The 144,179-nt window shown below is 39.3% G+C and overlaps 3 protein-coding genes across 6 annotated transcripts in view; 2 read left to right on the forward strand and 1 right to left on the reverse strand.

Annotated features, from left to right (window-relative positions):
- Positions 1 to 6,258: 6,258 nt before the first annotated feature.
- On the forward strand, positions 6,259 to 31,771 carry GOPC (golgi associated PDZ and coiled-coil motif containing). 2 transcript variants are annotated; one of them, XM_085217417.1, is made up of 9 exons: positions 6,259 to 6,740; positions 16,996 to 17,160; positions 19,641 to 19,664; positions 22,926 to 23,101; positions 25,081 to 25,246; positions 26,472 to 26,567; positions 27,002 to 27,166; positions 27,578 to 27,758; positions 28,271 to 31,771. In XM_085217417.1, exons 1-9 carry the CDS (start codon positions 6,285 to 6,287, stop codon positions 28,387 to 28,389), a joined length of 1,548 nt encoding a protein of 515 aa, XP_085073543.1. In that variant the 5' UTR covers positions 6,259 to 6,284; the 3' UTR covers positions 28,390 to 31,771. The 2 variants fall into 2 exon arrangements, with proteins under 2 accessions (XP_085073543.1, XP_085073544.1); XM_085217418.1 differs by lacking the exon at positions 19,641 to 19,664 and having other exon boundaries at positions 6,261 to 6,740.
- Positions 31,772 to 39,526: 7,755 nt separating this feature from the next.
- DCBLD1 (discoidin, CUB and LCCL domain containing 1) lies at positions 39,527 to 86,328 on the reverse strand. Of its 2 annotated transcripts, none has more exons than XM_085217420.1 (15): positions 85,819 to 86,328; positions 70,527 to 70,739; positions 61,248 to 61,385; positions 60,665 to 60,716; positions 59,866 to 59,935; positions 58,224 to 58,357; positions 53,021 to 53,061; positions 51,547 to 51,762; positions 50,983 to 51,113; positions 49,185 to 49,332; positions 48,981 to 49,097; positions 47,408 to 47,498; positions 46,334 to 46,383; positions 44,407 to 44,526; positions 39,527 to 41,813 (listed from the first exon to the last, which is right to left on the reverse strand). In XM_085217420.1, exons 1-15 carry the CDS (start codon positions 86,174 to 86,176, stop codon positions 41,296 to 41,298), a joined length of 2,397 nt encoding a protein of 798 aa, XP_085073546.1. In that variant the 5' UTR covers positions 86,177 to 86,328; the 3' UTR covers positions 39,527 to 41,295. The 2 variants fall into 2 exon arrangements, with proteins under 2 accessions (XP_085073546.1, XP_085073545.1); XM_085217419.1 differs by having other exon boundaries at positions 59,866 to 59,938; positions 85,819 to 86,324.
- Positions 86,329 to 101,437: 15,109 nt separating this feature from the next.
- ROS1 (ROS proto-oncogene 1, receptor tyrosine kinase) overlaps positions 101,438 to 144,179 on the forward strand; it is a 74,488-nt gene continuing 31,746 nt past the window's right edge. The window contains exons 1-29 of one of the 2 annotated variants that reach the window (XM_085217421.1): positions 101,438 to 101,767; positions 103,470 to 103,523; positions 104,634 to 104,693; positions 105,302 to 105,328; positions 108,356 to 108,416; positions 109,084 to 109,232; positions 110,477 to 110,615; positions 112,185 to 112,386; positions 113,096 to 113,172; positions 115,117 to 115,239; positions 116,227 to 116,411; positions 118,169 to 118,266; positions 118,804 to 119,315; positions 120,264 to 120,476; positions 121,352 to 121,462; positions 121,950 to 122,131; positions 123,069 to 123,260; positions 127,831 to 127,931; positions 129,494 to 129,708; positions 130,039 to 130,202; positions 130,818 to 130,980; positions 132,322 to 132,584; positions 133,283 to 133,346; positions 134,041 to 134,243; positions 135,554 to 135,765; positions 136,256 to 136,542; positions 136,939 to 137,115; positions 139,500 to 139,717; positions 140,286 to 140,427. In XM_085217421.1, the coding sequence (XP_085073547.1) occupies positions 101,654 to 101,767; positions 103,470 to 103,523; positions 104,634 to 104,693; positions 105,302 to 105,328; positions 108,356 to 108,416; positions 109,084 to 109,232; positions 110,477 to 110,615; positions 112,185 to 112,386; positions 113,096 to 113,172; positions 115,117 to 115,239; positions 116,227 to 116,411; positions 118,169 to 118,266; positions 118,804 to 119,315; positions 120,264 to 120,476; positions 121,352 to 121,462; positions 121,950 to 122,131; positions 123,069 to 123,260; positions 127,831 to 127,931; positions 129,494 to 129,708; positions 130,039 to 130,202; positions 130,818 to 130,980; positions 132,322 to 132,584; positions 133,283 to 133,346; positions 134,041 to 134,243; positions 135,554 to 135,765; positions 136,256 to 136,542; positions 136,939 to 137,115; positions 139,500 to 139,717; positions 140,286 to 140,427 (4,708 nt within the window). In that variant the 5' untranslated portion in view covers positions 101,438 to 101,653. Of the gene's footprint in view, positions 101,768 to 103,469; positions 103,524 to 104,633; positions 104,694 to 105,301; positions 105,329 to 108,355; positions 108,417 to 109,083; positions 109,233 to 110,476; positions 110,616 to 112,184; positions 112,387 to 112,952; positions 112,972 to 113,095; positions 113,173 to 115,116; positions 115,240 to 116,226; positions 116,412 to 118,168; positions 118,267 to 118,803; positions 119,316 to 120,263; positions 120,477 to 121,351; positions 121,463 to 121,949; positions 122,132 to 123,068; positions 123,261 to 127,830; positions 127,932 to 129,493; positions 129,709 to 130,038; positions 130,203 to 130,817; positions 130,981 to 132,321; positions 132,585 to 133,282; positions 133,347 to 134,040; positions 134,244 to 135,553; positions 135,766 to 136,255; positions 136,543 to 136,938; positions 137,116 to 139,499; positions 139,718 to 140,285; positions 140,428 to 144,179 lie in introns of those variants that run through there. The other variant, XM_010707442.4, reaches the window with a different exon arrangement.

The raw sequence follows: 144,179 nt of genomic DNA on the forward strand, positions 1-144,179 counted from the left end.
GCTCAGTGGGTTGCACAGCTTTGTCAGGGTACAGTAAAAAAAAATAAATCACTTGAGGTAATTTCTCATCAGATTTTGATGCAAATTCCCCTCACCTTTCAATAGGGATTCCTGTGCAGAGCTGAGTTAATGGAATTCAAAAGATCTTTCACTATTGGTGCTTGAATTTCAGATCTGAAGAGATACTCATGTGATTTTAAAGTTTTGTTGGTGGTGGATTTTTCTTTTCAAATATATCAATCTAATAAAAATGATATTATCTTTTTGCACAAGCCTTTCCTCATGCAAAATTTCAGCTTCCACAGTACTGATGTTTGCGCCCTTTCTTTCTTCATCAAAGTCAGAGGTTTGACTGAAGCACATATATTTATATTCAGAGATAATTTTTGCATATTTAACCTAAGATCAACTTTAGAATATCATAGAAAATCAAGTCAACATTAAAATCAGAAGAAGGAATTCTCAAAACCCTGTTTACTGAAGCGTTCAGAAATCTCTGAAGGAAGACAGCTCATAAAAGTTCCTTCGTAAAGTGCATGGTGGTACAAACTACATAAAGAAATATGTAGTCTTAGCACTGAAGACATGGGGAAGGAAAGCTCATTCAGTCAGTGTGGTCCTTGTCTTTGGAAAGGAGACATTGCAAGAGAGCTGCAGAGAGCATGGGTATCACCTGGGTCACTGGGGGATGTCATACACAAGTACTTTGGCAACTGGGAGCTGCTAAGCAGCGGCGTATGCTTGAAAGAATCCTTGGCATATTTAGCTGCCATATGCTATCAACGGCCTGCTATGGAGTATGTGTGAATTTATAAGTATTTTTTTCTCGAGGTTTTTAACTTGGATTTAGAATAGTTTTTCGTAGGGACAACAAATGGTGTTTGTCTGCCACAAAGATTACCTCCAATCAAACTCTTCTCTCCAGCGTGGATAGACCTGCTAAGAGAAATAATCATAACACTGTTTTTAAAAACACTGTGTTTCCCTTAATCATCTGTTGAATTAATTTCAACCACTTTTCAGAAATGTTTCTTAAACAAAGAGCCTCAGAGCATTACACTAAATTAAGACTGTCAACCAGACACATTCCAGGCAATTTAATTATATATTATCTGCTTTCATCGTAAGTGGAAAACATACTTTCTAACTCCAGGCAAGTTCATCTTCATACACTGGGAGCAGCTGCCAAATGTCTTAAAGCGGATTTTTCCTCCACGAAATGAGTAGGTAGCTGGCTATGTAGAGGAGATGAAAGTGGTAGCCCCTTTTGAATTTCTCACATTTCACCTGTCTATGGTGACAGTGCATTCCTGAGGAACTAGCAGGGTAAAGCGTATTGAAAAGAAACAAAACTCTGTTAAACAAGAATCCACATATCAAAGAGTTTTAGACCCTGCCAGTTTTATGATGGTGCTGAGGAATGCCATCTAAGATGAGATGTAACTGAGGCAGACACCTGGAAGTGATCAGTTTAGATAATGTCACACACATGAACAAAAGCACAGGTTGGTATGATGAAAGCTTTTTAGATTTTATTGTTTTTACAATAATGACTGGAAAAAAAAAAATCAAGTCAGTCCCCAAAGGAATGAAGAGTGGAGGATAAAGAGGGCAGATAAAATGGTTGAATTTATTCTCAACCTAGAATTTGGACACACCAGTCTTTTGTATAGATCTTCAATTACCTTATTTGAGACTGTACCTAAAAATAAAGTGGCAGGAATGGATCATGCAACCAATACTGTGACCACAGATTTTCTTTTCCAACGGCTTTGCTCATACAAAACTGACTGAGATGAGTAGTTAACAACTGTAGTCTGCAAGGACTTTTCAGAAGCCTGTAAGAGCATAGGCTCTTCCAGTTCCTGTGGGTATCTTTAACCATTAAGAGAAGTCTGCTAGTAACTGCTCACCAAATACGACCAGAACAGAGCTTACATTGTATAAAATTGTCTGCTGTTGAAACTGTGAGGCACGGTGGAGTCTGAAGTAGCATTTTCCCAAATTATATCCACAATGTGCACAAAAAGACGGTTTCATTCTGCCAAGCTATAAAAGCCAAATATTTTTAGCACGTTTTACAGATTTTTAAAACTTAGAAAAGAAAGTAATAATGAGATTAAGTGGATATGTAGGAATAAAGATGGGAAGAAGACTGCAGTAAGAGCTGTAAAAAAGAAAAGATGAACAAGATGAACTAAAGAAGTGACTTGTAGAAGTTGCATTGTGTAAAGAGGTCACTGAAGAATGAATGTCCCTTGGGAGAAGGGTGGGTGATTCATAGGTCCCATGGAGTCACTGTGCTGACTGTAGAAGACAGCCTCCCTGAGCCTGCAAAGAAGGAATAACCTAAAATATAAACGTATAAAAGGTTTCAGTGTTGTTAGCAGAAATTTTCTCTGACAACTAAAAATCCATCTCCCTTTAAGTTTCAGTAGTGGTGGATAACTTCCTCCTCTCCAGCATACTTTCAGAAAGCATATTCCAATCATCTAGAACTCCATTTTAGGACATGGAATTCTTGCTTTATCATCTCAAAATTTATCCCATATTTTGATACTGCAAAACATTCTGCATTTCCCCTTTGCTACCTCTGTCTTTGGCTGTACACCCAGCTGGACAATCAAACCACTCAACCACACAAAAGATGGCCTTGACATGTTCACGTGGCGAGCACAGCTGAGCAGCTGCAATTACAGAGTTTCACAGGTAAGCTGACCCTCATGTGCAAACATGTGAGTTTATGTTGTAAATTTTTTGTTAAGGGGATAGATCTAACTCGGGGTTTATAAAGTATCTCACAACCTTTTCCCAGTCTTGGCATGGGTACTGGGTATCAAATATACAACAAGGAAGATGTTGGCAAGAGTATTTTTTTCCTTTTGATCAGGGTATTATATCGTTCTGTTTTGTATGAAGATGTGTTTTTCCCACACTTCAGGTCATTTGTTCTTTTAGCACGAAGTAATGTTTCAAGTAGTTAATTAGGTACTCCAGTGATCAGTAAAAATAAATAGGTTTAAATTTATTAAATACTGTATATACTCAAAGGTACCTAACAATAAAATAGCACAGATGCTTCACATTCTCGAGAAAATAATAATGGATATTATGTGCATAAATTATACGTAAAGAAAATAGGAGTGGTCAAATGAGCAGACTAGGAAACTGTCAGTGAAGTCCTTTTGACATTAAAAATATTCAATTAACATCTTTTTCTTGAGATAATTTTCTGGAACTATTTGTTACTTAGAAGTGTTCCTTGGGTGTAGCAGCACTGTGTCCGTGCATCACGGATTCCTCTAGATCAGTTTACTCAAACTACCTCTGTTTTTAAAATATTCTTCAATTATTTGTTGATGTTGATGAATATACTACAGCTTACTTAAAATCACTTTAAGCTAATTGAAGACCAGAACTACTAAGCTTTCTTAGGTTTGATTGTATATTGACTGCACTGCTTGCTTACAGAACAGAGTTAAGCTTGTCTGGGTGCTTTTGGCAGGCATTTCAAGGATAATTGGAATTGATCAGAATTTTCTAGGGCTCCTGTAAGTAGAGTTTTGAGATAATTAAACTGTTCTTCTGTATATCCTTATGCCAGTTATATCTACTTCTAATTTCAATGCATAGTTGAAATTATTCAACTCATAACTAATTATTTTAATTAATACTAATTATTATTAACATTTTCACCCAGAATTTTTGGTGAGGAATGTGAATATTTCCTAATGATAACTGCATTTACTATGATGTCATGTCACAACTGCAGATTTTCTTAATAATATATAATATTCTTTCTCATTTTTACGTAGTCCAGCAAGTATAAGACAGGTATTATCCTACAGGTAGATTTCTAAAGAAACTGTATTTGAGAAGCTAATCTTTGAGTGGAAGAAGCAGAGACAAACCCTTGTTTGATTTGTAAAATGTAAGAACTTACAAAACAAAGGTAACATTGATGAAGGATGAAAGGTTTAAATTAGTGACCACAAAACTCTGATACTACCGTAGATAAATGCAATTTAAGATAGGACCAACACCTAAGCTGAAGGGAAGGGACTCTCTTAAAAAGAAAAAAAAGAAAAAAAAAAGAAAAAAAAAGTTATGTGATTATTTGAAAAATCCTTACATAAATTACATCAAATACAATTTTCGAAGGTTAGTGTTCTGTATAGGTACGTTATGTAGTAACTATGGATATTTCCTTCTCAAGATGAGCAGATGGCACTTAAGTACAAGATTGAGATACATTAGCAGAAAATTGTAATGCTTAGCTGTAAGTTAGATTACTGTTCCATTAGAAAAAGGGAAAAAAAAAAAATATAATTCTATATGTGTTTCACCCGTGTAATACCTCCCAGAATAAAAATTAAAGTAAGCAAATAAAACTGATAATTCTGAAGCAATTTTATTGCTCAACAGAACTACTTTAAACAATAATGTTAGTTTAGCTTTTGATACAGAAAATACTTTGATTCCCCATCAGACCTTGTTGGTATAATGGCTGTGGAGAACAAATATTAGAATGAAGTTTAAACAATTGCTCTGTTAAACTTGGCTCATTTAGAAGCATTTGTGCAACTGTCTGAAGTTTAGACACTTATACCCTTTGCTCAGACACTATCAGAATACCCCACTTTACTGAGCCAAATTTCTTTTTATGGCTCTGTATAGAAATATTTGCAGCTTTTGTATCCGCTGTGGAAGGCCTTAACAGTAAAAGCATCTCTATTATGTTTCCAGTTTGTTACTACCTGCCTCAAATTACAGTGCAGACAATCTGAACAGTAAAGGGCAAAAGAACAGGTTTGTAATAACAATCTGTAAGATTCTTGTCAAGCCTGTGATATCAGATCCCAGAGGAAACATGAAACTACTGCTAGTGGTGAAGTTTGCTTTTACCCTTTTCTCCTGAAAGCACAGACTGATAGAATTGCAATCCTTTCCTGCTTTAACAGCTCTCTTCACATTCCAGGTGAGTGGTCTAACCACTGAGCTGTAAATTGTCTCTCTGTATCCCAATTAATTATTTATGTGAAGTAGAGCCATGAGAGAAACTGCAGGACACCTTGCAGCCCAGAGGGAGGGCACATAGGTGCCACCATCTTGCTATTTGCTGCTGCTGGGGGCAGTCCCACTGCTGTGCTATCTCTAGGGCCCTGTGCTCCCTGTGCTGTGCTGGCACAGGAGTTTCTGAGACTCTGTTATAGGCAGGATTAGGGCCCTGATCTGGGTTTCAAGTGGTATTTTTTTCTCTTTTGAGGTAGAGTTACTGCTTTGGTGCCATAAAGCCACGTTGCATGAGACCTCTACAAGACCTGCTAATAAAGCTCCTACTGAGATCAACATCAGAATCAATCAGAACATTTCAAAGAAATGAGGTGACCCTAAGGTGAAGACCTTGGAGAAAGAACCATGATAGTCATGTAGAAATAGCTTATTTCCTGTAGTTTCTTTCTTTTTTTTTCCAGAACCAAAATGAGCTAGGAAATGCAAATACCTTTTTGATTGGTATAATTACATTTGCCAGTGTATCTGTAGATGCATGGGTGTCCAGGACAGTTGTTTTTATGCAATACTTTCAAGTTTGCATCTTAGCCTCTTTGCAGAGCCTGAACAGTTACACAGAAGTGTAACTGCAAAACTAGCCCCTCCTGATACAGTTTGTGAGTACAGCAATAAAGAAAGAATTCCTTTTTCTCTCCCCCTCCAAGAGGACTAGGGGAATGATGATCTTAGATGCCTTTTCCAACCTAAACGATTCTATGCTTCTACATTTAGCCTGGAGAAAAAGAGGCTTAGAGAAGACCTTATTTGTTCTCTTCGACTACCTCAAATGAGGTTGTAATGAGTTGGAGTTAGCCTCCTCTCTCAAGCATCAAGTGACAGGACAATAGGAAACAGTCTTAAATTGCGCCAGGGGAGGTTTAGTTTGGATATTAAGAAACATTTTTTCACTGACAGGGTAGTGAAACATTGGGACAGGCTGCTGGGACAAGGAGACCGCTGCCACGTTTAAGTGCACCTTCCGCCTCCTTTTCAGCAGCAGACACAAGGCTCCAACCTGCGGCTGCGGGCGGGACCGCGCAGCTCCCTCAGCTCCCCTTCGAGCCTCGGGCACAGCGCTCACGGACACCCCCGCCGCCCCCTGTCGGCACCGGCCGGGAGCACAGCGGCCGCGATCGCGGTCTCGGAGCTCAGCCGTTGCTGCCTGGGAGCCGCCTGGAGTTGTGGCAGGCAGCGCCAGCCGCCCCCGAGGCCGCCTGTCAGCGGCGTCGCGCATGCGCGCGGGCACGTTCCGCTCGCCTGGCTGCGTGGCCGCGCCGGGAGAGCCGGGAACGCCGCGGCCGCCTCGAGGGTGCGGGGGGGCAGCCGAGGCGGGTGGGGGCGCGAACCGGGCCCTGTGCGAGGCGAGGCCGGGCAGGGCCGCGGCCGGCGGGATGTCGGCCGCGGGCGGCGTCGGCTCCTGCGGGCCGGGCGGCGCGGCCTGCGGCGGAGGGGTGGGCGGCGCGGCCTCGGCGCCGGGCGGCGGGGTGTCTATGTTCCGCTGGCTGGAGGTGCTGGAGAAGGAGTTCGACAAGGCCTTCGTGGACGTGGACCTGCTGCTGGGCGAGATCGATCCCGACCAGGCCGACATCACCTACGAGGGGCGGCAGAAGATGACCAGCCTGAGCTCCTGCTTCGCTCAGCTCTGCCACAAGGCGCAGACGGTGTCCCAGATCAACCACAAGCTGGAGGTGAGGGCGCGGCGGCGGGGTGCTGGGGGGCCGGTGGGGTTGGGGCTGCCCGCCCCCTGCAGGGTGAGGTTGGCTGTCGGCAGCAGCTTGACCGCTCGGCACTCAGGCCCGGAGCTGCTTGACGGCGGCTGTCCCACGGGAGCCTGGCCCGGCCCGGCCCGGCCCAGCGGATCCCCGGCTTTGGGTTATGTTGTTACGGAGTTGCTCATGGTGACAGAAAGTTGTCTTTGATGATGAAAGAAGCGTCTTGAGCAGCAGATGCCACTGGCTGGCATTGTATTTGAGTTATGTCTCTAGGAAGTTTGGTAATCCTTATAAAATGGGACAAAGGCAACAAGAATCTTCAAGCTTACAGGCAGCAGTTAGGATGTTATTCCTGTCTACAAGTTAATGGAACAAAAAATAAAAATAAAAAAAAATAGGGATAGGCTTGACAGATCCTCTCGTCCCTTCTTCATACTCCTAGCAGATCAGATTGCCCCCTGCTGAACTCAGTCGAACTCATAGTGGAGATCTCATGATCTGTGAGGAGAGTAACTGTTCACAGAAATCACAGGATAGGTTGGGAGGGATCTCAAGGATGATGAAGTCTTCATGTCTAAACTGGCATTTCAGTAAGGGTGGGAAGGAAAAAGCATCTGCTGGAGCAGAGTTAGCTGATGCTGATGTTAACTCAAAAAGTAGGGCCTTGGGGTCCTGTGATTTATGCAACAGTTGGAGCGCTCTGGAGGGAGAATCTGGGGAATTTTACTTTCTTTTGTTTCATAGCTGCATTCCAACTTGAGGCTTCTTTTGTAGTATATTTAGATGTCATTTGGCCTGTCGTTAAAGAGGGTTGATGTTAGATGCCTTCTTGTCTTTCTGTGATGATACTGGTCTTTGTGCTGCGGGACTGCTGAAAAGTCTTCATTCGGTTATCTTTTCCCTAGGCTAAAAATTGCTAGCTTCTTCAGTGTCTCTTGTAGACCATGGTTTTTAGATTTGTATTGTTTGTTCCAGTAGCTTTGAAGTGTATGGGAATAAGGAGAGCTACTTAGAAGCCAGGTAAGTAAGTGCTTTGCAAGAGCTTTAGTGGACAGGCCAGAGTTGTCGGTTCTTTCTGCCCTTTGTATTTTGCTTATTGCAATGAAGAAATTGAAGAATCTTCTGACAATAACTTGCTCTTCTGAAGGGTTTTCTTGCAGTAGGAAAGTAAGTAAATTGGTTTTGGTTTTAATCTGATCTCTTCCTGGTATGAAAACCTTGTTATGCAAAATACCAGTAGAGTTTAACTGAGAATTGGGTTATTTCACAGTAGAATAAACACTTCATTAAGGAAGTTTTGCTCATTGCAGTCTTTATTTCACTACAGTGCTCACTGTAGTGATGTTTACAGTATTCTTCGTATTTATGTTGCGATAGACTTGAATACACTTTAGTACACAGTTTGCATGCATGCTGTCAAGCTATACAGCACACTTAATTGTATAGGCATAGTAAAATAAGATTTATGAGTTTATAGTAGACAATTAGCATTTATTGCATATTGCACAGGACTGGTGGGTGTACCAAGTTGTAAAACAGATGACTTTTCAGAATTTAAGGGAATGAGTTATTGCTTGGTAAATATGCCTTTGAAAAGTTGTTTCATGCTTAAATATTTTGAAAGGAAATTATAAAGGTTAGATCCTGAAAGATCGTAGATTGCTCTGAAAGTAACGCCTCCTTTTTATTTCCATGGAAACTGGCACAAAGAGCAAAATAACACTTTTTAATACAACTAATTTTCAACTACAAAACACTATTTTTCAGCACATTCAACACCATGAGCTGCATATTTTTGCCAGTGATAAACAAGAGCCTGCATGCCACATCTTGTAAAAATATACGCCAGTGAAGGTGACACACTGTTGCTGCTGTTTGCTGCTGCTGAAATGTACCACCCACCACATCACTATGCTCACATCCACTGTTTGCTCTCCATCAGAGTTCAGTAAGTGTCGATGAATGTCAGTGGTTGCCATTTTTCTGCATGGAGGAATTCAATTCCACACCTTTGCTTCATCTACACTTCTGTGTCAGACACCATTCTATCAGACTGCCCCTCTGCTGCTATCTGTCACACAGCAACAAAATGTAATGGAATGTTGGTGGGAAGATTCAACCTCTACTGCCATACCACCAACATCACCTCTGATGTTGTTGGCCAACATAATAAAGTAGGAGGCATTACTTTTGAAGCAACCCTTGTATTTTAGTATCTAATTAAAATCATCTGTGGCTTGGACATCTAAATAATGAGAGTGTACTTTAATCTTGAATGAGTTGAAGAGCAAAGGATCACAGTTCATAGTTTTCATCATATAACTATTAGCGTGTTCAGAGTGAGAACTAATTGATACTAAAAATCTAGAGCTAGTGAATAAAATAACATTTTATGTTGTGAAATATTTTTATTTCATACTTGTGTCCATGTAGGAAGTTTTATCTGAAATAGACCGTTAGAAGGCTATAGTATTGTCTTGATAGTTGTTAATATGATCTCATGATTATTAGTCATAAATTTGAAATGACAACTACCATTTAAAATCTCTGTAAGATGGAGCTGCTCTGTTGAGAATGAGTGTCTTGTCTTTTTTTCTAGTCAGAAATCTCTGTGTCCAAAATGAAGGGCACAGTTACATATTTTGAAAAATCTCAAGAACATTAGTACTGAAGTTAGGATGATCAGTGACTTTATTCTCTTTTTTGTGGTGCAAGTTACAGTATATTTCTTGACATTTAAAATTGCAGTTATTTTTTAGCAGCTTGAAGTTATAATATTATAGTGCTTGTGCACTTTCATTTGAAGTTTTCATAAATGACATTATCATTAATTTTTTTGTACCTATATAAATAAAAATTGGGAATATTGTTCTATTGATTGTGGGATTTATTTCCTTGGGAAGAATCATCTGCCCTCATCACAGTTTTACAGAAAAGAAAATAGAAACACAGTTCAGAATGTGCTTTTCAGCTTAATATCTATTCTGGAATTGGTGTAATTGCTTTTAGACACAGTTTAGTTCATTTTTAGTTGGAGTTGATAGAAGCTCCTGCTGTAGAAGTTTCATGGAAATGTGTTTTGGCACTTCTGTATACACTTTTGGCGTATACATACTGCCAGAGATGAATTTAGGTAAAATATTGTGCTGGAGATATTTCAAAACAATGAAAAAAGTACGTGATGACAACTCTGGTTTCTGTAAAGGAAGGGATATGCAGTCACTTGAGATGTTGGTTATTTTCAGAAGGAGCCTGAAGGTTTGCAGATGCACAGCAGATGTGTGCAGGTAAATTTACTTGGGCTTTAGAGTGATGAAAGGTTGTAATTATACTAATAACATTTATGATCCTAAATTAAACTAAAAGGAAGGAGGATTCATTTTCATATTTTTCCTGCTGGTCACAGATTTGAGCACAGAGTAGCTTATCAAGGAGGAAAAAATTGTTAGGTGATGGAAGCCATTGTCTTTTTCTGAGATAAGCTTGACTTGACCAGCTGTAGCATACAGTGTGCTAAACAAGTGTCGGAATGTATCATAATGGAGGACAGTGAGGGCCTCAGGCTGTTAGAACAAAAGGAGATGACAGCCATTTTAAGAGATTTTTCTTGGGCTCTGTCTCTCAGCGTAACAGTCAGCAGATGCAGGCTAACAGTCACTGTGTGAGATACCAGATTTCTGAGTGAGAGGAAGATCATAGGATTTGTCTTTTTTGTTCGGATATCATTTGAGCTGAAAAAAATTATATGATGCTGACTGACACTGTTTAAATGTTCATTTCAAAAAAATAAAAAATTAGTGAAAGTAAAAGTAGTAGCTTAAAGTGCTGGTGAAACAGTTTACATTGAAAACTGTTGGTACTGGATGGAATGTGGTTTATCTGGAATGAGATGTGATACAGCTTGTTTTGTGTCTTAGAATTGGATTAGTTTGCAGATGTTCAGGGAGTACAGTATTCACCTTTTTAAAGGGATGATCTGCATTTAATTCATGTTTTCCTGTATCAGAAGTCATGGAGTTGTATATATGTTTAACTAGCTCACCTTAATTTCATTTGTTGTGTAGTAAAATGCTGAACTGTATTCTCTTTTTCACTCACTGGGGGTTCTAAATTTTAAGCAAGAGGTATATGGTATTTTAGTTTGTAACTCTTAGTTTTGTGTAATGAATGATATTGCGTAGCTAGTCTGACCTCCAAAATAGTGGCAATGGTAAAGCTTCCAATATGACTTCTAAAAACTCAATTCTGTGTTCCTCATAAACAATTAGAAGCATAGGCAACTGGAAGTGTATTTACGAGGCATTCAGGAATTAGATGCTGGCAGCAGTGTACTGCCAGCGTTACAAAAAAGCTGTGCTTTGTGCACCTCTAAGTAAGTACAAACAGAATTTACAGGAATATTTAAAAAAACCTGACAAAATGCACGTACTTAACATCAAGGAAAAACGAAGTAATAGCATGAAATAATAATACGTTGCTGTAGTACCAGGTGGTCTAATGGAAGAGATGAAAAAGATGGGATCCCCACCAAGAGATCCTTCCTTAGTGGCAGTCAGCCCTTAAATGAGTCTAAGAAGGGTGGAGCCAGGCTTCTGATCGCATGGATGAATTGCCTCCACCTGTGCTCCCAGTGCTGACGTCTCTTCTTCTAGGTGCTCAGTGACTGGTTCAGGCTGTAACTCAGCAGTTCTTAGACACTGCCACGTAAATGGGAGTTAATACATCAATTCACGTAGAAATGGAAAACAAATTTTACACTTACAGATGTTTTAAAATGTTACTATGTTATCAATTGTTTCATTGTTGGGAGTTGCCAATGCTACCTCCATACTTAAATTCAATGGAAAATCTTTTTTTTTTTTTTCCTGTATGTGTGGTGTTGGCTTTCATATTTGTTTAGGAAGTTTATAGCTGTAAGTTTTGTTGTTAGCATTCTTACTAGCCATATGAGAAAAAGCTTTTAGTTAATTTTAAGTTAATGTCACATGTCCTGTTTTGGGGTCCTGAAAATAATGAAATAAACAAGTTCATTACAAAACTTGCAAATTCAGCCTTTTGAAATAATTTGAAACGAGCTACTCATTTTCTCATTTTTGGCATTGATAAGCATTCTGTGCTTTTGTTGCAGTGAGCTTTTTTTTTTTTTTTTTGGATCATCCGGGATTATGATACCAAGGTGTATGATTTATTCAGAAACATGTATTTTGTACAGTGCTGTCACTTCAGCTTTGCAAAGAGCACAGTGAAATGAATAAGGCTCTGTGCTATGTCATGGTTTCTATTTTGAACAAGTCCTACAAACTTTGTAGAGTTGTGAGAAGAAGTCGCAGCAAGCACAGCCCAGTCGGAAGGAAGGAGAAGATAAGTCAGGGCCCAGGGAGGGGTGGAATAGTCCTGCCCTTCGGGGAGCTGTAGCCTAAGTGTGGTTCAGTGAAGAAGAGACACAGATGGTATACTGCACAATTTTTTTCTTTTTTTCCCAGCTATTAGAGAAGCATAATACTTTGCTTGATAGTTAGTATCTTTGGCTGATGCCACAGTCCAGCGGTTCCCAAGAAAACTCATTAGTATGTTGGCCACGCATTTCCTAAGTCTGTTCTCCATCTCTGCTGCTGCCAAACCTCCTCATATGTGTGACTGCATCTGCGTGTGTTTGGGCAACAAGCTGCAGTGGTTGCATCTGTCAACTCTTGAAAAATTGTTTTCTGTCCCACAGTTGTGCAATATTATGGAATGCTTTGAAATAATGATTTCACTGTTTGTAAAATATAATCTTTTTTTTTTTTTTTTTTTAAGTTTTGCCTTCATGCAACATTTTTCTCTTTAAAAAAAACAATGCCCCCAAAGAATATAAGCATTATTTCTTGATATTCGTGTTGCTTTTTTTGTGCATATACTGAAGCAGAATGCAAAGAGTAGATGCAGTGTTTGCTTCATGATCCTGATCAGGAGCAAATGTTTAAACGCATAAATACATTTGTTGGTAAACTTTCTGGAGTCTGGTATAAACCAAATGAGCACACATTGCTGAAAAAATAAAAGTACCTCATAGCTTTATCTGTCTGTGAATTTTGGTTTGTTCCCACAGCAAGATCCACCGACAGGGACCTTTCTCATAATCTTAACTGTTGTCAAAGTTGCACACACAAGGTGTTTTATTAGTAACAGAATCAATGGAACTAATGAAGTCTCACTTCCGACTCATTTGTCAGGAAAGGTGTTTGTTTGTTTGTTTGTTTGTTTTTAAATGCAAATATTGAGCACCCTCCTAAGTCACTAAGTCCATCTGATTTGGTCACCCCTGCTTCTCTCCTGTGATGTTTCCACACCATGGCGTTCTTCGCCTTTCTGTCCATGCATGGTTTTGGTTGGTAGATTGGGGCAGAGTTAGGCAGCGTGGTTTGCAGCTTTACCCCTGTAATGAGCCTGTTTGAAACTCAAACAGAGATTCAACTCAAATCAGCAGGGAAGGAAGGTGAAATGGAGAGATTCAGTCATACAGATAAAATGGTTGCAAAAGGCTGCCTTATGTGGGGAGCTGAGACAGAAATGATCCTGGTTTTTGTCTTTCTTTTTGCTAGGCCTTCGATTAAAGACAAATTAAAAAAATCTTTAAAGAGTATTTGTTACATTAAAGATATTTAATGGCTGCTTGGCTTATGGCTTTTACTCACTGGCAATATTACTACAGTGGAAGTTTTTTTTTTAATATACTTAGCTTTCCTTTGCTGGAAATCTGTGTTTTCTAGTGTGTCTGTAATGCCTCATCATTTGTACAATACTTAAAATGTTCTTAATGTAAGCTAGAAATTGAGATACAGAAAAGTGTGTCATTACAGGCCTCAAAAATCACTTGCTACAGTTTAATGTAGAGAGAATTAAGGTTTTTTTCTTGTTTCTGTTTGTTGTGGTGAGTAATGCCATTGCTTTGCACAAATAACATTCAGACCTGTAAGCTCTGTTTCCAATTCAGCTATGCTTTGGTTTTAGTTCCCTTGTCTGGGCAATGGCCAAGTATTAAATTATTTTTTCATCTCCATTAAATCAAATGCAACTGATACTTATTCTGCTCAGAAAGTGAAAGACATTTTCCCAAAGCTAAAACCATTACTTGATTTCTTGTCAGCTCTCTGCTTGCCCCCCCTGCAGCTGCTTTCCTTTCAGAAGTGAGAGGCAGATTGCTTCTTGTTGATGTGAGATGTTAATTGCCATCATCCCACTATCCATGATTTTGTAATTCTGGGCTTGCTCCCTCTGAAGCTTTGGGTCTAGGAGCCCAGGATATTGCCATCTTCTGATTTCTCATTCAAGCTCTGCTGATGGTGAAAGCTGGTAACTTGTGGCTTTAGTATGCCGTCTGTCTGCTTCCTGCTGTGCCCTTCTATACACAAATGTTTCTGTACTTCCTTTTCATGTTACATTTATTCATTGTTTCCTTCCTATATTTACTTTGTATGTTGTCCAGGGCAAAGTCCACACTTTTATTCTTTTATGTTCAGAAGTTTGCGTTGCTCTTTGAATACAGTTCTGAGATCTTACAGAAATAAAGATAAGATTTTGGGTTAATTATTCAAACACTTTCTGTTTTTAAAAAAAGTACAAGTAGATATATACATATTTTTCTTCCCTGACCAACATCTGAAGAAATTACAAAGTATGGTATAAAATAATGAGACCTCAGTGACATTTATTTTACTTTTAAGACTGTCCTCTCTCTCCAAATGAAAAATGCCAGGTAAGACATAAACAACTCCATGACTGTAAATACAGAATGTAAATGCAGGTAAGTGCATTTAAAATGAGCAATTATTTTTCCCCCATTTCCTCTTCTGACTGAATCAGCAAGTTAATGTTAAAGGATGTAAGGATGTTAAACAGCCTTCACTTCAACCTCTGTCCACTACTGTTTACAAATGAAAGTTTCTGTTCTCTCTTTACTGTTTGGTGACTTCTCCTAAATGCTCGTAACCATGAAGCTAAATGGTCTCCTGTGGGTGTGTGTTACTTTTGCCCCCAGCTGGCTTCTCAGCAAGTGCTAGGGCAGTCACCAGTGACCTGCTCTATGTGCAGTACATTTATAGGTGTATTGGGATGTATGCGTGAAGGTGCACAACATCTCACCTTCAGTGGTCTTGCTGGAGAGCACATCTAAAAAGTTGCCAATAAAAGGATTGGTACAGTTGCCTGTGCAGTTTAAGTTTATCCTCGTTTTGCTTGTGCAGGTTGAAACACAATCTTCGTAGGGTCTGATATTGTGCTCCTGTGCAGTACCGCAGCCTCATGCAGTGAGTGGTGCTCTCAGAATGCGTGTCTGCATCTGTGATTCTTGTTTGTGTTCCTTGCTTCATTTTCTGCCCCTGACTCCTCTCTTACTGAGCATCTTTCAAAAGTTAATATGGAACTGCTGGTTTTCCAGTGGGCTTTCCTTTATAACATAAACTGAGGGAAGTGAGAGTTAAAAACCAGTGCTAGCAAGAGTCATATAGAAGGCCTTTGTCATGGTTTTATGATTTTGGACTATCGGTATTCCACATCATAACATCATGTAGTGCACTGGGAGTTAAAGAGTTAGGTCTGGGCACCTGTCCCGGAAGAAAAGAATTACTATGTTCCCCAGAAGACTGTTTGCTATTCTGTTATCATTTCTGCTCAGGGGGAGCAGATAAAGGCCTTGGTAGGTCACCTGGCACTCCCTTTTCGATCGTCACGCTTTCCTCCCTTCTGCTCATCCCGACCAAATCTCACTGTGGAAGGCAATTTCTGCGTTAGAATTCTGTGAAGGTTTACAAATTATTCAGGTTTCTAGTCGTTCCAAAGGTTAGAAAGTGAGAGTGTGTGCAGCCAGTTTCTTCAACACAAAAAAACGAAATGCTAACCTGATCTGTAGGGGCTCTGTGGAAGTGGTCAGAGAGAGTGCTATTGTGCTCTTCTGGGCAGTTCACTTAGAAGGCAGCAGAGCTCTTTGACAGGGCTTCTCCCACCTCTTGTCCCCGAGACACTGGGTAAGGCAGAATAGCCAGGGACGTTGTTCTTCATAGCGGTAAGCTGGAGGTTGACTTGACCTGTCTCATCAAGTTGCTGTGTAATTGAAGTGCTCTGAATCACCTCTGGAAGAGCCTACTTATGTCTGATAATTATGCTGGAAGCTTAAGCAGGCTGTCCATCTAAATTAGACACCTTAATTAGACCCAGTAAGTACTGATATTCATATCCTTTCTGCTTTTTAAAACTGATACGGACCTTTTAAAGCAGCTTAGGTAATTGGATGGGATGAGTGTTGACTTGGTATTCAGTGTGAATTTGAACATCAGGATAGTGTTATTAAATATCTAAAATACTTTGCATTAATGTGAGATTTTTTTTTTTTTAAGAATTGGTGGCTTTTCCATTTTGCTTTTAAGTTCCAGATTTTTAGAAGTAAAAATAGAATCTGAATTTACCTTTAAAGTACAAAAAATTCTCCCCTGACATCTGCTGTATTTTCATGTGTATGTATTAGAGCTTTAAAGCTTATAAAAATGGAGGTTATCTTATAAAAATCTACTTGAACTTATGGATAGCAGGTATCCTGGTAAAAAAAAATGTATATTTGTTCTGTTATTCCTGTTACAAATATGCATGTAGACTGTATTTTAACGTTTCAAAATTTTCTTTTTTTTCATGTTAGCATTCATGACCGATTTTCTACAAACATTTTAGGGCATTAATTCTTGGTTTCTGTTTGCCTACTTGATTAATTGTTTCAATTAAGTTGTTGATAATAGATCTGTTGTGAATTGGGTTCTTTGATTTTAGCACTTCTTTAATCATTGCATTAATACATTGGTCAATATATATTTTTTTCTGGTAAGATGTAGTCGTATTAAAGTATGAATAGTATTTTGATGAATGTTGCTATGATTGTAAATCCTATTGTAGTTCTAATGACAGTATCCTGTGTCAAAGTGGACATCAGCATCAGTTGCCGTGGCCTCTGTCAGAAAAGTCCAGCTCCTGTTTTTTTCACAAGTGTAGTGGTTTAATGCTTGATCTGTGGATGAATGGATGCAGTGGGAACTGCAGAGGAAAAAAGCCTGCAAATGATGGAGTGCTTGAGAAGGGCTACAGAGGAATGCATGACAGCACATACTCTTATTTGTATTATGACATTTAGGTGTAAAATGTGCCAGCAAAAGATATATTTGTGTATGTCAGTTCTGATATAATCATTTTTCTAATTCCTATCTTCCAGGCACAGTTGGTTGATTTGAAGTCTGAACTGACAGAAACCCAGGCAGAGAAAGCAGTATTGGAAAAGGAAGTCCATGATCAGCTTTTGCAGCTTCATGCTGTCCAACTTCAGCTGCATGCCAAAACTGGTCAGAATGTGGATTCAGGGGCTATTAAGGCAAAGCTGGTGAGTACAGTGGCTTGAATGGAGGATTGTACTTTCCCCTTTCCCGTCTTCAGCTCTTCCTTGCGAGTTATGAATAAGCTGATTATAAATTTTCATGCTGAAGATGTTGGAGAGAGTTAACTTTTTTTGTTTTTTAAATAAGATTTATTGTTAGTGGTTAGGAACCATTAAAAATAATAAGAATGTAAGTAAATTTTATGTAGAACTTTTCTGAGCAGTTTATTAAAGCAAAGTAAGAAAATATTGTGATGAATTATAATGCTCTTATGGCAGCAGAAGTAGTGAAAGATGGTAGCTTCCAATGTAAAAACACCACCAAATCTTCACATGTAATAAAACAGTCTAGAAGGAAAAAATCTGTTCTTGCTGTAGCAAGAGTATAAGAGTAGGAATGGGATTGTTTTGCCATAGAAGGAGATGGCAGATCACAGTCCTCTCCATTGGACTTTTTCTTTCAGAATGCTACAGATGCTCTCCATTGTTATATTCAACATACTATCATAAAAAGACCAATAGACAACTGATAATTTTGTGAAATATGAGTTTGAGAAACGTAGACCTTTCAAATGTATACCAGAATTTAATTGTGGAACTTGTTAGCATTGACTGATATCCTGAGTATAGTATGCCTTGTTACTATCTGCAGCACAGATTCTTACTCTAATACTGATACTTTTAAAATTAGGAAGTGGCGTAATGCTGACTGTTCTGGTTTCTAACTCTTTGCATAATTCAAAGATTACCCATCTAGCTGTTTTTAAAACTGCTTCACAAGTTCCTTCCAAATAGCAAGTCTCACCATCTGTGAAACGTTAAATTAGTCTCCGCTATTTTGTCCTGTTAATTAATGTAAAATAAAACACAGTAATAGGCTCTCAGGCTCAGAGGCCATCTAGGCTGTTCTCTAAATAAGACTTTCCCAAATTCTTTCGGTTTCACATCCAAAGGGTGTAACTGAATTACAGCTATATTCTTACATCTACATATTTGCATGTTCAGTATAAAGAATAACATTTTCTGGATTATCCACACATAATTTAGTCTGAAATGAATTATAGCTTATGTATGATAAAGGTTTTTTAGAGCCATTATTAACTGGACAGGTAAATAAGAATTAGTTAAATACCACTCACATATTCTAAGTGTTAGGCTTCAGGCTAACATGAAGCAAAATGTTTAGCCAACCAATTTTTAGCACGTGATTTTCATTCCTAAATTTTATTAGTGAGACTTAACTGCTGAGTGACACAGTCATACTTCTAACATATTTCTTTCTCCTTACTTTGTTAGAAGCAATTTCTAAAGATATATTAAATCTCCATGCAAGGGACCTCAGCTTGTTTCAGACAGCTAACAATAAGTACATTTTTTCTTGTATTGCTTCAGATTTTATCCATGTTGAAGTTGAATTTGCTAACAGTCCAGGCTGATATTCTCTCCTTATTTCCATGTAGTTCCTTCTTTTTTTATAGACTTGGGGGCTAATTTTTTGAGTTTTTTTTTTCCTTTACCTTTAGGGATTTTATAGTTTCAGTGGAGTGAAGCTCGCTTGTAAATTCTTGTAGATAGAGAAAGCTGTGAAGCTTCATATAGCTTGAGCAAGCAAAATTGAACTGTCTTAAATGACAGTAAAAATGAGAAGTCTGAGTTTTAGGTAAATAAAAACTGGTCATGCTGACCTGGCAGTTAGAAGTCTCTATGCCAAAGAGGGGGGCTGTGTCAACAGTATTATGCGGTGTGAGAATAAACTGCTTTTGTAGCAGATAATTTACTGCTTTCTTTATTAACTGCAACCACTCTTCTTTTGTATGTAGATTCTTAGTATAAATATGGGCACTATAAGCTGTAGGTTGTAGGGGTGATGTGTTTGCTTAGTCTAAGCATGATAATGTTTTTAGTATAGAATGGAGTTGCATAATATATTTATTTTCTTGTGCGTAGCAATTTATGTATCTTTTTTTGATATCTCTCACCATCCTGTAAATCACTATTGTAAAATGTCTTTTGTTATGCTTTCTGAAATGAAAAAATCTATTGTCAGTATCAAGTGCTGTATTATAGAAGACATATTTGTCTGTGATACGTTCAGAAAACTGCCGTATAGCTTATTTACCTATCAGTTAAATGGCTTCTTAAATGTCAGAACAGACAGGAAGTAAATTGCCTTCTTCTGCTTTTTCCTCTCAAATATTACAGTGCTTTTCATGTTATTGTGCTGTTCTTTATAATTCTTGGTATTTTAGGAGAAAGAATTGTTTTCAATACTATAGTAAAGTTAGGGTGTTTTTAATGATAATCACAATGAAATACCAAAATTGCTACTAAAAACAATTACAGCAGTTTGATTTTTAAAAGTTCTCTGTAATAAAATTTACCTGCTGGTAAATTTCTTTTGAAATAGATTTTTTACTTTAATGCACTTCCTTAAAGTTCCAATTACCTGTTTCTCTAATTATGGAACTCTTTTCTTCTGTCTTAAGTCTGTCCTTTCTGTGGATGAATTGGTAAGTATACTGATTGCTCCCTCTCCCTTTTTTAAATGATTAAGTGCTTTTGTTTTGTGTGACAACTTGTATATATTGGCTTCAGAAACTGGCAAGGCAGATCTGTCTTGTCCCATCTTCCTGTCATTTGGCAAAATGCTGCATAAAGAACTTTATTTTCATTTTTAGATTCTTTTCTAACTTTGATACAAATTTCCTAAGTCTGTATGTATATATTTATTATTTTCACAGGTAATTTAAGCTGACATCTCACAGTGTGGTATTCTGACAAATTATTTTGGCAACATGTCCAAAAGTTTTTAAGATGTTATACAATTTCTAAAGCAAAGCATGAGGCATCATGTGATGTACTGTGTTTTATACGGGATATTTTTCAAAAAAATTTTGATAGTTCTTCCTTATTTTCTCTTTTTTCAGTTCTTTTTATGGGTGTGATTTAATGTACGTTTAACAGCCTGTAGATAGAAAGAAAAAGTGATGCAAAGTTCACTTCTCCTTTTCAGTCTTTCCCAATGATAGACTCGAGAATTTTCAAACAGCTTTTCCATTTTTATTACACTGTATACCTCAACCTCAATATCATTGCTCCTTTTTTGTTTTTTGTTTTTTTTTTTTTTGGAAAGCCACTGGACATCTGATAGCTGTAAGCTTTGATTCTCAACATGGCAGTTGCATTTTTGCTTTCTTACTTGTATTAGCAACAGAAAACACAGTTCTTTATATTTACTAAAACTTTGTAATGCTATGAGCACCAGAAAGCAAGAAACACAATTCTTTAACATGCTTATTTAAAAAAAAAAAAACATATTTGGAATCTTTTATCACATTTCACACAGTTGCTCAGAGCAAGACGTATCCTTTCAGTACATCCTCTGTGATTCTGTGTACTTCAGACCTTCAACTTTTCTTCATGCAGTGATCAATTGGAGAGGGTCCAGTGGCTTCTGGGTCTCAGAGCAGCAGTCACAGTAGTAGAGAAAATAGGAAGAAAACTGGGATTATGTTGTTCCTCCTATTTTAGATATACCATTTAAAATGCATAATTAAAAGTTATTCCACATAGGAAAATAACAGATGATTTTCTTTTAAATTTAATTTAGATAATGAATCAAATTCAGAAAAAAATCAGTGGAAAAACTCAGGTTTTAAACTGACTACTTTATGATATCTAATGAGAAACTGTTATGTATAAAGACTGTACATTCGTATGCCTGCTTCAAATTCTAGTCCTTTCTCAAATTTTCAAATAAAAGGAGTCCTAAAAGAGAATGCTTACACAGACAGTGAACGTACTGTTCCAGCACCCGGATGCAGTCTTGGCAATATGTGTATAACTAAAATAAATGCTAGCTGCAGACAGACTCTCCAGCTGATGTAAAAATGAGTATTGTGTCTGAACTGCGACATTTCTTCCAGCTGAACTATGTGTCAGATGCAACACAGTGTTTTGGCACCCTTGAATTTCTGTAATTGCCCTCCAGCTGCTGCCAGTAGACATATATTAAAATAGCCCAGAACCATCATTACAGCACGGAGAACTGGAATAGTTTTAGGAACTACTGTTCTTCAAATGTAGATTAGCCAGAATTCTTGATTTATGAGTATGTTCTGCAGGTCATAAAGAGATCTATTGGAAAGTAGTTGGAATCATCTCACAAGACAACTCCAAACCCAAGACAGAGACCAGATGTGTCTGTGTGGCAGGTTTTCTAATGTATGTATTGAGTCAAACCGGATGTGAAACTGGGTCAGTATAAGAATTACTGTACTTGCAAGCAATCTCTGTTTCACACTTTTTGAGCCATGTGCTAGGCAGTTCTTGGCCAATACATAGAGATGTGTAATGTATCTCGTTAGATGAATTGAGTCCAGGTGTTTATCAGATGAGGGAGAAGTAGAGTCCTCCAAATCCACAGTTGGCTTTCTGGCAAAGGGCTACAAATGCCTACATACGTGTTGTGAAAATACTTCTTTTTGGTTTCTATATAGCAACCTGGCTTAATTGTTCAAAATGTATTACCACAATCCATATCTGTTGTTTTGTTATCCACGCTTGGAATAATGAATAAATATATTCACCATTTCTTAAAAGATTTGTCTTGCCAGTTCTGTAAAATTTTGTTTCTGTCTTGTTACTTCTGTAGTAGCACCTCATGGTTTTATTTGTTTAATAGTGTAGTTGACACAAGTACAATAAACGCTTTTTAGGTACTCAAAATGTCTTTTAAAATGCATTTTAGTGAACTTAGTTCTTATTGCTTTTTCCAGTTGGCAACCATAGTTAAAATGGAACAGTAATAAATCCTCTGTGTCTACTGTTTTCATGGTTTGCTGAGTTTTTGTTGCTGCTTTGTAAAAGAGATATAAAACAAGATGCAAGAGATACAAGTAATCAAATGTACTCCTCCTGTAGCTGATTTAGTAGGATAATGAGTTGAGTTGAGTGTGCTAATTCCTTTTAGTTCCAGTGGTCTGGGTTTTACAAAAGATGACAGCTATACATTATCTGTACATTTGTGGTGGAGCACTATGGAAGTAATTCTTATTTGCATAATTCTTTTCTCATGGGGAGGGGAAAGATAGTGAAGAACGATATATTTCTTTCTTTCTTTCTTCCTTTCTTTTTTTGTAATGAAGTTAATTTGTACTTATATCTCTTTAATTTTGTCAGGGTGAGTACCATCATATATAAAATCTCTAGTCTTATTTTTGTTGTCTTAGGACACTAACTTGGAAATATCCCTGACATTTCTTGGTTGTTTGCATGATAATAATGGTCATTTTAAGGACTTACAGAACATGTAAGCATATTAAAAGCTCATTAAACTACTTAAAGAATATTATCCACTTGAAAAAATTTGTGGTTTTGTATTAAATTTTTTATTTTAAAAACAATCTGTTCCCTCTCATTGGATGAATCTCCCATCTTAACACAAGAAAAAGCAATAATGATACTCAGACTCTCTACAGAGAGTGGCAAGGAGAAGTGCTCTTGCTTATTTCAATCCTTGGACTTGAAGATAGTATGTGCATAATGTGCAGGAGTTGTAAGCAGGATAAAAGTAATGTTGAGAGCACAAAGTTGAGTTCAAGGCCACCTCTCCTCAGAAGTAGTTAGAGTAGCTGCAGTGACAGAGTCACTTTTGTTTCCTGCATGTCCTAGAAATATAATTATTTCACACAGAGATATTAAGTGCTTTTTTATTATAAACTTTGATAAAAGTTTTCTGACTTCTTCTTTTATTATTTTTGTCTTTTAAGGAGAGAGAACTTGAAGCTAACAAGAAGGAAAAAGTGAAGGAAGCTCAGTTGGAAGCTGAGGTGAAATTGCTGAGGAAGGAGAATGAAGCTCTTCGTCGACACATTGCTGTTCTTCAGGCTGAGGTTTATGGAGCAAGATTGGCAGCCAAGTACTTAGATAAGGAACTGGCTGGAAGGCATGTAAAATCAATCCGTGTCCTTAGCATGAGTTTTAGTCATTATTACTACAAGACTTTTGTTTAATACTGGAGAGCATATAGCACAATGTGCTTGATCTGTGCCTAGCATTTCTTAACACCATGACATCATAACATAACACCATTAACATCATAACATCAACAAATATATATAAAGTCACAGTTTTTAAACGGTTAGAGAGACATAAATAGACGCTGTAGGTTTCTTGACCTTCTATTATTCTGTTATCAAATCAGACTTTTCCTTGTTCACTATCTTCTCCACTGCAACCAGTTAAGTGTTCTGTAACAGCGTTTGTTGGTTTCTCTTTTCCTAGGTTTTGTACTGTGTTCATAAGTATTAGTGATTAATACATTACAGTGACCACAATGAAGCCAGTAAAAAATCGTATTATACTCTAGAAATTCAATTTAAAAAATTCAAGTTTTCCTTTTGGGTAAATCACTGTGTTACACAGCCTTCATGAGTACATTTTTAAGAATGAGTTATTCTTGGTTTATTTATAAACCTTTGTTTCCTTAACTTTTAAAATTGTTAGCAGGAAGGATAAGTGCAGAGTTATGTTCTTGCAAGAAAAGATTCTGTGACATGTCTATCTAAAGTATACGTGTAGTTGTCTCTAATAACTTTAACATATAACTGTGATAGCTCAAGCATGGCAGTGCAGATAAAGTAATGTCAGTTATGCTGGTTTAAATTTAGCAGCAGATGAGTGTGATATTTCTACAACATAACTGCGATAACTGGCAGTAGATAACTCTGGTAAACTTAGATGCATACAATTCTCATCTATGTTAGCAGCATGGTGTTACAATTATGCACATATTCCTAAGCTCTCCAGTCCCATTAAGGTCTACAAGGATCCTTAGAGCCCACACTTAGGGCTCGGGGTGCCCTGTGTGTTGAGGTGGGCTGAAGATATCGTTATTCTCAGACACCCGGCTTTGCAGCATTGATCTTGTTTTACTCATCCCACTCTGTAGCATCTAAGTTGTCTTTTTATCCCTGCAGAAGTGCCACAGAAAGCAGTACAGAAATTGCCTTCTGTACTTATTTTATGGAGACAGAGATGGTTCATGATGAGGCAGTTCTGATCTGACTGAAATTGATCAGTCGCTTTATCTCTGTTGGACATCTATCTTAACTACTATGTTCTTGCATTGTCCATCTAATTGCCAATTAATTTGCTTGTTATATTTGTGTAGTGATTCAGCAATGTATTAATTCTTATCTTGCCATAAGCACTATTAAATACATTGTACTGAGCTGGCAGTTTGAATTTTTTCTTGTGGGTCTGCTGCCCTTACAGCTAGATTTAAATTTCCTCTTTAAAATTTACATTACTTATTCCATCTATTATGGGGTTTTTTTTTCTTTCTCTTTTTTTTTTTTTTTTAAATGAAAAACAAGATAGCTGCATAAGGCTTCTGAAGACAGTTTTTGGACCCTCTGGTCACGGGGAAAGCCCAGCCACTTCTGTGTTTTGCAATTTTGTGTGTACTTTGTGTTTAACAGGTTGTGCTAGTCACATAAATGGTCACTTCTGTAACTCTGTTTATTCTTTTCCTTTGCATCCCCAAAGGCAGGTCCAAAGTTAAGAGTTAGTAGGAAAAGTCTCGTATTTGCAGTTAATTAGACAAGGAAGAATCTAAAAATGCTTCACATTACAAAGAGGAACCATAGGGTTGTGTTCTTGTTTTTTTTTTTTTTTTTTTTTTTTAATAAAATTTTCTGGATTTTGTGGGGTAGATAAGCTATTTACAAGCCTTTTAAGCTTATGAAGAATTGTATATATGCATGGCTGTTTAAGTTTAACATGCTCATCACTATCACAGCTCCTTGCAGTTACAGCACTTACATAGTCACTGCATGCTGTAGTCTGATGGAGTGTAAGTTGTACAGTGCACTGATTTTAAGTTGTCTTAAAATATGTTGTTATTCTCTTTGTCATTTGTAGAGTTCAACAGATTCAGTTACTGGGTCGCGATATGAAGGGACCTGCTCATGACAAGCTCTGGAATCAGCTTGAAGCAGAAATACACCTTCATCGTCACAAAACTGTTATTAGAGCTTGTCGAGGTAGGAATGATCTAAAACGACCAATGCAAGCACCACCAGGACATGTAAGTTGAAAGAGTGACTCATTCCTCTGTAAGTTCTGATATTTGAGGAAAAAAAGATAGGAGTTATTTCTTCGATTTGTGCTTATTTTCACTTCACTTTTGAGTTCTTTTAACTGTCACTTTTATATATGTGTAATTATTTTGTATCGTAAAGTGGTTTGTGTTAGAAGGGACTGTTAAAGATCATCTGTTCCCATGCGTGTTTCTTCTCCAGGATAAATAACCCCAATGCTCTCAGCCTTTCTTCACAGGAGAGGTGTTTAAGCCCTGTGATAATTTTTGTGGCCCTTCTTTTGACCCACTCTTGACAGGCCCATGTCTCTGTTATTCTGGGGAACCCAGAGCTGGGTATCTTAAAGGACAGATCCATCCTGAATAGCATGTCTACAGAAGTGACTGTGTGAAAGACATTTCTGCTGCTTTACCTAAGACTACTCAGTTCTTTTGAAAATTGAGTCTCTGCTGTGTGTAGTAATATGAATTTACCGTGTGTAGCCTTGGTAGACATTGTCTTACCTAGCCTAGCACATGAACTGTTAATAATCCGCAGCATTCAGTGCACAAAACCAAACACTTTCAGGAAATGGCATTACTTTGATTGACCTGTTTTGAATATCTTAGTTGTTCAGATGGGTGTTAATACTTATGTTCTTAATGGCATATAAAATATGCTTTATGCGTGTGTATGATTTTAAGGATATGCACAAAGGCAACAGCAAAATAAATAGCTGGATTAATTTAGCTTCTTTTCTAGTCTTGAGTTGAATGGCTTATGATGTACTTTGTTTTTAATATAACAAAAACAAACCCTTTCCTGGGACTGTATTACATCTATCATTTGATAAGCTTTAAGTTATAATTTGTCGTACAACATTCCAACAGTGATCAACATTCCTTTATGTAGTCCCTTTATATTTCCAATATATGGCTACTTTTCCTGCTTTTGGAAGTTACATGTATTTACAGCACTCATCACTGAAATAATTGAAATAATTATTCTTGTCAGAAGTGCATAATGAGAAACCTTTTCTGATTTTGTAGCCAATCTGTAAGGGGACACTCAGGATTGATGTGCCTGGTGCTGGTCTGTTGCTGATATACTGTCCTTCTACAAATAATTAAAAAAAAAATCAGGAATGCATCACCTTTTGGTTCATGTGTTTGTATCTACAGTTTATTGAGTTTTTGTGTGTTTTGTTTTGTTTTGTTTTTTATATCAAACTAGGATCCAGATGCCTTAAAGAAGAGTCAAGGCGTTGGTCCAATCAGAAAAGTTTTGCTAGTTAAAGAAGACCATGAGGGACTAGGAATTTCAATCACAGTAAATGCTTTATTTTTCATTACAAAGAAGAAGCAATTTAAATTTGTACTTCATAAAATGTAAAACAGTGAATATATTATTAGAGCACAGCAATCAAAAAGGTTGCATTATGTAAATCTGTAGCTATGGTTATGTGAGACTTGAAGAATCCAACTCATTTTGATAGATTGTAAAATCCTTAAGTTTATGTAAAACTTAGATGTTCAATGTTTGTTTTTGGCTTAGGCCCTAAGTTTGAAATTTGGCCGTTCTTCTCAGGGGAGAAGAATTAAGAGAAACATCTCGTACCATCTACTTAAGTATTCTTTTTGTCCAAAACATTCTTTCTTATTTTCTATAATAAAAGTTGAAATATGCACATTAAGAACAGCGACTAGAATGCTGATTTTCTGCCAATGGACATTTCAGCTGATTAAAATTCTCGTTTTCTGTAGGGTGGGAAGGAGCATGGTGTTCCAATACTGATCTCTGAAATCCATCCTGGGCAACCTGCTGATCGATGTGGAGGACTACATGTTGGTGATGCTATTCTGGCAGTAAATGGAGTTAATCTAAGAGATGCAAAACATAAAGAAGCTGTAACTATCCTCTCCCAACAGGTCAGTTGGGACCTGCTAACAACAGGCAAATTTATGCACTTCCTTTATTCTGCCTATTGAGTTACCTTGAGTTTTAATGTTTTCAGTCAGAGTATTATTCCTGAAGCTCCATCGCCTTACACTGAGTCCTATTGTGTCTTGCAATTTATGAGAAAAAGACTGGGCCAATACTACTTCAGTTAAACCTTTGTCTTGGCCAATGATTCTTTAGTAAGGCTGGTGGAAATCTTCTTGTTACATCTCCCCGTAGAAATAATTATTTAGTGATGTCTGTTTTATTATTTTATGAGTGGATAGCCCCAACTAAACAGTGTTTCTTTTGTGGTCTAGAATCTTGTTGCTGCATTGCTTCTTGTTTTCAGACAATTAGTATGTCCTCTTGAATTTATTCCTATTTTGGTTTTATTGTAGAGAGGCGAGATTGAATTTGAAGTAGTGTATGTTGCTCCAGAAGTTGATTCAGATGATGAAAACGTAGAATATGAGGATGAGAGTGGACATCGTTATCGTTTATATCTTGATGAATTGGAAGAAGGGGCAAATTCAGGTTCTAATAGGAAAGAAGTAAATGTGGATGTCAAACCCTCACAAGGTAACCTTTTTCAAAAGTGTTGTATTTAATTGCGAGGTCTCAGTGTGCAAGCCAGTTTCTGGAGAACACTATTATTGTATTAATTGTAACATTTATCTTCTGTTAATTCATTTAACTTACTAGTAAGTTGTAAGCCCTTTTGATTGGTCCCTTACTCATTGGCCTGGTTCACTTAGAACTGAATTAACTGAATTAATTTTTGTGGTTTTTGTGTATTGTTTTTTTCCTGATCTCTTTTTCCCAATTGGTTTTATTTTTTCCTGAGTAGTCTAGGTGTAGTTAATTCCCCGTAAGCCATTTTTTTATTTTGTTCACTTCTTCAAGTATGTTTTTCAGATCAGAGGTGTGTGTCAAGAGTTCATGTTTTCCTTCCATAGTGTTTTACTGAAAACATTAGCTTGTATTTTTAGCAGTCTTTTCAGGACATTTTCTAGTTTCTGAAACAAATCTCACTAATCTGCAATTCCCAAGGTTACTTCTCCTCCTTATATAAAATTTCTTTTTTCTTGTAGTGTTTGATAAGAAACCAAGTATTGATGGACATGAAAATGGAGAGCTGGGAAATTCAGTTGAAGCTTCATTAGAAGATGCTGCACCCAAATTAACCCGTTCTGCTGAGTCTTTATCCTAAAGAAACAAAGAAAGAAACAAACAAAAACAACTGGACAGATCCCATCTTTGGGAACAATTGATAATCAATATTGACTGCTCCGAGTTTGCGTATACAAATGTAGATTGTAAAATGGTAATTAAAAGTCAAAGGGAACTGTTACTGTTGCCTGGAAAAAAGGCAGTTACCTCAGGGCTTCATTGTGAGCAATTCTAAGTGTGGAAAATTGTCTTTTGCTTGACACAGAATGGCTACTTCACACATAGCATGTGAAATTAATTTCCTTTTAATAATAAGCACCAAAGCATGGGATTTCTAAAAAAGATAACCTCAATACCTTCAGCTTTTAATTTCTTTCATATCCCTAAGGAAGGAAAATAAGATGTGACCAGCTTTATTTTCACCCCTTGATATTTTAAAGGGACAACCAGTGTTCAGTTTGTTGCAAAACAAGCTTTGACTCTGGAAGGTGAAGGGGAATTGTATTTTTGCATACCTGAATTTTCCACTTGGTGTTTTTGATTTGTAACTTTCAAAAATAATGTGGGTTTTTTTTTTTGTTTTGTTTTTGTTTTGTTTTGTTTTCTCAGAATAGCAAAACTTTCTTATTTAAGCAAGACCATCAAAACCCAAATTCAGCAATGGAGTACTTGTTAGTTATGACCCATGACAATTTTATGGGTGAGCTTTTTGATATTATTCTTTTAATTAATTCACTGCTAATTGTTCCATATGAAAATTGCTCCGAGCATATTTAAACAGGGTATTATGGGGTTTTACAAACAAAAATTAGTTTAAAAAGACATCCACAGTTATATGTGCCCTTTGGTATTCTTTTCTGAACATCATCAGTTCAGTGTGCTTTCTTGAATGGATGTGGTTATACCCGTGTGGAGTTGTCTGAGTTGGTCATTATTAGCTTGAACTTATGAAATGCTGAGTACTCTCAATAGGTACTGAACGTATTTCAGATCAAAATAATCTTTAAAGAAGTGAAAATAAAGTGCATAGTACTTTATAGGAGGTGCTCAGAATTCTACAGTGTCTGGCCCTATCTGTTACTTTTGGGCAATTGTATTAACCTGTAATTTTCTTACTGTTGAAAGAGAAAAGATATTGTTTTTGTAACAGCAGTGTATCTGAAACTTGCTTTTAATTGGTGTACATCTAAAAGCCCATGGCACGGTTGCAGATGGAAATGTTGAGGGTGGCTTCTTGGCCAGTTTCTTATATAACTGTAGATATACAAGAACTGACCTTGTAGATCTTTAGGTGAAATGCAACTTTTTTTCCATACACAAACTCTCTTTGTAATCACATTTATTATTTCACCCTGCTAAGATAGCTTTCCTATTGACTGCTTTGCAGGCTGTTGGACTGTAATGTGAAAAGATTTTATTATGTGACAGTGGAACTAATGTGAAAAGACATTTTTGCAAGTGTTAATGGGTAGGATATTACATACCTAAAAAGAAACCTGGATGGCCTTTAGAGTAACATCAATTAATTTTACCTTCAAAATTGTGATGTAGAACACAGTTGCTTGTTTCTCCTAGGAGCACTATATATATGTTAATAGAAAAATCCTAAAAATGTATATACTTTATTCAAAGATTTTTCTATTTATAAATCCCTTAACTTTGCTATTTACAAGATTGTTTTGTGTGTGTGCTTTTACGCATGAGTTCCATTCACTCAGTGGGGTTATTTGGTTCATTTTTTGTAATAGCCCTTCTCACATGGCATACTGTTTGAAGGCTTTTAGAATAGTCAAAGTTGTACAGTTTTCACCACACAGGCACTAGTATTTAAAAATGAATCTGTGTAAAGAAGAAACAGGTCACCAGACATATTTCTTGTTCTGGTGCATCAGAAATTACAGGCATGTTGGGTACAAATTAGCAGATAAATCTACTGCTATAACTTCATGTTCAGATTGCTGTGGGGTTTTTTTAATTATTTTTTTAATTATTATTATTATTTCTTTTTCCTCACAGTTAGTAAAGTAGAATGCAGTCTGAAATGGTCAGTGGCCTAGAACACTCTATGCTCTCTGGTAGAGAGTGTAATTTAAAGCCAAGTAGTAATTTTACTGTCTTTGAAAATCATAGTGGTATAAAATTTTGCTGCAGTTGTAAGAAGTAAGGCTGGCCCAACTAGTCTAATAGCTTTTTAAAAGCACTGAATTTGCCTGCACATTTTCCCTGTATCTGAGGGAAAGATTAAATTTTTTATTTATTTGCTCCTCCTTACTTTCTGGCGTAGCTCATTTTCCATTTAATCCATTGATCCATTCCAGCCTGAGGTGGGAGAATATTTCTGGAGTTATTTTCCTGACATTCCTTGTCCACCTGTTATGATGCTGTATACTTTTCTTTATCATCTGGAAGTTGCTGGACCCTTTCTCTGTTATTTTGTCTATTTTTAATCTACGTATGAGATCAACAGAAGGCAAATGGCTGAGGAGAATGACTAAGAGCAGACAAATCAGGTATCAGTAAATCATCACTGTGTTTCTTTCCCTGCAGTTTTTATAATCTTTGTTTAGAAAGCCCTGAATGGGAGGAATTTGCACAGACACTACAGCGTGGCTGTACTCCATACTTAGTACCAGCTGATCTAACATACTTGTGTGCTGTAGTCATACTGATATGCTTTGAGATTAATATTTAAATTGAGAAAAGGTTTGCAAGTTGAGATTTCCAGATTCAGTGGACAAATGTATATTTTTTCCTTTGTCAGTAACTGGAAGACTCAGTCCTGCTGATCCCCAGAGGTTGAAAGAAATAGACTTGGAAGAATTTCCGAGGAAAAGCAGTATTCAGACTTCATTTTTATTTTTTAAAGTGTAAAACCGTTTACTGGCATGTATATATATTTTTACTTCAAGAATAAAATAGTATTCTAAAGAAAACTGCATTTTTTTCTAGTAGATAATTTCTTGCCTATTAAAAAAAAAAACAACAAACAAACTTCATTGAGACAACTGTATTTTAAGTTAAAGGTAGACAGTGCTTGTTGGCATCTGGGACCAGTGTTAATTAAGAGCATGTTAGTTAAGGAAAGTGCTAAATGGCAATAAATTTAACTCTGATTAAAGATTATGTAGTGTTTCCTTTGTAGAAGTGTGTTTGTGGCAGTGAAGATGGTTTGTATCCACCTCAGTATATGTTAATCTACCGTTATATCAAATGAAATCCAAGTATTTATTGTATGTGTCCAAATATCTATAGTCATTCCTATAGGAGGTATAACATTTAACAACAAATGTATCATATCTAGTTAAGCCGAATATATTTTTATTAGCCTGTAAATACTCTTCTGTACTTCAGTGATTTCTGTACCTAATTCAGACTGATATTTCATTTTCTTCTGTTTTTTATATATAAAATATAGATGCCTACTCCTGTGTGTGATTTTATTTTATTTTTTTTTAACATGTAATCAACACCCAGGTAAAAAGCTAATTATTGTGAGGAAAAACGAAACTGCATAGTGTGAATTTTGATGATCATCTAGTCTTGGCCAGCAATGGTTGATAGCAGATTACATTTTTAAAGAGAATGTCTCAAATATCTTTATTTAGGAAGCATTTCCTGCAGAATTTTTTTCAGTAGGAGAAAAAAGGGCAAAATTTGCAGTGTTACTCTGGCTGTACAATAATACTATAAATATTCCATAGCTTAAAATTGCCTTTTTTTGTTTTGTTTGTTGAGATTAACAATGTGCATTTTTTTATTTTTTTTATTTTTTTTTATTTCTGACTTATATTTAAGTGGTCTTCCCTCCCTAGAGCAGCAAGTTCACCTAGAACTGGATGCCATACAGAGAGCTCAGATAAAAGTAATGGTATAGTAATTGTGGTAAGTAATTGCTTAATAGTGGTAGTGCTTAGAGACTTCTTGAGTGTACGTGAGTACAATGGTTGCATGCATAGGAACTCTATGAATAGACAAGGCTGAGTCATGTTGGATGAAAAGATGTTTCTAGCCTTCAATTGGTGAGGGCTAGAACTGTACTATTTATTTTTTATCTCTGTGATTTTTAGAAGGGTTTATACATAGGTGACAAGTAGATGGAAAAAAAGAGTAAGGAGAGAAAACTTTCATGTGGCTGAGGTGTAATAAAGCAGTAAGAGAATTAATGATAATCATAGAATCATAAAATGGCCTGTGTTGAAAAGGACCACAATGATCATCTAGTTTCAACCCCCCTGTTATGTACAGGGTCCCAACCACCAGACCAGGCTGCCCAGAGCCACATCCAGCCTGGCCTTGAATGCCTCCAGGGATGGGGCATCCACAGCCTCCTTGGGCAACCTGTTCCAGTGCATCACCACCCTCTGTGAAAAACTGAGAATGAAGATTGAAACAGATGGTAAAAGGAGTAAAATAACTTTCTTTATGCCAGCTAGGATCAAGAAGGACTGTGCAAACTTTCATTGTGTCTCAGTGCCTGGCTGAATGACTTCTGAGACTGCTGCCTGGGCCTGTAGTCACTGAACAGTTTCTCCAGAGATTGCTATGTAGCAGAAGAGAAGCTCATCCTGATGTTGGATTCAACTAGGAAGTCAGTTTTGTTGTGCAGAACCTCAGCCCAATGACTTGAAGAGCAAATTACTTGCCTACTCACCTGTTGTCCAGAATGTGTCTTCTCTAAAGTGGTTTTGTTTCCAGTTCTTTTTAAACTACATCATTCATGTTTTGAGTGGACTTCAGGTATTAAGAAGTGGAAAAGTTTGAAGGAAAAATATCTTCCTCCCCCCCTCCTCTCGCCCCGAGGCAGGGCTGTTATTGTTTCACGTGCTTAAGAGTAGCCTTGCCTTACTTGTGTACTCTGCTGCGGGAGTAGCTTGATGTCTGCTTTTGATGCCCATGCCTGTGGTGTGCTGGTCACGAACTGGGCTTTGAGGCCAGGTGTCTGAATAAGTCCAAGGAATATTTTTCACGAAATCTCCATTTGTAATGGAAAACTTGATTCACTTGAGTAAATTTTTCACATAATTTTTTTTTTTTCATGAAATTGTTTACTACAGTCCTGTTGATGAAATCCCAATTTTCCTATTAACTGTCTTAATGCCTGAATGAGTAATGTTTCTGTAAAATGGAGTAGAACAGAATGACATGATGATAATTTTATCTAATGGTGTTTGTTATTGTCCAAGTATTTATTGTTAATTTATTTAGGGGAATGGAAGCATTAATGTTCAGGCTGCTGGACCAGAGCAGTTCCTTGTCCTCTGTACTGGGTTTACACTTCTGGAGATGTGTTTGCCCTGGATGCTTTTCCTTCCAACAAGAAGTGGGATGTCGCAATTCACTCCCTTTGGGACCAATCTGTGGTGAGTGCTGCTGTTAACCTTTGCTTTGCTAAGGGGCAGTTGAAGGTTTTGGGTTCTGCCAGGCTTCATTCTGGGTTCTTCCTGGTCTACCTGGTGGTCACGAGCTGCTTGCTTTCTGAAGTTTCTGAATTCAGGTAGGTCTGCGTGCTGGCTGACAAGGGCGAGATCTCTGGAGCAAACAAGCTGGGACATGGGAGGACATGGGAGTCACTTCTTCCACAGTAGTATCCCGAAGGGAATATTACTCAAGAACCATTAAGCTATAATGTTGTATATGATGAAGTTGTTTCGTTATTAAATTGTATTGTTCTTGAGAAAAAAATATATCCTGATCTTTTTCCTATTAAAGCAAGGAATACTAAGATGGCTTGTGAGATGTGTTATGTATCAGGCTGCTCATTAGGTTTCATACGTTCTTTATCTTAGTAGCTTTAGTGTTCCAGTAAGTTAAAGTAGTCGTCTCTAGTGACCTTATTAAGTAGTCAAGTTTAAATTGTGCTACCTCAGCTTTATGCTATTTACAAATCCAAAACTTTTCTATTTCTTGGTGAATCCGATTTGTAATCAGAATCCTAATATTTTTAGTGCACAATATTTGCACTTGTATTTAGAGCCAAAAGGGGGCAGCAGCTTCTTTCAAATCTTCGGCATTAACTGGACTGGGAAAGGTCCTATTCTTTGCTGTTTGCAGATTCTTTTTGTTGTTGTTGGCTTTGTGTGTGTGTGTGTGTGTGTGTGTGTGTGTGTGTGTGTGTGTGTGTTTAAAAAACTTTAAAAATAGAAAAAGTTTGTTCTTTAAAGCTATTTCTAGTCATGTTTACTCTTAAAAGAACAAACATTCAGTCTAGTTAGTGTCCTGTAGCAAGTGCTTTCCCGGTGGAATAACATATACCAAACATTGTTCTCTGTATCTGTGCAGCATACGTACAGGAACACATGAACACACACACACATGAATCATGACTTCTCAAAGAATGCTTTTATTTCTCCGCCGGTCACTTTAAAAAATGAGTGTTCTCTTACATGCTCATGGTACAAGTTTTGCTCTCCATGGGGGGATTAAGTGCTTCTGAAAGAATGGGCTAGAGCACTGATAAAACACAAAATGAGTTACTGGGTAGGTTTGCAGACTCCCCTGCTTATGTTTTGCGAGTGCCCTTCAATCGTGCTCTACAACCGGCGTGTGATGTTCCTGGCATTTTTGCTGGAACTGAGGCTGCCTATCATGTCCAACTGTGTTGAGATTTGATGATGAAGAGTTGCAAAAAAAAAAAAAAAAAAAAAAAAAAAAATTGATGAACATAACATTTTGTTCTGAAGCCTTTTGGTCAGAGGGAAAGAGGAAGATCAGTTCACACACTGACCTTCTTTTTCCTCATGCTGTTGTTTCTGATGTTCGCCAAATGGTGTCTGTTGTCATTAACCAGGTGATCAGTGACCTTATCAGCCGAATGTTCTGTTGCATAGAACATTTGTGTCCTTGATGCTGATCCTCATACAGTGATGTGACTGTGCTATTATCTGTCAGAAGTTAACTGTGTAAGTGAACTACAGACTCTAAAAGGGCATTTTTCTGAATGCCATATGCCAAGTATTTATAAGATAGTAGAAAAGTTATGGCAGCATTGTTACAGAAATCATGGGTGGCTATGTGTTGTGAGTGTCAAAAGGGATGGGTTCTGTCTTTTGTGACAGCGCTGTATGCGTTTAGGTACCCAATGGAAGAGAAATTACATGAGCTGTCCACAACCTTTTCACTCCACGTATGACTCTCATTCTTCCACATCACAAGAATCCTCTATCGAGGTCACCTTATTCAAATTTTATAAAACTGTCTGTCAGAACAGATGGTGTCACTTAAGGATAAAAAGCTTAGCCATAGATGTGAAGAAAACCTGCCTCTTCAAGTAAGGCCTGCTAACACGTCTTAGTCTTTATCACCTATGTCTTCTCTCCCTGCATGACAGAAATTTTTCACAGGTTTGTGACTTCTCAAAGGCCTTTACATTTTTAGATGGATTTGATTTGTTGAAACAACTCTGGTCAAACGGCAACTTTTCTGTCTCTCTCAGTTTGTCCATCTATGAAACAGTTGCCTGGACCATGGAAGTTAAGATGTGTAAAATACATTTGTAAAGGCAATGGCTTCTCTTGCATGCTCAAGGTAACGAATCATTCAGACTGACAGTTCAGTAGTAACTAACATAACCTACTATCTTTCTACAGTATGTGTTCCCCTTTCTTCATGGCCAGTATCACCATCATCTCTGCTCCCTGTCAGTCCTCATGTAGTTCTTCGGGAGGCTTCTGATAAGCTCCTTGAAGTATGTCAGTCTTCGGCCACTGCTGTTTGTTTCTATATTGTTTGTGTAATTTATTTTGGGTGTTCTTTGAAGGCTAAACTTTGGCATTAATTTTTTGCTACCATGTAAACAGTGTGTGTATTTTTTGAAGTCTGTTATTGTCTATTGTTACCTGATCTGACTGATAGAACATGGCAGTTTTGAATACTGTGTTATTTTGCAAGTTTCCTCACTCCTTTTACTGGCTCAGATTCATGATAGGAAGTGTTGGATATTCAGAGTTATTGTTCCTCTTCAGGTGAGGATATAATGTGGATCTTTAAGGCAGCTTTTTAAATCATGTCTGTTAAAAATTTGTGTCTACCCAAAATTATGGATTTCTGAGCTCAGTTCCGGATGGTGATCAGGATGCAAGAGCCTTTGTTACAGTAGTGTCACATGTACTGGCTTCTATATTTTGCTATGCTGAAAAATGATGTTGTGCTATACATTTATCAAATTGTCTCCTTCCTGGATTTCTCCTTCTGATACCTATGACTGTATAAAAGTAAATGGGATGATAATCTCACAGATGTTTCATGCCTGCTCTGTAATTGTGTCAAAATAAACGATGCTTGACTCCACTTAAGACATATGAATAACCTCTGCATACAGTAGATGGCAAAAGTTTATCAGGCCTTAGAGCTGCATAACGTGAGGCCAAGCTTAAATAAATATGGTGAAGTTAGAGTGAAAAAGCCTCCAAATTCTTGTGTCCCGACTATACAATGAGATAACATAGAACAACAGATATTAGGCGTCCTCCTTATCTTTTATAACATGAGTTTTTCCCAACTAAGGATGTCTTCCTTCTTGTCTTTACCTAGTTTAGAAATACTTTATCTGGAGAGGTTTCTATTTGGACTCCCTAAGTGATGAGCAGAAGTGGTACCTTTAAATAAACTCATTCTTTGAAACTTAGTCTTCAATGATTCATAGGCTTTGCTGCTGTTCCTTTATAATGTTGTTAGTCTTGTTAGCCCCACACAGCTACGGCAGGATAATTTTCAGTATAGATGTCATGTTCAACAACACTGATGAGATTCAAAAGAAAAGATAAATTCTGCTTGTTTACCCCATGCTTTGCTACTGTGGGGGAGTTTGGAGGTCAGTACAACCTTTACATCATCACTGACATTGGAAAGAAGAGACTTGTATGGAACTTCTATTATGGAAAATAATAAAGAAAAAATGAATGCAGTAATATAACCTTGTCATTTCTAGAGTCCAGACTGATTGCCGTCTAAAGGGAACCCTTAGGACACATGCACATTAAGCAAATTGAACCTGGTTTTGGAGAGAGTGAATGAAAGAATACTGACAGATTTTTACAAGGTTTATTTTCAGAGAATGCCTGACTTCTAAGAAATGAATCAGTGGTCTCATAGAGGTCACAAAACTCCTGTTCATAGCTAATTGCTTTTTCTTACTTGAATTGGAATTGCCTGGAGAAAAATGATTGGCTTTGGCAAAAGAAAAAAATAAAAGTAAATGCCTAGCTTTGGGAAAAGCTGAGGCACAGACAAATAACTGCATTTTGTTTAATAGCCACCTTAGTGGTGACTTTGTATGCACAGCTCTGAAGGCATTGCTGCAATGCAGTGCTACTGTTTTACGGTCAAAGGGTATTAATTGTAGAATCTCAGAACAGTTTGGGTTGGCAGAGAACTTAAAGCCCACCCAGTCCCACCCCCTACTATTAGCAGGGCTGCCAGCCCCCAGCTCAGCCACCCACAGCCCCCTCCAACCTGGCCTTGGGGCATCCACAGTTTCTCTGGGCAGCTGTGCCAGTGCCTCACTGCCTTTAAGTAAAGAATTTCCTCCTAACCTAAATCTCTTCTCTTTTGGGGAATTTGCTGTCTTTTTCAGTCTAAGGAGATGAAAAGTGATGAACATTTGTGTTTTTGTTGTGGTGTTTGGGAAACCCTTTTGGTGGTGGGTGGAAAGGATTTTTTGTGGGTTTTTGGTTTTTTCCTTTTTTTTTTTTTTTTTTTTTTTTAATGGCAGGCACTGTATATTCTACAATTCATTTGGTTAGAGGTGCATAGTTTACAGAGTGTGACCCCATTCACAGCACTGTCAGAGGCTTGCCTTCAACTGCAGCTGGAACAGGTGGACCCTTAGGGCTGTGACCAGTTAATATTCAACCTTCTGTGAACTTTGCTGCGTTTATACTGTTCCAGACTACTAGGAGTGCCAGCTCAGGGAAGAAGCTTGATACTGAATCTCTATTGAAAGTCTGTGTTAACCAGATGGTCAGTCTCCTGTTAGGCTCTGTCCTGCCATAATCTCACGACATACTGGAGGGAGATCCAGTGCAAATGCAGCCCTCATAAGAGTGTTAGTGTTTTGAAGTAGAGCCTGTTTGAATCTTTGTTGTAGAAGGAAGATTTTTGAATACACCATGTTCGCTGAGTCTGACTGTGTTACACCTGCAACTGGTTTTCACTACGGAAATTAGACTGAAGCTAATGAGCTAGAGCAGCCTGTGAGAAAGCATTCTGAGAAGTATGAGGATGAATCCGCACCTGGGGGAAGATCAGTCGTCCCTTTTCCTTCCTCCATCAGGGCTTAGTATCTGCTACCATCAGGATGGAGACACTATTATAGAGACTAGAAGTTCCTCTGCATATCTGCTGCTAGGTCGCTAAGAACTCCTTGTTCCCCAGGCTGAGGGGAAGAAGTCCCAAGCTGTTTGTGTCAGCTGCCCTCAGCATTCACTCGGATTCGGGCCATGAAGCACTGTGCAGTGGCTGGCAGTGTGTGTGATGACAGAGCCACCACTGTAACTCAGAAATAATGAAGACATCTGGGGATTGATTCCAAGCCATCTTTTAACAGTTTTTTGGGTTCTTTTTGAGAAGCGGAGGATGAAGGCAAGTTGCAAATTGAAACCCAGCATCTTTTTCAGCTAAAATAGCTGTTCTGAGATGGGTTTGAATGGCAGCAAAAAATGGGCATGTGCAATGAAGAACAGTTTGACACTGCAGTTGCAAAAAGCGTGTGGCTGAGGCATGCCAAAAGGTTGTTATAACACAAGCCATGTCATCAGCTGCCTGCTGCTGTTGCCGTGCTGCATTATCTTTGTGGGGAATAGCTCTGATTACTGAGCTCCGCTTGTTTGCAAAGTGACAAGTCAAGCTAATTAGCTGTGTGGGTGGAGTATTGGATTCAGTCTCACCAGGGGGGTAGCCTCATCCTCCCCTCAATTATGTGCATCCAGCAGCAGAGCTGGGCGCAGAAGTTTGTTCGTGGGCGTTTCTTCTCTAGAGATTACGGACACAGAAGCCAGGCTAAGTGGGGCACTGGGATAAGCTTTTTTTAGCCAGCCATACAGAGAGTGTAAATTGCAGCCGTGGAACTGACACTTTTGCACGGAATAAGGAACAGTTACTTCTCACTCTGCAGGATATGTGACAAGAGTGGGTGTGCAGCGATGATAAAGTCACCAAGTTAAGTACCAGGCCTGTGTGACTGATTTACAAATACCAATGTTCTTTATTTACATAGACATGTAAACAACAGAAGGTAAACAACACCACCCAGCTCGGTCTAACAAACAGGCTGCTGCTGCTTCGCTTCAGAACCTGAGGTGTTTTATACAATTCACAGAAACTGTATTGACAGCAAACGCGGGAGGACTACAAGGTTAGCTCAACTCTTTCTTCTTTGCACGGAAGTTGCATGCACTGTGCATCGGCATGACAGAACTGCACCACTGAGGCCACAAAACAAGCAAATACGAAGAACCCACTAAGCTGTTCTTATGGTCAGATATGGCTCGAGTTAGCAATATTTGTACCTAGTATAACTACAGCTGTTCTGTACTCTTAAAGCACTTTGTGAACAAACAAGAAATCTTTGCTGCGTCCTTTGCAAATGATCCCCAGCTTACACACAAGGAAACACACACAAGGCCTTGAAATACTGACTTTCCAAGAGCTCACATTTTACCAGGCTAATTTCCCAACCTTGTGCCTTAAATGTAGCACCATTCTTCTCTCTTGGAAGAAGATAACTTTTTGATATTCTGAGACACACATTCGAATTCAAGGTAAGGCTCCAAGTGCTGCAGGTAGCAGGGCAAAGGAGGGTTGCAGTCCCAACCTGAAGCTGTGTGGCTTCAATGACACCTTTGCTGAAAGAGGAGCCAACAGCTGTGCATTGCAGCCAACCCCAAGCTTTTTCAAGTTTGTCCAAAACAAGAATTGAGTAACATCTGCTGCAAAAGAAAAACTATTTGAACACAACTGTGCCAATCCACTGTCTTGCACTTAAACGCAACACTGAACCATACCCATGTTGTCTTTCAGTTTTACAAATTCAGTGTAGTATTTCCATTTGAAATATTTAGTCAGACAGAAAAATACCCACTGGAGCAATGAAGAGCTGCTTTGTGTCAAGGAACAAATTTCCTTACAGTTTAGCATTAATAGCATCAGGTAGGGCCTGAACAGGATTCAATTCTTAGCTGTAAATTCACATTACAGTTCCACACACAATGAAAAAGCAGATTGGCATGTTTCTATTGCGGATGTGTCTGCAAGGTGATCGCTATGGCTTGAATCCAAAGCTTGTTGCATCTTTTCTACCTGTACTTGATATGAATAGCAAGTTAGGCTCAGCTCATACACTAGATCAAATTCAAGCATCTACAGATTGCTGCTGAAAGGCAGCTGGGCAGGTGAGATGGAACGTGGTATTTAAATGCTCGGCTGCCTTCTCTTGTGCACTTCACGCTTCAGGCAGTTTTACCTCTGCCCTCCCAAGAGGAACTATAATGATGATCTTCAGTTTTCAGAGGAAAGGAACTGAACCACATCAGCTGTAAGATACACAATTTACAGCTGCAGTACAACAGAGGTGGAATAGAGAGAGAGCTATTTCTGCAGAAGCTGGTTTGTTGGGCTTTGTTTGTCCTTTCAATTCCACAGGTGAAAAGGAAACTTAAGAAACTCTCCTTAAATAAAAGCTATGTACAAATTGCACACGTTGCAAACGGAGCACTGAGATCAGTTACAGAAATAAGATATACAGTCTTCACTGATAACATCTCTTTTGATATAAACAGTGATAAACAGCATATGCTTTCTTCAGATGTCAGAACCCAGCAAGACTGCAATATTATGTACACAGGGTTTGTTTGCCTTCTGCCTTCTGCAGCAGAATCCTTTAAAACTCTGTTTTCACTTTGGAAGCTGCGCAGCGACATTCCTGTGCACCACGTCTCTCTTGCTTAGCGCATCACAAGAGAGCTGTCATTGCTGTCTGGCTTATTGGGTTCAGGCAGTCTCTGGGTGTTGAGTAACCCTCACTCCCTAGCGCGTTCGCCTGAGGTTTCTGGTAGTCCGTACTATAGCTCACAGAGGTCAGAATACCATTGGCTTTAGGTTTGTCGTAGTTTATTACGCTCTGGGGTGTCTGATAGTCTCCGTTTCTGGTATCAGTCTTGCATGAGCCAGAGAAACTGCCGGCAGAAAGGGAATGTTTCTGTGAGGAGATTACAGGTATGTTGTAGCCATTTTCAGAGGGAAAGTTATTTTCTCTGGTGACGTGCCGCTCGATGATGGGGGTGGCATATTCAGGCTCCTGGCTGGTCAGGGGCAGAGCGTACTCATGCCGGTTGGCTCTGTGTGGGCAGTGGTAGTGGTTTTCAAACTCTGCACTCCCTCTTCTTCCCTCTTCTTCTGTGTCCATGGGTCTGAAAGTAGATCCTTTCCGTGTTACTGTCCCAGTTCCGATCATGAGAGGCTGCTGATAATCTAAAAGGAAGTACAACTGCTCAACATGTAGCCACATTATTTTATGTAGTAAGTGGCGGAAAATGATTTGCTTATTATAGCAAACCTGTGATTATCAGGGATGTCAGGAACCACTGCCCTATCTCCAATTCCATATCCTCCTTCATTGCCCAGGTGCTGCAGAGCTCGGCAGAGCTGCTCTGCAGAGGAGCTTCAATCTGTCACATCTTTCCTCCCTCCCTTCCTGCCTTTACCCGCCTACATACCCAAATACATTAACATCATTTCTGGAGAATACCCCAAAACCCTATGAAAACAAAAAGAGGGAGGACAACAAAATATAAGCAATAAACCCGAGAGGGGACTTCAAATGAAGTTCCACAAAGGAAAAAAGTTCTCAAAACAAATGTTCCACTTTTGCAATAATTAAGATGCCTGAAGGATTCTTAACGAGCCCAAGTGCCGGCTCTATTTAAAAGGAATCTCAGTGGCTGACTGACAGGAGGATAAAGTTAGGCGGAAAGGCAGCCAAGAGAGTCAAGGGAAGTGTGAGATGTGTGAAGTCAGCTTCCAACTGAAGCGTGTGCGTGAGGGGGACGAGCCATAAGGCGAGCAGCAGGAGTAGTGCTGCTGGAGAACAGTTCACCCCATGGAGGAGGAGGCAGGAGCTGAATTGGGAAGGGAGAAATGACCCCAGCAGGAGCACGAGGTACGATCCAGGGGACACAGCCTCACAAAGTGGATATTTGCAGTTCTAGTCAGAGAGGATGCCAGGTTGCTGTATTAGAAAGCAATCTGAACTAATGGGGTTTTCAAAAATTTCAGAAAATTACCATGCTGAAAGTCGGCATTTTAACTTTTTTACTTTGGTACTTGTGAAAATTGCTTACATGATGACCTGAACAACTCTAGTAAATGACACTGATAAAATACTGTATTCTGGCACAGGCTTGAAGAAGTTAGCTCAGATTCTGTTTTAGCTTTGTAGTTCATCTGACATGAGCTTGGAATTCAATCCCATATGTCCTGTGAATCTTTCTGGCAGTTCCTGGCTACTTCCCAAATGTAGCAAGCAGGGTGAAGGTGTTATGATATGTCATAAGTGATGCAGCTCTCACCAGCACTGCTGTTGCTACACGGAGGAATCTCACTTGCTCAGAAAGAAGTCTCTCCACTTGCTCTGGGGGCTGCCGTGAGAACCAGCAAGTAGCGAGGAATTCAAAGGGGAAGAATTTCAGGTAGTATGGTAACCTATATGCAAGTTGCATGCCCACCACAATTTAATTATGTAATGTCATTTGCTGCACATTTCTTGGCTGCAATCCCAGTTTTCATTTCGTGTTTCTGATTTCTAAGGAGACTGCAGGTGAAATGCAAACTTTGGGAGCTCTTGGGCCGGGACGAGAGGTATAAATTCTCATACGCTGCAGGAGGAGAGGATGGACAGAACAGAGGCCCCTGCAACACAGCCAGGGTAGCTGGGTAACCACAGTGGTAAGGGACCTATACTGGCTGAAATAAAACTGCATATTTATATTTTAAGTTTCTGTAAAGCACTGAAACCATCTCTGACAGACTTTTAAAGTGTATTTCTCTAACAAATGTATTGGATAAATCTTTAGGAATTTCTAAGGTTTGAAGCCTGGGAAGGGCAAATCAATTTTTCTGGAAGGTTGCTGATCACTGATCTCATAAAATAGCTGCTCTGTCTGGCCTTTCCAGACAGAGAAAACCAGGCAGGGATAAGATGCACTAAGAGGATGAATTAAAAAAACATCCCTTTGGAATACAAGCAGTACTGATGCAGGGATTTGCTCTCTCCAGACAGTGACCTAAAGCCAAGATAGCACAAAAGAGATGCATTGAGGTGTTTTTTCTCTTTTCCCTCATTTGTCTCTTCAGGAGACCTCATCTCCAAGACAGTCTGAGGCACCAGGAATACTGTACACAGATCTCAGCATGACTTCCAGCTGGTATGAAATCCAACCACAAACTGAACAAGCAATTTTTCTATTTGATCAGCAGCAAGGAACATCATATTTTGTTCCAGTGTCAGAGACATTTGAATTAAAATAGAAATATAAAAATGTGTCAGCAATACCTTAGGCATAGAATTATAGAAGAATCACAGAATCATTAAGGTTGGAAAAGATTTTTAAGAAATCTAGTCCCACTGTCCACCTACCACCAATATTGCCCACTAAGCCATGTCCTTAACTACTGCTACATCTACCCTTTCCTTAAACACCTCCAGGGACAGTGACTCTACCACTTCCCTGGGCAGGGCAGTCTGTTCTGAATTCTTGCACTGCATCCCTTGCCTGAGTGCATTCCGTGCTTACCTTCAATTGTAACTAGTTCAGAGCAAGGAAAAAATCTTGCCAAATAAATCCAGGGAAAAAAAAAAAAAAAAACCCAACATATAAAAAAAAATGAAAGTTCATCTAGTGTTTTTGTTCCCCCAGTACGTCTGGGATGAACACAGATAAATCTGTCCTTGGGCCTGAGCTTTCACGAGAGTTGGAGCTTCTAATATTGCTGGCCTGTCCTTCCTCCTGCTAACTACTTTCTGCACAGAATAAAATGAGTGCATCAGAGAGGGAGCAATTGTTACCTGCCATGTCGCTTGTGACTAGATCTAGTTTTTGTGGTGTCTCCTTCTCATTATTATAGCTAATGGTAAATTCAGTTGACTGATGTCTGGTGAAGGGCTGCTTGATCTGTTTCCAACAACCTACGATAAAGAAATAAGAATAGATGATGTCAGAAAGTTAAATAATTAAAATTAGAAGGCTTATCAGAATGTTAAACTTTTAGTGTACTGATTGCTGTCAATACACTTAACTACTTACAAAACAAGATTAAAACAGGCTGTTTAAAAAAAACAAAAAAACAAAAAACCAATAAAACCCATAAAAATAAAGAGCCTCTGAGATTCTCCATGTAGAAACTAAGCCAAAGAGAGGGTTTTCTTCTTTGTCTTTCTTGGCAAAAATGACTTAAGTTATATCTTAAGGCCTATCGGTAAAATATAAGCTTTAAGTCAGCAACAAATTTTGCCAGCACCTATGTAGCAATAATAATGTTTGCAATTTCTTTTTTTAAATTTTTCTTTCAGTAGCTGAGTATAGCTTCCATGTCCTTGGTATCTCAGCACCTGCACTTATTTGTTCTCACAACATCACTGTGAGACAGAAGAGAGAAAATCCAGTGTGTGTTCCTTGTCCGGCACCTGTAACATGTGGTCTGTTGAAAGGTGGGTTCAACTCCCAGCTTGCTAAGTCCCAAACCTGGTTAGATTCAGAGTCATTAAGGATGGAAAAGTCTACTAAGATCACACAGTCTAACCCCACCATGCCCCTAAATGTCATATCTGCACGTTTCTTGAACACCTCCAGGGACAGTGACTCCACCACCTCCCCGGGTCTTGTAGAAGCTTATGCAATTGGTGGCCCTGACCCACCAATCCAGCCTGTCCAGATCCCCCTGTAGGGCCTTCCTACTTTAAAGCAGGCCGACACTTCTTCCAAACTTGGTGTCATTTGCAAACTTATTGAGGGTTCACAGTGTTTAGAAGCTTAATTTGTGAAGCATACACTACAAATGAACGGAGTGGATAAGAGGCTATCTCCAATTTCATGGGATTTGTCCTCATTAGCAAATGAGAAAGGATTTTGATGTGACCTTGAAAAATCATATTAGCAAATATGATGTTAAGTACAAATTAGTTTTCTAATGAGGGTGAGCTGAAATGGGTAACAAAGTTCCTTTCCCTGATGCCAGCACCTGCTGAGGGATGAAATTTTGGAGCTGAGCTGTTGCAAGAGATGTGAATTACTTAGTGATTTCTTTTTAATGGAAAGCTGAGTTTCAGAAGGATATTCCTCTGCAGAGTTAGCAAGCCAGGAAAAAGCAGCTGAGCTCCACCTTCCAGGCTGAGAGGAGGCTGCTCTAGAAAGCATAATTAAGCACAACAAGGTATGTTATTGCACCAGGGTTTGCAGGCATCTTCTGCAGCGGAGGCCTCAAAACAATCCTCTATTCTGATTTTAAATGTGAAGTACAATTCAGTTTTGTTAGGCTTCATTAATACAGTCTCAATTAGGGAGGGCAGCAAAATGGAAACACTGATGCCATAAAAAAATAGTTAGCACTTGCTGTCTTGGAGAATGGCAATCCCCTCTGCTGTGGGGGAAAAAAAGGGAAAGTAGCAATTTTCTGCAAAATAGGTGTTTTGGAGGAGGGAAGGAAAAGAAAGGCATCTGGGAGCACTCTTACATGATCATTTATGAATTCTGTGTAATAGATCTTTTGCTAATTGCCTTTCTGTCATAGAAACCAAATTACTTTGTTTCTCTGGGCACTGTTCTGGGATGACACAAGTGGGACTATCATTTGCCATTTCCCTTGTATGAAATAGCGAATTTGAATGAGGAAACATGGCTGCTCTTTCAGAAGCATCTCACCATAGTGCATGAAATCCTTCCCATTGGCCAAGGTGACAGGACAGGATAAGACAAAGCCCACCATTCTTCACTAACCTGATTTCTGAGCATTGGATAATCCATAAGAAAGTCCTTTGGCTTCTTGCCTGTGAGGAGAGGAAAGCGTTTATAAACTTCTGCTCTCATAGCATTTCATCTTCTTCACTCCTTCATTTCAGCAGAGAGTCTGTGTGTTTAGCAGCTGAAAACAACTGTTCTCTTTTAGTTCCTGGAGGATGCATTTATCAGATTGTAAGGCACACAAACCCATATTTCCACACTTGGTTGTTTCCCCATCTGTGTGCATGTTCTGAGTGCCGCTGTGCAAATTCCTTCTGTCTGAAGGAATTCCTTCATGGACTTGATGTGTGCATGTTGTTATATGTCACTCTAGGTAATGTTTTGGGTCTGTTCTTCTGAACATTTATGGATTTTACTGGAAATCCAGGTTAGAGTCAAGTACTGCTCATGATGAAACAAGATCACCAGAGCTTTGTTTATGCTTCCAAATCCCTGGATGTTGATAGATGCATTTTCCTGTTCTACATTCAAGGGCAAGTTCACAGGAATGGACACCTACTTCGACCCAATGTTAGCAATGCTTCTTCCAGTTCTGACTTGTGAAATAGAGTGGCTTAGTTTTATCTGCTTAACAATGTATGTGTATGTACCACTTCTTATAGATCAGCTGTGACTTTGGCCCACGCCTTTAATTGCCTTACGTGATGAGGAAGCAGAAAGAACAAGAGGAGGAAAATGAAATAAAATGCTTCAGATAGCTCAAATGTTTCCTTCCCTGAATTTTTGCTCAGCTTTGGTGTGCAAACTGTTCCATCTTCAACTGCATTACATTTTCACATTTGTGGGTATGTGTAGGCTGAACAGAGCAGCTGGTTGCATTGGACTGTAAATTGGTGTGTGTAGTTCTGAACCTGCTTCATCCTTGTTTTCCTCTAACTAGGGGATGATTAAAAAAGACAATTTACAGCAGCATGAGTTCTATTTGGAAGGAAGACTTAAAAAAAGATAATCTATTTCCAGTTTCCTGGTTTCTCTGGAAAGAGAGCGCATATTTGATTGTGCCAGCTAGGACGCCACAAATATCTCCCATGACAAAAGACAGTATCTTACTTTCGTAGGGCTGCACAGATACAAATTCCAGAGAACAGGAACAGACACAGCACTATGAGGACTGGGACAATTATAGCTGTAAGCTTTAATCCTGCATGGAAAAAATAAATGGATAAAAGTTAAAAAGGCAGATTACTCTGAAGATGGATATCTATTCCTACAGATAATCTTGCAGGAACACTCCTCGTGGGGGAGCATGTAAATGTAAAACTCTAGAGCAGCAGAACTGCTCCTCAGCCATACGTAGCTGCCTGCCATGTACACGAGTGGAACGGTGTTGAGAAATACATTGAACTCTCGGTCTCTAGGCAGACACTTGGCACAATATCTGTAAGCATCCTTACACTGAGCAGTTTTCTTATTACATACCAGATAACTTTTTATAAAAAGCCACTTACAGCAATGCTGTTTTCAGTTACTTTTAAAGCTGCTAAATGAAGCTGCAATTTTCCATGCTGAATATCTGGCTCCTGCTGATCTGGCTGAAACATTTCAGTCAAAATAATTCAAAGATTTCCAAGACTTGAGATAGGGAAAAACGTTTTGCCTGTGTTAAAAATGATTTAGAACAGGGATTTGGAAATTAGCCATGAGGTGGCTTTTGTGTCAGGAGCATGTATTTCAGTATTCCTGCAGACACTTTGAGAGTAAGGTAGCGCACATGTCCATGGGATATTTACAATTTAGCAGATAAAGTTTCAAAATATTTCATTTTCAGTGAAGATGGATACAATTTACCCATACCACTGCACATGAACAGAGTTTGCTCTTGGCAAGAGCAATGCAGTTTCAGATTTTTTTTTTTTATTTTTTATTTTTTATTTTTTTTAGTAATGATCACTTCTTAGAAATACTTTGTTCATAGAGACAGGGCTACAACTATCAGCTACCCAACAGGTAGCAGTGTTTGGTATGGTGGGTCCATAATTCCTGCCTGGCTATGGATCCACCAGTCAGCCAGTATATACTACAAATTTTATTTGTTCACTTTTTTAACATCTAAGAATTTACTTCTACTTAAAGGATGAAGATTGCAAATTAAGGCACTGAGGGAGAAGTATGAGAATTAATGTTGCCTGAACCCCCATGAACGTAAGCATTATGAAAAAAAAAACGTTTCATTACACAATCGTGCACTACAGTATATTGCTTAGTGCTGGGGATCTGCTCTGAGAGGAGTTGTGGCTGCTTAGAGAGCAGGTAACATTTTTGTAAGACCACTGCTCCACGTATAACAAAAGTTAGAAAATAAAGGGAGAGGGTGAGGAAGACAAGAGCTCCTCCAAAAATGCTACTGATGCTTGGGGCGGTCCGTTGAGCCTACAAAGCATGGCAAATAACCAATATGTGAGGGAAGAGAAAGCCTGGTATTGCACACATCAAGAAAAATTAAGGCTTTCAGTTTCTTTCTGTGCCTCAAGACAAAAAGAACATAAGCTCCTCCCTCCTCTTTCTGTAGTTAACCTTTAAAAATGTCTGAAGGGAAAACAAAAGTTTTGATTTGTGAGAAAGTTTACCCAGGCTGAGGTGAAGACATGATGTATCATAGAAAAAAATCAGTGATTAGTGTTACCTAAATTGGTTTCTTCTGATGGGATGGGCTCTGTAACAGTTCTGTCTTCTTTTCCAAGGGAGGTTTCTGTGCTCTGGCTTGTTTTTTGCCACATTGAATGTGTAAATGAACTATTCACTGCAAAAAAGAGCAGGGAATGAGTTATTCTGTGGTAACACAGCACTCCTTTGGAGCACTGTGTCTTGGAAGCAGTTTACCCCATACCTTGCATTATTCGACAACCAATCAGCTCAAGCTTCAATGCTATCCGTTGGTTCCAAGACTGAGGAATAATTCGCACATAACGGGCCACGATTGGGGGAATGAAATTATTACGTACTATGTCACCAGAGTCGGAGTTGCCTTGGAATACCTGCAACAAAATGTAAGTGTGTTATCTGCTGTGTTTCAAAAATCTGCTTCTCAAAAATGCTCTTGACTTCCAACTTCAAATATTTTTATTATCCTAAAGCTAATGTATCAATCATCTGGGATATAGCCACAAGATTTTTGAAAATGGGAGCTCTGAAAAGAATCAGTCTTTTTAATTCTGGTAGACAACCCCCTTTCACTGTTAGCTTAGAGAGGAAAGATTTTTGTTCTGTTTCCATTCTCTGTGATTTCTAGTTAATGTATGCTGGTATAACGCAACATTTTTTATTTAATAGTGCTGCAGAGCCCTTACTTGTGCATCAGGGAATACCTATTTATTTAAAGTGAAATATTCCCAAGTATTTCAGAAAATCGTCATCTTTCTGTATCAAGACTAAAAAATCAATACCATTAACCCTGTAGCTGTATGTCCTTTGTTCTGTACTTCTTTCCCCGGATCAGTTCAACCTGTGTACAGAACAAGTAATCCTTGCAATACTAGTTCTTGGAGATGCTTCAGTGTGGCCTAGGAGAATGTATGAGCCCAATCAGATAAGAAAGTGAGTTCAGCATATCTGAGATAAGACACCAGGCTATACAGAGTTCAGATAGGACAAGTTTTGTCATGTTTTTTGGTTGAAACAGATTATATCTAATAATATTTTCATAGGATTATTTGTAAATAACAAATATCTGTGGAAAACTGCAAACCAAAAGATTTTAAGTGGCTAGCCTTCACAAAATTCACCTGTTATGAGACTAATTTTTTACTTCTTGGGCCAACATCCCCTAAAAAATCTTAAAGCAATTAACACTGTGCAGTGAAATTCCTTTCTGTACAAGCTGAGGAAATGGAAATAATAGCTAGAAGGAAATCTTTCCGCAAGTCTAACAAGTTTTTAAAACCATAGTCAAGACTGAGCATCAGGTAGAGCGTTACCAAGCTCCCTCATAAAGGATTAGTGAAGATGATCTGACTAAGAACGCTGTGGGAGCAGAAAGGCTTCTGTATTTTTGTTTCAAAGGAAACAGGAGTTTTTCCCAGAAGAATATTAGCACATGCACTTGTGCAGCACACCCTTTGCCTGCAGGAGGAGACTGCACTGCTTTTATCAGATCGTTGCTGAATTCATTCAGAGTCTATGACAGCTGTTATGTGGACAGTTGTGGGATTTCTTTTGTTTGTTTAAGAGCATTTAGTTTTAGTGCAGGTACATTGATTTCTAACAGACTTGGGCTGTCAGAAGAGTCACGCCAGTGTGATGTTGGAAGTGGTGCAGTCCCTAGAACACTGTCCAAAGAGGAGCTCAATCTGCAAACATAGATAAGTAGCACTGATATTTAGCTGAGTATACTTCTCCAAATAGCCTCTTGTACAGCTTTAATCACCCTTTTTAATACAAATAGTATATGCACATGCACAAGCCTCTGTATGTATATCTCACAACTTCAGAAAGCCCTGGATATCTCCTTTGCTTCAACAAGCTTGCTATCTACACCACAGCTGTAAATTACGCTGGTGAAGACGACCCAAGTCTGGACAAGTCTGAAGCTCCTAATCTTTCTTGTCAGTGAAAGTCTGTCCTTAAGTGTCAAGGCAGCGCAAAGATTTTTTTCTCTGTGCTTTGCTTCCACTCCCACTTTCTCTTACCTTTTCTTCATTGCTTAGAATTCCTCTGTAAGTTCTCCATTTCGAGTTGTTATTTCTGTAGTTCAATATAAATGTCTTTACATAGAAATTAAAATTCTGCATAGTGGGTCCAGAACCAGTGGTTTTGATCCCTTTGAATGAAATGCAGAATATATTTTCATGTTAGGTTTCCTTTTCAATGCAGATTTTCAAATGCAAACACACAGCGCAACCAATTCAAAGACCTTTATGTTTGAAGCCTTAATTTATTTTTCAAACCATGTATGGAATTCAGTGGCCACCGAGTTTAAAGGTTGGGTCAAGAATAGAAATCAGCATTAAGCTGTAAATTTCAAGGATCTTCAATCAGAGCCTAAGTTAATGACTCCAGAAATGGTAATTGCTTTTTAATATTATGGTCCATATCCACAGTCTGAAAATATATGAAAACAAAATTTCTCAATACAGAATATTTACTTACATTGAATGAAACAAAGATTTAATTAGTGCATTATTAAATTTTCAACCATGTTTAGTTTCTTTCTCCAGTGGAAAACCCAGTTGCTAATAATCAGAGTGATCTACCTGTTATTCTCTTCTTCTCTCCCAAGTCTATCTCCAACCATTCACGACTACTGCTGTGGTTAGAGGCCCAAGCCAGTCCCAGGACTTGAAGCCAAGCCTTGTCAGGAGACCACTGGAACAGCTGTCCAAATTCGTTGGTCTCCTCCCAGTAGGAAGATGCAGTGATCTGGCTCTTGGAGAGGAATCCCTCTTCCAGACTGAGAGATCTATTGCAGCCTAGGAGTCCCAACACAGACAGGAATAAGCAGTTATTTTGCATTTTAACAGTCTATTTTCATATTAGGCAGACAACATATGAAGACCATTCACAACAGCCAAGTCAGACATTGCCTAATTTGATGCTAACCTGATGCTATCCATTAGTGTTTGCCAGTCAATTTATAGTGGATAATCCAGTATCAGAATGTTGCAGTCCCTCTCCTTTACCAGTTGGCTCCTACATACACACTTTCTGACTACTGAATCTGTTATTTTTTCCTTGCCATTTTGGTTTTTAATCTCTCCAGTATTGTTTTGTTTATGTGAAGACTTCTGATATTTCATTTTTCTCCTTCTGAATCATAATATTTATGTTTAGAGTTTGGCATTAACTAATTTTGCTGTACGAAACACTTCTAAAATGAAGGCACTTTACTGAAAGGAACGCTTTACTGTAAATATTTCATGTTTTTCACCTGCAATTAGGGCTAGGAAAGTTCCTCATTAATGAAGCTCCTTGATACTGCTGCCAAGAGGTGATATCATGAAGGTAATAGCTTCAGGTAAGCATTACAAAATCCTCCAAAGAACCCACAAAATATCTGCACATCAAGGTTCTTCAGAGAGAACAGGCCAGTGCAATATGGTTTCAATGAGTTAAAAATAATTTCCTGACAATTACAAAGGCCTATACATGTTCTGAAGTTTTCACTGGAATAGTAAATGATTTTATCTAAGATGACTGAAATATAATTCAAATGAATGAGCACGAACTTTTCCCCCTGCTTTTCTATGTTTTATGCAAATTAACAGCTCGACAGATTAAAGACATTTTGAATCTTTGAAAGTCATAAACAAAAGCTAGTTCTGTGTAAGTTCAATGTAAATATATTTCCATCCCTCTGTATGTTTTAGTTCTTGTATAATGAAGATGGAACTAATAAGTGTCTGAAGAAAAACTGCTTTCATTTTCTGCCACCTAAAGTACATAAAAATGGAACTATCTGATTGCCATTTTTCATATGCTAGCACCAGAACTGTAATATCAGAATGCTATTCCTTTTTCTCATCTATGTGCAGATGACTTATTCCTGTTTTTTTTTTTTTCCAGCTCATTTCACCTCACTTCTATTTTTTATTCAACCTGCCAGTTTTAAAAAAAATAACTGTCTTAAAATACCTTTTCTAGACACAGCCTAGCATTCTTCTGATTACTTTCCAAAACTTTTGAGGAAATACTTAAATAAAAAGGTAAAAATAAGGCCATTATTCTTACCATTTGAAGTAAACATAAACCGCTTATCTGACAGCGAACCACTGTAAGAAAAAAAGATAATTCACTCTTTGAGGAAACAGCCATAGGAATGATAAGAAATGGGTGGCTTTGGCGCTATACAGAATAACCTTTCATCCAGCAAAGTATCTCTGGTCAGGTTGGCAGTGCTCTTGACTATCTACCCCCCTCAGAGCACTCTCGTGCATCCCATGCTGTGACAGAATTCAGCGCTGTTCTAGCAGCTTTCAGCATTTTCTCTGCTCTATGATATGAGATGATTGCCCATCTCCCCACCCCTGTTACTCTTTCTGCGCACTTTTGCTTCATTCCTCTGCACAGGAGCTTAATCACTGCTGCAAAATCTTCCACCCCCTGATCCTCAGACCAGCACAATCAAAGCACGCTGAAGAAGCCAGGAAAGCACTGCTCTAGCATGAGGCCGGGTTCTCTTCTGACATCAGTTTAAATTAGAGTTAAATTAAATTAAACTTTATTGAAATCTGTGAATTTCTATTGGTGTAAATCTACACTGGTGTAAATTCACACTGGGGTAAGAAAATTGCCTTAGGACCAGTGAAAGAGTTATGCCTGACTATGACTAATGCATATTAGCTCCAGCCATTCCTTTTGCCTCAGTCAGGCAATGAAAACTGCCCATTGCTTTAATCTGGCTCAGATTAAACAGATTACATTCAGATTAACAGCTTGGTTCTGTTATAGCCGCATTCAACAGCTCTTCGTAGGAGTTCTTCTTTTTGTTCTGTTAACACATCTATGGTTTCCCTATTCTTCCCTGCACCATGGGCTACTTCACTTCTGGAGAAAAGCCATTTCTTGGGCCACCCTCCACAACTCTGCACAACACAGAACATCACCCAATGACTACATCATGGAAAACTGCTCTCAGCCTCCCCATGGAGCCACTTTCCCTTCTGATTCTCACTGCAATCCCAAAATGATTCCTTTAGTTGTCTTCACAATAAAAATAAAAGCTTGGGTTTCAACATGAAATTCAGATTTCCTGAACATCTGGCCCTTTCTGTACAGCTCCGTGTGGCCTCATGTATCAGGTGCCCTTCTGAAAGCTCTTGGCCAGTGTGACTGAGTGAAGTACTCCAGCACTGAGCCAGCTCCATTAGGCTGCCCTTTGCTGCCAGCCAGGAACACTTCAGGTTGCCCAGGGAGGTGGTAGGTGTCCCGTCCACTGAGACATTTGAGGCCAGGCCGGCTAAGGTTCTGAGCAGCCTGATCTAGCTGTAGATGTCCCTGTTCATTGTGGGGCAGCTGGACTAGATGGCCTTTCAGGGTCCCTTCCAACTCAAATAATTCTATCATTTCCTCAGAGGTTACCTATAGAGTCAAACAGCCTACAGCCTGACAGCGGTGTACACAGCCATATGGTTTTTAAGTGCTGCAAACCAGGAAGTGGAAAGCGGTCTGGTGTCAAGGTCATTAAGAACACTGCTTCTTTTTGTTACTGAGGGAAAGCCAATGCCTGCAGGCAAAAGAGGCCCTTTGGGATAGAGGAGAGCACTGGGAGGGAACAGATCTATTTGGGCACGTAGGCAGTGGAGTCACTAGGATGAGAAATTCAGCTCCTCCCTCCCACATCCTCCCCCAGGCGATCCTCATGGGCCATCAGATGTGTTCTGCTTGCTTCCAGCCAGCTCAGAACAGCAGCCAAAACCATTTTTGCTTTCTTAGAGAACACAAAACAATCCAGTTCAAGAGAAGAAAAGAAAAACTGACTGTGATCAGTAAAACCTACTCAAAACAGAAGCATTTCTCGAATATGTATTTATGTGCTTCCCTCTGTAATAAAAAAAGTCACTGAGCTCCCTTTCAAACTACAAGACTGCAATTTTAGCAACCAAAGGGAGGAAGTTAGCACTCCTAATACCTGTAAAGCTATAAAATCAGGCTGAAATATTTCTGCTATAATTCTGCAAGTCACTGAAGAAGACAAACTAATTCAGTAAGTGGCAATTCATCAGTTTCATAATGTGACAGGTGGCATTTGTCATACAGATTTTACTTTGTCCTTTAAGGGATGGCATCATCCCATGCTCTTCGTTTTCCTGCTTAGCCAGCAGCACCACTGTCAGGACTGTATGGCAGACCTGTGCTGGTGCCTCTGAGAAAAAAAAAAAAAAAAGAATGCTGCTTCACATTATAAGCTTATGTAAACCTCAAATCCTTTATTCCAGCATCTGTCCCAAGGAAGCTTTTTATAAGCAGCACAGGTTAACCCAAATCTCATATTCATAGTTCACAGGCACTCAGGCTCATCCATTTTCACAGGCAAATGACTTCACGTGCAGATGTACAGTTACAGGCCTCCACAGGCAGCTTACATTACAAAGTTAAACCCCATATATTTGTCCTTGGGTAGCAGAAATGCTCAATAAATCCTGCCACTTGATATTCATTATATCATTTGTGGGTTCAGGTCTGCACATGGGGCATGAGAGTTGGAAATCTCATAGATAACTGAGCATAACAAGCTCGTTGGAAAATGGAATCAGGGAGGCCAAGGTCAGATCTTAAGGGCTGGCAAGTAAAACGATTCATAGCTCTGCTGGTACTTTATAACACAGATATTTAACAGCTCGGTGCACACAAGCAGCAGCTTTGACGAGGTCAGTTTCAGCTCAAGTCACTAAATAATTTAAATCTTTAATACTGAAATCCGCTATAAAAGAGATTTTTAAAAACTTGAGTAAGCTTTCATTTAAGGCAGGACAGAAAGCTTGTACAACACTGCTATCCTTGCACTTGTTTTTCCTTGCTGGTGCTTGCAAGGAAAAAACATTCAAAGGAATGTATTGCCATGCGGAGGTGTCCCAAAGACAGGGAAGCTGGGCAGCTTTGAGAATACATATTAAAAAAAAGTTTTTTAAAGCATGATATGCACTTTTTCATTTTTCATAGTAAATAGGCCATCTGCTTCCAGGAACACATTTCCATGTTTTGAGATAAAATGATCTCCCTGCATCCCCAGTTTATCTCCCTTGGTACAATGAGGTCACAGCAGTGTTTCATCTGCTCCTGGGACTGTCCCAGCCACCAGGGGCAGCAGAAGCATTCCAAGAATCGCTGTTCTCACCCTCCAGCATTTCTACAAATCACGCATCTCACCTGTAGGCATCTGACATGCTAGGAGCCCATGTAGCTTTGTCCCTCTGTATGATCTGCAGAAAGCATAGGTTGATCCCTCAGGGCAAACCCATTCCTTTGGGAGAGCACTGTCCTTGAGGAGTACCTCTGTCTACCCCAGCGTGCAGGAGGTGACAGCACTCCTCACTGGGGTGCTCTCTGTGGAGCCTCACACTAACTGGGATGAATCCAAGCCAGGAGGCCTGTTTCAGCACAGGAGTACACATCTTGGCTCTTGTTTGAGTCAGTGGGAGTTCTATCACTCGATGTTACAGTTGTTTTCATCTCTGCAGGCACTTCATTACTCATGTGAGGTGGATAACTCATTTTGAGTAGCAACAATAAAAGGATGTGTGGCAGTGAAGTTCATGGGTTAATTATGCAAACAGTGTTTTTCCCCAGCACATCTACATTTGCTGTCTTCTATGCTTCATTCGTTGCTCACTAACTCTTGTATTGTGAAAAAATACAAGTGGGAATCCCAGCTGTCTTTCATTATACCATTTTATGTGCTAATATCTGAGTTACTCCTGGGATTCTCAAGGATCACACATACACAAATATATGTAAATGGTTCTACAACCTCTGTAATTAAGGCACAAAACATTTAATTTCTTAGGATTTCATAAAGCTGGCATGTGTGATGGAAATAATTTATATTGCTTGTGTTATGGAAAGACTCACTGCTGAGCTGAGCCCTCAGTCCTGCTTTCCTTGATACAAGATCGTATCATTTTTCCATTTATTTTAGCTGTGAAGCAACATACTTAAGGAAAATAGAAAACACTAAGGTTTTAGATGCCCTCTGCTAGTTGTCTACATGCTACTCACTTTGTATTCAGCTAACCACAGTACCAGTATACAAAGACTTTCCACCTGCACCTAAGGTTAAGCACAGCAATAGACAGAATGAATGCCCATGTCTTCTGTTGGGTTCACAAAGTGAATGTGGCCAAGGTCACTGGGAACAAGGCTTAAAAATTAAACATTTGATTACATAATTTGCTTATCACATGCAGGAGTGAGATGCATATACAGATAGCTTAAAATTAGCTTTGATTTCAGTACCAGCATGTTTCATAGTGATTTCATAATTGGTCTGCTTTTTTTGCTTCACTGAGAGAAGGGAGAAGCCAAGTATTTACAGAATGGCTGATACGGTTCTGTAGGATTTCTTCTTGATCTTTTTTTTTTTTTTTTTTTAAACAAACAAAACAATGATTGTTAAATTGTTGGGAGGATGTGGAGCAAACATAGGGGAAATAGGAAAAAAATGAAAAGTCATATTCCCTTGGCTCTTGTAGTCTATGGGGCTGAGGAGATTTTCCTTCCCATAAGAAAAAATGCTTATTGCAAAACCCAGATAACATTTAAAAATTCAAAATACGAACCAACAGAGATGACAGAGGCAGTTGCTGGAAGGGCTTACTGTACTGGATAGAGATTAGAGGATTTATTTCTACTTCAACAACAGTGCAATTATAAGTCAGAAGATAAGTGGTAAATATAACACCCTTGCTATAAATATTCTAAAAGAGAAAAATTCCGAACATGTCAAAAGCACAATGTTTAAGAAGGTATTCATTAAATCCCCCATGGCTCAATGGCACTTTCTATTTATTATTCTTAGGTTGTTCTTTTTTTCCACTTTAACATGAATTTAGTGTGACTTATTAGTACATCTATTAAAGATGTTTGTTACAGAACATCATAGCTTCACTTATTTGCTAAAAAACTAATTTGCAAATGTATTTTGGAAGGAAAGGAAGAAAAGAGAGAGAAGATACAGCCCTAAACTTTATAAAGCCACATACACTTGAAACATTTTCCTACAATCTCTGCCAACACCATGTTAATAAAGCCATAAAGACAAACCCTCGAGCCCTCAAAACCAGCAGCTGACATCTCTTTCCCCAGAAAGCATTGGTGCAGCATCTCCCCTCCATTTGATGACCTGGCCAGTACACTGGGGTCTGGGACTGCTCCCAGAGCCAGTGGTGGGTAAGTTAAGTTCCTTCCCAACTCCCTGTGCCCCAGAAATACTCACTCATGTGAGGAGATACCATTGGCGACAACGCCTTCATAGCGGCTGATGCCCTTCTGCTGGGTGACACTGATCTGACCGCCCAGTTCATCTGCAATAACACCTGCATGTATCGCCGACTTGCACAGCAGTGAGGTCTGAAAAGTAGAAGCCATCAAAACCCCAAATTGAGAGGGCAAATCTGACAAAGTGATAGTGCTACAGCTGTGGAAGTGTTAAGAGCTCATAAAGTCCTGCAAAGGAATGAGAGCAATAGGGAGAGACTTAAAAAGAACAAACATTTATCTTTGAAAAAAATACATGGTTCCAAAAGTCAAGCTTTTCTCAAATGAAGAATGTAATCATCTGCTTCTAGGAAAATGTGGTGAAGTTTTGACCTCATAAATATTTGGCCCACTTCAGGAAAACAAAGTCAAAGGCAAAGCAACCACTCTTCTTTGCAAAGAGAAAACAATAATGGCTTTTGCGGACTTACCTGCAGTCAGATCTACCTGTTACTGCATAGTGCCTTAGATTTGAGGCATGGCATGCATTGGGAAATGTGGCAGTGTGTCATTCACATGAAGCCAGTTTGGGCACTTCTAGCACCTGGCAAGAAGGGCTGTCTGCCTGCCCCTTCCAGGGAGGGCTGGTGTGTTGGGACACTGGAATAGTAGGGCTCCAGGGAGTCTTGGAGGTCTTTCTCATCAGAAAAGCTGAATCTATGTTAATGGCGGAGGGAGGATTTCCTTCAAAAACTCCTCCGCCTAGATAACATCTGCATGAGGTCATGTCATGTGCTGCTTTTCTTTCCCAGTCACCCTGGGCAGCAGGAATAACTCCAGCTAATTAGAATGCAATATGGCATTTCTTTGTTTTTTCAGCTCTCCCATTCTCCTGAATGGGATGGTATGCTTGAGTAACTGGATGAACAGGTTATGCATGGGCTTTCTGGAGACTCAGCAACTGCTTTATTTGTGATATGGTGGGGTTTTACTTCAGTGGTAGGATTAATCTTAACTCCACTCTGAAAGATGTCAAGATTTCAGAGGCAGAGCAGTGTGTGATAGGAACTGGGGATAAATGTAACCACTCAGGCAGCTTTGCTTTAAGGAGTGAACAGTTAATAAAAACTGATCCAAAATGTTTTTTAGTTATCGGTGGGATGTGATTGGACAATGTATAAATTTAATTTCATCTTAGAGCATGTTCCTGCAATACTGAAGGCTGAATCTTAAAGAAAACCTTCAAATAATGGAAATGCATTTTATTCCTCTGAGAGATAACATCAGAAAAGAAATGCACATGGATTTTAAACAAGCATAAGGTAAATTCATAGGAGTATTTAGGACACCAAAGAATGCTGCCTCAAGAAGGAAAAACCCTATAGCTCCAAAAGGCAGAAACCTGGAGTTAGTGTGTTAGTTTGACAATCAGTGGACTTTGTTCTCACACAATTGATTAGTCTGTTTGAAAAGTCTTTCAGTATATGCTTAATGTACACTGATAACATACTAATATACTGATAGTAGAATGTAACACAGCTGGGAAGAACTATTTACAAAAGCTGAGCAGCAAAAACTGAAACCAAACTGTGCTATGTAACGGAGCAATGGATTGTCTTTTCTGGTTTTATTAATTTCCTCTCTTTATATTGGGTACTTACATCTCTGTATCCTTCTTCTATATTCCCAGAAATGTCACCTGCGATGTCTCTGCAGCCAGCAGGACAGTATCTGCTGTAGTAAAAGAAAAAGACTTATTTAAAACCCGGACTGTCATGATGACACACACAAACAAACCCATGCAAAAGAAAAGCTCTCAGACCCATAGATACTTCAGCAATATGTTCTGGTTGACTGTTCATTAGTGATTACAGAAGGTAAACAGAAGTGCCCTTGAGTGGACTGCACATAGCAGCACACAAAGAACTACAATAACAGTTCTTCAAGTGCATTTTGTTCAATCCTGTTGTTCTAGGAATGTTATTACTCAAGCTTTCAGCCCAGATAAGAAGTCCGCATGCACATCCAGGCAAGTAACCAGTAAAGTACAATTAATTACCATTTCAAATCCTATCAAGGAGCCCAGAAATTATAGCTTGTCCTCAGATGATCTTTTATCAGCTGAGGCATGATCTGCTCTCAGGAGATGCCATGGTATTCAAGGCTACTTTGAATTTCAAAGTGGAAATTCTTTTTACATATAGCATACGCATGCATTCCCAAATGAGGATTGCTGAGAGTTTTGTAACAATATTCTCTTGTTTTCCTGGGCTGCAGATTTCCATTCTGCACTAGTGATTCACACAACGAGGCCTGACACTACTGTCGTATTATAGCTCAAAAACATTCACTTTTCCAGAAAATTAAGACTGTTCATGTCTTATGTGATATTTTACAGCAATTTGATCAGGTGACACAGAAAAGTAAGAAACAGTGAAGAAAGATATAAACCTTCTTTACCTGTACTCAGTCTTTGTGTAGTGGTTTGCTCGTTCCAGACATGTGATTAGATCTGTGAAATGTTTACAAATGTCAATGCAAGTTGCAAGACATAGAAATACAGAAAAATGTTTGGCTTAAACATGAAATTGCATTTGAAGACTTCTCTGTATATACTTAGAGATAAAACAACAGCTATGGTTTTCCCTCATCCTTTTCATCTCCCGCTTCTACTCATATTTTACATACCTTCAACAAAGATGCATAGGAACACCCCCCAGAATATTAAATGTAGATTTTGTCTCTTCACCTCTCCAATTGCTTCATCCTCTCACTGTGTGGTAAAAGCCCTGAATACAGAGGCTTCTCATTTTCTGTTTCACTGGGCCTGTTCTACAAATTATCTAGGTAAGTTTTCAGCAGCTTTTTTATCTACTCGATGTTACTATTGTTTCTTGTACACATGCTGTCAAAAAGATGATATTTCATGCCAACAAGACACCTGAAAACATTTAGGACCAAACATATAAGCCAAAGTCTGTGGTAGAGAAGATAATGAATTAGGGAGGACTATGCTGCTCGTCCTTTAGAAACAGTGCTTTACCTGGATGATCACTGCTGGCATAAGACAACAGAAAGCCTCGTCCTGATATATGGGATCCACTCTCAAAGTGGATAGTTGCTTCATTGCTGTCCAGAATGATTTCTTTGGGAACAGGCATCATATTACCACAGTAGGGTCCTACAGATAGAACAAAGATTTCAGAGTTTAGATGAGATAGTTAGGCTGGAATATTCTCATGATAAATAAAGAATTTCATAACATGCTAATCCTCCTTCAGAACCAACTGACATGTTGACAAAAGGGCTTTAGCATCAGTCTTTTATGGGCATGAGCTCCAAAGTTGCCTTGACAAAGAATGGCAAGAATCCAATTGTCCCTTCATGGCATAAATTCTAGCATTAACATCTCTCATCACATAAGCCTCAAGAAAATGATTAATACTCTTCCACCTTTGAAGTAGAGTGTTCTTAAATACAGCAGTAACTCAGGAGAGAAAAGAATGGAATGAATGTGGAAAGGCAATCCAAGGGATCTACAGAGGATGTGCTACAGCTTCTTCAGCAGAGCAGCTATTCTGAAAAGCTTAAGAACACAAACAGCACACCTGGTCTTAAAGGATGTGTGTTCCATGTGTCAAGTTTATGAGCAGGAACTAATTAGAAAATTTCTGCATTTATTGGTGTTTTAAAAACATCACCAGACCACTGAAAAATATAGTTTAGATTTCCTGAGCTTAAGACAAAGTAAAGAGGGAGAGGAAGGGAGTAGGAAAAGGAGACACGAGTCTTATGCCTACATTGAATTAGATAATGGTTTTATAGCTACCAACTGCAGTATCTTGGAGCACTCCTCAGGACACCCCTTTCTTGTACCAGCAGGCTCTCACAATTACATTTGCTTCTTCAGAAGTCACTTCCTGAGGGGAGCTTTCTTTTGAAATTGCCATAGTCTTGCCTTCCATCACCACACTTGGGTGCAAACATTTGTTTCTGGCTGCCCTCAAGCAGAGGACATAGGAAATCAAAAGCACTTTGGATATACTTTGAATTTAAGGGGATGTTTACAATATAAAGTGCTAATAAGAGGTTTTGTGAAATGGCAAACACTTTCCTATTTAGAAGCCCTCAGACCATCTATTCTGTTGAGAATTATAACAGGTTTTGTATAATAAAGCAAGACCTTGGGATGGAAAATGATCCCTTTGACTTTTTTCCAGGACAATCTCATTTTCTTGGTGGTGGATACTTTATGGTACCTTAGAACTGAGAGTACAAGAAATTGCAATCAAAGTACAGCACAAAACTGAAGAGCCTTCTGGACAGGTGTCTAAAAGCCCCTTCATTTTGTTTGATACTGTCTTTTCCAAATACTTAATCAGCCTTATAGCAGCTAGGAGGTCATCCTGTAGGGTAGCCCAGTCAGAGGCAATGACAGCCAGCTGTCAGCAGAAGAGGACAAATTAAAGGACAGATTCTGTCTTTTTTGGCTTGTAAAATTATAACAAAGCCAGGCAGGCAGAGAAACAAGTGACAATTGTGACATTTCCCTTCAGTACTACTGTGTCAAAAATGAGTCATGACTTAGTTAGAGAAAACAATATCTATAAAAAGGGTTAAACAAATTGCTTAGGAAATGAACTTATCAAAAAGAGAGCATTTGACACTGTGTCATACCAGACAACTGCACGAGTGTTTTATTTGAGAAGGTCTTTTGTGTCAGAATGCAGTGGGAGAAGTGCTAACTTAGAACTTTATTTTTCTTCCGAAGTATAGGAAGAGAGAAAGAAAGGGGAGAAGACGGGAAGGTGTTGTGCTTCTTCAAAATGAAACACCTGAGAAAGCATTAGTCTTTTTTTTGTCTCAGGGACCGACTGTATATTTTCTCACCAATGCTCTTTTCCTTTTTCCCTAACAGCGATTAGCAGTGACATATCCACTCTGTAGGTATAATTTTGATGGCTGACTCACTCAACCACACACCGGCTGGGTCAGGATTAGCTGTCTCCTCCAATAGCAAGTCTACATATGTTCCAGGTAATTATACAAACAAATCACATGTCATAAGTAAAAATGATAAAATAAAATAAGAAAGTCTAGACTCATAGAGTTGTATAATATGAAAGCCAATAATTCGGAAACAGATTAAGAAATCAGCATGCAATGCCTGAAGACAAGTTTATACGAAGTAACAAATCCAATAAGGGTTACAAATCTATGGTTATCTCCTAGTTCTGTCAAGGGTGATTCTGGTGTACCCAGAGATAAGTGCGTGGCTCTAAACTAAGGAGATCTAGGATCAACTTAATTTATCATAAAGAATATAAAAGCAAGAAACATTAATACTTTCCAAAATTGTATGAATCACCTATCTGCATAGATTTAAAAAAAAAAAAAAAACAAAACAGATACTAATAACAGAAAACACTCTTGTTCTCTCATTGCAAACAGATGAAGCCTTGCAAAGTATTTCAACACAGTTCTTCCCAATAATTCAGGTAACATCAGCAATACACAGCCAGGTCATATCAAACTTCCATGATATCTAGTAAAGCTTAATTGCATGCATGCTATCAAATACAGAAATTTGCACTGAGAACTATGGTTTAGAAAAGGGTACAAGCACCACCTCACATCCCTACTTCTGTTCCTGGAGATACTGTTTTGGTTTTATTATGTGAAAGAACTACAAGCACGCAGCCAGTTTTTTCAAAAAGTGTCATTCCTCTCTCTTCAGTTCTTAATAGTGAGCAATGCAAGCACATCTGATTTACTGAATAACACAGCTTTCTGGTTAGCAGCTAATCTCTCCATTTTGCCCAGTTTTTGCAGTGACCTTTTGACCTCTGATTCTCATTTTCCCCACAATCAATTCATTTTACACCAACAGTCTTTCAAGAAATTCCCCATATAAAAACTGGCAATTCTTACTAAATAAAATGGATTTGGGGTCAAGGCAAGTTCTTTAAGGTCAGCTTGGACTGAATTCTCAGTTTGGAGAATTTTATGTTTCTGTCTTCTAATTTCCTTCAGAAAAATAATGAGACTGTTTTTAACTACATGTACTCTTTCCTATGTACTTGCAGCACAGCCGCTCTCCATTTGTTTTAATATTATAAAGCCTGAGAAATCATACTCTCCCAGACTTCTGAGATTTTGGTTCATGCTGTGCCTGAGTGAGATGCGCTTTCTCTACACACAGTAGCACCCAGCATATTTTCTCTCCACTGACATACCTAGTGTCCCTTTAAATACACAGATTAGGAGATTTTATACACATTAGTAGATTAAAATCCATCAGCACCTGTAGCAATTCTACTTAAACTGAAACTGTATTTCCTAGGCAGTACTTTCCACTTGCATGGATCTTTATCATCTACTTCTAAGATTTACGTACGGTCCCTCTTTTCTCTGAGTATTCCATATAGAGTCTGTTGACAGCCTGTCTATAGGAATACTGAGCAACCTCAGAGGAGAAGAGGGATGAAGGAGAAAGCTTTGGTTTGCGCCCAGTTTGAAAGGGAGAAACTCATTTAAAGGCCTTGTTAACTTTTATTGCAGCGTTTGGACTTGACTCTGGATAAGCATTTAATTTTTATACTTGGGACTATGCCAGAAGTTTTTAAGATTCCTTTTGAAAACTGCCAGATCACTTTATCAGTTTTTCATCTTCTAAAGTTAGTTGTGAGGTGGGTTGCTTTGCATATTCAGTTTGAAAAACAAGTCATGAATGTTGATCTTTCTCCTTGCTTCCTCTTTCAGTGACTCTGCTGGATGTCTGCTAGGATAAGGAGGAGGCAGGGTTGTTTGGTTTGTTTACTAAGAACAAAGGAAAGATTTTGATTTAATAAACAGATGTGTTATATGTCATGAAATTGAGTAGGTGTTCTCCATACTTCAGTATTAGTATATCTACATATCAGGGCCTTTCTTTTTTTGGCATCTTGCTGAAGAGCTGACAGAACTGTGGTTCCGTCTGTTCGCTCCATATTCATTAATAGATATGTATTTTTTAAATTCTGCAGGAGAGCTATTAGGGGCTTATGGATCTTGAATGTTCCTAATTTAATATTCTCTAAAATTAATATTTAATGCCTTTCTTCTAGAACTCCTAATCTGTTGATATGGTTTAGGTGGCTTAAATGCAATACTCTTATTTTGAAATTATTGTTTCCAGGCAGTATTAATGTCCTGGGAAATACACGGTGAATGGTCTCATGTATATCCTTTGACTGCCTCCTCTGGAGACCAAAGAAGTTATTTTATGCTTTGTTTGTTTTTAAAATGTTAGTAATAGTCTACCACTTTTGTCTTTTTGACAATAGCATTGTTTTGCAAATCTGATGATCTTTACAACGTTGTCTGTTTTTATGAAGTCTAGTTTACTTCTACTGTCAGCCAAACTCTGGAACATTTCCTGAGGTCATTTTGTAGAGTTGTGCTCCTTTATTCTTTCTACTTCCCTTAAGAAGTGCTCTGCCAGAGGGCTCACTTCTCATACCAAGCAGCAAGGCCTACATGCTGTTTGTTTCTGCACGTTTTGAAGTACCTCAATAGCTGAAGAAGGACAGGGGATATGATGAACATGGAGTATGCCTGCATCATTTCAGAGCTAAAAACTCAGCCAGTTTGTAAAAGGTTTGCACAAACAGCTCACAAAAACTGCAAGGATTTCTTGTGTGAAGATGCGCATTTTTGAAATTTGTCTCCATCCCACATTCATACACATGCTTCACTTTCATATGCAATGACTGAGCATAGCTGGTAACTCTTCTCCCGCTACCAAGAAAAAGAGAAGACTCCACTGTGCGGGGCAGAATAAAAGTGGTGTTTAATGCTCAATAGGTATGAGTTGATAGGGAAGTCACATCTGTTACTCAGGGTGAGACAGTCTCATTATTCAGCATTTAACTGCACAACACAGTCTGACTTCAGAATAAGTCTAAGAGTTACTTGTTTTAGGAAGCAGTCAGGTAAAAAAAGTAATTAATAACAGTTTATAAACAGAGAGCCTGGGTCACCTGTCCTGCAGGCTGTAGGTCTGCCTGCCTGACCTCACCTAACACTGTGCCTGAGGTATTAGCTAAACCCAAGGACAGAAGCCCAGTTATGAATCTTTAGCAAAGAGATGTACCTGTTTAACAAAATAACTCAGAAAAAAAGCACAATACAGTTTATGAATCTAAAATGAATGAGGCCATTTGATAAAAGAAAAGCAAAGTCATTGTTTTACAGCTAAATCTTTTGAAAGCTGCTGTAACCATTCAGGCGAAACCCAACTGTTAACAGAGTTTTGACTGTTAAGAAATCGCTCGGCTTCATCTTCAGTGAGAACTTGTCTGGGCATTTCACTGGATTTCCTGAAATACCAGAAACAATACTGCAATAACAAGTTTCCTTTGAGGAGTGAAAAAGAAGCTTGGGCGCACCCTCTGTTCAAGAAAGACACATATTACAATCTGTAGTAAGGACGGGTGGTTCGATGACTCCCCTCTCGCCATGATGACAGGTGTGAGGCACTTGAAGGCATTTGGTTCTCCTGCATACACACACACATACACATACACACACACACACACACACACACAATGCACGCTGACTCTCAGCAGCCACCAGACACTCACACATCAGCGAATGCTCAGTTTTCCTAACAACCATCAGTGAATGGCTGCGGGGAGAAAAGAGCATTTCCAGTAATTTCTTTTGCTATTTCACACTAGTCACTGAGTGCAAATTATGCAAGAAGTTAACTGCGTTAACTCTCCAAATTATTACTAGTCACTCAGCAGATCTGACATCCACCCCAGAGGAACACATCAACCTCCTACTGACTGCAAGTGAATGGAAGTAGGCACTTATCTGTTCTTTATTCTCTCTCCAGTCAAAGACTTATGATCATCTCACAAAAATTAAGGGAAAAAATACTAAGCCATTAGTTGAGAAAAGAGTGAAAAAGGCAAGCAAAAAGGGTCAAAAGAGATTCAGAAATTTGATAGTCATGAAAAGAAGCTGAGCAAAAGCCATTTCTGTCAAGCCTTAAAAACATTTTTGTTAATATGTTCATAAGTGGTATAGCAATGGCTGTTGTGTTCCTGAGAACTACAGGGACCACATGGTTAATCTTGTTTTCACATATCCCTTTAACTAATTAAAAAATCAGAAGCTCTTTTCAGAGCTCGGTATTTTTAATATGCTCAGCTAATGCAATTAACTCTAGAAGAAAAGCATTTCAGAGAAGGCTGTATCCTGTCCACACTATGAAACGTACTTGCTGTTATTTTCTATTCTAAATCCCTTCTGTGTGGAAAATAGAAGAATCCACCCTGTTTTTGCTTAATGCAAAGCCGTGCCCTTGAAAAGGGACACTATTTATTTCTCTCAGAGAAAACATGTGCAGAGTTGTGCTAACATTTAAAGATTTACCAGACAAAGGTGATTCAGTTTCAGCAAAACTGGTGTTACTCTACCTGTACTGACTGATGATGAATGTTTTCACATCTAAGTCTGAATGGAAAGCCAGCAGTTGGAAAGAAAAGGCTTACTACAGTGTCATTCCTCCTGTTAACCTCGAAGAAAACAATGGGAAGAATAATAACCCTGAGACAGAGTGTTCAGCCACTTTACGGCTCCAGTTTTAGAGCATCATTAAGATTATTTAATGACCACCTTTTGATGGCAATATTGTGGAAATGTAAAAGCAATGGCTGCCTTCATAGGTTCATCAAAGCTGAGAAGTATCAAAAGTGAGAACTGTACTGTAAAGTTTGTGTTCCATATGAGTGGGGAGGATTAGTAAATCAGCATACTCAGTGCTAGACATCATTCTAGGAAGGAATTAAATCCAAAGTATTCCTGGGTAAGTGTACAAGATGGGATGAATGCCCTGAACTTAAACACATCTCACATATCAGTATTCTTTTGCCTAATCTGTAGTTACAGGCTTGCTAAAGCAAAGAAATCACCTGGCTAACATAAATCCACAGTTTCCCTTTGGTGCATGGGACACAAATACCCCAGACATGAACTGAGTTACTCCTTGTGTATTCCATGAATCCCAGCAGGAGGTTATTACAGTGAATGAATCACAGTTATATATAAAGACCTATGGGACAAACGTGAAAGGACAGAATACTTTGTCATCAGAAGACTTGCTTACACTAATGTATTTACATGCACATGGTGTGGTGTTTTGTCTCTGATCAATTTTCTAGGCTTCAGATGCACTTCTCAATAAAATGTTGCATGCATACTGATATTGCCTGTCTTGTATTCCGTGGAATTGAAGAGATCAGAGTAGTATTTAAAACATATTTCCCTTGGGACCTTATTTCCTGATAATTGCATACCTCAAAGAGCAGAGGCTGTCTGGCTAATTTGAAGTATGAGTAATGTTCACACCGCTTGGTTTCACACTCAGCTTTTTAGATTTTCCTTTTTAAGCCCTGGTCAGGTACAGACATCCCCAAACAGTCAAACATTAATTTTTAACTGCTAGAAGTTCCAATGCCTGCAAAGTATTTTCAGATCTCCATCATCCTATTAAAAAATTCAATGGCAAAGGTCAAAATCTTCCTGAATGAAGATACCAACCTGCTTCATGGGAGAGGGGTGAGCTGTAGAAAGGAAACCTGGACTGAGAAGCAGCCATCTGAAAGGACTCCTTACAGAACCAAATGTGCTTAGCAGTGCTCAGAGGGTTCCTTTTGCTTACATAAACACTTATTGAACTCTAGAACTATAGCAAACTGTTGAAACAACACACTTAGAAAAGTCTTAATCTCCTCTGTGAATTCCTGTCTTTTAAAACACAAGTGGTACCATGATATTTTGCATATAGTGCTATTTCCTCACTACATAGATCTACCTGAATGTAAAGAAAGGACTCTGTATATAGGAAAGTCTACAGCAAGCTGTAGGCCACAAAAAACATTACAGATAGCATGTCTGCTTAAGTTGTAAAACCTGTTTAATGAAATAGAAGCAAAATCTGCTAATTGTGCAGTTTGTTACAAAGGATGCAAATTATAGTCCACATGCATCAGATATTACTAATCAGGTATGAAAATGGGCGTGGGAACACTTTAAAAAATTCATTACATGGGCTTGATTGCATAATACACCAGCATTCTGTGTTTATAGGCTGAATAGCTGCAAGACTCAACTATATGAAGATGCCTTGGGGCTGTTGTGTAAGGAGCCAAAATTTGAATTAGAATTCAAGCTTCTTTTTTTACTCCAAAAAGCAATTGACTGATTTATCTTCGTTTCTTAGATAAGCCTTTGATTTGAAATGTTAAGGTAATATCAGTAAAAATCATTCAAAGTTATGATAATGCACTACTAAACCCATATTACTACTGCCAAGTACAGACAGTGTGCTTCAAGTAAACAGAATTCCTTTCTTACAGGTATATGAACATAAACATAAACAAATAAATCCAAGTGCACAAACAGAAACATTCCTTATACTTCAGATAAAGCTATATGCAAGGCTTAGATATGAACATGTCAGTGTTCACTCTTGTTGAAGGCTGCTTCAAAATGTAATACATCCCTTGTGATGAGCAATAATTACCTTTATCTTCATTTGTGAGAGAGGCTTTAATACTTCACCTGATCTTATCTTACCAGATGAATTATAGGCCTACCATGCTCATGAATTAAAGGCAATCATCTCTCTTTACTATTATGAGACCTGAGCTTGGGTGAACCACATATTGCACTGAGACAAGCAATGAGCTGGGTCACCTTGACAGCTTGTTGTGGCTTGCCTCTTCATTTTCTTTTTCCTCTGAATCTGCTTTGCCTGTAATGTCCAGTATAGTACACTCAACCTCAGCTGCCTGAAGGGCTATAGCCTGCACCCAGCTGGCAAAATCGTATGGACTTGCAATTCACGAGTTTCTTCTACTGTTACGGCACTCCTCACAGCTCCACATCTTTGCATGGATTTCAGTCTGATGCCAGAAAAAGGGCTCACTGACCTGAACATCAGTTTGACTCTTTTACAGAGAAGATCAAAAACCCTAGCAGCAGCTGGCTGGGAAAACTGATTTGAGGAAGACCTCAGGACCTCTTGGGAGGACTTTGTCATTCTATTTTTTTAAGTGCACAGTTATAGCATGTTTATACACTTATCCTTTTGTGTAAATTGCTTACTCAACTGCAGCCCGGCTGCACACGTTTAATATCTGAAGTATTAAAGACTGTATGTTAGGAAAGGCTATCGGTGACAAACAGGTAGCAATAGCAGAGGTTATCTCATCTGAAACCCTGACTAATTACGAAATAGATACAGGAGAGATGACTCGCTTTGACTTACCATGCATCGTTGAAGAACTCAGGATGGTAAGGTAGCTGGATTCACATTTCTGTGACTCAATATCCAGGTCTCCAATTTTTAAGATCAGGCGTTTTCCCTGAGGTACTTGGATTTTCTTTTCACAAAGTGTGTAGTTTGGATATGTCCCAGGATAGTTCTTGGAAGCCAGGGTCCCGCTGTCCTGATACATCACCACATGCCCACATCCATCTCCTGCAATAGTAGAAGGAGAACCAAGGAAAAAAAAACAAAACATATTCCTCAATTAAAAAAAATAAAAATGTGAGATGATGCTGACCACAAAACCATCTCAAATGCATTCCACCTTCTTAAAAAGTATTTTGTAATTTTCCACCTCAGTTTTACAGTTGTTGAAAAACAGGTAATTAAAATAAATGGAGTCATATTTATCTTGCAATGCAGTAGCAAAAAGGGTTGGAAACAGGAATTAGAGTATTTGACAGTTCTGTATAAACAGAGACTCTGGTTTTGATTTACAGCCAAACCCTACTGAAACCTTAAGGATGCAATTTCACATGCAATAGGTAGGATCCTTCCTCAAACAGTTTTCTCCCAATTACCATTCCACACTATTTCCGTGTAAGGAGCCATCAGGCAGAGAGCAACTGAATCATGCATGGATGCACAGACATGACCTAACCGCATACTGTCACAGACCTGAATCATCTTACTTTCCTGTTGGTTTTCTTGCTCTGCTTGCACAATGCAAAAAGCTCTGGGGACAAGGTAATCAGAAATGGTGGGATGGGTGTCCTCAGCAAAATGCTACTTTACGGCAGAGTTACCAGAGCAATCAGCACTGCTTTTCACTGGTAGCATGGAGAGAATAGGTGTTCACCCAGCCCACCCCAGCATGGGCAGAGAATTGGTACTGTGGCAAAGTGGATTTTCATGGCAAGGGGTGAGCTCAGGTTTGGAGCAGCTGCAGAAGCATAGGACAACAGGAAAAGGTCCATGAAAATACAGGGGGGACGTGGGGACTGACATGGAAAACAGGATGCGTCTACAGAGGGGAAGGAAGCAGGTGACAGATAGGAGACCTTGACTACTAGAGGAAGAAATTCTTAGTGAACTATTTAAAAGTGTACCAGTAATGTATAATTTATGTGTTAAAGCCTAACTTATCTCATTATGCTGAACCTTGAAAAAATGGAAACTATTACATTAGTGAAACCGGTGCCACATATGTGTATGTGTAGCAGCCCTCAGTGTTATGGTCAAGTGGAACACAGCAACTCTTTCTGTAGGGATCTTGAACGCTGTTGCCCTTTACCACTACAAAATCAAACTAATTCTAGAGGCGTTAATAGAACAGAATCCAGAAAAGCTGGGAATTCATTTTTACTTAGAATTTCACTTTTGGAGATGTTCTGGTTAAGTCGTTTTGATCTGGCTGAGTTTTCTTTCACAAACACTCAAAAGAACAAGCTTCAGATTTGATAAGACTATTGAAATGTGAAAAGCTAGAAAAGACTTATTGATAAAAATGTGTACCATTCTGGGAGCTGGGGTGAAGGTGGCATGCTGTGCAAAGGTAAGATCCAACGTATCAAATGCCTTGCAACTATATAATTACACTGCCATTTCATGAATCTCACTCAACTGCTTATTCACAGGCAACAGCATTTATTTTGAAGCATTATCATTACTTCTGGCTTTGTTGCCTGTTATTTAATTCTGTCACAGGTTCATGCTCAGAATAGAGGTGAATAAGAGACCTTATATATTATTGAATCTAAAATCACTTCACCAAGAAACACACTAAAAATGGCTTCTCGGATCTCTTCGTTGATATATTTAAAAAAAATACCTGTTGTTAAAGGTTGTTTTCCTAGCTTGTTTGATTTTAAGATGCATAGGGAAACAAAAAGCAAATCGGTCCCTTGAGAAAAATCATCCTTTTAATGGAAACTTTCCTCAGTGGAATTAAAGTATAAGGAGAGATACAGTACATATGCTGTCAGCTTTCTTGACCCAGGGAGGTGCAAACAGTGTGAAATCAGATTGCTTCCAGCAGGATATGGGACAATCCTGAGGTCTGTGTAGTAAGAAAGCTATCTATGGTCCTTATTTAATCCTTGTGTTTCTACCAATAAGCTTTTATTTTAGCTGAGCTCCTGAAAACCAAGTGATCGCAGTCTGGAGTTTGATTTGCAGCTTGTCCTCATTGGAGAGCAAAAAGGGAAAATAAAGGGAAAAGTTACACAGCCACAACAAGACATCACGGGGATGAACTCCAAAACCAAAAGTCCAGTGTTTGCCTGGCTTTCATCTCAGTGGGTTTGTTCTGGCCCGAGCCACCTCAGTAAAACCTCAAAGATTCTAAGTGGTACAACTCTTCTCATGGTGCTGAAAAGACATTGTTATCACAGTGAGATGCTGACAGCCGTACAGGTCACAGAGCACATTTCTGCAGAAAGTGGTTAAGGAAAACTGCAGACACCTCAGCCCGCTGTCCTCCTCTTTGCAGGTTACACAAGGTCTTGTCCCCAGTGAAACTCTTTTTTTAAAAAATCTTTGAGGCAGCTCTGAAATATAATAAGACCAGAACATCTTTAGAACTAAGGCAGCGTAAGTGCTATTTTCCAGCTTTTCAATTGTGTAATGTGGGAAGGACAATCATTCAGGCACTATAGCTGATGAGAGGAAAGCACAGCATTATCCTGAACCTGTGAAGTCCTCCACTGCCCCTGCTCTGCCTGTCTGCCTCAAAGGAAAAGGTCAGGGTAAAAGCGCATCTGCCGCAGGAGCTGAAGCAATGCCCCAAGTCAAGCCAAACCCTAGCAACTATCACTTCTAACTCCAGCTCTCCATTTTGACTTTCTCAGCAGGATTACCAGAGCAAAGAAAAATGTTACACTGAAATATGCTTGAAAACGCACATTAGGGAAGGAGTCTGAAGTCACAGAAGGAAGACAGACTAAGACTCTGGTTCAGATAATTCATTCAAACACATTTAATGACTACATTTAGAAAAAAAAAAAATAATTACAAATATAACTTACTGTTTATCAAAGGCTCAAAAATTGAGGAAATTGAAAGAAGTCCTTTCTTCATCTTTTCAAATAAAAAAATGTGAACAAGTCTATTAGTTTAAGTTCTATTGTTATTTTCTACATTAAATTTTGTTTTTCAGTAGAAATGCATTGACCAAACCTCAAATACATTGAGTCTTACATGAGTCTTCCTCATATCACATTCTTCTTTTCTATAGGCACAGCTCTTGTGAATGGAAATAGGTGTATTTAACTAGCCAATTCAACACAGGGTTTCTTGCTAACTCTAACTTTTTATTTAGCATTGCTTTTAGGAGCTGCTTTCTAGCACCCTATTGGGAAGCAGTTAATAGCCTTGCCACAGACATCCCAGTTTCATGGCTTCCCACTGGACTGAAGCTAAGCAAAATATTTAAGCAGAAGGTGTTCATCAGCCAGAAAACCAAAACACACTTAGATTTCATAAAATCTCACCTCAGCACCAGCACATCAAATATGCTTTAGAAACTGCATTCTCATGGGCATTTGAATGAAGAGCAAGATTGCAGCCACTGCATTGAGGGCCCATTAGCCTACACGCAGGTTGCATGGGAGATCACACAACACTGGAAATAAGATTGTTTACCACAAAGATAAAAATAGTTTCCCGTGGGAGAGGGTGGAAATATCTGGACTGAACCATAACCAGCTCCTTCTGCTGCAGAAGCAGAGTTCCCTGCTTGCCCCTTGTCTTTGCTGAGGGTGATACATATGTCCAGCCTAGGTCTCACCAGTGGACATCATGGACCATGCTACTGCCCTTGTGGAGAGGGCAATGGCATGTACCGGTGTGCAGTGCCATTGCCACCACTTGGATGCCTGTGTGGTTAATGTGTGCGGGTCAAAGTAAAGGAAGTATCCCCAGGCTGCCATGTCTGGACTTGGCCTGGCCACACTGGCTGGCACATGGAGGAATGTAAGTGATAAAAACTGTGCCCACAAATAAGCACGTGAGCTGCCCACAGGAATATCCCCGCACACACATACTGTGGCTCGGAAGGGGACAGCTTTCACAAAACAGCAGTGGTCTCAGAAGCAGCAGAGTTGAATCTCTCTGGAAATAGCTCCAGTTCCTCACAGTGCCCTCCTGCCATCCAGTACTACCTGGGTGGCTGCCTCATTGCTTCTGCCTTCTCCCACAGCCACCTCACAGGCTGAGCCCCAGGCTCGCACCCCTGGGCTTGCCCATCCCTGGCTATACAGCAGTGCTCTGCCCTAGGGAAGAGGCTGTTCTCACGTAACAGCTACAGAATCTCTCACGTACTGCAGCTTTTACTGAACAATGTTTATATTGCCAACTACAAAACGGTTACAAGGCATGATATTAAAGTGTGCTTTCAAAAGCTCTGCTACAATATCCTGGCAGAAAGCAGCTGCCTTTTTCATCCTTCTGACTCACGTTCACTAAGCAATTAATATCAGGCTTGGCCTCACTCCAGTGCTAAATATGTGTTACACTCAAGCATGCTCGGGCACACAGCCGGTCCCGCACACTCCACCATCCTCTGGGTGCGAGCATTTCTCAGCTGGTTACCAGCCCCTTCTGCCATTCAGCCACGGCTGCCCTCCCAAATCATGAAGCCCCCCCAGTGCCATATTTCCCTCTCTGCCCCATTCCTCATGTCTGGATGCCAGCCTGCCTGCATGGAGGTAACTGGGACAAGGTGACCACATCCCCCAACATTTTTCTGTCCACACAGAGGCCTGAGCAGAGAGCTGCCAGCCTGCTCTCCTGCTGCTACTGAGAGCACAGAGCTTGTCTGCCAGATCCTATATTCTGGATTCAGCTAGAAGTCAGTGTTTTCTGAAAAGCTACAGCTACAGGAGGATGTGGACAAAGCAAAGAAAATGCCACTGAATTGAGCAAAAGTTTTGCCGATAATCCCCAGCAAAAGCATGAATTCATCTCATCATCCATGTCTCTGCCCCAAAGTAGTAACTCCAGCTCAAAAATACAGTAATAACTGTTGCGAAAGGGCTCTGCACCCATTTCTGAAAGAGTTAAGCATAAAAGCAAAAAAAGAAATTAGACTTTTCCAATCAGACTCGTGCCTTCCTTGATCATATGGGATAGGACAAAAGACCTGGGAAAACCAAGATGTTTTTTCCAGGCTCCATCCAAATCCACTGTTGCAGTCTGACAACTCTAAATTCAGGTCTTCATACAGTTTCTACGACGTTTGTCACCAACAGAAGAATGCATGCTGCACACTAAGTGGGTTTGTGCTGTCACTGCTTTGTGAGTGATTAAAACTCAGCATTCAGAGGCTCACCTCTAACCTGTCCACCAGCTAACCTTGTCAGGAGCACTAGGTCTTTGCTGCACCACTGTCATGAAAGAGAGAAATCACCAAGCGATCAGGACCTAAAACCATCACTTTTTCAGGGCATGACCAAATCTCAGACCTCTTTGCTTTTCTTGGCAATGGGCTCAAGTAGCTAATAAAAAATGAAGGGCAGTGTCAAACCAGTCCTCCACCTCCTGGTGGTGTTGGTGCCCAGATGCTGTTCACATTAGCTGAGCAGCTGGCCAGGCCGTTTGTATAAGGAAGTATATAAACCCACAGCAGTATTTTTCAAAAGTCCAGCTTTAGATTCTTTACAGCATTTTGTGGAGACTGCAGAGGGTATTTTCAAATGATGAAACTATCGGAAATTAATGCAAGTGTACAATCCAAAATACAAGAAAAACAATTGCAATCTTTCTGAATTAGTATTAATACACTTTCGAGGAAACAAGTCCCCCACTTAGCCCCTTAACATGTCCTACAGCAAATGAAAAGATAAATAATGCTGATATAAACTCTTTTCTTTGAATTGAACTCTCATTTGCTTGACTCCATAGGGTCCCCAGGAAACATTTTAATGCCTGCACCGCAGCTGTCCCCCACAACACCTGATTTGCTGCCAAAGCCAAACATGCAGGAGGTGGGGAGTGCTGGGAGGGGGCAGAGGTTAAGAAGGGAAGGTAGAGCAGTGAAAGAAACAAAGAGACATTGTAGAGTGCTGATTTCGTAGCCTAAATTATTTACTTATCAACTTCAAAGGGATGCGAAAGGAGTAGGAGGCCAAACTGTGTTTTTTTCCTCTTCCTCATAGACATTATTTACTGTAATGTCTCTCTTAAAGTAGCAATGAGAATGCAGCAAATGATCTCAAACTGGTTCCACAGAGATGCTATAAATCACAGATTCCTACCCCATACTCAGCTGTGACCACCTCCCCAACCATTTGGCATGGCTGGGGGTTGGCTTTCCGCAGAGCTTGCCTGCAACAGCCTCTAGGGATGTCCTGCCTTGAGCATGTATAGGAAGTCACTGTGGTAACCAGTAGTGTTTCCACCATCAAGTATATACATTAAAAAAAAAACAAAACTAACTCACACAGTCCTTTTTATGTTCCTTATCTAGCAAAGTAGCTTCCAATCATATTACCATTTTTCAAAATCAAAGAGGTTTTTAGCAATACTTAAGAGATGCATATATATGGCAGCAGCTAGGGAAATCCTTATAACTGCACTGACCTCAAAGGCAGTTACTTCACTGGACTTCCACAAGCAGCCCTGGAAGCCTTTACTGCACTTTGGCAGAAGTTTGCAAAGACAAAAATCTCATAGGATTTCTCACTTATTTAAATGCTAAAATGTAAAAAAGAAAGCAGAAATTTCCCATTGAGCAACTTCTTCCACCAACAGAAATCCATGTTTCACTGAAGAATCAACTTTACACTCTGCATTCAGGTTTATAGACTTAAAAAGGAGTAGAATAAATCTCAATTAAAGTAGCACAAACGTGAACAAGAACATCACACAGAAACTCTTCCAGTTTCTCTGTGTCCATGCAGATTTGATTAGTTTTGCCACTCCATCATTTAACCTTCCAGAGACCAACCATCTCCTCTGCATATGTATCTTGGGGACTGGTGTCACGATGAAGCCTAGCAACATCTGAGTACATCAGTATAAGAACGAGTGAAAAGACCATTCAGATTGCCATAGAAATCACAGAGCCAGAAAGAGAACAGCAGGTACAGCCTTGGTAGTCTCTTTCCTCTGAATTATTTATGAGGGCACAGAATTAAGAAGTTGCTGAATTCTGGAAAGAACAAGATCCTGCAACGTGTAAGGGGCAAGCTTTATACAAGACTTTAAATAGCATCACATAGTTCTCTCACTTTGCTTCTGTTAAATATCAGAAGTAGTAGCAAACTAAGTTTATCTTTTCATGATAGCTATCTGGTTTCATCACAATCTGTGAAAGACAGGCAGTACTGGAGTACATGTCAAAAATAAGCAGGCTTGAGGCACTGCTTCCAGGACTTAGGCAGAATATCCAAATGTAGTCCTACAGAGAAGCGAGCTTCAGCACTGGAATTTGCTTTTCAGCATTCTAAATACAGCAATCTTGAGGCTGTGGGTGTGAGAAAACTTCTCCATGCATTTCTAACTGCTACAACAATAAAGAATTTACTTATTTAGTTATTCACTCTGTAGCTGCATTTAATATTTATCAATGCCATTCTTTTACAATGTGACATATTGCTGTGACTTGTCAGCTCACCATTTATTAGCCTGCATGGTTTTGGGAACAGATGTGAGAATGGATTTAGAAATATATGGACATTCCAGAGGAACTGTAAGTATAACATCCCCATTCTGCAAAAATGGAGTTTGAATTTGTTTTCCCTCATCAGGTATCTGCCTCCTTTCAAATCCACATCAAGGTGTACATCTTCCATTGCAGAGGTGTTGAGAAAGTGTTGTGAATGCACAAGCACTTGGTTTGCTGGCTGTGGCTGCACCCCTGGGAGGAACCCTGGTGGGCAGTTAGTAAGGGGAGGAGGGGTCATGCTACTGGGAAGATCTTGGTGGATCTCCAGTGCTGTAAAGGTGATGGTGGGAGTGTCCTGTCCAGAGCATCTCAGCAATGTGAAATAGAGCCTCATGGGCTTGATGGTTCATACTTCTATTAGGGCACCTCCAACAGTTCCCCTTATTTGGGACATACATGTAGTGGCATTTCTATCAAGAGCTTTTCAGGCGAAGTAGGAAATGCTAATCTTAACTGAGAGACATATCATATATATGCAAATTGCTTGCTCTACTTTCTCCATCTGTTTTTTTTTTTTTTTTTTTTCTTCTTCTTTTCCCCAGGTTTTCTCTTTGCTATGTTTTACTGGAGATTAACTTACAGTATTTTGCACTGAACCAGCACTGTGTGGGAAACATATGCTGCAAGCTCAGGGCCAAACTCGATTACTGGGTGGCACAAGAATAGGAATATTCACAGCCATGGAAAGGATTGGCAAACCCACAGGAAATTTGGGGACTTAAATTTAAGGAGAGGCTGAAGCAGTTCCTGTTAAGGTAGCAGGTGGGAAGGCAAGATTTCAAAACAGCTTTAATTTGGGAAATGTCTGAACACAATAGGACGAACCCCCTTGCCTTGTGTTTTTACCATGTAATTCCCTCGTTAGTGTGATACAAGCCAGGAAAGACTGTCAATTACCAGCAGTTAAGACTGGTCTCTTTTCTTGAAATCAAATCTGTCCTGGCTTACCAGCAAATCACACATTTGCTTTTTTTTTTTTCCCCTCCCTGTATGACTGGATTGAGTATGTGATTTGTTGTGAGATGTAATTGAATGGACAACAGAAAACATCCTTTTCGTTGAAGCAAATTATGCAAGCCCTACATTATCCATAAGTTAAATATTTCATGAGAAAATTGTTTTTCCGAAGGAAACAAATTAATTGACATTAATTCACAAGACTCAATTTTCTGTTCTGCTTTTTGACTCAGCCAACCTAACTTCTAGGAAACCAGCACTTTCTATCATAAAAACTGCAGTCTTAGCAACAAGCAGTTCTCTATGCTTCCAATAGTAATGGAAGCAAAAATGAACTGAATTAAGAGTCACCCATGCAGTCAAAGATGCACACCATCAGGCTTCTAATCTGGAGCACTGAAGGTAAAAAAATGCCTTCCTTCAGTATTCCCATACCATCAGCCTGCCTGGTACTCATTACCATAGGACTGACCAGAGAGATACACAAACAGTCTCAGAAAAACACGAAATATTATGGTTGCTGTGGTTTACTGTGGCTACACCTAGCTGGTGGGAGAGATATTTCAAATCAAAAAATAAAAATGTAATCAGCCACAATTTAACTTAAGTACTACTAAGTGATCGGTTGTGATGCCAAGTATGAACCACAGCACTGTTTCTACCTCTTTCATATCTTCTGTGATACGATATTATGAGTTTGTTTAAAATGTATTTGCAAATAGAAGTGAAAAGCAATGCATAAATATCACCCCATGTACACTACTTATACTGCAAACCCACATTTTCCTTTTATTTTACTGGATTTTTTATTAATAGCAATCTTGTTCTCATGTTTTGAAACAGGGTATGGTAGAAAGATCTGCATAGTTTTTCACTCATCTTAAGAGAGTGAATTCTTCAGCACGGCTGTTCAGCTACTAATTTATTTTGATACAATATAATTCTACTTTCTACGTAGAGAATGCAAAGACTGAATTTCTCCTGAAAACCAAGAGATTTACTTTCAAAGCACAAGCATTAGCACCTCTTGAAAAATCAGTATGTTCTCATATACATGTTTAACTAAGCTTCTTCCACCCGTGATAAAATGCTAATTGATCAGCAAGTGCTGACTACTCACTCAGGCTGGAAAACATTATTACCACCCAGGTTCTCACTGCATGCGACACAACACTTTGCGTTACAGCTTATCTGCTGAAATTCTGTTTTAAAGCCTTCAGCAGGAACAAAAAGCCTTTGTCTTCCAGACATTTCAACTGCAATTTCCCCTTCCCTGACACAGGAAACCTAGTATAAAACAAAACCCCGGCTTTGGGAACAAGCTGAGATGGCAAGGAAGGCAATGACTTGGTGTTAGCCATGGACCTTGCTGCCAAGTCCTCGCAGTGGAGAAGAACTCTCAGAATCTTTGAATATACATCACAGGTTAGAATACATTTTCCCATAGTTGGAGGATACAGTGGACTTATTTACGTTCCAAGCTTTTGCACAGGAAGCATAGCTGACTGTTAAGTGAAAGCAATCCATCAACACAGAAAGGGAATGCACCAGAGTAAAATAGATGTAAGCTTTTTCAAGGAGAGGTTGCACATCCCTACTCTGCACAGCTACCCCAGCTGCAACAACAAGGCTCAGCTGCATAACAAAGCTATTCTGTTTGGAGAGGTGAAGAAGCCCACCTATGTTTCCAGTGTTTTTAGGCTTCTCCTCATGGCACTGCGAAGAAAAGGGTTGTTTGATTTCGCACAGGACACACAGGCCTTTGTATGGCAAGAGGGATTGCATCCAGAATTTCCCACGTGTTTTTGTAATATGAAATAAAACAAACAAGCACAATTTTAATTCAGTAGACATGAACATCTGGAAGATGACATCAACATGACTTCAGCTTTAATGTCAAAGCGTTAGACTGAAATCCAATACTGTTGAACATTTGTGGTGGGAGCACCAGAAACTTGAACATCACAGATCAAAGCTGCGATGGAAACAAAGTCTCTGCAGCAGCTGAGGGAAGAAACAATGGTTTGGAGCTCTTCTAAACGTGGGGTAAAGGAATAACACAACAAACTTGTAACTGCACGATGAAATCACTGCAACCTTAGTAGCAGCTTGAGCCCAAACATGACAGGAAATACAAAAACAAAGCTCCTGCTTATGGAGGATGCCATGATCTGTGTTTCTTCCCTTACCCTGCTCTGCCTTCTCCATTTTTTCTCCCGTCATTCTTCAGGTTCAAAAAACACCTTTACCAGAGCCTCATGGAGATAAGCAAAGAGAGGATGGGCTGAATGTAATTGTCTGTTCCCTTCCACACTGAAAGACAGCCTGGGCTGCACAGGCAGCAACCACGGCCCAATGGGGAAATGGAAATAATGAGCAAGGACACAGAGGCTGGAAATGCTGCTCAGGGAGAAAGCCCCACCATCACCAAACTGAGCCTCCACTTCTTGGAGGGAACTCCTGAGAGACACGTCCTGGTTCTGCCCAAAGAACTGATGGGCAGAGAGGGAACAGAGGACCAAAATATTTCTTTCGTATAACACTCTCAGCCCCTAGGCTTAACTAGACAGTGTAAAAATATCCATAACTAGCAGCAGCCTCCCTACATCCAACCAACTTCAGAAACACAGCTTCAGCTCTCACAGACAAAATGAAATTTAATTAGTTCATGATTTATTCTGAAAGCAAAACCAGAGATACCTATATACTCTTAAAACTAATCAAGACGCTGTTTTCCTTATTATTATTTATTTAACTTCACCAGTGTATTGTCCCAGTTTAGAGTTCCCTAATCGCTGTGGTAACGCTAATTAAACCTCCTGGGGAAGCTGTGTGGTTATTCCCATGCACTGATGTTCACTTTTTTTTTTTTTTTTTTTAAATGCAGATAGTTGGGATACAAGACCACTCCATCAAATCCAGTCAGAAGGATTTTATTTTGATTCTATCTGGCTTGTTTTATTCTTAACAGATGGTGAAAACCCATGCGTTGATGAGTACATGCCACAGGAGCATGCCTCGGGTATGGTACAGCCATCCCCACACCTCGGCTCTCTCTGTGCCGAGGAGCTCAGCACACACCGTTGCTCAGGATCACACTTCTCTGCACAGTGGGATATCTCAGATGGGCCTTCCATGCTGTAGCACTTCTGGTACCGACAACAGCTTTGAGAGGGCATTTTAGGTATTTCTACGTGTAATCCAATAGATTAAGGGTGACAAGGTTTGGACAAATATAAGTGAATGTATTTTTACATAAGCAAATCAACAAATAATTTGTATGAAATATCATTCACATTACATACATGTGCAGATAACTCAAGAAAGAGCTTTCCCAAGGCATCTTTTTCTCTCTCCTTTGTCAGTGAGGCTCCCAGCGGCCTCCCTGTCACTGATTTCATTTGAAATACGTCCTCTGCTAACCTAAAGAGAAGTACATATAAAGGGCTTAGAGCTATTTATAGCAAAGTCTGTGCAACTGAAAACATGGCAGTTCTCATGTGGTGGGTATACACCGTGCTTATCAAGAGCAACTGGAAAACTGTTGCCTCTGTCTTTAGCGATTCCAGTCAGCACTCACAACACAACGCTAAGGGAGCCAAGGAAGGAAGCAGACATAAGGACAAAATGCAAACAAACTGAAAAAACTACCAATTGGTTATATTCAGAAACTGTGGAGGATGTGGAGTGTGCGTGCAAGATTCATCTCTATCTGCATTGCAAACTGCTGGGAATGGGTACACAGGCTGGATTAGCATTATCGCACCAATATTCCCCAGTATGTGTTCTGTGCAAGCCCCTGAGAACAGGCACATTCTCTCATAATTACTGCATATGCTGTTATCACACTAAACAACAGCCTTGCCCCAAAATGTTTAAGGGTCTACTGCTCATAAATTCTTCCTACTTAAGAGAAAAATCTGGGCGTTGGGTGCATCTGTCACCAGACCCAGATATAACACAGGCAAAGTTCACATTTGGATGCTGATCTGCAAATCTAATTTGTTTCACTGCTGTGCTTTATTTGAAGTGAAAAGAAAATGAGTTCTAGCAAGAGTGGCAAATTCAGTCTCACACTTAATAGGGTGAAATCCCCATTCTTCATATTTCCTCCGACAAACAACCAACACACAGACTGAAGTCCTACTGGCCAGAATCCGGTTGAAGAAAAGAAGTGGAAAATTACTCAAAACCCCGAAGAAGAAAGACTCGGATTCAACTCTGATTTAGATATCCACTGTCCAAAATTACATTGCTCAGCATCCTGCTCAGTGAGACTAGAAGAACTGGAGAATGGTGAGAAGCAAAGGCAATGTGTTCAGGTCTGCCTTGGCCGTAACCTGCAGGAAAGATACCTTGGGAAAGATCACCAGGACAGGCAAGCCTGTGTGAGGCTGGGCAGGTGGGGGATGAGGGCTATGCTTCAGCAGCCAGCTGGCCACTGAAATTACAAGAGGAGTTAAGCATACAGAAGAATTAAAAGGTTCTTCTTTTCCCTTTTAATATACATCTCTTATTTATCACTCAGAGCACAGTCGCAGATGTGGTATTTGTCCCTAGGAGAGGCCACTAAGCTTATATGTTTTGATTTAAATCAGTTCCCCAACCATTCAGACTTCCTTGTCATCTTTTGATGAGCGACAAAATGCCATGTTTCATAGATGTCCTCAGACAACACATCCTCAACAGACTTACAAGAGCTGCTACCCAGGCTCTGCACAGTCACCTCAATACAAGCTATGCTATGACTCAACAGAGTAGAAAAATGACCTTTCCCTGGTTTGATAGACAATACAATGGCAGCCTCATCCTTGTTCTGTAGCATCCCTTGAGATAGGCTGAAAATGAAGGCAAGCTGGTCGTGAGAAAAGCAGACTGCATAGCCAGCCAGCTCATAAGAAGACAGAAAGCCACGCTACTCTTTTTCTTTTTCTTTTTTTTTTTTTTAAGAGTATTTTTAAATCAATGTATTTAAACCTGTCCATCTTCCTGTGAGCCAGCTGGTGGGACATGCCAGTGGTGACAAGACTCAGAATTAGCTGCAGCTTGAGCCCAATTCACTCCATCACTTCTCATTCCATCACAACTTTTAAATCAAGAAGCTCGTGTGACAGGAAGTTTGTATCTACTTATCCTTATCTCCTTTCTCCACCAGTGTTCCTGCAGGACACTTAGCTCTGAATTTATGGGACAATATCAATAAACAAACAAATAGAATAACAGCCCCCTGGGAAGGAAGGGAAGAGATTTCAATCAAGTTTTTCCCTTTCTAAATGCTGAGTTGTTTTTGTTTTTGTTTTTTTTTTTTTTTAGTTTGTCTCAAAGACAAGCAAGGAAAGTATATTATTTCTTCGTGCTTTTGTGCTATTTGCTTGATGGAAGAATGTAAGTACAACGTAAGTGCCATTAGCACTCAGTTTTGGAATACAGACAAGGAATTGGAGTCATGTTTAATTAAAACTTAGCACCGCTGCGTGCATTGAAACACACAGAAATCCCTGCACAAGTCACTACTTCCATCAACTTTGTGAGATTGTGACAACAAAACATAGGTGAAAAAAAGTGACAAAATAAATAAACACTGATGGAAAGAGGGGATTTGAAGGAAATAATATGTTTTATCTTTTCAATGGAGCACATCAAGTTGGAGTCTCAAAACTAGGAAACATGTATGAGAGAGAAAAGCAAAGTTTCAAGAAAAAGGAAAGAAAAGCTCTTGAATGAAGCTGCTAAGAAAGGCCACACCAAATCTAATACACAATTCATACCAAATCTTCCCCACAATGGAGACCCATACCGCAAATTTCCATTACTACGAGGTTATGAAAAAGATGATTATAAATCTGCCAAAGTACTTCTGCCTGGCTATGACACTAAGCCTCAGCGTTGGGGTTGGGAACCTGCAGCCCAGAAGAAATATGGATACGGGGACTATCCATTGACCTGAAAGGCATTTCAAGACCACCACGGTGCCCAGCTTCCAGCACTACATTAACAGAAACTGTCAGTGAACTCCTTTAGGATGGATGCATTAGGCTGAGCAATTCCACGGCCATAAGATCGCAATTCCTGTAATTTCACACAGAAAGCTTAACAGCGAGATGCATAAAAACACAGGCTAAGCAGCACAGCGCCCAGCCCCTCGTTTCACCGAACTGCAGCGCCGCAAGAGATGGCAAGATCCCCTTAAAACTCCTATGAAACTTCGTTTCGGCCGGAGCGGGCTGCTGTTCTCAGCGGGGCAGCATTGAGCGGCGCTGCCCGCATCCAGATGCGGGAAGGGGCGACCGCCCCAGGCACCCCCCGGCCCCACACCGCCGACCGGGGCGGGGCGGAGCGGAGCGGGGCCGGGGCGGCAGAGGGCGCCCAGGTGTCGGCAGGAGCCGCTTCCAGCCCCGTGCTTACAACTTGCCGGGGACTTTCCTCCGCTCGCGTGACTTCAAAGCAACCAAGCGACCCCACCGCCCTAATTAACTAAAGATTAAGAAAACAGCGGGATACGCTCATCGTAAGGCTGGGTACCGCTGTAATCCCGCAGCTACTCAGACACGCGGATAAACCCGTCGGGGATTAGCCAGGTCGGCACCACGCAACCCCGGCGCAGCTCGAGCTCCGAGCCGCGGTCACGGGGACTCCCCCAAGCCGCCCGCCCGATCCGCCAGAACTCACCCATCTTCTCCGCCCGCAGCCAGAGCGGGGCTGAGGCCGCCAACAGCAGCGAGAACAGCAGCGAGGGGGCGGCCCGCGCCCCCCCGGCGGGGCTCATGGCTCCGGCTCCCGGCGAAACACAACTTCCCCGCTTTCCTCCCGCTCCTTTCTCTTCCTCTCGCCCTCGAAGGGGCGGCCCCGGGCCCGGCCCGCCTGCCGGCCCAGGGGGACGGCCGCCCAACGGCATCCCCCTCCCCGCAGGTGTTGCCGCGGAGGCGGAGAAGGGGCCGCGTTCTGCCCGCCGGGTGCAGCGCTGCCGCCCGCCCGGCCCGGGGGTGGGGAGAGGAAGCGGGAGGACTGGAAGCGCCGCCGCTCCCATTGGGCTGCTGCGCCCGGCGCCTCCTCCTCTCGCCACCCCCTCCCGGCCCGCCGCTCCAGCTCCGGCGGCGCCGGGTAACGCCGAGACGGGACCACGGGTTCGGCGCGAGGGTGTGCTGGGGGAGCCGTGAGCCGAGGGGTGCCAGCGCTCCGAGCGGCCCGCCTGGGATTATTCAGGCTCTGCGCCGCGGGTCCGGGGATGCACAGCGCTGGGTGGGTCACTGGTGTAGTAAATCAGAGCGCGTGATTAGCTCGTGAGTCCCAGAGACAAGCCGTGGTTATTAGGCGGCGTTTCAGGATGCCCGTCCTTGGGAGCGCCTCACAGACTGCCAGGAATGGGTCAGTACGCGTGGAGCGGATCATGGAGAGGAAGGGGTGAGAAAGTCGAACTCAGCAACAGCTTCCAGACTGAATTAAAAACAACACAGAACTGGTTAAAAAAAAAACAAAACAAAACAAAACAAGCACAATGTTCATAGAAAATACATTCCCCAACAGCAAATGTTGTTTTAGAACCTACAGAGGAAAGAAAGGGCACAATAGTGGTGTTGCAAAATGTATCACTTTTGAAAGAGTTGTGGTTATTGAAAAGCTATGTAGCAATATAATGGCTGTTTTGTATTGGTTTAGCGGGTGCCAGGCAGCCCTGCACCGGTTGGCAGTGGGCATCACTCCGCTTTGCACCAACTGGCTGAGGACTGGAATAAATTCCTTAATTATATGTCCACGTTTTAGTTTCAATTGTATTTGATAAAGATCATGATAAATATTGGGCAAAGAAGTCCTGAAGGCCAATGCCAGTCACCTTCTGGACACAGCACTGCCATACGCCAGATCTGGTGATTTTGTACAGTTTTACCAGGCACAAACCTCTGCCACCATGTTTGCAAATAACAGCGCTTGTACTGACCTCTCAGTAGAGCTGGGGGAATTGGAACAGACAGGGGAGACCCTTTGAAGGCTAAAGAGGCTCACACCCATCTCAGGCCTCCAGAAGACTCCCAGGGAGGTACCAGCTCCTTCCTGGAAGCTGGAGTCCTGCAGTACTCTGTGGAAACAACAGCCAGGGACAATTTGCTTCATGGTTATTTTTATTTCAACAATTTCAAGTAAAACAATTGGTCATGTGGGGCTGTAAAATACCTGGGAGAGATGTTTGCTTTCCTTTCATGACTGTGGAAGGAGATTGCTGTGCTGTGGTGATGCAGCCCGTCTGCTCAGTCTTCTCATGGCCCTGGGCTCCATGGGCACATGGTGCCTGCAGCAAGTGGGTAAAGTGCTCGGGTGGAAACTCTGCACCTCTTCCAGAAGGCATGGAAGCCCTTCCAACTGTCCCTGAGTTTCCTATCAACTTCAGGATGATAATGAATTATGCAATCACTGGAGAAGCTTCTGTATTATTTATTTTGCTATTAAATTCACATTACTTTATCATGCCCTCTCTCTGTCAGTTCTCAATGTGCTATAGGCAAGGAACTTACTGCCAGCTCCTAAGATTAAATAATCATTAAGATGAATGAAGAGGTCCATAGCTTTCAAAGCTATTATTCAAGGACTTGTGTAACTCCCATCACATCACTAAACTGTTGGTTTATGTACACTTTTTCAAATCTTCCTTTGTAAGAAGGAGAACGAAGCCCAGCTTTTAAATAAACAGGCTACAGCAAAGCAATGACCTGGATGAGGGTTAGAGTCCACCTTCAGCAAATTTGCTGATGATACAAAGCTAGGAGGAGTGGCTGACACACCAGAAGGCTGGAGAGCTTGGCAGAGAGAAACTTGATGAGGTCCAACAATGGCAAGTGTAGGGTCCTACAGCTGTGGAGAAATAACTCCCCATTATTCAGAAAGAAGATAAAAGTGAAGCCAAACTGACCCCTTGTGAGGATGCCTCTCAATGGTGTTTTACAACATGAAAACTCCCTGGCAGATCACTTCTGAGAGCTTAGTGCAGCTCATTTTGGTCATTAACACTGACTTTATTTGGGAGAGATTCACTCAGTGATGTAGGCAGATTATTTATTAGCATGAGCACATGCCTTTCCATTTACTTTTCTGAATCTGTGAGTTTTTTGGGTGATTACTGCAAATCATATTACATGAGTTGCCTACACTATATAGTGTAACTCACTCATAGTCTGTACAACTTCAGCATGTGGTCACCTGTAAATGAGCACCCTCAGATATCCAGCCTCAAGATGGGTCACATGGGACTTTAAGAGAAAATCGGCTCAAAATGACCAGAAGGTGTCTGGTCAGTATGATAGGGACATGCATAAGTTAAATTCATACACTTTTACAATCCATAGCTTCACATGTTTACCTTCTTATCTTTACTTGTTATATATTGTTAAATACTTGTAGCTAACACACACTGAAAAAGCTGCTTCTAAGCACACTTGAGGCATGATCAGATCTCATGTGTACTCTGGGCTGGAGTGAAGCTGGTGGGTTGTTTTGGGGGAGAGGCTGGAGGAAGAAGAGACAAGGAGAGCTTCTGTAAATTTATCTTGCAATCATGACTCTGTATACACACTGTCTTTCAAAAGCATCTTGTTTTGTACATTTGTTCTAGGGATTAAAAAAAAGAAGAAAGAACCCTAATTCACACTGAGAGGTTTAAATTTGAGCTTAGTGGAGCAGGCTTGCTTTCGTACAGCTAACAGAAAGGTTCCTGTTCATCAGGAGCTTGAAGCACTTTCTTTGCTGCCTGTGTAGGAGAATGTGGGGGGAGTCACAAGGCGTAATGAAGGGGAGAGGACCTGAGGTCACATATCACAAAGCACAAGAACAGTTCTAGACTTTGAGAAGTATGTTAATCTCATAATTTTGCAGGAGGATGGCTTGCAGATGCAGCAGCCTCCCAGCAGTCTTTGTACAGGGGGCACACATTTAGCATTTGCTTTGGTGTGAGGCACATAGTATCATATACATGCAGGATAAAACAGAGAACAAGATATGCTGGGTACTGATCCCTGTGCTTCCAGGTGCTGCCTTCTACCAGAAGGGTGCCTGATGGCTGCATGTAAAATCAGAAAAGGAGACAGACAGATAGTAGCCTGAGATGTGGCTGGATTCAACCACAGTGTGTAACTTATGGGGAGCCTCCCGTGTTGAAAATTGTTAGGCTGCAGCAAAGTCAGTGCTACTGCATAGTTATGGCATGGCTTAGGAAGTCCAGCAAGTTCCTTGAGGCACAGTCGGATTATTCTGATCATGTAGAGCACTTAATGGACACAGTATACTGCACGAAGACGTTTCAGCCTATACAATACCATCTTCTATTAATGTCTGCATACCACTGAACCTGCTGGAGACGGACTGACTTCCAGGGCTCCTGGCAGCTTCTGAGAATTCACAAAAAGAAAAAACTCAACGTCTGCCCAAGCCTTGGTTCAGCTGAAGCTCGTGCTAGAATCCTCTTCTTGCTTACTGCAAGCAGCCCTTTCCAGATGTGAAAATGCAAATCTGTGCAGGAGCAAGGATGTTTTGGAAAACGTTTTTCAGGTGTTTCCAAGCAAGTAACTCAGAGGATGCAATAACTTTAGAAGGTGTGTTTCATTACTTCAAGGGAAACATGAAGTAAAAATAAAATAGAAAAAAAAATCAGAGAGAATAAGTAGCTTAACTACCCACTCTGCTGCCTATACCGTGGCTGGTCTGACACTGTGGCAGTGGCACTGTGCAATGATGAGTGCAGTCTCTGCTCGAGGAGGGAGCATGAACATTCCTTGATAGTAAGAACACAGGAGAGAAACTGTGGTCAATAAGTGAAAGCAACAGCCTCCAGCAGGCTTTGAGACTTCCATCCTTATTTTCAGCAGCAGAGACCACATCTGAGTGGGTGGAGCAACAGGGCTCTTGGCAGCACCAGCATGGGACAAGCACGAGACATTCGGACTCTGAGGAGGACACGGGGCCTCATTCACTGCAACAACAGCACTTGGGTGTGACTCTACTGGGAGCCATGTAGGGGATGAATGAGCACCCTTCATCACTTTAATTACTGTAACCTATCCAATCTTGTCACCTTTTATGGTGTAATTATGTGATCCAGCTCAAGACTGATCACTTGTCTCACTGCCACACATTCTGCAGTTTCTCACAGCTGCTGGGTAGCCTTGTGTCATCATTTTTCTTACTTCCACGTGGAAAGAAATCAAGTTTCTAATCATCTTGGTTTTGGAGATGATCAACTAAACGTGCCATGCAGTCGTTTTTAATTCTGTCAAGAAATATGGGGCAGAATGTTCCTTTTCATTTAAACATATTGTTTTAGGGTTGCCTTGAAAAATATTATGATCTAAAGATTCATGACATTCTTTGTCAAAACAGAGCCTACTATTTTATAACTTGCTAGCTGGCAGTATCCTCGATCAGTTTGTCAGTGACAAAGCTCTCCTTGCTTTTTATAGATGTTTTTTAAAAATTTCCTGTCTCTGTAAGGCTCTCACACATTTAAATATATATATATAATTTTTCCCCTTTAGTGCACAGGTAGTACGTAATCTTTAACTGTAGCGTGATTTTGAGGGGGGAGTTCATGGCTGAATTTGCACACTGCACTTTTTTTCCATGAAAAACAAATAGTCTTAATCATTTACACATCTTTATGAAGCTGCAACAAAGCAAGGGCTAAGAAATTGCTTTTGCCAAACATGAAGCAATCCAGTGGTCACTTACTGGAATAACAAATTATGCTTGAGTCACATGCTTTTTTATTGACAAAGAGTAATTAGTCTGGTTACATTCTCCCAAGCGAAAATGTGGAGTATTGGAAGGTGAGTGCAAGTAAGCAGGGTTTACACCTTTTGATGCTGTGTGCACAGTGCTTACTGTCATGCATACCAAAAAGGGCAGTTTACATTTTGTTTTACTGACCACTATACCTCCAGTTATAGAAGTCAGAGCTTAGAAACCTAAGGCAAATGCAGATTTAACCTAAATGATTAACTAATTTGACTGAAATTAGTTGTTTTACATCAGATCTAGCCCTGCTTCCTAATTTCAAGTATTCATGATACATTGGTTTTCTTTTTTTTTCTTTTTTTTCTTATTTTTCAAGGTGTGTTGTAAACTTGGGCAGAAAGTCTCATAGGTTGAAAAATACGTCCAGAGCCCCCTCTTATTTTCATGTAGTTTATTTCCCTGAGAGAGGGATTAATTCAGTAATTAGTGGTGGGTGGGTCTGTGTTTCTTCCTCGTGCTGACTTCAGATCCTATGGAAGACGGCATTCCTCAGGAGCTTCACAGAAGTAAGCCAGTTATGCGTAGCAGAGGCATGGGTCATAAATCTGCAATAATCATTATGTGAGGAGAAAAAGCTTCTTGTGCAACTTTTCCACATAGCATTGGGACATTACACCAATGAATTACAAGGTCAAATTCTTGTAATTCACAACTGCCACAGCTGTGGATTACAACTGTATATATAGTTTAAGGGCTCACTGTCAATTGCCTTTAAAGCCAGGCTATTTATTAAATGTTAAAAAAAATGATAAAATATTATCCGTCATTATAAAGGTTGGTTATTGTGTCCATTTCTAAAATAATTTTTTTTTAAATAGGGGTTGGGGTATTTTCTCATATTTTAATTGCAGTATGCAATGCATTATTGTGGCTGTATGGAAAACAAGAAAAAGAGAGATAGTGTCACCCTGGTTTCCTCAACAAAGACAACTATACAATGGAAAACTATCAATACTCTGATAAATTTTAAAGCTTAATTCCTCATAGAATAATAAATGATCAAGAATTTGAGATTTTTTATGATGTGAAGTTAGCTTTATGTGGATTTTATAATTTCACAAATAGGCCTTCTCAAAATAAGAACTTTGGATTATTCTTTTGTCTTCTTTTCATTAAAGATATTATACTCTTAGTCATGTAAGACATGCGTACTGGTGGTTGTTTTGGCCCAGGGGTCCTCTACTGGTCTTAAAGGATGTGGTGGATTTCCAGAATGTGATATCTGAAGATGTGATCCACTTAAATTGGCTTCCTATGCTTGAATTCAGCCTATATTTTATTAGTTTGCTCCATATCTACTGTAGCACTTCCCCATCGTGAATTTAGTTGCAGGGTGGAGGGGTCAGGTCCACTGCCTCACATGGACTCAACCTGGAAGTTCCTCTCCCATGAATTGCCCACCTACACTAATGGCAGAACTAGGGTCATGGCCAGGTTTTCACTGGGTCAAACAGAATCCAAGATTTTACTTAGAAAAAAAAAAGAGATCAAATAGATTTTGATTCATTCTCATGGTGTAAGCTTGTTCCTCTCCCACAGTCCCACTGATATGCCATCATCTAGGGATTAAGTGTGTGACAAAGCCAGTATAATTAATGGTCAAATATCCTTTGTACCTCTCAATATACAGGAGTAGGAAGCCAGACTGCTCCTCAGCTTCTCCTTAACTACAAACCACTGTTGGTAGGTCATCCCATACTGGTTTCCTCTGGATGCAGAGGCTGGCTTTTATGGACCATGAACTTTCACTTATTTCCCTGCTTCCTAAAAATTCCTTGATGTTCCTTGTCTTGGAGACTTTTTTGTTTTGGTTTGTGGAATTACATTAATGTGATAAAATAGTAAACACTGAAGCAAAAGAAAGAAAAACATCATGTCAGAGATACCACAATCAGAAAATAGTGATAAAATAGTGATTTGCAGACAATTGCTCTACCAAGTGAAGGTTAACTTGTTGCTGCACGAGAAAAGAATGTAAAGCTATTTTATTTTACAGTTTTTATAGAAATACATGCATAGGCTATTTCTTGTCTGTATCATCTTTATCTGAAAAGCATGTGGAAAAAAAAAAGCAGTATGTGCCTGAATACTCTTTCTGAACCTAGAAACTCTACCTAAGGAAGCTTCTCTCCTTCAGAATAATTCCTTGTCAGAGACTCTACCTTCAGCTTAGTTTTTAGGCCTAATCCAAAGCATCCTGAAGATACCAGGATGTCAAAGCTGACATCAGCACCTCACTTTTTTGGGTTCTGATGTCTCCTGGTATAGTGATTCATATATCACTGTACCCGTATCTTTCTGCTCTGCTCTGCTTAGCTTCTACAGCTTGGAGACTAGCAGAGAAGAGCGCATACATGCACCTCACTTATTTTACATTCACTTAAATTGCTGTTATGGTAGGTGTGCAGCAGCAGCAGGACTGTGAACACCAGTGGCTCTGGAGGCCTAAGATGTGGTCTCCAGCTGTGTCTACTGTAGATTTCCAAAGGATGTATTAGCTTTTTGAACAGAATAGTCCTTCTCTGGTTTGCAAGTTAGTCTATATCCTACACATTGCTATAAAAGAAAAGAAAATGAAGTAGAATCTTCTAATGAATGGGTACTGCAGTATCACCTGGTGTGAAATAAGCAATTCTGTTATATCTGATATGATCTAGAGATTTTCTCTTCCTCCTGTACTACTTTCTTCTTTGACTCTTTTCAGCATCAAGAGAGGTATGTGTACACGTGTTTGCGCATGTAATACTGGAAAAATGAAATACTTTTCACAAGGCAGTTTATATCTTTAGTCTTAGGAGCATTAACTAATGAACAGGTGCGGCATCCCTTGTTTAGTGCTTCCTCTCTCTTATCCTGCTTTACCTTGACATAATATTTGTCATTCTTTTGCAAATCATTTGGGAGTCCAGATGTGGTCACAGCTAAAGGCCAGTCCTCATAATCTGTATTAGCGTAACGCAAAGAGGAGGTCAAAGCTCTATTGTGCAAGATCACATTCAAATACATCAAGCAGCAGACTCTGCTCGCCAGGCTTCTCTCTATTAAGGGACAATGATGTAGTCTTAGATTTAAATTTAGCTAACAATAGCAGCAGTTATAATGAAGGTTCAAACCAGCGGGGTCAAAGTGTCCCTTTCTTGGCCTTACTTCCCTTCTTCCTGGTACTCACTTGTGTTGAGTCAATTCAACTTGCTAAAATGCAGAATTTTTTCTTGACAACAAGGTGAATGGCTTTCTGCTTTATCAGGAGCATGAATTATCTCAGTGTAGGATTAAGAACCAGAGCTAGTATAAGGGCAAACAAGTGCACAGCTAGGGATGGACAAGTGAAGTTTGGGAACATGGTGAGGTAGAAGTAGGGTAAGAAAACTTGAGGAGCAGTGCTACTCTCTTTCACAGAGTCTTAAATCACCTCAACCTCTGCGTGTATCCTCATCTTTAGTTTTCATTTTTGTGTGCCTGGCCCTGGCCTTGACTTGGTGTAGGGTGACAGCAGCATGCCTGGAACCCAGGGCACACCCAGACCTGTCCCTGCCCATTCCCTGGGGCTCACCTCCATATGCTCAGGACTTGGATCTTGTATTAGCCCTTGGGTTGTCAGCCTGTGTACCAAGGATGCCACAGCAGGACGGGGTTCCAGGGCCTGGCTGCCAGGCCCTGCCTTGGGGGAATCCCAGAGCTTGCTGCCCCAGTCCAGGGTGCAGCTTTGGTTTCTCCAGTGACCTGTGCTTAGCTGATGAAGCCAAGCAGCAGCAACTGCCTGTGGATGCGTAGAAACTCTGTGGGCTCCTGCCTCAGTCCTCACTGCCTGGACAGGGACCTTGAGAACCAGTGGGTGCTGGAACTGACATTGTGCGGCTATCTCCCAGCACAGACCCAAGTCTGGGGCTGACAGAGGTGCACTCATTCCTTTCTCACTGCATGTGGACCTGGGTAGCAGTGCCAGGATCATGACAGCTTTGTCCTGAGGAGATGGAGCCTCTTCAGCCATGGCAACTGGTGATTCTCCAGATGGGCTTTGAACCTTTACAGGATAAATCCTTAAGAGTCGACTTGGCTGTCTGCGATGTTAGAACACGTTAGCAAGTCAAGGCAAAATGATGGCTTTTCCATAGCATTTCTCTTCTAACCTGCTCTTTGAAGCTTACGTCCTGGGTTACCATTCCCAGCAGTTCCTCATGTTAGTAGGTCCAGAAAGTTTTTCCCTTGAACATTTCCCCCACAGTGCATTTAGTTTGAAGCCGTAGATGGATAGGTTAGTGTAATGTATCCAGACCATTCCTCAGGCAAGTGAGAGGGATGGTCAAACACAACTTCGTTCATTTCCCATAAGTTTGTTCTGCTGTTTCTCAGGCTGTCACAGCCTCCACACTCACTTCTAGATTCCTGTTGGAGTGGTTTCTTTTCATGAAACTACTGGGAGATGAAATGTTCGGGTGTTTTGGAACACCATGGAAACCAGGCAGTGCCTTCTGTGGAAGAGGTTTGTGAAGACTACTCCAAGAATCTGTACAAAGATCATGTAATCCATACTACTGCTGCTATTTCTTTTGCCTTTTTCTCCTAATCTTGGCTTTATACCTTCTCATGTGCTGATCCACTTGCTCAGGGTAGTAAGTCACCCCGTCTGTAGTACACAATCTTCTTTTTGTTCTGTTCCTCTTCAAAAAAACTTCACAAGCTTTTTCCATGCAGTCCCCCTCAGACATGCTGCATGTAGCCATCTTGCCTTGTGTGCTGCTTGTGTGTGCTGAAATATAGTTGTCTTCATATTTCAAAATCATAATTAACAATCAGAAGGTACCTAATAGAAAATACAGCTGAACAAAACACTGAAGAATTCTGTAAATACATTGCCAGCCTATCCTACTTAGCAATACTAAATGAAATGCAAGTTTCATCTACTTAGCAGCAAGGTTTTTATTCTCACTTCATGTTAGCTCTTTTTCTCCCTGATGTTGTATGGGGTTATTACAAAACCACAGCTTGGTAAGCTTTGATATATTGTTTTGTTGGTTTTCTTTTAGCAAGCAAGAGCATTTTTTAAGGCTGATTTTATTTGTGATTAACTGTAATATACTCTTGTCATAGATTTGTGTTATTCTTTAGCATTCCTTATATTTTCTGCTCTGGCCTAGCTTTCAGATCTCTCACTATAGTTAATCCCTGCAGCTCAAACTTGCCTAGTCTGAAATCCATCTTTGTGCTTCGTTTAATGAGACATTTCTCCAGTCATCACTACTGCAGATCAATAGAAACAAATCCCTGTCTCCTGACTGATTTAGGTAAGTATCTCACGCATGACTGTCTTTCCAATTTGATCCAGTTTAACAGTCTGCTTTTTTTTTTTTCCTTTCCCCTCTCCCCTAATATGCAGAGACAGATATAAATCTTGAGCCAGATTCCAAGGGGCTTCTCTTGTATGATTTTCCCTCTGTTTGTGCAAAGGACTGTCTCTGACTTCCAGACAAACAGCTGCCTGAGCAGTTGCACTAACAAACGGAAGAGGAGGAAGGCAGGGGCAGCAGAGGGAGCTCTTTGCCCTCAGGGTCCTTATTCACTTACTCTGCAGAGAAATTCAAAAGCTAATGAGGTCCCATTGCTGGGGGCAAAATGAGAATAATCTGTGATATTTGGAAGAGAGTGAAAATCAGTCACCATTAGAGAGGGCTTTACATCTGCGTACCTTTTCTAGGCTATTCCCATCAGACAAAGGGGTTAGACACTGACAAGTAAAACTGATATTTTCTTTTTATTTCTCTGCCCTGTAAGCCAACTGGCTCTGGGAATGACAGTCTCTCCTTTCTCACCTCTCCCATCCCAACTCCTTACCAAGACTGGACCCATGAATGTGATCCCAGTTTCTGGGAATTTTCATTGTTATGTACTTGGGGACTACCTGTCCAGACTTGGCATAGATGTCTGGGGGTTGGAGTGCCTCCTCAGCCAATCCCTTTTCTGTTTTTGTGGTCCTTCCAATTGCTGCTGTGCACTGTAGTTCTGTGAAACCAAGTGTAGGCAAGTTTAAATGGTGGTTATGGCTGTTTCCCTTGGTGAGATTTTAGATGCCTGCCTCATCTGTGGGAGCAGATTACAATTAGATATCTAGATACAGTGGGTATTACCTTGAGCTGGCTGCCCTGCCTTTTTAATGGAGGTCACTACCACCAGGACGGGGGTGATGGAATGTCTCCTGTGTTGGGTTAGCCTGCAGCTGCCCTGAAATTTGGAAGCTTTCACTCTGGATATTAAAACAATCTGAATGTGGCATAAGCTTTTCTTAATGTATTAGGCGGTTTCCTTTAGTAGTCTGCAAGATACTTTCCAAACTGATTGCCCTGACTGTGAGGGTAACACCTTGTATCTATACATGGGAGTTAGAGTAGGAGAGACTGCCAACCCAACTGAAGCACTGAAGCAAACAATTTCAGTCTTCTGTAAGTCTTCTTGTAAGTGCATGTGATTCCTAAAACTGTCTACATACTGTCTGTGTATGCATACGAACAAACATGTTCATGCTCACATGCAGGAAGGATTTGTCTTATCACGATCATTCCAAATATAAATAAGATGTTTTTTCTCTTGCTGGCAATAATAATATGTATTTTTCTCAAGCTCTTATTCATTATATCAAGGCCTATCATTCATCTACGTGCATATTTCTATCACTTCCAATGGAGTTTAAAAGGTGATCCTCAGTTGGAGAAGTACTCTGATATATTCAGTTCTGTACAAATGTGGAATCGTAATGAGAGTTTGTTTTTCTCTTTTATTTGCTACACTTATTTTACTGCTTATTCATATTGTTCTCTTTAGCAGACTGTAAAACTTTTTTTCCCTTTTCTGGTCTTTGTGGTGAAAGAAATGGTATACAATAAGTAGAACTAGAATGAAAAGTGACAAGTTTTATTAATGTATTCTCACAGATTTTGGATCTCTGGTTCTGTGCCAGAATGCAGCTCTATGGAAGAGGTACATTTAAAAATAACAGTTAATATTCCATCATTTAAAGATTTTATAAACCTTCGTTTTAAGTCTTGGCTTCTAAAACCCATAAACACTCTCTCACTGGAGGCATTTTCTTGATATTTAAGTGAAAAATTCGGAGGCTCAGATGACCGCTAGTATTTGATCAGTGCATTAGAAGGAAAGTAAACAAGAAAGGAGAGATTTCAGAGCTATTTTTTTCACCCAGATGCTCCTTGTTTATGGCATGTTGCAGTGACACCTGGTGGAAAAGTATTGGAAGTTTAAGAAAAATCTGGTTCTTAAAATGAGCAGATAATTTGAAACGTATTTAATATCAAATTTTTAAACTATATTGCAGTAATGGTTGGAGCTGGTTTGCACAGGGCATGCATATATGTATGAGGATGTGCAAATGCTCACGTACAAGAACTATCAGCATCAGTAAGCACAAATCTTTTTAGTTACAAGGAAAACGTCACATATAATTGATAATAACCATATTTCCTTGCCCCGAGAGTCAGATGCCAGCATATTATGTGTCTGCCAACTTTCTTTTTTTTTTTGTTTGTTTGCTTTTGTTTTTGTTTTTTTTTCAAATGCACCTTTATTACTAACCAGGGTCTTAACTTGAACTTTCCTTCTACCTCCCACTGCTCCTCCTTGTACAGACCCAAAGGCAGATCTTCCAGTGCCTCAAACTAGTTCTTCCTATCAGCCAAGCTTCTCTCACATATATTGCCCCCAGCCTCACCTGCATCCACTCCAGGTCCTTGGTATCCTATCAACAACCTCAGATCTGTAAAGAGCCTAAGGTGTCAGACCTTTGCTGTCAGACCTTTGTTTCCATCAGGGTAGTAGGAGGTATAGCTTGTGCTGTAGGATGTCTTCAGCTCCCACATTCAGTGTGACCTGCATCTAGCAAGTTATCTTATGGAGTGGAGGCCTGAGATCAGTGGGGCTGTCACGGGGACAATATGATCCTCCAGACCTTGGAAGTTCAAAAGCATGGTCACCAGCTGTCCTTGTGGAAACCCAGTGCAAGCTGATGCTGTGACTTTTTCCAGACCCTGTTGTGGGTAGTAAATGTTGTTGAGAAAATCTGGGAAGCAGCAGCGCGAACAATCCTTGTGATCACATATTCCAGGGATAGTTTAGGAGTTAGTAAAAGTTAGGGGCTAATGGGAAGCCAATGGGATGAGATTCAACAAGGCCAAATACTGGGTCCTGTACTTTGGCCACAACAACCCCAGGCAACACTACAGGCTCGGGGTGGAGTGGCTGGAAGACTGAAGAAATGGACCTGGGGGTATTGATTGATGCTCGGCTGAACATGAGCCAGCAGTGTGCCTGGGTGGTCAAGAAGGCCAATGGCATCCTGGCCTGCATCAGAAACAATGTTGCCAGCAGGAACAGGGAAGTGATTGTCCCCCTGTAATCAGCTCTGGTGAAGCCGCACCTCGAGTACTGTGTCCAGTTTTGGGTCCCTCGCTACAAGAAAGACCCTGAGGCCCTGGAGCGGGTTCAAAGAAGAGCAACAAAACTGGTGAGGAGTCTGGAGCACAGGGCTTATGAGGAGCGGCTGAAGGAGCTGGGATTGTTCAGTCTGGAGAAGAGGAGGCTCAGGGGAGACCTTTTTGCTCTCTATAACTACCTGAAGGGAGGTTGGAGTGAGCTGGGGGTCGGCCTCTTCTCTCGTGTAACTGGTGATAGAACTAGAGGGAATGGCTTCAAGCTGCGCCAGGGGAGATTTAGGCTGGACATTAGGAAATACTACTTTTCTGAAAGAGTGGTCAGGCACTGGAATGGGCTGCCCACGGAGGTGGTGGAGTCATTGACCCTGGAAGCGTTCAAGGAACATTTGGATTTTGTGTTGAGAAACATGGTTTAGTGAGAACTATTAGTAATAGGTGGATGGTTGGACTGGATGATCTTGTAGGTCTTTTCCAACCTTGGTGTTTCTGTGATTCTGTGATTCTGTGATTTGTTTTGGCAACCCCCCTTCTGGAATTGATAGAGCTTTAAGGCATGAATAAGAGTTTTCCCATGATAACTCTTGGGTTATCTTTGTTATCAAGAGTTATCCCCGGTCTAGATGTTAGAGTACTGACATGGGTACATTTAAGTATTCATTCAGACCTACTAGCCCTAAATACCATATCTTGAGAGTCCTAGGATCTCCTGAAGCTCTACCGGAACACATACTTCTCTGCCTTTGGAAGACATCACAGCCTACAACTGCCTGTTGCCAACTCCCTCTTCAGAGCGTTCTTGCAAGCACTGACAAAGCTTCTTCAACCAGGCTGAGCTGGATTAGCAAAGAGCTACTCTTTAAGAAATCAGACTGACCTTGTTTATTTTGGCTGGAGCTAAGAAGTTTCCTCTTGAGCAGCTTTGCTGGTGGGTTAGAGGCAGGCAGCAGCTGTCTGGAGTGGAGAAGTGGCAAAATGTTGAGGGAGTGACTCCCTTCCACTGGCATAGCTGGAAGCATACAGTATTACTGTCTGCAAGCAGTTCCCTTGGACAGCAGTGGGAAAGGACTTTCCAGGGCAAATGGATGAAAAGGAAGGATCCTGTTTCACGAAGCCCTTTCTTTTCCAAGCTATGTGCTTGGCAATATCCCTCAGATCCCTCCAGCCTGAATTATCCCTTACTCCTGCCTCAGGGCTGTTGGCTCCTTTTACCCAACACACTTGAGCACAGCAGCACATGGAACTGTGCTGAGACACAACTCAGAGACAACAACTTTGGGTTAATGCTAGCCAATTTGTTTCTGTTGTTGCTGGGTTAGTGTTAACCAGATTCTCAGCCTGGTTCATTGCATGAATGCATGAACATTTGCTTGGCAAATGAGTTGGGTGTGGGAAGGCGGAGAAGCATTTGAGTATGATGAGATAATCACATTGATGGGATGTGACAGTTCAAACTGTCTTTAAAATGCTATGTTACTTTTGTGCTTGTGTATACGTGCACACAAAACCACACAAAACACATGTACAGAAATAACATAGCATCTATTTATACATACAAATACGTAAGCTGCACTGATTTCTTATTCCAGTTCACAGTTACTTTGTGGATAGCTTTGCTAGTATGATAGAGATGTGCACAGGCTGGAGGCTGCAAGTATCTCTAGCCTGAATTCCCTCTGACTTCTTTAATACTGGTGTCCAACTTGATGTAGGACACTTTGCCTCTCTCTAAATCAGATACATGATTTATCTATCCACTTCTATTTTTTTCCATAATACATGCATAAATATATTGAATAGAATTAATTAATATTTTTATATTGACTGATATGATCTATAGTATTCTAACAAAGTTACTCATAATCATGGACAAACATGCCTAGTTGTAGGCATTTGAAAATACATAGCAGTAGTAGGAGTTAAGATGAGAGCACTTTTCTCCATCTTTCCATTTCCGTGTTGTTTGCAGCACCTGACTGAAAGCGTTGTGCTTAGTTTCCTCTTGACGTTAATGATATTTATGTAAGGAGATACGCTGACTTTCATTGGTCACCCCTTTTGTTTCAGTGGTTTAATAAGAAACTGTGAAATAGATGTTGTGCAATTTCAAGGCAACTGCTCTGGGAAGCAGAAAGGTCGTACAAGGAATGGATAGTAAACAAAGAATTAAAAATATTTAATAAATTGTAAAGTAGAAATTTCACAATTGTGTCTCTGTCAGCTAGACTTGAAGGAATTTGTATGGCCAAATCAAGGAAGGAATCAGACTGCCAGATGAAATTTCTCAAGTTATGAGGAACGTTTGTCTGCTGCTGAACAGACTTGGTACTTTTTATTTCATTTGGATTTCTGCTGCATATTGTTCTTTCTCAAAACATTGTCAAGACCTATGTACAAGTAACCTGGTAAGTTCTGAAAAACTCCACTTAATCTTTTGAAATCCATCTGATTGTTAGCACTGTAAGAATTTTCAGTTACAGATCAAGTTTTAATTTTTTAATACCATATTTGAGTAAAAGCAGAGTGTGAGAATTAGTACTTTACAATTGAATTTGTAAAACCTGGTAAAGAAAATAGCCTATTAGCTGGATTGCATGAGTTTTCATTTTATGCTTTTGTTTCAGCAGGTCCCTAGATTACTAAAAATTCCAAAGACCTGGAGTGTGGAGGAGAGAAACTTTTTCCATTCAGTTTATTCTCTTTACTTACTGGTTTCCGTCTAGTCTGTGATTTTTCTTATGTAGTCCTAGAGAAACTGTAAAAACCCTGTTGCTTCCACAATTATTCTGAATTTGTTTCAGTTTCATTTTTGAATCTCTAAAATAATAGATCTATCTTTAAGAAGTAAAGCAAGTGGCTAGATCCTTTCTTAGTATTCCTTTAAATCAAGGAGAATTTAGTATTTTTCCTTCTACTGATGCACAATAAAGATAAGCAGAAGCTCACAAATCCAAACAACAATTCTACCTCAGGCTCTCAGGAGTTACCTACTTGTTTCTATTTGCTTGAAACGTTGATGTGTTTAGAAGACCATGTACCTTTGGTCTGTAAAAAGTACATTGTGTGCCTCCGGGCTAATTGGCTGTGTAAACTTACTGCAGAAGGTTATCACCTGCTCCATTTTGTTTCATACATTTGCCTGACGGTTCCTTTAGAACTATTTCTTAACTCCAGCACCAGTGAAAGAGTTAATTGTTTTCCCCAGTGGAAGCCTAGCATGCAGTGGTAACTTTAATGGGGATCCTTTGATTTAAGCTTAAATTAATTCAGAATAAGAAATGAGTTGCTCTTCCTATCAGCTTTGAAAGACAGAAAAATCACATTCATGTTCGGTGAATGTATTGTGTCAGAGATTCAGACGAATCTGAGAGCTGTAAATCTTATTTTTCTTCTTCAGTCTACTTGTGTTCACATTTACTTTGTGACAGCTTTGCGTGGGTCTGGGGTTCTACTTACTGTCACATTATCTGTGTCCCAGCACGCAGAAAATCTCTTCCTGAGGGTTGTTTTGTTAAGAATGATCTTACTTGCTCACAGGATCAAACTTAAGAACTAGCATTTAGCTTTCCAAAGGCTCTTAGGTAGACCCTCAAATCATTTGTACTGCACAAGAGGTGACTGGTTTTAAACACTTGGAGTGATGTGGAAAAATAGGCTGGGAAGCACTTCTGGCAAAAGAGAAAGGCTGGTCACCATTTGGCTGCATAATGTCTGTCAAAAGGAGGCCAGATAAAAGGCAATTAGCTTCAAGGAAGGTCCTTCTGCCCTCCAGAGGTCAAAGACACTTGGCTTTATCATTTATTCCATATTTACTTATGAAGCATTTGTTACTGACTTAGTAAACCAGAATGAGGGGATGAGGGCCAAATTCCTATATATGATAATTAAATTAAGGGTATTTGATTTTGCGAAATCTTCTTTCTTGTGGTGCTCTGAAATTGGTCTCAAGTGGGAAGCTACCTGTGTGTCAGAAATCAATTTATTCATATGGTTAAACATGAGTCAAATGCATTTTGTTTTACAAGAAACTGATGTTTTAATTTAACAAAATAATTTGGGGGGAACATGTTGACTCTGTAAAAATCTAAGTATTTTTTCCTGTTGTAGGAAGGAGAACTTGGAATTGCTAACCTTTGCAATGTTAGTGACATCAATGTGGCAGTGAGTAATGGTTTGCTTTGTTAATTACTGACAGTTTGCATTACTGCTATTTGAATAACATGAGTACAATGGCCATATTGTCAAAGACCAGAGGTATATAAGAGTGTACTTAGATTAAAGAGGCAACTATCAGTCTTTTTGCTTAAAGAAAACTCTATGTATAGAGCCTGACTCTGTGTCTCTAGATTTTGTCTACAAAACTTGTTATCACACTGATTCATAACCAATAATTCTTTAGAAAAAGGGGGCAAAACCAGTGTTATCCCCAAAATGTAAATCATTAAAAACTTTTAATCAGCTAGCTTTGTATAGTTCAGTTTTGCTTATTTTGCTTTCTCAGTGGTTTAATGGGAGAAAACCTAATTCAATTGTTTGAAATTTAGAGTTCTGTATGTTTTCAAAGGTTTGTACTGATATCGGGAGATTCTTTAGCTTAACATGAACTTTCTGTAGCAGCATTCTTGTAAGACAGTATTCTCCTACTGACACAAGTTAAGTTGGTAGTTACATATATATTCTTTGACAAGCTATGGAGAATTCAGTCATCAATATTTTCTGCAGAGATAAATGAGAAGCAATCTCTCCGCAGCTGGTATCTAGCAAGGCTGGATCTTTTATGATACTGGGACCATAAAAGGCTGTGTTGTCATGACAATACATAGCACAGTTGACTTGACTATTTGCTCTTTGTTATTGAGTCTTGCTATTTTTTTTTTTTTTAATGAGGCTTTGTAGTACATGATGTCAGAGGCTCCTGCTTCTAAAGTTATTCCCTTCCATCTTCCCTTTAAAAAGAAAAACGAGTGAACTATTAAGAGGTGGATGGGAGACAATAAACAAGACAAGTCCAACATCAAGTTCAAATAACGTGTTATTTAATACATCTTTGAAAACATACCATTTTAAAGACTACGTCTTTCCTGTTGGAGAGCAGGAGGCTTTTTCTGAGTGTCAGTCCACTGTGCTTGGCTCTGTTGCATAATGCTTATCTGTTACTTCTTCCCCATGAACAAATTGCTCTGAGCCATTTTACTCTTTAGCATTGGAGTTTTCCTTCTCTTCAAAAGTGTGATTACAAAGTCCTTTTTAAGCCACCATCTATCTTTGCAGTGCACACAAGGATGTCAGTTTTGGAATGCAACAATGCAAGTCAATTGCCCACTGAAATGTGTGAGTATTGCCTTAGTGTTGGTTCTATAACACTTGTCTCCTGCTTACCAAATACAGATAATGGCAGATGTAGAAAACCTAATCAGAGCAGCATTTCTAAAAGAAGATGTAAAGTCCATAATTTTTTTCAGTGCATTTATAATTTCTCTGTTCAGAAACAAATCACAGAATATTGCAAGTTGGAAGTGACCCAGCAGGATCAGTAATAATTCTTGGCATAGGAATTACCTGTAACATCAAAAGTTTAAATTGTGTTTGTCAAAAATATGGAATACTTTATAATTCATCAAGCTCAACCACTTACCCAGGTTTTCAAGCACTGAGGAAGAATCCTTTTAAGGATTTTACTTTGCTGGGACCTATCTCATTGCTAAATCTGGATGTAAAAGTAGAACATGTCTTCCCTAGTTTGTGGTTTTTGTGTGTGTGTGTGTGTCTTTTCCTGTTTTTTCACTATTCATCAATACAAAGACTTTGTAGTGTACTTACACTGTAAGAAATTTCTGATTAATTGGTAGCTGTTAAAAGTACTCTGTGGTTATATTTATGCTAAGCCTATGTTTCACTTACTATTATGCTTCTTGTTTCACTTATTTGTTTCCTGTCAGAACAAGACATACACCAAAGAATGTGAGGTAAGTTAAATATTATCAAATTGACACAAACTTAAAATAATCATAATTTCAGCTCCTACAATGTTCATACATTTCTAAAAAATATAATGTAAATACACAAACATATCTATCTAAACATTCTCTAAAGCTGAAGAATGAGTTATGTATTTGAATATACAGTCCTTCTTTCCAGCTTATTTGCTAAGATGTTTTTGCATTGAGGGCTGCTCTGTAACGAGGAATATTGCTTTAAAGAAAGCCGTCTGATCCCACCAGCATGAGACACAATGCAGACCTACTTAAGCTATTTTCTAGGCTCTCCCAGGAGTTCTGTTCTATTCAGTTTTTCATTGATACTATCAAGAATGAACCTGTAAGAATGCTTACTGAAGTCTGAATGACACCAGCTTGGAGAGAAAGGGAGGCTAAACAAGAAAGAATGGGCAAAATACATTCCTGACTGGTTAGAGGACATAAATTAGATAAAATGTAATTCAAGAATGTGTCCTTTAGAGTGTGGGATGTGACACTGATGATGGCAGGAGTGCAGTTGGGACTGTTGAGGCCAGATTCTATGGTTCTATGATTCAGTTGCTGTATCCAGATGGCGGCAAGCACGCAGCAAAGGAGCTGGAGTATAAACCTGCTGAAAGGCTGGAAATGTAATTGGAAGGACAGATTTTTTGGAGGGTAGTAGTGTGCTTTTTTAATCTCTGAAAATACAAAAAAATATGTCAAAAGGTTTACAAATAAGGTGGTTTTGGAGCATAAGAACTTTCCAGTAAGTAACCAAATTACTTCTGTAGAAAGACCGCATGAGCACGGGGTGTTTTTGATTCGTTTATTTGCATGCTTTTGCTTGTCTGGCCACACAATATGCCAGTTAAATTCACAAACTGCAAAGGCTTTTCAGGATTATCTTTCTGCTGGATCAGCTGGCTGATTTGACTCCTAATGTAGTGAGGCGAACACCATGTACTGCACGCAGGGGATCAGACCACTGCAGTCTGTGAGAAAGGAGGAGGGGTAGGAGTGGGACTTCTCCTTTGGCATAGACTCAGCTCTGTTAAGTGATCACACCCCAAGAGTGAAGTCCAATTGGCATTACTAATTGCAGTATTACTCCTTTTGAATATTACCTCTCGCCTAGGAACAGAGAAATGGCACTGAATTCACTGGTAATATGCAAAGAAGGGGCAGTTGCCATAGGTAGAGAATAAATTCTTGTTTTCAGACAGAGCAGATGGCAAATTTCCCTCAAAATTTTTAAGAGCTGGAGCTTCAGTAATCCTCTTACATCAAGTAAAAATTGGATTTATGGTGCTGACAAAGATCAGAAGAAGAAAGGAAAACAATACAAAATACAAATGGTTGAAAATTTCTGTAGTAAGTGAAGTTGAAAGCACTATGAATCAACTGATGGCACGACCCTCTATAGACTGGGCTGTACTTGGTTGTAAAGTTGCAACTTACAGCTGATAACTAAAGTCTGCTATCCATAAATTTGCCTGCTATTAATCAAGATAATTCCCTTGGAAATATTTTTTGTTTTCTGAACATGAAAACTTTGGGAATACTTTTTAAATGCTTGCATATGGCATGTCCTGCCTAGGTGTGAGATAGTATGTAGGGATACACTACTGAACAAGCTTTTATATCCATTTCAGCTGCAATTGTGAGTTGTCTATAAAAACATGCCCTATCAGTGCCTGTAAGGTGCCAGAAGTGAATATCCTGGAATCATAGAAATTGCCTTTGAATGATCTAAAGGTCAATTATCATTTGAAAAATGGCTGCTGTATGAAACAAACTTCAAGATTTATAGGCTATATAAAGTTGCGGAATCAAATGAATCCAAATACAATGCCAGTCTAGAAAAATGGAACTCATCACTTCTCAAAAGTTCTGAATTTTCCAGAGGCTCTGCCTTATGAGTCATTTTTAATCTACTGAGATGCATCTGGAAAATGTTTCTATCTCTTTTTAAGCTCCCTACTTACAAAGCATGGTAATGCTACAACTGGATTCCTTACCTAAATTGAAACCTCTTAGGAGTTTTATTTTTAAGATGTGAGTGTGATTAACTCATCATTCCAGGATAATGCCATGATTATGGTTTGTGGACATGACTGTAGGAGGAGTAGTAACTGGTTGTGGTTAAATTCATCATACAGCTCAGCACTATGCAGCTGTATGCTCACTCACATCTTCAGTGGGATGTGGGAGAGAACTGGAAAAAGTATAAAACTTGAGGTACAGATAGTTTAATAGGACAAAACAAGGAGGGAAAATAGTATTAATAACGATGATAAAAGAACCGTGAGAACTGGACTGCCTTCACAGCCAGTTCTCCCAGTTTTTTAGTTCTGCATGATGCCATATAATGTCCTGGTTCTGTTTCCTCCCAGCTATTGTGCACTCCCAACTCCCCACTGGCAGAGCACTACCAGAAGCTTAGTGTAAACACTGCTCAGAAACAGCTAAAACATCATGTGTTAACATTATTTCCACACCAAATCCAAAACACAGCACCATAGCAGATACAAGGAAGAAAACTAACTTGATCCCAGCCAAAACCAGGACATAAATACTATCAAGGAAGTGTGAATTAGCCAGGGCTGCCCTGACAAATTATTGATTTCAACCATTTTGAAAATTCCTTGTATGAAAGTGCTTCATTGATTAAAAATAAAAGAAGCAGGAAAGAGTGAAATATAAAATGTAAAATATATCACTAACAAGTTAAAAAATCTTATTTCCTAACTTCACTGCACTCTGTTTCCAGCTTTAAAACAGCTCCGTATTTGTGCTTTCCACAAAGAGACAGTGTGTAAGGATGAAAGCCCCAATTCAGTGCTCAGTGAAATTGACGGAATGGCTTTCAGAAAACTCTTTGGAATGAGATTGTGGTTCTGATACTTTATTTTTTTTAAACCACATAATTATTTCCACAAGATTTTTATGTGTTCAAAATGCCTACAGGATTTGTATGTATTTGAGATGTGTGTATTTCCACAAAACTAACCAGTAAGTTCTGTATTCCCACAGACAGTTTCCTGCAAGTTTGGCTGTAGTCGCGCAGAGGATGCATATGGTGTTGAAGCACAGAGTAAGACTGAGTGTAGTCCTGTGTCTGATTCACATTCTGCTAAATGCAGTTTTCCGATTACTGCTTTGCTGAATTTCTTTGGGGAAAAAAAAAAAAAAAAAGATATATCCTATGTTTTTCTTTCATCAGAAAACAACTATTTTCTTCTGTTTTTCTTATAAAAATGAAATAACAGCTTTTTTCCCCTTCACGTACTGAGACTTTTTGAATCCAATCTCAACTATGTAAGATGATACTTTGTTGAGTGCCCATCCTTAACTTGACTTCTATGTTGAAATCATTGCCAAATGCTCCTGTGATTTACATGGCTATAGTTAGGCTAATACTCTAGTTAGGGTAAGCACTGTTGAAATAGACCTCCTGAAAATCCTCTCTATGGAAGTCTCCCATATCTTCTCTAGGTTTCTGTTCAGCAGACATTTATCAGGTACCTGTGACTACAAATGCATATACCTAAGTGCTGAATTGTATCTACCTTGTCTTCCAGTCAGCTTGGCCCAGTTCAGGCTTGCTTATCAAACTATGTTTAAGATATCTTGTGATTTATTCATCAATATTTAAAATAAATTATTTTCTGTGCTTCACTGCTGTCAGGTGTTTGAAGTAATATGCCCAGAGATTGCCATGAGTGGATTTTTCTCACTCTTAGGTTGTATTTTCCCCTCAGACTATTTGAACAAGCCTGGAGCACCATTTGCATCTACCATTGGAAGCCACCATATCACATTGGGTTGGAAGCCAGCTAATATCTCTGAGGTTAAATATATTATCCAGTGGAAGTTCCATCAGCTCCCTGGAGACTGGAGATACACAGAGGTAAAGAAATGCAATTCCTTTTACTTTGCAAGGTTTCTTTGGATTTATAATCCAGTCCTACTTCTCTGGGATAAAAAAGAAGGTAATTTATTAATAGAGTGTAAACAAGCCAAAAATCACGTGAGGAAAGAGAGTAATAGCCAGATTTTGGAACAGATGTGGCTGTAATTTACAGGTAAATTAGGTGATCGCTTTGTTGTTTTCTAGCAATTTGCGAAGATCAGTAAAGCATGTAAGGATTCTTAGTGTACTTGTAGGGCACAGGTTATGTATATAATTTGTTCTTTGCTTCATTTTAGAAAAAACATTTGATAATACAATAGCCAAAAAAGTTTCCCAAATTATGAATAGTGTGAGAAAATGAGAAATGAACAATGATTCCTTTTCCTCCAACAAAAGAATCTTGATGGAAAATTGCAGGCAGAAAGTACAAAACAAGCACATGAAGGTATTTCATCACTGCATGTGTGATTAAGATGTTCATCCGCATATGTGGATGTTAAATTACTGAATTAAAAAAAATGATTGGAATAATAACTGTAGAAAAAAAACTGTAGAAAAAAAAAAGTAGTTCTACTAAATACTGATACTGCCAATAAATAAATCTGATCTAGCTTTAAAAATGTCAAGACTGAGATTATTCTGGAGAAATATAATTAAGAGCTTTCTGATTCAGTATGGCCATTTTTGTATTACGTTATTTTGCGTCAACTGCACACTTGTTATCTTGCCATCATCTCTCTTGAAACAATTTACAGAGCACAGCAAGTTAGTACAAGAAGGCATGATGACCATCTGTTAAGCAGGAAGCCCTTGAGAATTAATAATAGGTTGAATAACAGGGAGCAATAACGTCAGACCATAAATATTTTAGAGTATCTAGGAGACACTGGATCTTATATTTATAGTGCATATTATATCAAAATTTTAGAATACAGTGCCTATAATGTCTTACTATTTAATCTTTAAACTTTATTCTTCAGTTTTACTATTGCGTCCATCCTTCCACACATTCGTTCATTGTTTAGACTTGATTGTGTGTTCTGAATAAAAAAGGAGGTAAAAAATTTTGGAAGGAAGAAAGACCAAAATTTGTGCCACAAATATCTTCCAGAGTTTGTTCTCACTTAAACTTTTGGATACTGCAGTCCAGTATCCTGAAATATGTTTTGAGCAGATAGCAACCTGTGTAGTAACTTAAAATGGAGGAAGAATGAAAATTGTGTGTTTATGCATTGATATAGGTAGTATCTGAAACTTCATATACAGTCAAGGACCTTCAAGCCTTCACAGAGTATGAGTTTCGAGTAGTTTGGATCATAACCTCTCAGCTGCAGCTCCATTCTCCATCAAGTCCCAGTTACCGGACCCATGCTTCTGGAGGTAATGTACTGTACTATCAGTCTTTCAGGACTGCATTATAGACACTTAGGTTTCCTTGTGTCTTGCTTCTTTTACAGGAAAAAAAAAATAAAAAATGTTGTTTAACCTCAAGTATTGTATGCATGTTTTATGCTAGGTAACTGCAGAAGACTGGACAAAAATACTACAGAATCTTTTTATTTGAGCTACAAGATTCAGGGCTGTTTCCTGCTTTCAGTATTAAAAATGTGCACAGAAAGATAAAGAGTCAAAATTGTAAGGACACAGTGGATAATTTTATGCATGAAAACTTTTTGAATGAAATACACACATTTTCCCAGACATTATTTTTTTTTTTAAAAGAAACTTTTGCTGAAATGTTTATTACAACATTACAGTTTATATTCTTGTATGCAAAAAGTCTGTATATCTACAGACACTATGTATGGAATCTGCCAGCACTCCACTATTTTGAGATAGAAATTACATTTTAATTGTTCCTTAATTAAGACATCATTCATATGAGAAGGCACATAATATTGTAATATTTGAATATAACTTCCTGGTACATTATTGTCTTGTAGACAATACGTGATGTCATGGTACGTTATCAGTGTTTCATGGAACTGAGATAAAAAATTTTTAACTATCAGGAACCTTGTATAAATACCAGTTCCTTTCCTGTTGTGATATATGATTTTCATACTGAAAGCTATATACAGCCTTGAATATAGCATCAGGGAAGGTTCAATAGACTTTTACTTTGCATCCCATGGTACAGTGCATATAATGTCACAGAAAAAAAGTTTTCATGATATCAAATTACTTTGTTTTCCAGCTTCACTGAGCTTTATGCTGAAACAATACTTTAAAGTACCTGTTCATGTCCCTGTGTGACATACATTTTTTTCCTTCACTTTCACCTTGCATCTCTTTAGAAAAATAAAACCAACGAACTCTCAATATATAAAGTAGAAGGAAGTATAACTTCAAGATTTCTATTTTATGGATTGTGAAAAATCCGTAGAGAAGAGAGGACAGGGAAAGGTCTATGAAAACTGAGATTTAGCTTTCAGCAGATTCCCAAGTATACTGTGGTGAAGATCACAACTACGCAAGATGTTAAAAGTCACCTTGTAAGGCTTGGTCTGCTTCCTCTTTTTCTTTTTACAACAAGACAATTGTATAGATGACCAATGACCTTCAGTGAAAATGTGATATGGATACAACGCTGAAGAGGCACAATTTAGAGGACAACATCTCACAGAGCACACTATTGCTTTTCTGTCCACTGTCACATGGAGCAGATTGAGATACGGGAAAGAAGAAATGAAAGGTTATTCACACAAATAAGAAATTACTTGTCTTCAGCATTGTGCAGTGAGGCCAGCTTTTATTCATGATCCTTTAATCCTGGTCCTAATATCTGATTTTTCACCAGTATATGTAGTATGTATTAATTAATTTTTACTAATAAATATGACTAAAGACAGTATTAACAGATATAAAATCTAAATAAGTATGTGAAAAATGAAAAAAAATTGATGTCTTAAATGCCATCCCAGAATGAATTATTTCTGTCTTTTACAGTTCCTACTACAGCTCCCATCATTAAAGATATTCAGAGTTCAAGTCCAAACACTGTTGAAGTTAGTTGGTCTCCACCACTTTTTCCCAATGGATTGATTGTTGGATACAACTTGATACTGACCAGTGAGAATCACGAACTGTTGAGAGCATCAAGAGGGCACAGTTTTCAATTCTACTCTACCTTCCCAAACAGCACGTACAGGTACAAAAAGAAAAGATAATCAACATAGCCAAGAGCGCTACATCACATCTTGCTCAGGTATAACGGGGTGTGTCTAAATGCCATATCTGCGCAGTAGTGCTCTTTACTTACTCTCTTGCTAAAAGCACAGGTATTTTCCTTCAGATAATGGACTCATTCAAGATGGATAGGCTACTTATCTTTCTTATTGTTATGTAGAAGACAGGGGGGGAAGAGGGAAAAACAGTTTGATATAGGGCAATAGGCTGCATTTTCTTAGTTGTTTATTTTGTTGCTTTTTGTTTGTTTGTTTGTTTGTTTTAGTCTGCATAGCATGTATTCATTGTATTCAGGAAATGGTAGAACAGCTCTCTCTATTTCTTTAAACATCTGGAAAGTTTCCTCCATTTTTGTTAAATACGAGAGCCTGCATTCTTCTTGCACTGCTAAATACAAGCCTTCCTTAGAAATGAAATTGAGTTACTCTTCTGAGCCTAATACCGCATTTGAAATTTACACTTAGAAAATGCTATTGCTGCTTCAAATCTGGGGAAATCAGATTCTGATTGGTTATATTTTTCTTATAGATTTCCAAGAGTATTTTATGTAAGTGGATCTTTTCCAAAAGGAAAGCAATTCTGTTACAGCTGCTCTGCTTGAGAAAATGTTTCTCAAGCAATGTCTCAAAAGAAACCCCCAAACCAAAACCTGTCTCTTTGATTCACCAAAGGTTCAGTATTGTAGCTGTTAATGAGGCTGGAGCTGGACCCCCTGCAGAAGCCAACATCACAACACCGGAATCCAAAGGTACAGGTGTAGCAGAGTCCTTATCACCATCTGTTCCTGGGGCTAAAATCACATTTCCTGGATTGCTGTGTCCTTGGTAGAAGAGAAGGATATTTAGACTGTAAATTAATGCATGACACAGAGGAAGCAACAGTACATCAGAGACAGCCCTGTTTTTGGCTGTAGGCATTACTGTGTACACAGCCCAGTAATAACCTGAGATGATGGTAGAGCCATACAAGTTCAACTTGAATTATATTATAGATGAAAAATACATAAGTGGTCTGAGGCAGTGACTAAGAAGATATATTTTCATTTTCCATATTAAATCCCTGTGCTCGTCAAAAAGTAATTTTAATAACGTTTAATATATCATGTTACACTCGTATCAAAATGTTCACAGTTACCTCATGCAAAAAATGTGAAAGCACATATTTTTGTTGCTTTTACTGCTGTATTGCAGTATTTATTTTTGCTATATTCACTTATTAGTAATAAAAGTAATGATACTCTGTAGGTATCAATCAAAGAAAAAAAAAAGGTGGTTGTCAGAGGAAAGTTTGTGTTCAGACAAACCACAAGTAAAAACAAATTCAGTGCTATGAAAATGCATCTTCAGAAAAAAACAAACAAACAAAAAAAACCCCAAACCCAACAACAACATAAGACTACGCTTTCTGAAGAAATCCAGTTGTCAAATACTTGGAAATTCTTAACCAAACTCTAGCAAGCATGGCATCTGTTATTGTTCAGAATGCATTTGGACAAAGCCCTCAGTAACAGGCTTCAGCTTTTGGTTAGTCCTGAAAGAATCAGACAGTTGAAGCTGATGGTCTTTGTAGGTCCCTTTCAACTGAACTATTCTATTCTGCAAGTGAGACTATCACCAAAATGATTCATAGCATCTGCATCATGTGAGACCTGCATACATCTCCATCTGTTTGGATTATCCAGGAATGGATTAAGACAGCATTTGATCACAGCATTGTGTTAACCATATGAGGAAATGTTATCTGATAGCAGAAATGTTTTTGAAACTGGAAGTAAAAAGACAAGGAAAGATTTAAATTAACCAAATCCAGGTTTGAAATTATACATTACTTCTTAAAATGAATGCAATTACCTTGTAAAATCAGTTTAGCAGGGGATGTGTTTAACTTTCAGGGACCTGAGATTTAGAAGCAAGGTTAGCTGTCTTTTCCAGAGCTATACATAGCCCAGACAGAAGTTACAGGTTTGCTGCAGAGATTTTTATCTCCATAGTAAGATACTTCGGTCTGTATAAGCAAGAAGTCAGTTTAAGTGACAAAAACTCTCTTTCTTTACCTTTATGTATATGTATATATATATATACACAAAATAATATATGTGATATATTGTATATGTATCATATATTTATGTGTGTAATCTCCTTTGAAGAAGACAATTTTGTCCCATTACCATTCTTTACTTGCGAAAATGATTTTTTCCTTGAAGAAAATTACTGGTAAGCCTAACAAATTACATGAAATAAACATATTTGCTTTACTCTTTCCCAGGCATGTGAGATGATAGTATATAGTTTTCAAATAAGTCTGGTGGTGGTGTTGATAAATTATCCCATTTCCATTGGATTTCAGGGCAGTGTGAATGTCTTAGTACCTTCACTTCCTTGGAAATTGTCAGAGCTTCCTTTGCCCCAGAGTTCTTTCACTAAGAATACAACTGCTATAGAAACCAGTGTTGTGAAATCCAGGTGACGCACTCACACCCTACACAAGCAGTCAGAAAGTGTTGGTGTAATGGTGAATAACTCCATCCCCTTTCAACACTCAAAGTTTGAGTCAATCATTGCTAATATAAGAATGTATATGTGTATATATATGTGTATGTGCACTTGCCTTTGCATGTCTGTTAATAATGTATCTGAGTTAACATTACTGTACTGTAATTTTCTGTCTCAATTCTAAATTTCTCCTTTGTTAGTTAAGGAAAAAGCAAAATGGCTCTTCCTATCCAGAAACCAGTCTTTAAGGAAAAGATACATGGAACAATTCCTTGAAGCATCCCACTGTTTGCAAAATGGTACAATACAGCACAACATTACAGGTAAAAGATCATCAGGATCTTTCTTTCTCTCTCAAGTGTAACTTATATCTGTATTCACCAAGGGCAGAATGAACCTAACCCAGTCTGACAGAGTATTATCTTGCCTTTGTAGTCAATGGTGAGAAATAGGAACTTTCAAGATGTAATTTGATCTATTTAAAGTGACACACTTTAGGATGAGATAAATTGTTTTCCCCAGTGCTACCTCTGCATTGAGTCTAAGCAAACTAGTTCAGAGCTGGACTTTTACAGTAGGTATATAAATTGAAGGAAGATGAAACCAAAGCAGGTGCTTTCCAGTGATTGATGGCTGTGTTTTCTCAACAAGAATATGAGGAACTAAAGTGGTTCAAACTGAAGAATTAATATAAATTGGCAAAGGATACTGGCTAAAGCTAGAGCATCAATAATCCTGGGGCACAGAGTTCTGTAACAAGGCATTTAAGTAGCCTAATTCACCAGACTACCATGTTATCTCAAATTACTTGCCACTGTAATGTCTCTTATCTACATTGGTGTGTATGTGGTCCTTGGAGACAGTGAGGAAATTTGAGTTTGTTTTCTGCAGTTCACAGAGTCACAAAGACACCAGAGCATGAATGTTGCCCCAGACTAAATACTCTTTGATAGTACTGATCTGGGACAGATAACGTCTAACTTACATTAGAGTGTATGGTGCTTTGTGAGCAGGTACAAACTGCATCTCTTTGGCTTACAGAGGAGGCAGTTGGTTTGCATTTTGTATATTCTGAATTACCTTTCTGAAGGGAATTTTCTCACAATAATGTGACTTACAAACAGAGGAGAAAGTTTCATTGTCTGAACGAAAGCTGGGAGTGGAGGAGAGAAAAAGCTAACTTTTGTCCAATGGCTGGGCTACAGATTGAAAAGTACTTATGTTTTAAATACAGATAAGAAAAAATAACCGAAAAATTGATACGAGACATGTTTCTTATATTATTTGTGTGCATGTCTTTTTACTTTTAGGAATTTCTGTGAATGTTTACCAGCAAGTTGTCTATTTTTCTGAGGGGAATTCCATCTGGATGAAAGGAGTTGTGGATATGTCTGATATATCTGACCTAACACTCTTTTATACTGGCTGGGGCAACATTACATCAATCTCAGTAGATTGGCTTTACCAGAGAATATACTTTGTCATGAATGAAAAGGTAATGCTCCGGGGCATTGTTAATTTCTTATTTCATTGAAACAAATCCTATAATTAATTTTAAATGAGAAATTCTGATTTGTAAGTATCATGCACAAAATATAATGACAGAAATAGATTCTAAACTTCAACCCACATATTCCAAGTTTTAAAAAGAAAAGAAAAAGAGGAATCAGGTCATATTTAAAGCAAGCAAGCTACAGAGAACTCTGACTCCTTGTCTAATTTTTCTCCTCAGGACAGAAAAAGCTTTCATTTCAACTGCTTTATTTTTGAGACAGACTTCATACCCAGCCTGTGCCCAAAACGAATGACTTTGCTCCTGTAACTTGTTTCTCCATCTACCTTGTTCAGTTCACACTCTTCTTCAGGAAGGTGGAGTGTGATCACTGCTCAGAGATTATAATACTCTTCACAGATAGCAAAAGAAGTTCAAGAAAGAAGGTATTTCATACTACTGATGACAGCTGAGGGTACAACTGCTTCAATCTGAACATGAGCCAGCAGTGTGCCCTTGCAGCTTTGAAGGCAAATGGTATTCTGGGCTCCATCAAAAGAGGGGTGGCCAGCAGGGGCAGGGAGGTGATTGTCCCCTCTACTCTGCTCTTGTGAAACCCCATCTGGAATACTGCATCCAAGTGTGGAGCCCCCAGTACAAAAAAGACAGGGAGCTGTTGGAGAGGGTCCAGAGGAGAGCCATGAAGATGATCAGGGGACTGGAGCACCTCCCCTATGAAGACAGGCTGGTCTTGTTCAGCCTGGAGAAAAGAAGGGTGCGGGGTGACCTCACTGCAGCCTTTCAGTACCTAAAGTGAGCCTACAGAGGGGATGGGAATCAACTCTTTGAAAGGGTAGATAACTGCAGGACGAGAGGAAATGGTTTTAAGTTGAGGGAGGGAAGATTTAGGTTGGATGTCAGAGGGAAGTTCTTTACAGAGAGAGTGGTGAGGTGCTGGAACAGGCTGCCCAAAGAGGTTGTGGATGCCCTGTCCCTGGAGGTGTTCAAGGCCAGATTGGATGGGGCCCTGGGCAGCCTGGTCTAACATTAAATGGGGAGGTTGATGGCCCTGCATGTGGCAGGGGGTTTGGAGATTCATGATCCTTGAGGTCCCTTCCAGTCCTGGCCATTCTGTGATTCTGTGATTCTGTGATGGCAGCCCTGCACCTGATTGCCTATTTGTAAAGCATCAGTTACATAATGGCCAGACTTTACATGTACCTTTGTGTTTCTCTAATGCACTAGGGACTAGAAAGCTGTTCTAGGTGGTCAGTGGGGTGTTTTATTTATTTATTTGCTTGTTTGTCTAATCTTTCACTTGCTGCTCATGGAGAGGGGAGCTGGAAGAGCAATAGTGAGACATTACAAATGCAGCTGCAGACAAACAGACTAAAAGCTGTTCAGAACTACCTGAAGTTACTGCAGCTTAGAGAAGTCCCTGTTACAGAAGTCCTATTCCTAGGACTGGAAAAACACTTTCTTCTCTGTTTTCCCTTCCCTACTAGATCATTTTCAAAGCATAGTCTTTCTAGTACTCCAGATTCAGTCTTTTCCCTCTGGGAAGATGACTGAGAGACAGTTTTCAGGGTAAGCTGTCATGAGTGCTTTTGTGCTTGTTACACTGAGTAGTAAGTTGGTGGGTGACAACACATAAGCTCAGAAGGCTTGTGGTTGGGTTCACCTTAAAGAATCTCAAGTCAGCTTGTTTGCTTGATTAGCAAATGCCCTACGCATCTCCAATTTCTCTTCTCATTCCCCAGATACATGTTTGTCAGTTAGAGAACTGCACAGCAGCTGAAGATGTCACTCCTCTTTATGTGACATCTCCTAGGAAGATTGTAGCTGATCCCTATAATGGGTAAGTGTCCTCCTTTCAGACCTTATTGTCAACAGTACTGTAAAACTCCCCTAATTTTCTTCAGTTCATTAGTCATCTGGTTCCTGTTTCAAACTCTTCCATTACCTAAACGAAAGTGCAATTAAATAAATAGCAAACTAGAAAACTTTTGGAACAAGGGTGACACTATGCTGTATTGTTTCTGCATTTACTTCACTAGGTTGTTAGAGGAGATTAGGTGTGTCCCATGTAGAAAATTGGTTTTTGAGTGTTCGATGCATTTACAAATACAAAGCTCTTTGCGTCTTAAATGTTCCTGATTAATACTTGAGGTATTGAAAAAGAATATTCTCTAGTAGTCTGCCAGCCAGATTCCCAGAAAGTAAAAAATGATGTGCTTAATTCTCCCAGAATGCATGTATGTATGTATATAGCACCAAAAGTATTTTGCTATTGTCTGTGTAAAGAGAGACACATCTCTGAGCTGTGAATGTATCTGTGGCTCATCTCAAAGCTCTTGCACTGTAGTTATTTGAGTCTGTTTTGCTCCATGGCCAGGTATATTTTCTGTCTTCTGGAAGATGGCATATACAGAGCAAACCTTCCACTCTTTCCTGAGACTGCCTCAGCAGCTTCACTAGTTGTGAGATCCCACACTTTGAGAGACTTCATGATCAACTTCCAGTCTAAGAGACTTATTTTCTTCAACAAAACAGAACAGGCCTTTGTGTCAGGTTTTCTTGATGGTTCAGAATTTCACACTCTGCGATCACACGTGCCACTTGATTACATGGAGAGCTTTGTTTATGAGGATAACATATTTACTGTCACAGATGGCCGGGCAGTCTTCCATGAGGAGATCTCGCAAGTGGAAAGTTCTAGCTTCAATGAGTATGTTGTAGATTGCAGTTTGGAATATCCAGAGTATTTTGGCTTTGGCAATTTGCTTTTCTATGCAGCATCAACACAGCCTTTTCCTTTACCAACTCTTCCTCGGCTTGTCACAGTGCTATTTGGATTAGATCAAGCAGTGATCAGCTGGAGTCCACCTGAACACGCTATTGGAACCAGTAAGTTCAGCTGTTATTTCCTGGAAGTCCAATCCTTTTCTTTCCAGAGGAAAAACATCCTAGTTTTCCTGTTCTTAATGTTGGGCTTTAGTGATTTCAAAAGCCAGGAAGTGTAGATTTACCTCAATTTGAAGAATTTAACTCAACATTTGCCAATAAAATAACTGAATGATCTGCATAAATTAATAAAACTTTATATTGGTGAATAGTTGTCCTTTCACTTGCAAGAGATTTTAACCAATATTCTATATTAAGTATGATATGGAGTGGCAGTAATGTTAGTTGATATCACACAGGAAACGCATGCCAGTGCATTGGCTTTAATCAGTGCCATGGTCTCTATCCTGTGTTCATGTGTATTTAAACAGTGCTATGGTTTAATCTGGCAGGCAGCTCAGCACTGCACAGCTGTTGTCTCACTCTCCCACTCCCAGTGGGATGGAGGAGAGAACTGGGAAATAAACAACAAAGTAGAACTTGTGGGTTGAGATAAAAAACTATTAAGACAGAAAAAGAAGATTTAAAAAAATAGTAACAATAATACACATATATACACACACAAAACAAGTGATTGCAATTGCTCACTACTCACTGACAAATGCCCAGACAGTCTACCAAGCAGAAACTGCCACCGTTGGCCAACTCCCCACAGATTTTTCAGTTTTTTTTTGTGTGATGTAATGTATTATGGAATACTCCTTTGACCACTGTAGATCAGCTGTCCTGGTTCCTGGTTAACACCAGAAAATTACGTGTTTGGAAAAATTTTGGTTCTTCCAACTTCATTCTTCATGGGGAATTGAGCCACTACTTTTTGTCACAGAGTGGAAAATATAAATTTTCAATTTATGTGTTTTCTAATTCCTCTCATACTGGCATTTTTTAAATGAGTCTCCAACGTACAGTTTTTTCAGAGAATGCGTATCTTCTCTCTGATGCACCTCACAGGTTGGTCTGCTTGGCAGAACTGGACCTATGATGTGAAAGTGTCGTCTCAAAGTCCTTCTGAGGAGGAATGGGTTGTCTCAAACATTACTAACACCAGGTTTACCGTGAAGGATCTGGTCAACTTCACAGAGTATGAGATGTCAGTCAGAGCTGTGTCTCCTGCTGGTGAAGGACCATGGTCAGAGCCATTTAGAGGCAAGACATTTGAAGAAGGTGAGAATTTCATTGTTACTCAAAAGGAATGAAGAATGATCTATGCATATATCTTTTCACCTGATGAGGCCCTGGCTTTGAGCAAAGACTGAAAAATGAGGGGCACAAAAAGGGTCTGTCTTGAAGACATTAAGAATTATAGGATAATTAAATTCACATTTAGTTAAAGTAGCAAGATTCTCAAACTGCAACAGGATTACATAGTATCTATTTATCAGTAATATTTATTTATATATAAGTATATATTTACTAATGCAAATATAATTCTTGAACATGCTTCTTGATACATGGAGGAAAGTCAAAAACAGTTATGTAAGGGGTGCTCTGTCCTCTGCAAAACACTTCCCTTAATAAAGTAGTTTGAGCAGTTTTTTAGGTATTAGTGACAGTTTATGGAAAAGTGTAGGCTCAGTAAAAGCTGAAAACTCTTGGTTTAGTGCAGAGGGAAATGGATGTGTGTATAATGTCTGAGATTAGTGTATTTCTGGAATGTATTTTAAAACCTAGTTCACATCCTAAAAACCTGTGTCTGAGTGGAAAAAAATTCAACTTAAGAGAGTGGGCTTGCACTTGAAATCTAGGATGATTATTGCTTGATTTCAGTCAGAAGCATCCAAATTTGCAGTAGTGGTTAGGTATCTAATAGGGTTTCAGAATATCTTGCTGTTCTGGGTCTGAAAGTGTCCTGAATTTCTGACTTAAATTATTGTATTTTCATGTCTGCCTTCTTTGTCCATTATTCTACAGGGCAAGACACTTTTAACTGTTTACTTCTGTAACTTTCCAGAAATAGGAACCTCATCTAAAATGATTAAATTACAAGTATGCATAATTGTTTATTAGTGTGTACAACCTCAGTTTTCTTCCTTTACAAGCTGAAGAAGAACCATACATACTGGCAGTAGGGACAGAAGGGCTCTGGAAACAGCGGCTAGATAGCTACGGGCAAGGAGAATTCCTCCATCCTGATATTAGAAATATTTCAGGTAAATACTATGCAAACTGGATGCTGCTGCACACCACTGTTATAAGGTCTTCATAAATTTCATCAACAGAACTGAAAGGCAAGAGTTTCCATTGCAGCACTGCAGTCTTGAATGTGCAGTGAAACAGCTTCACTGGAGCCAAGCCATTGAGTACATCCTCTTTCTTCTGCCTTGTGGGTCAAATTAGTCCTCAGTGAAACCCTACTGATGTCATCATGGTTACAGCAGAGCTGAAATCAACTCTCTGAACCAAAGGGTTGTGCCTCCAGCATCCTGATAGTTGTCATATTTCTATAATCATCATGATGATATATGTAAAAATGTGTGATTTCTACAAGAAAGTTCTTATCTTCATGTTAACTAAGCCTAACTGTTCATTTGTATTTATTTTTAAAATGTGGAGTGTCTGATTTAATTTTACCTATCTGTATATATATATATTTTATGTGCTTGTGAAATACTAAACATCTTCCCTTTTTCCTTCAAGACCTCGACTGGTATAATGACACTCTATATTGGAGTAATTCCATGGGGAAAGTTCAGACCTGGTTGATGAATAAGAAAGAGGGTACCATTGAGAATGCTTGTGTGCCTGACATCAAAAATGCAAGAATGCTGGCCTTTGATTGGCTGGGACAATGCTTGTATTGGGCTGGCAAAGCAAATACGGTAGGGTAGAGTTGCACTTTAAAAAATAAAAATTAAAAATTGAAGTCAATATTAAAATCGTAGAACAATATTTGGGTAGAGCGATATTTAGTTCTTGCAATCAGAGTTGTATTTGCTACTGTAAAGAGGCCTTTGCTACATGATTTTCCAGAGTTATAAAAAAGCTTGGGGCAAAATGTTCATAAATATTGCCTAATGGAGAATACTGTTTTTTTTTGTGCAAAATTAATAAATCAAATATGCTATCAACAGTTTTGTAGGATTCAGCATTGTAAAAATGAGTGAAGACAGTGAAAAAGGAGGCTGCCAAGTCCATTCCATCTAGGAAGGATGGACTTTATTTTAAACTTTATATATGTAGCAAATTTGGCATGATTTGTTTACACAAAAAATTTCAAGTTAGGCTTCTGTACTGTGATATTTTTCAGAACATTGCAGTTAAAAAATAATTACAATTGCACTTTGTACACTCTCATATCAGGAACATTGACATGTGAATTATTTAAAAGGTAGTTGACTTCAAAATTGCAGTGCTAATTTATGCAGTGCTGTCAAATTATGCCTTTCATTTCTTCTAAGTGCAAAGTCAGAAGCTGTTTTAAATACTGGAGCTAGAAGGCCAGATTTCACACTGTGTTGCACCCTCATTTACACTCGTGATAGTGAGTAAGAAGCGGGAGAGAAACTCTGTCAGACAGAAGGCTGCTGAAACTCAGAAAGCTGAGGGGTATAAATATTTCAGCCTTTTCTTTTGTTAATATCTGGCAAACATTAACTAATGATTTTGCCTTGCTCTTCTTGCACTTTGAACGCAAAATCTTAGACTTTGAAGCCTTAGGCTTGCATAAACTTGTAATAAATGGCAGTGGGAAAGTCACTGAATTGATCATGGATGATAATGTAGGTGTGATGCTAAAAGCAATTCTTTTATCCCTAGATATACAGAAAACCACTGCTAGGAGGCCATATGGATGTTGTGGCTCATGTTGTATATGTAGTGAAGGATCTAGTGGTGGATTCAGTGAATGGCTATTTGTATTGGGCCACAACATATACAGTGGAGAGTGCAAGACTGAATGGAGAGGAGTACCTTATATTACAAGAGCATCTACAGTTTTCTGGCAAGCAGGTGACTACTGGCTTTATTTATTCATTTTTATTTTTAATGTGTTTTAGTGATTTCCCTTGAGTATAGTCAATGTTCATGATTGTTACAACCACCACGTTAAAATCAGAAGAAAATCATGCCTTTCTTACAGTATTGTTTTGTCATTTTGAGAGCAGGGTAAGAATTACATCGTGTAATACCCATACTGTGACTCTGTTGATTCTGCTACTGCTGTGCCTTTGAGGATGCCAAACCTCACACTGGCAATCCCCATCCTGACTGCTCCTGCTCCTTGCATGACCAGAAGAACAAGGCCTGTGTTTTGGGGACCCTGTATCTTCAATATCTCTTCCTTTTCCCAGTCTTCCCTTTCTCATTTTGCCCCACTCAGCTGCAGGCTTGGCCCCAGCTTGGCACACCTACCTTTGCTGCATCCTCTTGAGAAGTTCCTGGTGGCTGAGAAGAGACTGTTGCAGAGGAGGGTGACTCTTCTGGGAGGAGGGAAGGAGCTTTTTATAAGAGTGAGAAAAGCTAATTTAAGGGTGAAGAAGAGGATGGGAGTTGTTTAGCTACATTAGGGTGGATAATGCATTTGATGAAGGCATAAGCTGGTGGAGTGAAGAGACGCTCATAAAAGACCTTGCAAATTGTGGGTGCCTATTAACTCCCCTCTTTCCTAACTGGATCCCATCTGATGTGCTCTGAGAGAGCTCTGTGCTCTTCCCAGACAGCTTCTGTCTCCCTGCTGGCCTCTTCAGATCTTTCTTCTCCGCTCACCCTTCTCTAATGTCACATCAAGACTTTTAAGGGCTCAATTCACTATTGGTTCTTCACAGACCATCCTTGCTTTCTCTAGACCTATCTTGATGCTGCCATCATGTGGGGTTTGCCATGCCAGGGACTTGTCCTCGTTCTTGCAAGAGGGATTCAGAGTTGCCAGTGCAGCCAAGGAAGGAACTCAGATTGAATGTTTACCTTATGAATGGATCTGCCAGAGTCTTTGCAAGTGCATATATATACTTTCTTCCTTTCATTCCCTCTCTTCTTCTTCCTATGTGTAGCTGAGATATAAGTGATAGATGACCCAGTTTCCTGGCAGAAAGTCCTTTTATTGCTACAGTGGGGACAGGAGGAGTCTGGGAGTCAGTATTATGGTAAATGCAGAATTGGTGAAGTATGTAGGGTTTGCTGAACATTTGAGTGTCTCCTAGGAAGTCAGACTGAGTGACCATACTCTCTATTGCAGTTCATTAAATCTTTGGAATATATCTCAAAGAAAAGCTGAATGATCCTCTCTTCCAACCACAGGCTATGTGGGGTTTCACTCTATCCAAAGTACTGGGGTAAGGCATAATTTGACTGCTACCGAAGACATCTTCTCAGATCCATTATTGCTGCAAAAGCTTTAAAGCACATCTTTTCCTAAAAAAGCCTTTTAAAAAAATTCCATCTGTCCAACAAGTTTTGTTCCTGTTTTTAACTAAAGACAGGTTCTCTATTAAAGAGAAACTGAAACTCTGGAGATCTATGTTTCCTGACTAGCCTTGTATTATTCCCCAGAACATTTCAACCTCCTTCTGTAAGAGGAGAAGAGACTGGTGTTTCCTAGATTTAAAAACAAACAAAAAAACCAGACAATTAAAAAAAAAAAAAAAGCCCCACAACAATGCAGGTGCAAAACAAAAAAAATCCACACCTTATACCTAGGTTTTATTTAGTCTCTGAAAGGCGATTAATGCTTGGAAAGGCCAGCTGGTCTCATGAGTCTTGGCTGCATTCAAGCTGAGAGGGTGTTTGTTGGGGAGAGGAAACCTGGTTCTAGTGTGGCACATGGTTAATGTGTAAATCTGAACACACATGTAGAGAAAGATGCCTCCACAGAGACTGGCTAGTATGGACTGTCTTCATGTACGAATGTCATACAACCTCAATAGCACATGTACACTTCTCATGTGTCTTCTGGCTGATGTGTTGTGACAACTTGCCTTTTAGCCTAAGTGACAAAAGTTACCTTCCCCTTCTCTTTTGATTTATGGCCTGTTTCTCTGAATCACCTCATTCTAACCTCACATTTCTTGTTCTCATCTTCAGAGCCCTTGGCAGCAGTAAGACTGCCTGTCTGTTGCTGTCATTTTTTTCTGCACCTTTCTCTGTGTCAGTGATACCAGCCTTCAACCTTCCACTTATTCACACTTCCTACAGACAAATATCTCCTGCTTCTGTGCTGCCCCTACTCTGTGCACTGACTTCCTGAACTCAGCCTCCTGCTGTGATGAACACAGGAAAAACGCCAAGTAAAAAATACCTAAAGGGAGCAGTGACCAATTGTAACTGATGGATGATTATTTATTAAAATGAAACCTGGAATAAGTTCATCAAAAAGGCAGTACAATATTGCTTGGTGGAGAAGTTACTGAGCTGGTTGTCACTGTCCTATATAAGTATGCAAATATGTGTTTTTACAAGTAATAATGTGTATCTTCCTGAAGCAGTAGAGCCCTTTATCATGAAAAGAATACCTTCTCAATATTAAAACACAGGCGTACTAGATAATGGCTGTTATGCAACAGTTGGAGCATGCTTTCTACATAAGCGTTTCTTTCTGGAACTTACTCATTTCTTCTCTGATGAAGAATTGCTGTTGAGCTGGTCAGTACAGCAGTATATAGCTGCACCTCTTTTAGCATGAAATGTGAGTAATGAGACTAGAAGATCACTACTGTGGTGACAATAGATGTCCTGAACAAGTATGAAAGCAGAGTTTGAAAGTCCTTGGGCAGGAACTAGATCTCTTTATGGCAATTATTTTATTTTGCAATCAGTTTCGCTGCTTAGCTGGTGTGCATTGGTATAGTTTGATGGATCTTGGCAGAGCTACTCTGGCTTGTTACTATTTAGGATCTGGCCCAGAATATTCAAAGCACTTAAGTAGTTTACACTGTACAATATGTCTGGGACAAAATAAATTTGTAGGGAGTAGCAAAAATCACTTTATGCACAAAGGGCCAGGACCCTCTAGATCTTGCCTTTTAATATTGCTAGTCAAGAGGATTTCAAGTAGCTACACTAATTTTACACCTTGTGATGTGAAATTACTTTGCATGGTCACAACTACATATCATGCCCAGTAACTCCCATGAAATGGAAAAAGTCTGTTTTTGAAGCAGAAGGGAAGGGTGGTGTTAAATTACCACCTAACCCCTGAATATGAATAGTACATACAAATATTTATTTCCTTTTTATTACTGGCGATACTGGGACCAGAAGAAAGAATATGGTCTTGCCTGTGGGAAAATCTAATAGTTGTAGAAAGAAAAGATTGAGATGTTTCAAAAACTGTGGTAGATTCAGGAATATGTAATTCAGTGACACAGATGGAAGAATAGGTATATGTTATAAAATATAATGCTCTTGGTTAAATATGCACTAGGGCACATACATACTGTGAGGTATTTTTAACAACAACAGGAGCAATCATTCAAACCTTGATTTCTTGACATACAGTGTCAACAGAAATGTGTCAAGAATGTGATTACATAAGGACAAACAGACAACGAAGTGATATAGCATTTGCTTTCCTGTCATCATCTTGTGGTTTATTAATGAAGAGTTAAAAAAAAAAAAAAGGTGCTCCATTTACATTCATAATGAAAGTCTAACCTTATAAAAGAAGAGCTACAACTAGTTCTTGGGTGCAAAATTTGAGTGCAGGAAAACAAGCTCAGAAAGGCCTCTAACCACTTGTAAGCTGTGCTAATGATGTGGCATAGGCTGAACTTGATAACATGTAGCAGACGGACTTGGTGGAAGCAAATTCTTTGTCACTCACAGAACAGACTACTAAATGACTGATTTCTATTATTTTGCACATAGTGTTGAATTTATTTTTTATTGCAAAAATTAGAAAGCTTTATTTTGAATATTAAATCCCATTTAAAAGTCCTGCACCTGACTTAAATGAAGGTGGAATATTGAAATAAAGAATAGTAGGATTGCTTAATTTTTGCCCTGAATCTTATTTAATAATACATAATTTACTAAAATGTAAACATTTGAATTTCCCATTTAACTGAATACAGCCATTAAAAAATGCATGTATTTTACAGAAGTGCAACACATTAAATATTCTATGCCTAAAATCAAAGCTAGAAAACAAAGGCAGAAGATCTGAAACACTTCTTTCAAAAAGCGGTTCTGATTTTCAGACTGAATATCAACCATCTGTTTCAGACAAAGAATATTAAAATACCAGAGGTGTTTTGGAAATGTTGATAGGTTGTTTCACTAATCACTTGATACATTATTGCCATAAATCCGAAGCACTCAAATGCTGCAGGAATGAATGCTGTGACAGACGCTCATAAAATGCAATCTAAAAGTCACCAGCTGCTATAAATAAGTGCCCACAAAGGAGGTGATCGTTTTCTAGCATTACCTCTTTTCATATTAGAATAAATATTCATGCTAATAATGTTATTTTTGTCAACAAAGAGCTACACAGAATGCTGTCTGCACAACGTTGATGATCAAAGGCTTCTACCACAGAAGTGTAAGTGTATACAAATTGCTCTTTGAACTTTTTGTTTCTTAGGTGGTTGGTTTAGCTTTGGATCTCACCTCTGGTTTTCTTTACTGGCTTGTGCAAGATAGTCTGTGTCTAAACCTATACAGAATTTCTATTTGCAAAGAAAGGTAAGTGAATAGTACAGGTGAGAAACTATTTTTATCTTTTTTTTTTTTTCTTTGTAGTATTCTCTTTAAAAGAAGATCGTCCAGTGCTGAGTGCTCTAGTTTCTAATTACACTGTAAGAAGAGTTGATGATCACACGCAGATAATAGAAAACTATATGTTGAGATAGCTGTTAACACAGTTGTACAGTAAGAGAAACACAATAGGGGATGCTCAACAGAAGTGAGGTCATGCTCATTGATTTTTAGACTTAGCTTTGGGAAATAATCAGTATTAATTGTCAGGTTTACCTTGGTATTTACAACACCTGATGGCTTGCAAGTGACTAGATCTGCACTTGTTCATCTTGCATGGAGTTTAAGATTTGAAGTGACACTACTTTCTTTCCTGAGCAATCAGTGTGCAGTAGGCTTTCCTCTTGATCATCCTGAATAAGAAACAACTTCATTGTTCCTGAAAGGCAGTTCAAAAAACAAAACAAAATAGAACAAAACTGTGTTTATATGTGAACTAAAGTGTGTGTTGATAAGACCTTGAGATAAATTATGTTTTTACATATGGGCCACCCACATCATAAAGAAACTATTTAGCAGGGTTGATTAGTGGTAGCTCATGAAAAGATATTTTTGCTCCTTTTCATATGGAGAGTGTTACCTTTTAACAAGCAGGAGATTGTACCTCTTAGATAGAAGAGTATCTGTATTTACATATGTTTGTAATATTGCAAGCTGGCTTTGAGTGGAATCAACTGAATTTTCTGATTGATTTTATACTCACTGTCATTAATGGTAAACATTTAAGGAATCAAAACGTGTTGATTAGTTTTAAGTAGAACATGCATCTCCACTGGGAACAAATTGGCAGTTTTGAATCATCATCTCTGGCATGCCAGAGCTGAGAGATTAGAAGTAACCCATCCTAATAGACCTGATGGTGTGTCAAAGATTTTCCAAATTTGCTTTGGATAGCATATGTTTAAGTCGAGAGACATTTCTAAGACGGTAAAATGACACCTCCTACAATATATTTAATCTCTTACTGAGAAGATAAATTGGGATTCAAAAAGGACCTGTAAATTTTGGCACGAAGAAGACAAATTAAATTATCAGTGACATCAATGGAGGAAAATGTTAATAGACTTTAATAAATAATGGAAAGTTATCAAGGAAACTAACAGGGTCAAATTCATCTGGGAACCTGTTCTGATGTAATAGAATGAATCTCAGGCTATGAAGTGCTTTAAGTGGGATGGCTGAGAGACGGTGGGCTGATTTTTTGAAACAGTCAATTTTCTACATCCATATATCAGAATATTAAACCACTTTAGAATTGTTTTTTAATGAAATCAAAGGAATGAGGGATTTGTTTTGCGGGTGATCCTCCAATGTGCTATTCTAGAGAGTGTTGTGCTGTAGAGAACTTGAAAAGTTTTTGATTTGTTTTCTTGTCTCCTACATGAGTAGTAAAAAACTGAATGATGAGAAATTTATTAATTTGTAAAACATTGCATAAATGCTGTTCTCATTACTCTGTGTGTTTGTTGATTTCATATATGTTTTTGCAGTTGTGGTAATGTCATAGTGACAGAATTCTCAGGATGGAGTATTTCAGAAGTATCTCAGAATGCACTTCAGTACTACAGTGGTCGTCTGTTCTGGATTAATAGGCTTAAATTCATTACAACTCAGGAAGTCAACCAGAGTGTTAGTATTCCCTTTTCAGAACCAGCTGAGTTTGCAGCCTTTACCCTTGTTCACACATCACTTAAACCTCTGCCAGGTACTTCATTTTCTTAATCTAAACCCCTCAATAGAAGTATTCCCTCTCATTTCCCACTCTTAAAATTATGCATCCGTTTAGCTAAAGATAAGAACAACAGCAACTTGATAATAAATATACTAGGCTATAACTGGATAATGTGCAATTAGAAAAGATGATGACTATGGCTAAAAAGAATACATAATGTTATTATTCATAGACCATTGTTTCCATCTGGTGATAAATTATGGGTTTGTTTGTAATAACTTAAAGTTTTAAGTCTGGTTTTAGACTCTACTTATTGATAATATTCTTTACATTTCTTTCATTATTTCCTCTCTTCATGAGCAGGAAATTTCTCTTTTACACCAAAAGTCATTCCAAATTCAGTACCAGAATCTTCTTTCAAGATAAAGGGAAATTCTTCAAGTTTTCACATCATTTGGAGTGCTTCCACAGATGTGCAGTGGGGAACTGTCTTTTACTGCGTGGGATCAAATGTTCTACAAATGAGGGTATTCAGTCAATCCCTCCTTATTATCTACATTTACCATTTGCTCTAGCTTTGTCTACTTTTAAACAGATCCACAGTTTATTTCTTCTCCAGAATTTAGGAGTTGATTAAGCAACCAAAGTAAATACAAAGCAAATACAAAGTAAGCTGTTCTGTTTCTCCACCACTGAGGCCAGCACTGGAGGAACACGGGTTTAACAATAGCTCTGGACTAGCTGCTGGAGTGTGAAGTGGCAGCTGAGGAGTTACCAGGGCCCAAAGATGTGTGAGAAAAACTTTCACAGTATCTTAAAGACAGAAGTATCCTCCGAGATGCTAGTGGAAAAGCCTTTGACTGAATGTGAGATCTAGCTTTCATCCACACTGCATTTCAGTACATTTGGCAAGCTGTACTTTAAATTCAAAGGGCAGATTGCTAGCAGATTGCTGTGCATTATGACAAGAGTTGATAAAACAACGATCACTCAGGAGAAGCAGTTCTGTCCTGGTTTAGCTGACCAACTTGGAGAGGAGAATTTAGAAAACAGAATACCTTTTTTGTTTATTTTATTTTATTTTATTTTATTTTATTTTATTTTATTTTATTTTATTTTATTTCTATTTTACTTGTTCACAGTCTTTGGAGAGTGAACGGTGCCTCCATCCTCATGACCTGACAGTTCCATCCTACAAAGTTGATTGGCTGGAACCATTTGCACTCTTTGATTTTAGTGTGACTCCATACACATATTGGGGCAAGGCGCCAACAACATCTGTGTACCTTCGAGCCCCTGAAGGAGGTACATGCATTTCATATCCTAGTCATAACCTGCAGTGAGTACTGGAACAAGGTCTGTGTCAGGATGTGGAACCCTGTCTAGAGTGGAATGAGCAGCTCCCAGAGCTGCTCATTCCCATAGGCAGAATTGTAAGGACACATTCCTGAATATCTTTGCTTGGAGAAGTGAAGGCTCCGGGAGACCTCATTGAGGCCTTCCAGTGCTTGAAGGGAGCATATCAACAGGAAGGGGAACGGCTGTTTACATACGTGGATAGTGATAGGACAAGGGGGAATGGTTTTAAACTGAGACGGGGAGATTTAAGTTAGATTAGGAAGAAGTTTTTCACTCAGAGGGTGGTGACACACTGGAACAGGTTGCCCAAGGAAGTTGTGAATGCCCCATCCCTGCACATTCAAGGCCAGGCTGGATGTGGCTCTAGGCAGCCTGATCTGGTGGTTGGCGACCCTGCACATAGCAGGGGGTTGAAACTAGATGATCACTGTGGTCCTTTTCAACCCTGGCCATTCTATGAGTCTATGATTAGTCCAGAGGAGATGAGTCTCTGAACCAGACCCCAGGGTTTTTGAATCTCTCAAAGCAGTCTGATTTAAAGAGGCAAATTTTGCCAAGCCATTTTCCATCGCATACTTCGAATTAAAATAACCCAGGACATTCCATGGTTCTATGATCTTTGGCAATTATCTGTTCCACACATAAATGCACTCTGTTGTAGTAAGAAAATTTGGAGGAGTAAGAGTGTGACCATAAACCCACCATGTGCCCCCATGACTATGAGTAATACAGAGAAATTGAGATCTATTATAATGATCATCAAAGGCTGCATGTGATATATCAACCACTTATTAAGTTTTTAATAAATGTTATGCACTGTTTAATTGCATAACATTTTGCCCTGATGTAGGTTAAAGTTAAGACACCTAACATATAATGCTGAATAACTGGTGCATTGAGAAAGCTTATGAGGTGCAGTAGGATTTGAAGAGAATAGGAGAGGGAATAGGGCTCATTCTGTATTTCTGTATTGTGATATTCATGCCACTCCACAGTAAGCTACAGAATTTTACTAAATAGATATTTCCCAATCTGAGAGCAGGAGTGTATTTACCTGTATCTTTATCTGTATTTATATGTATCTTTATCAGATACATAACTGTTGATGAAAGACAGAAAGAAATTTCTGGGAAGTTTTGGACATCTAACTAACAACTCTCTACTTGCTATCTGTATCTGCCAACATTAAGGCTGTCAAGCTCAGAAGCAAAACTACAAGTATTAATTACAAGGTGCAGGCTCTGTTTTCATGTAAGTGTTTCACTGTGTTTTTTATTTTTTATGCAGTTCCTTCAGCCCCTGCAAACCCTAGAATATATGTGTTGCATAATAACATACATGAAGGTGAAGAGAAAGTCCTTGTGGAGTTCAGATGGGACAAACCTGAAATGGACAATGGAGTATTAACACAATTCAGAGTTTACTATCAACTGTTGTATCAGAGCGGTGCTGCTGACACTCTCATGGAGTGGAATGTGAGCGATGTCAAACCCACTGTATTGCTCTTTTCAATCAGAGATGTGCTTCCTAGGCTCACAGTAAGGTTTCAGGTATGAAAAAATTACTGAGCTTATTTCAGATGTTATCAGTGCATCTTGATGTATCTGTCTAGGAGATGGTGTAAGGCTTGGTTCAAGAATTTGTGGCTTTTGCTTTTGAAGCCTGCTGCTTCACTGACTCACCCTCAAACAGCTAGCTTAGCCTTTCTTTATGTTGCATTTTTTGTTAAAAGACTGCAAAGCTGGAAAGCAATACTGCATTATAAATACAAGGACTTACTTAATATCCATAATAAAAGATTTTCATATTAAAACTTGTTAGGAGGTCACATTTCTGTCATGATAAAAGGCTTAAAACATAATGAAAGACAAATTAGGAGCATGGAAGTGTGTAATAGGCTGGCTATGAGTCAGAAGAATGCTGTGTTGCTTGAAATATCAACAGTAGGAAAGTACTTCATCCGGGGGAAGGAGACAAGACTGCCTGGCTTTCATTGTATCCAGTTGATAAATGCAGTATGAATTGTCACCCTCTAGGCCATGTCTTAAAATTTTCCTGATAGTCATGGTAAAAATCTCAGTGTAGACTTTGAACTAACCAGCACAGCCTTTGTCAAGAAGAACACATGCACACATCCCTTGCTGAGCAGTCAGGGGGCCTGATTGTCATTTTGTCATCAATTGTGATATTCTATACTGCATTATTTTATGCTGCTGTTTAATGTACAGAACAATTTCCTGTCTCACAGGTGCAAGCTTTTACATCTGTGGGCCCAGGACCTATGTCTGATGTAGTACAGAGGAATTCATCAGGTATGGATGACTTAGATGTTGGTTTATGGTTTCTGTGTAATAGCTGGTGTACTGAACAATACAGGTATTTGGTAATAAATAGTCCCTTAAACACGGGTGATGTTTGTTCCACACTGTGGTAGACACCACAGAGGAAGAGATCGCAGCTTTAAATGGGAAATTACTGACACATTTCTTATAATTAGCTTAAATTTTGGGAATTGCAAGTCTTTTCTCAGAACTATGCTAGATTAATTTTTCTAAGCAGTGTCAGGATAGCGTGGAATGGTAGTCTTCAATCTGTTATCTGCATAAAACTACAGTAATATATGTTGTTTATAAGTGGGCTGTGAAAGGTATCCAAGAAAGTTAGAGATCTATTAGGGATGGTAGATTATTTCTAATTGGGCTATGAAAAGTAATTAAGAGAGCAAATATGTTTTTACTTGGCTTAAAGTTCTTAGCTAAGCATCCACAGTGCCACTGAAAAATATTTATAAGTTTGTATGTGATAACAAAAACGCAACATCAATCTGTGTATCTGATTATTTATTTGTTTATTTATTTATATATTTATTTATTTACTATGGCATTTAATTAAATATACCTTGTAGAAGGCCATTTTTATTTTGTACTTGCTTTATGTTGTATGTTGTGAATGACTGCTGTTGCATAAAATGCTTTGTGTAAATTCTGCTGTGCCTTTTCTTTCCAGAGTTTTTCCCTGTCCCAAATCTTATAACTTCTTCCTTCAACAAGTTGTTTCTTACTGACATAGACAATAATCATACCATATGGGAAGTTCTAACAAATACAAATATAAAGGATATCTGTTATACTGCTAATGATGACAAAGTGTATTACATCCTAGAAGACTCTCTTTTTCTTCTGAGTGTACAGAGTACTTCAGAGTCTCAGGTATTACTTTGTACCTTCAGTTGATTTAAATAATCTAGGAAAATGTGGTCATTATTGTCATTATTTTGGGCCTAATGTTTTTGAAGAAGTCAAAACACAATGTTGAAAACAGAAAGAAAAAGCAGCATGATAGCAAATTACATTTATTGGTAGAATTCTAGAATCATAGAATCATAGAATGGTTTGTGTTGGAATGGATTTTTAAGATCACTTAATTCCAAACCTCTGCTATAGGCACGGACACCTCCCTCTAGACCAAGTTGCTCAAAGCCCCATCCAGCCTGGCCTCAAACACCTCCAGGGTGTGTCCACAACTTTGCCAGGCAACCTCTTCCAGTGTCTCACTACCTTCACAGTAAAGAACTTCTTCCTAATATCAAGTGTAAATCCACTCTCTTCCAGTTTAAAGCCACTTCCCTTCATCCTGTCACTACATGCCCTCATAAAATGTCCCTCCTTAGTTTTTCTGTAGGTCCCAGACAGGTACTGGAAGGCTGGTATAAGGTCTCCCTCGAGCCTTCTGCAGGATGAAGAGCTCCAACTCTCAGCCTTGTAGGGGAGTTGCTCCAGCCCTCTGATCATCTTCATGGCCCTCCTCTAGACCCGCTCCAATAACTCAATGTCCTTGTGTTGGAGGCCCCAGAACTGGATGCAGTACTTCAGGTGGGGTCTCATGAGAGCAGAGGAGCAGAATCACTTCACTTTACCTGCTGTTCACACTACTATCAATGCAGCCCAGGACACTGTTGGCCTTCTGGGCTGCAAATGCAGTGGGGGAAGGCTGAAGTGGAAAGATACAACTTTCTTAATGACTATCAGTTCATATGAGATTCTCCTATGGAAGAGATACAACTGGCCATTTCTAAACATACAATGCGAATATGTATAATATAATAAAATTGAAACTTCCAATTTTTTTGGTCATCTATAGCAATTGGAAGAGTCCTGAATATGCCATTGGTAAATTTTTCCTATTAAACATGTATGATTTTACCAACATCTGCTTTGTTCACAAGGTATTTCAACAAGTATTTAATTTCAAATTCACACTATTACATATATATTTTTTTGTATCAAACAAAGTTTAATTTCATTTGATTGCTTTCGAATTTTAAGCAGAAGCAATGATTGATGTTAGTGAGACAACAGTTTTTATTTGTATAAAGATATTAGAAACTTTATCCCACCTGTTTATATTTTGACTTCTACTTTCCAAGTAGAAATGATTTGGGAAGCCAATCTGATTTCCTAGTACCTAGCATCAGGTGGGAAAATTCTGCTCTTAAGATTCTATTTTATTTTTTCTTAAGTTTTTCGAAGATGTATTTCTTCATAATGTCACAGCCATCACAGTAGATTGGATTGCAAGACATCTCTTTGTTGCCCTGAAAACATCATGGAATGAAACTCAAGTATTTTTTATTGATCTGGAGCTCAAGACGAAGTCCTTAAAAGCCTTGAACATACAGTTGAGTAAACGTAATTCAACTATATCATCTCTACAGTCATATCCTTTTTTAAGGTAAGACACATATTACTAAAAATTTCTTTGAAGTATACTTGTAACAAGATTTACATGAAGAATTAACTCATAAAGACTCAAAAGGACTTTTTATACAATGTTTTTGCACTGTGTATGTCTCATAAATTTCTGGATGCTGTTCTACTTGTGTGCTACTTGAACTTGGATATATCTAATCTTAAAAAGATGTCTATGTTTGAGGAAAAGTTTCACATGATATTTAAATCCTGATAGGCTCTTCTGTTCAAATGATGCAAATGGAAGTCAACATTGAATAACCATTACCATTACATCATTGCAACCATTTTATCCAGAGTATTCCATTACTGTGACCTTCCATTCAGAAAATTTATCTCTGGAAATATGCTGCTTTACTTACCTTGTTTTAAATGGTTGGAAGGTTTCTGATTGAAGTTACTTTCAAAACTGTATTTAGGACACTGTTCAGATTGAAGTTTTTCTGTTGTAAGCAATGCATTTTATTTGATAGCCGCTTGTATTGGATTGAAGAGCTTGATCATGGCAGCCGCATGTTTTATTATGATATACTGAATAATACCATGTACCACATTTTGGGATATGAATCAGTAGAAGAAAAGATGAGGAACTACTGCAACTGTAACATGGCAGAAGCAGAGCTAGGAAGACCTATGAGTATAGATGTATCTGACATAAAGGAACCCCAACTGCTGTTTATCAGAGGAAGAGATGAAATATGGGCCTCAGATGTGGATGGTTGCCACTGCTGGAGGATTACCAAGATACCAAGTTTTCAAGGTCTGATTGCTATGTTACATTTCTAGATAGTTTGTGATTAATTCTGTCTCTACCATCAATAATGCGCATTTCAGCAAAATAGCATTTGTGAAGTACTTTATTTATAAAATTGATTCATTTTTAGGCAAGATGGACACAAAACTTATGTGTTTCATGCTTTCAGTTGTGTACCCTGTTGATGTAAACCAGGAGAAAGGGCTGTGTGAGAGTGTTTACCAATGCAAGTATGTATTCTAGTGAGATGTCAGAAATCTCCTTCCCGGGGAAAGTCCTTGTAGACATGATGTGGCTGAGATACTGACCCATACTGACTTACTGTGAAGAAGTACTCATCTGCCCTCATAAAATTATTCATTCAGGATTATGCTGAAGCTTAACTACAATATTTTCCTACAGGTACAAAAATTGGAAGCTTGACTGTAGATCACCAATTTATATATTGGACCGTTGAAACAAAAGAATACACAGAAATTTTTCTAGCAAATAAAGAAAGCACAAGACACTCTCTTCAGAAGAAAGCAAATCATGTGCTGAAAATCTTAGCCTACAGCTCAGCAATGCAATCATATCCAGGTAGTGGAAATTTGGGTTGTTCTGCAAATGCAGTAAGTTTATTTCAGAAGATGTATTTGACATGTAGATCATGCTATGTATACTTGTATTTTTAAAAAGATGGAAATAAGGATTAACTAAGTGTTGCATGGAAGGACATGATGGTGATTATTGCATGAGGTTTAATGGATCAGGAGAGTAACGAAAGAAAAATACCTATTTTAAAAGTTGTGTTGAACCTGGGGATTTGAGAAAGGTGGTGAACCCTGAAGCACTGAAAAAGAGCAATCACTGTGTCCTGAAGATGATCAGTTGTCACAAGGTGCTGCAAGAGTTTAGTAATGATTTTTGTCATGATACAGAATTCTGCTGTTGTTCACAAGTATGCAAAGCTGAAAAAAATATGTATGTTCCTCCAAAAATGAACAGATAAGAGCTCTGCTTTTTAAAGGGATTTATAAAATAATGCCTGAGAGGCAATTCCAGCTTACACGCTAGTAGACTCGGCTTCACTTACTACTTCTTTTTTGTTTTGTTTTAAAGAAAAAATGATAGAATGTAATGAACTAAGGAAAAATTATTTTTAATGCAATTCCAGGATTCATGGTACCTATAGAGATTATATTTGTAAGTACAGAGGTTTAGAACAGCTATTAGTGCGATTAATATATTAAAAAATAATTTATTAATTTTTTACATTAAAAATTGGCCAATATACAAGAGGATATTTTAATGGGATGGAGTTCTATGGAATGAAACATTTTATTCTGTTTCTGGGTAGCCAGCAGTGTTTCTCCTGCCCACAGCTGCTCTGACCAGAGCCCAGGCTATTCTTATCAGTACTTTGGGCAAATTTAATCCCATGAAGTCCGTGTGGTCTTGGCATAGATGTAGGATCCTGGCTTGGCCCGGGTACAGACTGAGCCAGAGATACAGCTTATTTAAAGAAATCCAGGCTTAGCTGATGCAGAAAGGGAACAGCTGCTATTTGGTCCAATGGGACTGTTTCTACCCAGAGATCTCCACAGTTATTCTCGTTAACGATGCCTTCTGAAAAAATATATACAGTGGAATAAAAAGATTTGGCGTTTAACAAAGAAAACAAACAAACAAAGCAACAAAACAAGAGAAAAACTTTGGGCAGAATTATTTGCACAAGTTTAAGAGAAAAGAAAATCAAAATTTTAAAACAAGAAAAAACAGTTTTATTTTCTACGTGGTACTGAAAAAGTGATGTTTGCAAAGACCCTCTGGATTGACTGACAAGCTTTTTATTGCCTTAGTGATGTGTGCAGGTAGTACAGCTAGTTTCCTTTCATTCTAACCTATTTAATTGCCATCCAGAGACACGATGTCAGTTGATCATTTAACACATCAGAAGCACTCAGTGAAAATTATTGTCTTGTCACAGGTTCTGTGAGAGGATGATTTCTCTTCAGGGTTAGCAGGAAGGGGACTGAATATGTAGCAAAGGATTTTTTTTCTCAGTGTAAGCATGTTTCTATGGAATTGCCTGACAGAATCTTCAGTTATGAAAATGACTCAGTTCTTTATTCCACCTTGGATTTTTCCCGTGAGAGTTTTACTACTCTAAGAAACTATACACTGTCAAAGAATGAACCTTACATTTATTTCTACCAAATAGTCTTGCTTATTCTCTTTCCCTTATGAGCATGAACCTGCTTTTGGTAGGAGAGACAGTAAATTGCCCATTTAGGGAGAAAAGATCTTGACAATGAGGTCAATTGTTCTTGCCTAAGGGCAAACAATTGTTCTTATACCGTCATTTCCTTCCTGGTAGCAAGTCCATTTAGTAAATTTTTACGTTGTTTTTTAAAAGTTCATCAAGTGACAAGGGTTTTTATTTTGTTACTTCTTTCATATTATTACATGGTATTCTTCTATAGTTTTCTCTGTAAAGACTACTTCTTCTCTTCCAAATCTTGTCTCCCCATTCCTTGTTGTTACCATGAACTTTACAAGTGAAAGACTGTTTGGAAGAAAATGAGATAACATTTAACTGCTAGGGAAAGCTAGTCTCTATACTGTGTATTTGGTTTTCCTGTGACAAGAAAGTTTGGACTCACCAGTGTGTACTACTTTCAGTAACACAGCAACTAAGGTCCAAATTTGCAAGTTATTTTGGTACCTATAGAAGCATCAAAACATTTTAGCAATTCTGATCTTATCAAAGATAAACAAGCCTTTACTTTGGTTATTCTATTATTTTAATCTATGCAACTAACCAAATATACTATATACAACTGGTATTCTATTCTGTTTCTATTTGTGGAAAAGGTTTTGTGATTATTATTTTCTCATATGAACAGTGATAGAATCCCATTCACATTGGATTGGTCCAACAGTAATTGCTTTTTTTTTCCATTTGTTAATGTCTTTCCTAGATAAGAGGTGCCTGACTCCATTACTAGACAATGAGAAACCTACTATCCTTGATACAACAAACACTAGTTTTACGTTAAGCTTACCATCTGTAACAACACAGCAGCTATGCCCCAGAATATCCCAGCCTACACCAACATATCTGGTATTTTTCAGAGAAATGACTAACAACCATGAGAACTTGACCTACCATTTCTCTACTATACAGCAAAAAACTTTGGTATGTCTATTTTGGAAAAAAAATGCATGTGCAACCATATATAATGGAATGTGATATTACTATTAATTATTTTACAAACCATTCTGTAACTTTCTGTCAGGGAATTTTTCTACTTCTGCAAATCCCATATGAATTCTTGTTTGTGATTGGTGTTTTGCTAAGTGGGGGATTCCTTAGCTTTCCCTTGCGCAAGTACTCATCTATGTTTCAACATGTCCTTGCTAAAATCCGGTTGCAATGGATCTCCAGTTTCTACTTGAAAAAAGAAATGTTGAAGTTGTTACTAAATAAATACATTTTTAAATGTTTAAATAAATTTTCAACGTGTTCAGCAACAGTATGTCTTGATTTTATGCACTTTGTGGTAGCTCTGCTTGCCTTAATCATTTTTTTTTTCTGTAATTTTTTTTTAAACTTTGCCATTTCCTGTTCAAGCACCAGTTGTTGAACAGAACATTATTATAGCCACGTTAATTACACTTAATTACTAATTTAATGGACAGATGATTGGTGTTACCTGTGAGTACATTCTAAGAATACAAGTTTATTATCTGATTTAAAATTACAGGAAATTCAGGAACCTATTGCTGTCATAAGCAACCTAAAACCATTTTCAAGCTACGCCATACAAGTTGCGGTGAAAAACTACTATTCAGATCAAAACCAGCTGGCTCTAGGTGGAGAGACAATCGGCACAACTCTATGTGGAGGTTTGTTTACATTTTATTCTGGTTTTGAACATAATTCTCATCTTAAAGAAATGTTTGGATAGCAAGTCAGAAAGTAGTGAAATTTTCTGCTCAAATTGTAACCTATGTATATGACCAAACCGATGACCAAACCTGGTGGATCTGTAAGAGTCAAAAGAAATACGTATGTTCTTTAATGTTTTCACTCACTGTCCTCCTGAGGAAAGATAAACTATGCATAAAAATGACAAAGCTACAGTTTTTGCCTTGGACCACATTTTAAATAAATAGTGTTAGCATGGATGTGTGATTATATATGTTTAAATGTGTATGGTATAGGCAACATTAAGATTTGCAGAATTTGTGCAGGAGGAGGGGGTTCTGTGATGCAGAGTGCACTAAATAAAGCAGTCTCCTCTCCAGAGTTTTTTTTTTTTTTAATTTATATATATTTTTTTAATTTCCACCATGCCGCTGCTGGAGCTGCTGGTGGCGTTTTGCCTTTTCTCCCTGAGCCCAGCCCACGCAGTGCTCAACCCTCCTGGGGGGCGGCCAGTGCTCGGCGTTCCCAATGGGCAGCTCTGCAGAAAAGCCGCACTGAGGACTGAGCTCAAAGCAGCAGCAATGCAACCCTGGGGGGCTGAGGGCCAAATTTGGGGCTTTGACCTTAAAATGGAGTGGTGGTGACCTGGTGGGGAGGGGGACAGGGGGCTCCTGGCCCTGAACAAGGGATGGAAAGCCTCCGCTTCTGTGCCAGCTGCCCCCTACTCATCACCACCCTGGTCCTGCTGTGGGGCTGGGGCAGAGCACCTGGGGGGGCTTCTCCCCATAGACGACCCCCCCCCACCACCACCATCAGCCCTTGTGAGGGCGCAGGGAGCTCAGGCAGCAGGGCTGAGCACAGAAGGGTCCCCACTATCACCCCAGAGCGAGGGGGGGGCTGCCCCCCACCACCTCCTCCTTTTTCATTGCTTTTGTTGGTATTTTTTTTTTTTTAAAGGGGCTCTGTACAAAGAAGACAAAAGGATTTTCTGAGGGGGGGAGGAAGGAGGATGTGCTTTCATGGCTGTAAGCGGTGCTGCAGGGCTGGGGGGGATTGGGGCACAGCGTGGGGGGCACTGCACCGCCCCACCTTCATTTCGAGACCGAGCGCCTTTTTTTTTTTTTTTTCCTTTTTTTTTTTTTTGGGTTGTACCTTTGTCTCTGTACAGATATTTTGTAATATATTATTTAAAAAAAAAAAAAAAAAAAAAAAAATGGGCAGTAAGAACCAGTAAGAACCAGAGGTTCAACACAAGCAAGTGTAGGGTCTTACACCTAGGGAGGAATAATTGCATGCACCAATACAGGCTGGGGGATGAGCTGCTGGAGAGGAGCTCTGCAGAGAGGGACCTGGGCGTCCTGGTGGACAACAGGTTGGCCATGAGCCAGCAGTGTGCCCTTGTAGCCAAAAAGGCCAATGGCATTCTGGGGTGCATTAAGAAGAGCGTGTCCAGCAGGTCGAGGGAGGTGATTCTCCCCCTCTACTCTGTCCTGTTAAGGCCTCATCTGGAGTACTGTGTCCAGTTCTGGGCTCCCCAGTACAAAAAAGACAGGGATCTCTTGGAAAGAGTCCAGCGGAGGGCCACAAAGATGGTGAAGGGCCTGGAGCATCTCCCCTATGAAGAAAGGCTAAGTGAACTGGGTCTGTTTAGCCTTGAGAAAAGACGACTGAGAGGGGACCTGATCCAGGTTTATAAATATCTGAGGTGTGGCGGCCATAGTGGTGAGGCCAGTCTCTTTTCAGTGGTACGTGGAGACAGGACGAGGGGAAATGGACATAAGCTGCAGCATAGGAAGTTTCGCACGAATGTGCGTAAGAACTTCTTCACGGTGAGGGTGACGGAGCACTGGAACAGGCTGCCCAGGGAGGTTGTGGAGTCTCCTTCTCTGGAGATATTCAAGTCTCGCCTGGACGCCTACCTGTGCGACCTGGTGTAGGGAACCTGCTTTGGCAGGGGGTTGGTCTCGATGATCTCTAGAGGTCCCTTCCAACCCCTACAATTCTGTGATTCTGTGATTTTTTTCCCTTGATCTGATAGTGTTCTCATAATTACTGTTTCTTAGGGTAGTGTAGATATGATTTATTATGAATCAGGATGAAGAGACAGCACTTCATTTTTATTTTTCTGTGTATTTTCTGTTTGTTTTAGTAATCTTGATATGTTCTTCTCAGTCCCTTTCATATTAGAACAAGAAGGCCAGGAATAGTGCTTTTGCCTTGAACATTCACTGTATCAATTAAGGCAGAGAGATAACTGGTTAGGAGTTAGCTTATTATTATTCAGTCTGATTCTTTGTTATTTCAGAGCTGGGCCTGTGCTTCCGTAGCAAGATTGATTTATAAAGCCAGTATTCATCTCACATCGTGTGTGTGTGTGTGTGTTATATTACCAGATGATGCTCAAGAAATGTGTCCAGGTTAATATCTCTACTTCCTGTTTTGGGTGTGTGGCTTTGCAGGTTTTCCTTTCTGATGTTAAACTGAAAAGAAAAAAAATCATCTGTCTCTTCAGTGCTCTCTTAGATAACTCAGACATATTAAATACACTCGTTTTATTTGGGGCATATTTTCTAGAACAGGAAATGAGGAATTTCTGTAACACTACTGCTAATGACTTGTGGACTGTGTTACATTATGGGGGACCTATGACTACTGAGCACATGCCAATTATTCAGCTGTGTGTAACAGGAGACAATTTTGCCTCACAACTAGGACATATCTTACTTTGTCTTCTCCTTGTTTTCTTCCATTTATCCTCTGCCCTTTACCTTCACAGTTGTCCTCCCTACCTTATTCTGGAGATCCCATTGCTGAACATAGATCTGGTGCTTCTTGAGTACCGTAACTTCCTTACTGACTGCTCGTGAAACTGATGAAATTTGTAGTATGCCATAGGGGGGAAAAACAACTCTGCTGCACTTTAATGTATTTGGGAGTCTTGGCCCCATCTGCCTTGAAATCAAAACAACCCAAAAGCTTTCCTCAGATGCTTAAAGGTTAACTGGGATTTATAGGGAGATAGAGTTTGAACTTTCCTTACTTTCTTAGAACACTGCTAGTCTGAGATAGTCTTGTCCTTAGTTAGGACAGAAAAAATGCTTCAGCCCACTCCCTGTATCACTCTCCCTGCTTGCACTGTGGGACACCTACAGTCCCACCTACAGTTCCTGAAGCTCTCAAGTCCCAGAAAGAAATGCAGCATCTGAAGATATATGCTATGCCTTTGTATATGTTGTCTTACACTGCAGCCTGACCCAACAGAAGTACCTTGCTCAGTAACTTTTTCTTGTTTTGCATGCGTGTGTATGTGTGTGAATGTCTGTCTCACATCCTTCTTCACGAGGATCTGTCTTCTTACTGCTCTTCAGATAATTTTGTTGTTATTGGAGTGATACTGCTGACCTCATTTGATGAAAACAGGGAAAACAATAACAAAGATCTATCCATTCTCTGTAGTAAGCCTAGCACTTCATTAGAATCATAGAATCGTAGAATAGAATCATAGAATCACTCAGGGTGGAAAAAACCTTAAAGATCATCGAGTCCAACCATAACCTAACCATACTACCCTAACTCTAACAACCCTTTGCTAAATCATGTCCCTGAGCACCAAATCCAAACGGCTTTTAAATACATCCAGGGATGGTGACTCAACCACCTCCCTGGGGAGCCTATTCCAGTGCTAACAACCCTTTGTGTAAAGAAGTATTTCCTGATATCCAACCTAAAC

Source organism: Meleagris gallopavo, chromosome 2, assembly GCF_905368555.1.
Source record: "Meleagris gallopavo chromosome 2, MGAL_WU_HG_1.1, whole genome shotgun sequence".
Lineage (NCBI taxonomy): Eukaryota > Metazoa > Chordata > Aves > Galliformes > Phasianidae > Meleagris > Meleagris gallopavo.

What these genes read in the sequence shown, in the direction of transcription:
- DCBLD1 (XM_085217419.1), bottom strand. Translation starts at nt 86,176, where the DNA reads ATGGGAGCGGCGGCGCTTCCAGTCCTCCCGCTTCCTCTCCCCACCCCC. An exon ending in AATGGTATCTCCTCACATGA is followed by an intron (nt 53,062 to 58,223) that starts GTGAGTATTTCT and finishes TTTTTCTTACAG; the next exon opens with TGGTTCGCTGTCAGATAAGC. An exon ending in TGGTTGTCGAATAATGCAAG is followed by an intron (nt 49,098 to 49,184) that starts GTATGGGGTAAA and finishes TCTTTTTTGCAG; the next exon opens with TGAATAGTTCATTTACACAT.
- GOPC (XM_085217417.1), top strand. Translation starts at nt 6,285, where the DNA reads ATGCGCGCGGGCACGTTCCGCTCGCCTGGCTGCGTGGCCGCGCCGGGA. An exon ending in TAACTATCCTCTCCCAACAG is followed by an intron (nt 27,167 to 27,577) that starts GTCAGTTGGGAC and finishes GTTTTATTGTAG; the next exon opens with AGAGGCGAGATTGAATTTGA. An exon ending in GGATGTCAAACCCTCACAAG is followed by an intron (nt 27,759 to 28,270) that starts GTAACCTTTTTC and finishes TTTTTCTTGTAG; the next exon opens with TGTTTGATAAGAAACCAAGT.